Source organism: Nicotiana tomentosiformis, chromosome 12, assembly GCF_000390325.3.
Source record: "Nicotiana tomentosiformis chromosome 12, ASM39032v3, whole genome shotgun sequence".
NCBI classification, from domain to species: domain Eukaryota; kingdom Viridiplantae; phylum Streptophyta; class Magnoliopsida; order Solanales; family Solanaceae; genus Nicotiana; species Nicotiana tomentosiformis.
The window spans coordinates 105474763-105618941 of NC_090823.1; the positions used below are offsets into that span (position 1 = coordinate 105474763).

The window sequence follows — 144179 nt, forward strand, 5'->3', positions numbered from 1 at the left end:
TAGAATGAAATGTGCTGACTTGGTCAACCTGTCCAAAATGACCCATACTGCGTCGAACTTCTTCTGAGTCCATGGGAGTCCAATAAAAAAATCCATAGTGATACACTCACACTTCCACTCAGGAATTTCTAACTTCTGAAGCAAACCACCAGCTCTCTAATGCTCGTACTTAACTTGCTGACAATTTAAACACCGAGTTACATATGCAACTATATCCTCTTTCATTCTTCCCCACGAATATTATTGCCGTAAATCTTGATACATTTTGGCGGCACCCGAATGAATAGAATATCGGGAACTGTGGGCCTCTTCAAGAATTAATTCACGAAGCCCATCCACATTAGGAACACAAATACGACCCTGCATCCGCAGAACTCCATTATCTCCCACAACAACCTGCTTGGCACCAACGTGCTGCACCGTGTCCTTAAGGACAAGCAAATGAGGATCATCATACTGTCGCTCTCTGATGCGCTCATATAAAAGAAGATCGGGCGATTGTGCAAGTTAGAACCCGACTGGTCTCCGAAACATCTAACCTCACAAACTGATTGGCCAAAGTCTGAACATCTGCAGCTAGCGGCCTCTCACCAACTGGAATATATGCAAGGTTGCCCATACTCATAACCTTTCTACTCAAAGCATCGGCCACCACATTGGCTTTTCCCGAGTGATACAAAATGGTGATATCATAGTCTTTCAATAGCTCCAACCATCTTCTCTTCCTCAAATTGAGATATTTTTGTTTGAATAGACACTGTAGACTATGATGACCTGTGAATACTTCATATGACACGCCGTAAAGTTAGTGCCTCCAAATCTTCAGCATATGAACAATGGCTGCCAATTCTAAGTCAAGAACATGATAATGTTTCTCGTGAACTTTCAACTACCGTGACGCATATGCAATCACCCTGCCATCTTGCATAAATATTGCACCGAGTCCAATACGAGATGCATCACAATACACAGTGTACGATCCTGAACCTGTGGGCAACACCAACACTGGCGTCGTAGTCAAAGTAGTCTTGAGCTTCTGAAAGCTCAACTCACACTCGTTTGACCATCTGAATGGAGCACCTTTCTGAGTCAGTCTGGTCAATGAGTTTGCTATAGATGAAAACCTTTCCACGAACCGGCGATAATAACCTGCCAGACCCAGAAAACTCTGAATCTCTATAGCTAAAGTAGGTCTAGGTTAGTTCTGAACTGCCTCAATCTTCTTAGGGTCCACTTTTATGCCTTATAGCGATACAACATTCCCCAAAAAGGCAACTGAGTCTAACCAAAACTCACATTTTGAAAATTTGGCCTATAATTGATTATCCCTCAAACTTTGCAGCACAATCTAAAGATGTTGCTCATGCTCCTCTTGACTGCTGGAGTAAATCAAGATGTCATTAATGAATACAACCACAAAGGAATCCATATAGGGCTTGAACACCCGGTTTGTCAAATCCATAAATGTTGTTGGGGCATTTGTCAGCACAACTAACATCACTAGAAATTTATAATGCCCATACCGAGTCTGAAAAGTTGTCTTTGGGACATCAGATGCCCTAATATTCAACTGATGATAGCCAGACCTCAAGTTAATCTTCGAAAATACCTTGACACCCTGAAGCTGATCGAATAAGTCATCAATTCCTGGCAACGGATACTTGTTCTTGATAGTAGCCTTGTCCAACTGCCGATAATCTATACAAATCCATATTGAACAATCTTTCTTCTTCACAAACAACACTGGTGCACCCAGGGCGAGACACTAGGTCTAATGAATCCCTAATCAAGCAAGTCTTATAACTGCTCCTTCAATTCTTTCAACTTCTTTGGGGCCATACGGTATGGTGGAATAGAAATGGGCTAAGTGCCCGGAGCCAAATCAATACAGAAGTCAATATCTCTGCCGGGTGGCATCCCCGACAAATCTGCAAGAAATACTTCTGAAAATTCACGAACAACTAGTACTGAGTCCATAGAAGGAACATCCGCACTGGGATCACGAATAGAAGCCAAAAAGGCTAGACAGCCCTTCTCGACCATACGTCGAGCCTTCGTATAAGAAATAACCCTGCTGGTAGAATGACCAGGAGTTTCTTTCCACTCTAATCGAGGTAACCCCGGCATGGCTAAGGTCAATGTCTTGGCATGACAATCCAATATAGCAAGATAAGGTGACAACCAATCCATACCCAGTATAACGTCAAAATCTAGCATGTCGAGAAGTAGAAGATCCACAATAGTCTCAAAACTCCTAATAGTAACCACGCACGAATGATAGACATGATCTACCACAATAGAATCTCCCACAGGCATGGACACATATACAGACGCACTCAGAGAATCACGAGGCACAACCATATTTGAAGCAAATTAGGAGGACACATAGGAGTAAATAGATCCTCGATCAAATAGAACTGGGGCATCTCTATTGCAAACTGGAACAATACCTGTGATCACGGTGTCAGATAACTCGGCTTCAGGCCTAGCTGGGAAAGCATAGAATCGGGGCTAGGCTCCTGAGCACGACCAACTATGCCTTGTAAAAAGGACAAAGCGGTCGCTGCAAATATAATCCGGTTCAAGTCCGGAGTCGAATCCCACAGGGAACTAACCTATTTACTACAACTTTTAACAATGCTAATGATAAACTCAGACAATTTACGGATGAAAGATTTTTAATAGAGCATAAGTGGAATTTATTTATCTAATGAAAAATGACAACAAAATTAGCAATAATCAAGAATAAGGTTGAATTCAAAGGTAAAAGGATATAGGGCTATTGATTTCCCTAATTGCCGGACTAATTCCTGATACGTTAGCTATAATCTCGCCGTAATACTCTGTGAGGATTATGAGTTTCGGGATACCGTAATTAGCTCTCGATCAATTACGATAATTTACTTGAAGCATTCTCTCGAACTACTCTAGTTAACAATTTATGCAACTCAGAATTATCCAACCAAAGCTTCGTTATCTCTAACCCTGCTTTTAAATTCAAGTAATTAATCTCTTAACTTACCCGATAGTGGTGTTGTTCAACAATAATCTAACCAAGTGTTCTTTCTCAAGCAACACAAGATAACTAGATACGATTAATCAAGGGCCCTTTCAATTAATCACAACACAACACATAGTTGAAAAATCATAGAATAAGAACGGCTCAATTGTATCTAAACATAGTCAAAACTTCATCCAACAATTGGTTTCATCAACACTAGATGATGGGTTTAGCTACTCATACTAATGCATAAAAATTCACTATAACAATTCATAATCAACAATGGAAGTAAGAAGAAGAAGATGAAAACTCTTAGGAAATTCACCGTCTTCTCTCTCTTGTTCTTGCCTCCAAAATCTCCTAAAAACAGCTCTCCCTCTCTTCTGGGCGAATTAGGCTTCATATAGGTTTAGGTTAGTTGCCTGGGAAATTACATAATTGCCCCTGAGTTGTTTGCCTCCGTTCGCCCGTCCGCGGCCATGGATTCGACCGTGGATCCGGCCGTGGATTTCAGCCCGTGTTCTGCCTCCAGTGCGCGGTCCAATTCGCGGTCAACTCCGCGGCAGCGCACCTGGACGGGACCTCCTCGCTTGTTTTTCTCGCTCCTTTTCGACCGGGCTAACCTTCGATTGGCCTTCCACACTCCATATTGACTCCAAAACACTCTTTTGCTTCCTCCTAGCTCGGAGTGGCTCCTGCAAAGCATACAATTCTTAATTAGAGCATTTTGTTATATTTTGGCATTCAAATATCAATACAGTGCGGCTAAATTAGAATATAAATAGTGTCTAAATTGCATAAATATAGCCTATTATCAACACCCCACACTTAAACCATTTCTCGTCCCCGAGCAATCAAACCACACTCTACAGAGGCCTAACTTCACTGAGTGACTTCCCTAACTCGGCACACCAAGAATATTTCACATAGTTTGAGTATACATTAGTGTAACATCTACACCTAAAGAGTAGACTCCCGCGAGCCACGCAATATTCCTAACCGGCTTACTTACTCTTTTCAGAGGTCCAGACTTACCTTTCCTTCGTGAATCAAGTGCCTGCTCACTACAAAAGAGACTCATTCCACAATCAATAAAATTCACGCGCACTGAGGAACTTCAAAATAAACATAATTCACTCACCCTCAGAAATGATATTCTTGTGCCACAGAAAACGCTCCATAGGCTTGCCCGTAGTGTACTACTCTACTATTTGAGCTAGTTCAGTCTAGGATCAAGTAGGACATTATTTGGCTGTAATGTAGGCTGCAGGTCAGGTAGGATATATTTTAATATAATAGTGATTACACCTCCCCAAGCACTTTAATACATATATTTTATAATCAAGCCCACACTTAAGTTAAACCAATATTTCCACCTTCAACACCACGTAAATTACCCCACTTCTTTGAGCATAATCACCTTAAAAGCCACCACAAAATATTACTAATCAACATGATACACTATTAACACATGATACACATTTTTTTATTTTTTATTTTTGAATAACAAGGTGCACCTTTCTCCTGATTTTCCTAGTTCCACTCAAAACCCCCACCAACTACCCCACACTTTATCCTTTATAGATTCATAGTAATTCAAGTGCTTACGAGAGGTAAAGGGTTCAAAAAGATGGTCAATTCAAACAAGGGATAAGGCTTGTAATGTGGTTGCCAAGGAAACATGATTACAGGCTCAACGGGGTTAACTAACTTCGCATTTTAGGTGGCCAAGGCATCAATTTTAGCCCCCAATTCCGTGACGGAAGTGCGAAACCCTGCCATATCCTATTCTAAGGCTGTCATCCGTGTACTCCGTCTGACCTGGGATGGTCCTTCAGCCGCTGCAGCTTGTTCCTGTGGGGGTGAGGTAGGTTCAACCTCCTCCTACCCTTCATCGCCCTACTCCGGCGCATCATAATCGTCACTATACGTTGCCCCAAGTGCCACCGGGTCTTTCCCGATGGTCACTTTGTCTGCCCAGAACTTTGCTTCTTTCTTCACCATGCTATCCGCATTTGGGTTCTCAGGCACCCTTGCTGCCCGGCACAATCTAGTGACCAGAGAGGGAAAAAAGAACCCATACCTCTTCTGTGGTGAACGGACGAACATCTCAGATTGAATAACTTGGGACATATCAAAATCGTGGCCATTCACGAAGCACCAGATCAAGGCAGCTCTAGGACCATTTACCTCTGTGGTGTTGTGGGACAGCAGCAAGCGACTGTTGATGATGTACAACCAGCACTTTCCTTCAAAAGTGAGTGAGGCAGAGTGTAGCTTCGATCCCGGCACAACCCACACTACCTCTTTGTCTGGTGCACAAATAGTTCTGAAACATCTGTTCCATGTGATGGGTTCTCTCTTGTAAGTTTCATAGAAATCCTCCTCCCTATTGAATACAGGCAATCGATACACTCTCCTGATGGCTTATATCAAGGCATCCACCCTCGTGTGTCGGACAGTGCATATTCTATCATCATGTTTGGGGTAGTTGGCATAGAACTCCCGGACAAGCATCAAGTCACCCTTCTCCGGCTCTTCGAAAATGTTGCCCAACCTGTGTCTGATCAACTCTCGATACATATTAGGGCATTCATCCTGGAGGGACGCCCTGTCAATACCCATTTTCGGTACAGGTTTTTTAGTGGCCTTCAAACTGAAACGGTCTTGGGCAGTTCTGGAGACAAACCTGGTACGATCAAACTGAGCTGCATTGGCCGGTGCCCGTGCCCGAGATGAACCTCCATGACCACTTGACGAGGCTCCGGTGGTGCGTCTCTTCTTTGAAGGTGTCATGGTACCTACACAACAAACACTACTATCAATAATCGGCGGAATATGGGAACCAATGGCAGTTACTCAAACTTTACTCGCACAATGGGTCACAATTTACATTCAAACTCATTGTGGCAATTCAACAAATACTTAAGGTGCATATACCCCCCAAGTTACCCAAAGCCCCGATTAAATTTCCATTCCTCACAACCTCAACAATGTATTCCCCCAATTCAACCAAATCTATTAGCCTCACATGCCATATATATACTACAATCCTAAACCAAGACAAGAGTACCCATGATTCTACTATCCTACACATACAATAGCAAAGGAAAAGAATGGGAAAAATAAAAAATTGTAAACAAAACAAATACTAAGAAAGAGGAATAAAATCATATTACTTACTTGCAGATCTTAGGAGGAACGGAGATTGGGGATTGGTTGAGTGGAGAAGAGAAGGAAGGAGAAGAAGCTTTGTTGATGAGAGAATTTTTGAGGGAGAGGGAGAGGGGTGTGTGTTTTGTTTAGGGGAAGGGGGAAGGGTTTTAGATTTTGTTAAGGGGGAGGGAAAGAAGAAGTGGGGGAGTGGGCGGGGGTTAAGTAAAAAAAACTAATTAATAGGAAAGAAAAGAAAAGAAAAAATAATAATAACAAATTCAGAACCTAGTACCGCCTAATCCGCGGTCGACTCCGCGGTCCAATCCGCGGCCGCGGATGCGAAATAGTGAGGGGGCCAAAATCTGCACCCCAATCCACGGTCAAGTCCGCGGGCGCGGACGGGGGGCAGTGGTCTGTGCAAAATCCGCGGCCGCGGATATCCAGCAATTTTTGTCTTTTTCGCACTTTTACCTATCTCCAGGTTAATTTCGTCCCCCGAATCCTTCTGATGAGCATAATTTTATCCCTGCACATTAGTATCTCGGTCAATGTCATTCAAAATCAATTACAAAAACAAGAGTAAAGAAAAATAATGGGTTGCCTCCCAAAAAGCGCCTGAGTTAACGTCGCGGCACGACGATTTACAACAAACCATGGGTTGCCCCCCAGGAAGCGCCTGATTTAACGTCGCGGCATGACGCAGGCTTTCATTATTACTCTTCGCTCGCGTATTGGGGCTCTTCCAAATATATCACCACTATATCCCCCTTTTCTTCGACCATTCCAAGGTAATGCTTCAATATTTGCCCATTAACCGTGAACTTATTTGTCCCATCTTCGGATTCAATTTCTATAGCTCCACTTGAGAACACTTGCATCAATCTGAAGGGTCCTGACCATCGGGATTTCAACTTACCTGGAAACAATCTTAATCTCGAGTTGTATAACAATACTAGATCTCCGGGTTTGAAGTTCCGATCTAGAATGTGCTTATCATGCATCATTTTCATCTTTTCTTTGTACAATCTTGCATTCTCAAATGCATGGAACCTGAATTCCTTGAGTTTATGTAACTCAGTGACTCTGATGGTGCATGCAGTATCCATATCAAAATTCAACTGCCGCAATTCCCAAAGGGCTTTATGTTCGAGCTCTACCGGAAGATGGCATGCTTTTCCAAACACAACTTGTATGGTGACATACCAATTGGAGTTTTGAATGTTGTGTGGTACGCCCATAATGCATCATCCAGCTTCTTTGCCCAATCAGTCCTTGTCGCATTCACTGTCTTGGTCAGGATACTTTTGATTTCCCTGTTGGACACTTCAACTTGCCCGCTCATCTGTGGGTGGTAAGGTGTGGCTAGCTTATGGCGAACTCCATACTTTTCCAACAGCCGTGCGAATGCTCTATTGCAAAAATGGGTTCCGCCATCACTGATTATAGCTCTCGGGGTGCCAAAACGTGTGAAGATGTTTTTCTTTAGGAAGCCTGTCACCCCTTTTGCATCATTGGTTGGGAGAGCCACCGCTTCGACCCATTTGGAGACATAGTCAACTGCTACCAATATGTATTTGTTACCATACGAGCTGACAAAAGACCCCATAAAGTCAATCCCCCACATGTCAAAAACCTCTACCTCTTGAATTGTGGTCATCGGCATCTCGTGACATCGAGATATGTTTCCTGTCCTTTGGCACTCATCACAACATTTTACCCAAGCATGGTCTTCCTTAAATAGAGTTGGCCAATACAACCCCGATTCCAACACTTTTGCTGCTGTCCGGATTCCTCCAAAGTGTCCACCATATGGTGAATCATGGCAAGCCTGCAAAATAGAAGGTTGATCTTTCTCGGGGATACACCTCCGGATCATGTTATCTACACATATTCTAAAAAGTAGAGGTCTATCCCAATAATAAGATCGACAATCGCGATAGAACTTTTTCTTTTGAATTGAAAGAGTTCATAAGGTACAATACCGCTTGCTAAATAGTTAGCAATATCATCATACCATGGCTTCTCCTCCATTGTCACAATGAGTAACTGTTTATCTGGGAATGTCTCTGTTATATCTTCAACCTTCATCTTCTTTTCAGCTCCTTCCAACCTTGAGAGGTGGTCTGCCACTTGATTGTCCGTCCATTTTTTGTCACGAATTTCCAGATCGAATTCTTGTAGCAAAAGAACCCAGCGGATTAAGCGTGGCTTTGACTCCTTCTTTGCTATCAAGTACCTAATTGCTGCATGGTCAGTATAAACAATAACTTTTGAACCAATTAAGTACGACCTAAATTTGTTGAAGGCAAACACTACAACCAACATTTCCTTTTCTGTTACGGTGTAATTGAGTTGTGCACCGCTGAGCATTTTTCTTGCATAGTAAATTGGATGCATCATCTTGTCTTTTCGCTTCCCCAAGACTGCTCCTATAGCATAATCACTGGCGTCGCATATCAGCTCGAATGGTTGCTCCCAGTTGGGTGCAACAATGATGGGTGCAGTTACCAGTCTCTTCTTCAGCTCCTCAAATGCCAACCTGTAATCATTAGAAAACACAAAGGGCTGATCCTTTTCAAGAAGTTTACATAAAGGGTTAGCAATCTTAGAAAGATCTTTTATGAATCGCCTGTAAAACCCGGCATGCCCAAGGAAACTTCTCACTGCCTTGATCGAAGTGGACGGTGGCAATTTCTCAATCACATCAAACTTAGCATGGTCGACCTCAATTCCCTTACTGGACACTCGATGCCCCAAAACTATTCCTTCTTGTACCATAAAATTGCCCTTTTCCCAATTCAGCACCAAATTTGTCTCCACATATCTTTTGAGCACTCTTCTTAAATTGTGAAGACAATCTTCGAATAAATCCCCCACCACGGAGAAATCATCCATAAACACCTCCATAATGTCTTCACCCATATCAGTGAAAATGGCTAACATGCACTGCTGGAATGTAGCCGGCGCATTGCAAAGTCCAAAAGGCATTCTCCGAAAGGAAAAAATGCCATACGGACAAGTGAATGATGTTTTCTCTCTATCTTCAGGGGCTATTGAGATCTAGTTGTACCCCGAATATCCATCCAAGAAACAGAAGTGAGACCGCCCAGCTAACCTATCCAACATTTGGTCAATGAAAGGCAAGGGGAAATGGTCCTGGGTGGCTGTGTTCAATTTACGATAGTCCATGCAAATCCGCCACACCGTGACTATACGAGTCGAGATCAACTCGTTATTCTCATTTTGTACGATCGTCATTCCTCCCTTTTTCGGCACACACTGAACATGGCTGACCCAGTTGCTGTCAAAGATGGAGAAGATGATACCCGCATCCAGCCACTTGATCACTTCCTTCTTCACCACCTCTTTCATATTCGGGTTCAGCCTTCGTTGATGCTCTCTAGAAGGTTTGTGCCCCTCTTCCAAGAGAATCTTGTGCATACAAAAGGCTGGGCTGATACCCTTTATGTCTTCCATGGCCCAACCAATGGCAGTCTTACATTCTTGTAACACCTGAAAGAGTTGATCTACCTTCACAACTAGCAAACGAGATGATATAATAACAGGAAAAGTAGAATTAGGCCCTAAGAAAGCGTACTTGAGGAGAGCTGGAAGTAGTTTCAGGTCCAACTGTGGTGGCTCCTCTATTGATGGTTTTGCATGTGGTGTTGCTCTTTCTTCTAAGCATAGGGGCTCGAACTGAGGTTCCCTTTTCCATAACCCTTCACCCCCGGGAGCCATGACCCACTCTGCCATCCCTTCACCATCCATCTCTTCCAAATTCATCAAACAGGCATCTAGCAGATCCCCGACATTAAGGGTCTCATCCTCCTCTTGCAGTATCATATCCACGACCTCCACTAGCGAGCAATTTGCAAATTCGCTGGGTCTCCTCATGGATTGTTGAACGTTGAATATTATTTCTTCATTGTTCAACCTCATTTTCAACTATCCAGTCTCACAATCAATCAATGCACTCCTAGTGGCTAAGAACGACCTTCCTAAAATGATGGGTATCTCTTTATCCACTTGACAGTCAAGAATAACGAAGTCTGCAGGGAATACAAACTTCCCCACTTGAACAAGCACATCATCAAGAATACCTATCGGTCTTTTGACTGTACGATCAGCCAGTTGCAACAACATTGAGGCCGGTCTAGCTCTGCCAATGCCCAGTTTTGTATAGATTTCCAAGGGCATCAAGTTTATACTGCCCCCCAAGTCACACAATGCTTTAGCAAAAGCGTAACTCCCAATGGTGCATGGAATAGTGAAACTACCTGGATCAGACACTTTTTGAGCCATAGGTCTTGTCACTACCGCTACAGGTCTGCGTCAGAGTTACAGTGGACCGGTCCTGGAAGTCAAATTGTTGCAACATCAGATCCTTCATCATTTTTGCATACCCTAACATTTCCCTCAAAGCATCCATCAGTGGAATATTCAATTGAATTTGTCGAAGCATTTACATGAATTTCCTGTATTGATCATCTTTCTTTTGTTTTGCCAATCTCTGAGGGAATTCTGCATGAGTCAACCTCTGCCCACTACTTGGTGTCTTTTCTTTGTTGGAAGCTTTTTCTACCACATGTTCTAAGAGTTGTTCACCTTCCTTCTCCTTACCCTTGTCAACCTGTGCTTATTCAATTACAACCTCGGTGAGCTCTGCTGACTCATCTGCCTCTAATATAACTGGAGTAGTTGGCGTAGTCTCTCTCCTAGATTGAGCAACTTCTTGCTCTCTGTCTAAATCTTTTACATTCCTGAGACTCACTGCCATTAGCTGATTTGGGTTCTATTCCTTTGGGTTAATATTCGTATTTGCAAGCAATGTTCCTTGTGGGCGATTGTGCAAGGCCATAGACAAATGTCCCAATTAAGTTTCAATGCCTTTGATTGCCGAATCATGTGTTGCTAACTTTTCTTGCATCTTACCATTTGTCCCAATGAGTTGTTGCAGCATGCCCTTGATTTCTGTTATGTTGTTGTCCTGCTGTTGATGAGGTGGTTGGTAGGCCAACCGTTGCTGATGCCGCTGATTATAGCCTTATTGCCTTTGATAAGGCACGACTTGGCCTTGTGGTCGTGTGCTTCCTCGATTGGGGTTGTGTTGTGGCTGGTTTGGCTTGTACTGCTGGTTTGGTGCTGGTCCCCATTGATGCCCACCTTGCCTCTGACCTACGAAATTGTTGACATAATTCATGTATTCTCTGAAGCCCTGGTTGTCGTTCTCTCCACTCCACGAGCACACATATGACTGGTTTATGCAAGGAGTGCACAAGCCTCCATTTGTTGTATCAACAATGTGCACTTGCTTTGTACCCATCTCATCAATTTTCTTTGTCAGTAAGCTCATCTGGGTCATGAGAGTGGCCATGTTCTCTGCATTGGAATTGTTTGGGTCAAGAGAAACAGAATGCACTATTGGTGTAAGTGTCATACCTCTAGTCATCCAGCCTGAATTTTGAGCCATCTTGTCGAGAAGAATCTTGCACTCTGTGAACGTTTTGCTCAAAAATTCACCCCCAGCTGAAGCATCTACATTGGCCTTCAAACTGTTTGCCAAACCCATGTAGAATCTCTGTCCCAACATCTGGTCTGGAATGCCATGGTGTGGACACTTCACTAACATACCCTTAAACCTCTCCCGGGTTTCTTGCAAGGTCTCAGTCGGTTTCTGCCTGAACTGCAATATCTCATCAATTTGCCTTGCAGTCTTGTTGGGAGGATAAAACTTGTTTAAGAACTGCTTGACTAATTCTTCCCAAGTAGCAATGGAGTTTATTGGGAGTGAATTCAGCCAAGTTTGAGCCTCTCCAGTCACTGAGAATGGGAATAGTAATAGCTTAATTGTTTCAAGAGTCACATTCGGCTGTCTTTGAGTCACACAAATTGATAGGAAGTTCTTCAGATGTTGTTGTGGGTCTTCAATGTATGACCCGAAGAACAGTCCCTTATTCTGCAACAGGTGCAGCATGTTGTTGGTAATCTGGAATGTCTCCTCTTGTATCTGAGGAACAACAATGGCAGTGGCCAGGTTATCAGCATTTAGTTGTGCCCAATTATAAAGAGCAGCTTCTGGCACAAGAGGTGCCACCACTCCATTGTTTGGGTCAACACAATCTTTCTGATTATTTACATTGACATCGTCCACTATGTCCATTTCACTTTCGAGTTGGTCTTTTTTTTTAACTGTTTGTTCCTCCCTTTGGCCCGAGTCAATGCCCTGAATTATTTCTCGGGGTCTGAGAGTCCTTCAAAAAGTTCACCAGTCCTCCGAGAGCTTCTAGGCAGACACCTGAGTCACAAAAAGAGTTCAAACGTGAGAATTTCAATGGAAAATTTTAACACCGTAGGAAATTGATCTAAACTAAGAATCCTAGCAATTCTTCTAAGTTGTAATAAATAACACCGTTAGTTCCCCGGCAACAGCGCCAAAATTTGATCATGACCAACTATGCCTTGTAAAAAGGACTAAGCGGTCGCTGCAAATATAATCTGGTTCAAGTCCGGAGTCGAATCCCACAAGGAACTAACCTATTTACTACAACTTTTAACAATGCTAATGATAAACTCAGACAATTTACGGGTGCAAGATTTTTAATAGAGCATAAGTGGAATTTATTTATTTAATGAAAAATGACAACAAAATTAGCAATAATCAAGAATAAGGTTCAATTCAAAGGTAAAAGGATCTAGGGCTATTGATTTCCCCAATTGACGGATTAATTCCCGATATGTTAGCTATAATCTCGACGTAATACTCTGTGAGGATTATGAGTTCCGGGCTACCGTAATTAGCTCTCGATTCAATTACGATAATTTACTAGAAGAATTCTCTCGAACTACTCTAGTTAACAATTTATGCAACTCAGAATTATCCCACCAAAGCTTCGTTATCTCTAACCCTGCTTCTAAATTCAAGTAATTAATCTCTTAACTTAACCGAAAGTGGTGTTGTTCAACAACAATCTAACCAAGTGTTCTTTCTCAAGCAACACAAGATAACTAGACATGATTAATCAAGGACCCTTTCAATTAATCACAACACAACACATAGTTGAACAATCATAGAATAAGAACGGCTCAATTATATCTAAACATAGTCATAACTTCATCCAACAATTGGTTCCATCAACCCTAGATAATGGGTTTAGCTACTCATACTAATGGATAAAAATTCACTATAACAATTCATAATCAACAATGGAAGTAAGAAGAAGAAGATGAAAACTCTTAGGAAATTCACCATCTTCTCTCCATTGTTCTTGCCTCCAAAATCTGCTAAAAACAGCTCTCCCTCTCTTCTGGGCGAATTAGGCTTCATATAGGTTTAGGTTAGTTGCCTTGGAAATTACATAATTGCCCCTGAGTTGTTGGCCTCCGTTCGACCATCCGCGGCCGCGGATTTCAGCCAGTGTTCTGCCTCCAGTGCGCTGTCCAATTTGCGGTCAACTCTGCGGCCGCGCACCTGGAGGGGACCTCTCCGCTTTGTTTTCTCGCTCCTTTTCGACCGGGCTAACCTTCGATTGGCCTTCCACACTCCATATTGACTCCAAAACACTCTTTCGCTTCCTCCTAGCTTGGAGTTGCTCCTGCAAAGCATAAAATTCTTAATTAGAGCATTTTGTTATCTTTTAGCATTCAAATATCAATAAAGTGCAGCTAAATTAGAGTATAAATAGTGTCTAAATTGCATAAATATAGCCTACTATCAGCCCCACCAGTCTGAAATACATCTCTGGGGTAGGCCATAGCTCTCTGGCCTCCACCTCTAACAGTCTGACCTCTACCTCTAGCAGTATGACCTCCACCTCTAACAGTCTGACCCCTGCCCATAGCTGGTTGGGCGGGCGGTAGAGCAACCGGTGCCGGTATGATGGCACGGGAATTTTGCTGAGATCTGTTGCTCAACAACCTAGGGCAATGCCTCCTGATGTGACCAATATTCCCACACTCATAACACACATCCTGCTATCATGGTTGCTGAAGTTGAAACTGACCCGAACGGGTCGGATAGCCTCCATAGTGACTCTGGAGTGGTGGTGCACTAATAGGAGTTGAATGTGCATTGAATGCTGGCTGAACAGGGTAAGGAACATAAGGATCTTGACTCCCTGAAGCACCATGAGAAATCTGAAGTGCTGAATAAAATGGTCTGGGAGGATGACCCCTAACATAAGTACTCCTGCCTCTAGATGAGGCGCCTCTGAAATTACCGGAATGACGGGGCCTCTTATCTGACACTGGCCCTCTCTCCTATGAAAGAACCATTTCGATCCGCCTGGCAACATTAGCAGTCGTCTGTAAAGAAATCTCACTCCCGGTCTCCTTAGCCATCTATAGCTTGATAGGTTGAACGAGTCCATCAATGAACCTCCTCGCCCCCTCTATCTCGGTAGGAAGCAAAAGAAGAGCATGACGGGCTAGATCCATAAAACGGGTCTCATACTGAGTGACTGACATACTGCCCTGTTGGAGACGCTCAAACTGCTTGCGGTATTTCTCCCTCAGTGTGATAGGAAGGAACTTCTCCAGAAATAGCTGCGAGAACTGCTCCCAGGTAAGTGCAAGCAAACCAACTGGTCTAGTAAATACATAATCTTTCCACCACCTCTTGGCGGAACCTGCCATCTGAAACACAGCAAAATCAACCCCATTGCTTTTGACTATCCCCATGTTCTGCAATACTTCATAGCAATGGTTAAGAAAATCCTGTGGGTCCTCAGAAGGTGTACCACTGAAATGGATTAGAAATAGCTTGGTAAACTTGTCCAACCTCAACAAAGCCTCAAAAGACAAAGCAGGCCTATCAACGGCCTGTGCTGCAACAACTGGTTGAACTACCCCAACTGGATGGGCTACTGGAGCCTGATACTGGAGAGTTGTCTGCCCCAGGGCGGGAGTAGTGGGAGTTTGTGCTCCTCCCCTAGCGTGTGAGATGGCTAGTGCCACTGGAAATGTACCATTTTTGGCCACACCCTCCATAAGACTCACCAAACGGACTAGAGCGTCCTGAAGTACTGGAGTAGCTATGAATCCTTCCGAAACCTGAACTGGTCCAACAGGTACCGTGTGAGCTTGAACCTCCGCTTCTAAATCCACCTGAGGTTCTACAACAGGTGTTGCTGCTCGATCTCTAAATTGAGCTCAGCCTCTGCCTCTACCTCAGCCTCTGCCCCTAGTCGTAGCCGTCACTGGGTCTTTGGCTCATGTCCGGCTGTAGACATAGTGCGTGTTCTCGCCATCTGCGAGAGGACAAGAATAGAAGAGTTCAATCGTCAATGATAGAATAAAATCGCACGACAGAGTAGAATAGAAGTGAAATTGTTCCTAAACTCCATAGCCTCTGGAAGATAAGTACAGACGTCTCCGTACCGATCCTTCAGACTATACTAAGGTTTCTCGTGACTCGTGAGACCTATGTAACCTAGTGTTGTGATACCAACTTGTCACGACCCGAAATTTCCACCTTCGGGACCATGATGGAGCCTAACATTTCACTTGCTAGGCAAGACAATGTTAGAATAATTTTAACCATTTGTTTTAACAATTTAATTTAATTAATAATAAATAAACAAATAACTAGAATAAAATCTAAAACAAAATGAGTAAACCATAATAATAGCGATGTCTAAATATCATCCCAGAACTGGTGTCACAAGTGCACGAGCTACTAGAATAATACAAATAAGGGTCTGAATAAAAATAAAGTGGTCTGACATAAATACACAGCTAAAATAAAGTAGATGGGGACTTTAGAGCTGTAAACGCTGTGTAGCTATACCTCAAGTCTCCCGTGGATAGTTGAATCCGAGCAAATCTACTGTATGCCGCTGGGACCAACTCTGGTATCTGCATAAGAAGTGCAGAGTGTAGTATGAGTACAACCGACCCCATATACCCAGTAAGTGCCGAGCCTAACCTCGACGAAGTAGTGACGAGGCTAAGGCAGGTCACTTACATTAACTTGTACGCAATAATAGTAACAACAACAATATATGAGAATAGGAATAGAAATTAAACCGGTAAATCATATCAACAATCAAACCAACTCGGCAGTCATAACAAATTATTACTTAAATCACTTTCCGTGGCGGCGTGCAACCCAATCCCACAATATATTCATATTCAATTCCGTTGTTGCGTGCAACCCGATAACACAATATATTCATATTCAATTTCGTTGCTGCGTGCAACCCGATCCCACAATATATTCATTTTCATTTAATTCCGTTGTGGCGTGCAACCCGATCCTCAATATATCTTTTCAATCAATTTTGTTGTGGCGTGCAACCCGGTCCTCCAATATATTCACTTTCATTTCTGTTGCGACATGCAACCCGCTCTTCAATAATACAATTTACCAATTCTTATAAAAGAAATTATTCCAATAAATGCAACAATTAATATGAAATTGTAAGACAACAAGCATATAATAATTATGATTATTTAGAAACAAGTGATGACAAGTAGAAATTAATTATGAAAATTAAGGAGGAAATAGGCCACTTAATATTTAGTATGCTAAATGTCAAGTAACAATTAAGTCACATAACTCAAATAAGTATGTAGCAAATATAGCATGGATTCAAGGTATAATATTGAACAAGGAATATGAGAGAAATAATTAATATAATAATTAATTCATGATTTAAAATAATTTATGATTTCCAGATAAATGTGCAAATAATCAATTTGACGACGTATAGGCACTCGTCACCTCGCCTATACGTCGTTGCACATGAAATTCACGTAACAATAATTCAAGGGTTATCTTTCCTCAAGTCAAGGTTATCCACGACACTTACCTCGCTTCGCAACCAAATTCAAGATTCCAATAAACATTTGCCTCGCGAATTGATGTCTGAAAGCTTCAAATCTAGTCACAAACAATTTAATATTCTCAACACAAATCGTGGGAATTAATTCCATATGAAATTACTAATTTTTTGGATTAAAATGTAAAATTCATTTCAAAAACCGACAGTGGGACCCATGTCTCGAATCCCGAAAAACTCATGAAATCCGAACACATGTTCTGATACGAGTTTAACCATACAAAAATTATCGAATTCCGATATCGGACTGGCTTTCAAGTCTTAAATTTTTATTTTCGGAAAATTTCATAAAAATCTGATTTTTGTTCCATAAATTCACGAATTCATGATGTAAATGACTATGGAATCATGAAATATAACTAATTTTGGATAAAGAATACTTACCCAACTCAAACTCGTAAAAAATGCCTCTGAAATCATCCAAAATCGAGGTCTAAAACTCTAAAAATGAACAAAAATGTTGGACTCCGGACATATATATTCTGTCTAGGCAAATCGCATCTGTGAGATGCGGCTTGTCTCAAAATTTTCAAGCCAAAAATTGCGGTACCAGCCTTCAGTCAATCGATCATAACAATCTGTACAAATGTTTAAATGATAAATGGTTTATCTTTCTGAAAACAAGAATCAAAGGGCTACAACTTTCATGTTTTAATAATTTCAAGATTTCTTATAGATTGCGAGATATAAGCTTCTAACATCAGCCTTGTGCATCAGAAATTTCTGGCGATGCACACTGCCAGGCAAACAAAAATGGCATTACTAGCTTTCGGTCAATCGATCATACCTTTCTGTAAAATTATCCAAATGATAAATGGTTTATCTTTCTGGAAACTAGAATCAAAGAGCTACAACTCTCATGTTTTGCAAAGTTCCAGATTCCTTATAGATTATGAGATATAAGCTTCCAAAGTCAGCTCGGCGCATCAAAAATTTTGCACACTGCTGTCAAAAACCAGCAATTAAAAATGACCTAAAAATGATCTGAAACCACTCCGAAATTCACCCGAGCCCCTCGGGACCCATACGAACACACCAACAAGTTTCAAAACATAATATAGACCTACTCGAGGTCTCAAATCACACATAACAATGGCGAAACTACAAATCGCGTGTCGATTCAAACTTATGAGTTTATAAAAGTTTCAATTCTATAACTCGCGCCGAAACATGCAAATCAATTCGGAATGAACTCAAATTTTGCGTGCAAGTCATAAATGACATAATGGAATTTTTTCAATTTTCAGAATCAAATTCCGACCCCGATATCAATAAAGTCAACTCCCGGTCAAACTTTTCAAAAATCTTCTATTTTCTAACTTTCGTCAAAATGTGTCGAATTATCCTACGGACTTCCAAATCCAAATCCGAACATGCTCCTAAGTCCAAAATCAGCATATGAAGCTATTGGAATCATCAAAATTTTATTCCGGGGTCGTTTGCTCAAAAGTCAAATCTCTAGTCAAACTTTAGAAATTCAAGCTTTATAAAATCAAACATTTTATTTTTTTCAAAAACTAACAAAAAAGGTGCCTACGTGCCCCGGAATAACTTTAAAATTTGTACATAAGTCATAAATATTGTTATGAAGCTTATCGAACACTCTGAATCTAAATTAGGGCCGGGTATCAATAAAAACCCAAGTATGATCAAATTTAGAAATTCTTAAACCTTTAAATTTCTAGTTTAGCTAGGGACATTCGAATTCGATTCCGGGTATACGCCCAAGTCCCAAATTACGATACGGACCTACCGGAACTGTCAAAATACTGATCTGGATCTGTTGGCTCAAAATGTTGACTGAAGTCAACTCAGTTGAGTCAACTCACTGATCTGCGTCGGACAAATTTACGGACCGCGCGCGTAAGTCGAGGAATGCTGAATAGTACTTTTCGAGGTCTCAGAATATAGAAATGAATATTTAAAATTAAAGATGACATATTGGGTCATCACACCGCAATATATGCCATGTTTTAAAAGATCCAGGTGTGTTTTCATTATGCCCAGTCCCAAGACTCGCCTCAAAGACACTCTTTAAAACATTGGTATAAACACACGTAGACAAACTTGAAGTGATGTAGACACTCATTGTCGATCTCTTTAAACTAAAAATCTATCATGATTAAAAAAAAAAAAGAATAACTAAAATGACACCAGATAGCCACTCTAAACGGATGCCACTGCATACTGAATTTCAGTTTTTCAATTTAATTTTTAGGACAAAAATATCCTGAGTTGTCTTGAAATTAAGATTTTTAGCTTAAAATTTCAGAATAATAAGTATTGACTAATCTCTAAATACCATCTTTGAGAATGGCTATGTGTGCACTTGCCCCTAACTTGTATCCCTTGATCATCAATTTCGATTCATATATGGATTAGATTAACATTATTTCATGTTCTAAGAAATATTTATTTTGTTGGTCAAATTACCAAAGGATTTTGTTCTGTTGGTAATCGGTTAGTAATTTGTTGTTAAATAACGGGTCACTTCTTCCCGCAATATTTAGCAATGGATTCTTAATTTACCAACCGAAATGATCCGGTGGTAAATAATCTGTTCGTAATTCGTCAGTGACCTGTGGCTATTAAAATTGCAAGAATTTGATCGCTAGCCTATTTTGTTTCATAATCTATTTAGTTTCCTAATTAGACTATGATAGCAGAAAGTGGAACTTTTAATTACCTAGTAGGTTTAGGTTTAGGATTACTCCTTGGGAGTTAATTCACGAAAGACTAGCCAAGAGGCTACGGATTTGCACGTGAAGATGGCTACGGATTTGGTAGCTTGCCTACATTTGGTTTCAAAGCCTATGCCAAGAGGTTCTATTTTGATTTCACCTCAACATATGTTGGAGTTGGTATGCTCTTCCCCTACATGGTTAATGTTTCGTTGCTAATTGGTGCTATTATATCGTGGGCTATCATGTGGCCGATGATTGAAGAGAAGAAAGGCGATTGGTACTCTGACCAGTTATCCGCATCAAGTCTTCATGGTATCCAAGGATATGTTGGGAAAAAATAATATCCTGCTCAGGAATAATATTCACGATAAATAACAATAATATAAGAGATTAACAACGACACCAAATCTTTTAACGGGGTAAAATACAATATCCGAGCGGAGCAATATAATACTACTATAATATTACAACTTGATAGTGTTAAGAGATTAGGACAACTTCAAAAGAAATAAATATTCTTTATTTTAAACACCTTACTACAATATTACTCACTCAATATTTATCTCACAGACTACAATCTGTGGATTACTGTAACGACCCGTCCTGTCGTTTTGAGCTCTAGCGCGTCGTTCGGCGGTTTGAGCCCTTGGGTAGCTTCACTTTATGCTTTATGACTTGTACGTGTGGTCGGAATTGAATATCGGGAAGTTCAGAGTTGATTCGGATGGAAACTTCTAATTTCGGAAGCTTTAAGTTGGAAGAATTGACTAAGGTTTGACTTTTGAGTAAACGACCTCAGAATCGGGATTTGAAGGTTCCAATAGATTCGTATGATAATTTCGAACTTGGGCATATGTTCGGGTTGAGTATCGGGAGGTCCGGGAGCATTTCGGCGCTTATTATGGAAAGTTAACATTTTGAAAGTTTAAGAATTTTTTAAGTTTAGTTTGAACTGGATTTTGGTGTTATCGATATTCGTTTAGAGTTCCGTGCCTTGAAATATGTTCGTATCATGATTTGTGACTTGTGCGTAAAGTTTGGCATCATTCCGGAATATTTTAGTGTGATTCGGACGCGTTCGGCAAAGTTTGAATGTTTGGAAGTTCAAAGAAGGATTTCGATCGTCGATTCGTAGTTTCGATGTTGTTTGGCTTGATTTGAGACCTCGACTAAGTTCGTAATGTGTTTTGGGACACATTGGTATAATTGGTCAAGGTCCTGGGATCCTCAGGTGGATTCCGGATGGTTAACGGATCGGTTTTTGGACTTAAGGAAAAAGATAGAGAATTCTGGTTGCTAGTGCAACCGCTTCTGCGGAAGCTTCATCACAGAAGCGGCTGGGAGTGAACTGCAGAAGCGGCTGGGAGTGAACTGGGCAGAGGTCGCAGGTGCAAAGAAATTCCCGTACCTGCGTGATAGCAGATGCGACCACTGGAGCGCAGAGGCGGATTTTGCTCGGGAAGGATGGGACCGTATATGCGATCGAATTCCGCAGAAGCGGAACCACAGCTGCGATTGAAGTGTCGCAGAAGTGAAGGCGCAGAAGCGAAGGCGCAAAAGCGCTGGAGGGGCCGCAGATGCGGAGGTTAAGGGGCCTGAGGGAACCGCAGAAGCGGATTTTCTTGCCGCACTTGCGGAACCGCGAAGCAATCAATTGGCCGCATGTGCGGTGATCGTTAGGTAGAGGACTTGGTTTTATACGGGATTTGGCCTATTTTCTTTTATTTTTACTTGGTTGGGGCGATTTTTTGAGAGCTTCAAGGGGAGAGTTTTCGTCATCTATGGCAAAGTAAGTTATTCCCACCTATTGTAAGTTAAATGTATGGATTCTACAAGGATTTAAAAATAAAAATTAGTAGAAATTGCGGGATTTTGGTAGAAAATCTAGAATTAGATATTTTTGAACTTTGACAATGAAATTGGGTATTGGAATTGGGAATAAATCATATATTTGAGTTCGTTGTGTTATGGGTAAAGTTTATTTCAAAAAATTTCGGAATCCGGGCACGTGGGCCCGGGGGCCCGGAGGTTGATTTTATTAAATTTTGGAAACGAAGTTGGGAATTGTTATGAATTGATTTATTATGAGTATTAGAGTTTATTTTTATTGGTTTGCACATTGTTTGACTAGTTTTGGAGCGACGGGCGTCGGTTTGAGGTGTTAGAGTGGCGTCGGAACCGATTATGGAACTTCGGTGCGAGGTAAGTCTCCTGTCTATCTCTGTAAGGGGGAAACTATCCCTAGGTGATGTATTTGATATGTGCTACTTGTTGCGGGGGCTACAAATGCACGAGGTGATGAGAGTCCGTACGTAGCTAAACTCACGTTATTGTCCGGGTAGACTTATGTTCACGCCATGCTATAATTGTACTTTAGGAGTTATCTTTGCTCGTTTAATTCCTTTATTTCGCATTACGAATTGAGACTAGACTTGTGTAGAGTAATAGACTTGCTACTGTAAAGATTTGACGGGCTTCATGATTAGTCGCGGGTTAATTGTAATCCTCTTACGAATTTCTTCCGCGCAATGCGTTTTTATCAAAAGGTTTTCCTTAAATATTTATAACTCACACGTTTATTCGTGAATGGGGTCAAGGATCCGTTAAAGCTTCTTATTCTAATGGGATCGGGTCGTTCGCCTTGGCAGGATTATGTACCACACTCTCATAGGAGCGAGTCGTTCGCCTCAGCAGTATAATAGATGCATCTATGGTTCGTGTCGTTCGACCCTCGACAGTGCACACAACATGATGCTATCGGTCCGTACGCCTCAACATTTCTATAAAAATACTCTTATGGAATTGTGCATAATATTTGACAAGAAGCCAGTGTATCTGTGAGTTTTCCTGATTGAACTGTGACGACCTATCTGGTGAGGTCCATTATATATGTACTCCGGTTGAGGAGGTAACTGCTAATTAAAAGCTTGAGTTTATTGTTGAGAGGAGGATTGTACCACGTATTTATACTGTTTATTTTGTTTGTTTAGTCTGCCTCACATCTGTTTTCTTCCTGCTGCATTTGATTTATTGGACCACTAGTAAGTGTCGATGTCGACCCCTCGTCACTACTTCTCTTGGGTTAGGCTAGATACTTACTAGGTACGCGTTGATTTGCGTACTCATGTTACACTTGCTGCACTTATTGTGCAGGTATATATATATATATATATATATATATATATGTTTCTGGTGGTCCTCTAGGTGCAGAGGCGCGACTATTGCGGGAATTTTATGGTGAGCTGCACTTCCTTGTTACGATCCGCAGCATACAGAGTCTCCATCAGAGTTATTTATATTTTCTTGTCTAACTTGTACTCCAGACATGTGTTGTATTATAATTATACTCCTTAGTAGATGCTCATGCACTTGTGACACCGGGTTTTGGGGGTTTCTACTGGATGTTCAGTATGGTAGTTCACGTAAATATTATCATTTCACCCTGTAAATTCTATTTCATATTATTTAACTAAGGGAATTTATGATTTCAAAAGTAATAAATGAGTAATTAAGTTGATCAATCACCGTTGGCTTGCCTGATGGCTGCATTAGGGGCCATCACGACCTATAGTGGATTTTGGATCGTGACAGCTTGGTATCAGAGCGTTAGGTTCACTTGGGTCTCACGAGTCATGAGCAAATCTAGTAGAGTCTTGTAGATTGGTACAGAGACGTCTGTACTTATCTTCGAGAGGCTACAGGGCTGTTAGGAGAATTTCCCTTCTTGATTCCTCATCGTGCGATTTGATTCTTTCGAGGCTTATGCCTTTATTTTCTTCCTACTCAATCTTATCCGACGTGAAGCGCTTGTTATAAATTGGGCATCGAGGAGTTGGAGTGATACTGCAGACGTGGTGCAGGATGTTGTTTTTTCCAGCATATTTGGGCAGGCTATTATCATCGCCTTGCGGAAGGATGTTCTGTCACTTTAGCTCAGTATTTACATTTCCTATGGTTTTGAGGCTATGCATAAATTATTATGATGTTCACGCGTCGTTATCGCATAGTGTTGGTGTAATGGTAGAGTGCTTGTTTATGTGTCGAGGCAGTGAATGACTCGAAAGGAGGATTCCTCAGTGTATGGTCTAGAGGTTTGACATTTAATTCCAGCGGAGGAAAGGCAATCGGACTATAGATGTTCGGGCTTTGGTTGATGAAGTAACGAGACATGATATTTCGAGCATGGTGGAATTCGCATTTGTGATGTGGTGTCGTCGCCCTTGTTTGAACACATTAAGGTTCGCCAGTGTTATGGTCTTCTTGATTTGCCTTCGGGGCAGGGTGTTGTGAAATGGTACCTGAAAAGAGATGGTCAGAGATGGTGGTGTATGGCTGTTTCAGAATCGAATCAGCGTTTCTAATATTGTTGGCTCGAGAAAGATGATCTTCGAGGAGGCTTAGAGTTGGTAGAAAATTCATTAGTTCCGGTGCTACAGGTATGGATTTGAATTGAGGAAATAATTGGGCAGCGGAGTATGAGGAAGGACATGGCGGGAGGTGTCTCGCGGTGGTTGGATTACTAGTAGGTCAAGTATGAAAAGCGGAGGTCGAGAAGTTGCTTAAAGGAGATGGTTTGACCGAAGTAGGAGTGGCAGAGTAGCATATGGATTCTGTGGTAGGATAGCCACGTCCATTGAGGAAGACAAGAGTGATTTGGGAGGCATGGTGGTAAGTGACTAGGTCCACGGATTATAATTGGAATGGTGGTTAATGTACGGAGAAAGATTGAATATGGAAGAAAGGAGTTTGCTTGAAATGAAGAGGGGTGTGAAGATTTTATTATCGTTTCATATGCAACATGACCTTGAGTTTGGAAGGTGTTGTTGGACTTTCAGTTGATGTCAATGGGGAAGGAATGGACTTGTATAGCTGGTGGATGAGCATGGGCCCAGGAGGGTTTACTAAACTCGTGGTAGTTATACCAGGTGCATCGTCGTTGGAAGATGTTGGCGTAGAATACCACGAGTGGGTTTTCTCCTGTGAACAGGTTAGCGATTGCATTATTTTGATGAATTTTCTAAGAAGAGATCTACTTACTACTGGCAGAAGGTCGAATACGCGATTGTGGTCGGAATGTTTCATGAAAAGCTTAACAAAAGACTTCGAGAAATTTGGCAGGTTAATGGTGCGAGATCATGGTACTTGAGAAGGAGGAATCATTGTGGGCTCTACATTATGTGATGGTAGCTTAAAGCTAAGTGGGGGATCCCACCGTCTATGATTAAGTTGTGTGGTTATCTGCTTGTGCGGTTTCTGGTTATTGGTGCATTGGTGGATCATCCGTGACTAAGAAAAGAAAATATCAGGGGTAAATCGAGCAGAGGATTTGATGAAGGTATGCTATATCTCGCCTTATCGGTTCATATGCAGGTTTTGAGAAGACTCAGAGTTTATGCTTCTTGTGGATGTGACGTACAAGTAAATGAATTCATATGGTTGCTTCCTTGAGGGGGTGATCATGTGCTAGCAGAGCATTGGAGTTTGGTCATATTCGGGACCAAGTCACAGTGGGTGACTCTCAACAATAGTTCTAGTGGGTTCAAGAATTTAAAGTGGAGTGCTTAAGGATTTTGGGTCCATTGTGTGGTTAAGGATCGAGTTCTAGAAGTGGATTATGAACGGTACTTGGAGTGTTCTATGTTATCATCGAGTATGCGGTGCAATATTGGAGGAAAGGAAGGAAATTGCTTCGGATTCGCGAAAGGTCTTGCACAATGGGTGTACCCGTTGGAGATGCTATTGTGCACATAAGGAGAGTATGAGGTGGCTCATAAGTATTGAGACGATGTGGTCTCATGATGTGGGTCACTCGGGATGAGTGCGAATTTGGTTGGTTACATTTTTTAAGGAGTTATTATTATTTCTAAGGCAAGCTGAGAGTAAATTAGAAGAAGTTGGGTCGGTTAGTAATGGTTAAATCAGCATGATTGTGGCAATAATCAGTTCCTTCAGCTCGTGGAGTTACACATGTGGTTCGTGGTTGTACGTGCGGACTTGACAACCACCATAACTTGATTGATTTGGGAGGTATTTGATTCAAATGGCCTTGTTGTGTAAATGGATTTTGGAAGAGTTATGGTAATTTAGACCACGACTTGAGGTTGTATTTTCTGCAGTTATGGAAATTCAGTTGCGTATTGCAATTGTTCTTCTTAAATGAGTTAAGTGAAAGGTTTCTAGCCAATGAAGTATTTATTCTACTAGTAGTTCAGGGGTATGATTAATTCTTGTACCCTCGAGTAGCGGCGGGATAGGTGCAGTGAGCGATATGGAAATTGGAGGTTGAGGATCAAGGTTACGGTTCAGTTTTGATGAGAATGTACCGAGCTCGGAGGAGCGGGGGAAAGGATTCAGAAGTTCATAGTAAGATGGCGTTATCTTAGTATTACCTGAGAACAGTGTCCTGTGTAAGAGGCTTTGGGGTATTGATTAGCGAATTCTTGATTTGCCTTATAAAATTAGTACGGTTGGTGGTATGTTAGTCACTTGATTGTTAATGATTGAAACCAAGTATGGAGATTCTGGTATTGTCGCTAATGTGAGAGTTTATGCCTGAACGACGCTCTATTCGGTTGGTTTTGAACTGTGGAAGTTTGTTTCGGATTGGACGGTTGCTCGTGTGTGTCATGAATAGGGCCATTGTGGATCCTTGCAAGGTTATTGGCTCAGTATGGTATGATCAGGATCGGTTTTAGGTTAGTTGGTGGGTCTAATGTGAATGTGTGCTCTACGTCAGGTCAGATGTGTTCATTCATCATAGCATTGATTACAAAGGAGTCAGCGGGTATTGGATGTAATTCCCGCTGTCAGCTATTCCGTGTATTAATCAATTATGCCATATGGGTTGTGAGACGGCTTGATTATTCGCACATATGTTGAGGTCCCGTGTAGCTTGTGGTGTTATATGAGCAGGATAGCTCTCGAGATGCAGGTCATTTATAGCATCTTAGTCGTGCTGGAGCTTTGCAGCGTATTGCGCTATCCGTCTCCCCAGGGTTGTATTTTTGCACTTGGTGTGCTTGTGGTTGATATTCGGGTATTTCGTAGGTATGCACATTAAGGCTTGATGGGTATTCCCTTATTTATTGTTATGTGTGGATCGGGTGGCATGCCGCCACGGTTATTTTGTTTGGATGGGGTTGCACGCTGCAACGGTATCATGTATGGATCGGGTTGCACGCCGCAACAGTGAGATGTTGAGAACGATTCCCTATATCTATTCTTGTATATTTTGTTTCTCAATCTCTGAGAAGGGTTCATAGCGTCTGTTCGACCGTCTTATTCGTTATGCCGGCTGGATAGTTCCTTTACAGAGTTCATTTTTCCTTATGTATCGCATTCGAGCTTGTAGCTTGTTGGCGCATTATTGGAGTCATATGAGATTTTTAGCAGTGTTTGAGATGGCTTATTGCCTGAGCAGCTTGTACTAGGTGAGACGAGGTAATTGGAGCTGGGATCAGTGCGACCTGAGTTATGTAGGGTATATTAAAGAGCAAATATCGTTATTCAGATCATAATGAGGTAATAGTCATTGTCAGGAGGGGAGACTCCATGATTTGTTGATTCGGTAGGTGGTTATTAGTTTCTATACATCTCTGCCATCGTGGCAGTATTTCGAGAGTTGGGACAGGACTTATATGCGTCATGAGGCGTATTGCGAGCACCAGATTTGTGAAATTCTAGCTATTGTTATCGGAGGATATTATTATGGGCAACCGACTCATGTGGTGCATGGTGTGATTTCAGCATAAGTATTTCATCATGTCTTGGTACAATGTGTGGTGATTGATACGGTGTACGTATGTTAGAATCAGGTTTTGGCAGAAATATTCGGAGGTTAGAATTTAGTTCTAAGGCTTATTGACTAAATAAAAGGGAGAATCTGCAGTCTGACTCGAGCTGATGTGCTCAACTGGGTTGTGGTGGCACGGGCAGGTGCACGAGTCGTTAAACAGTGATTGTGGACAACTCCGGAGCCGTTCTTGGCACGTTCGAGGACAAATGTATGTTTAAGTGGGGGAGAATGTACCGACTCGACCGGTCGTTTTGAGCTATAGCGCGTCGTTCGGCGGTTTGAGGCCTTGGGTAGCTTCATTTCATGCTTTATGATTTCTACGTGTGGTCGGAATTGAATTTCAGGAAGTTCAGAGTTGATTCAGATGGAAACTTCTAATTTCGGAAGCTTTAAGTTGGAAGAATTGACTAAGGTTTTACTTTTGAGTAAACGACCTTAGAATTGGGATTTGAAGGTTCCAATAGGTTCATATGATGATTTCGGACTTTGGCGTATGTTCGGGTTGAGTATTGGATGGACCGGGAGCATTTCAGCGCTTATTATAGAAAGTTAACATTTTAAAAGTTTACGAATTTCTTAAGTTTGTTTTGAAGTGGATTTTGGTGTTATCGATATCCGTTTGGAGTTCCGAGACTTGGAATAGATTCGTATCATGATTTGTGACTTGTGCGTAAAGTTTGGCGTCATTCCGAAATGTTTGAATGTTTGGAAGTTTAAAGAAGGATTTCGATCGTCGATTCATAGTTTCGATGTTGTTTGGTGTGATTTGAGGCCTCGACTAAGTTCGTAATATGTTTTGCGAAGCGATGGTATAATTCGTCAAGGTCCCAGGGGCCTCGGGTGGATTCCGGATGGTTAACGGGTCGGATTTTGGACTTAAGAAAAAAGCTGGAGAATTCTGGATGCTGGTGCAACTGCTTCTGCGGAAGCTTCATTGCAGAAGCGACCTTGCAGAAGTGAGGCAGTGAACCGCAGAAGCGGCTGGGAGTGAACTGGGCAGAGGTCGTAGGTGCGAAGAAACTCCCGCACCTGCGTGATCACAGATGCAACCACTGGAGCGCAGAAGAGGATTTTGCTAGGGTAGGCTGGGACTGCATATGTGGTCAAATTCTGCAGAAGCAGAACCGCACCTGCGGTTAAAGCATCGCTGAAGCGAAGGTGCAAAAGCGCTGGAGGTGCTGCAGATGCAAAGGTTGAGGGGCCTAAAGGGAACCGCAGAAGCGGAGTTTCTGTCCGCACCTGCGGAACCGCAGAAGCAGAGTTTCTGGCCGCACCTGCGGAACCGCAGAAGCGGTCAATTGACCGCAGGTGCGGTGATCGTTGGGCAGAAGACTTGGTTTTATACGGGATTTGGCCCATTTTCTATCATTTTCACTTGGTTGGGGCGATTTTTGGAGAGCTTCAAGGGGAGATTTTTCATCATCTATGGCAAGGTAAGTTATTCCCACCTATTGTAAGTTAAATGCATGGATTCTATAAGGACTTAAACATGAAAATTAGTAAAAATTGTGGGATTTTGGTAGAAAACCTAGAATTTAGTATTTTTGGATTTTGACCATGAAATTGGACATAGAATTGGGAATAAATCATATATTTGAGTTCGTAGTGTTGAGGGTAAAGTTTATCATCGAAAATATTCGAAGTCCGGGAACGTGGGCCCGAGGGTTGATTTTATTGACTTTACGAACGAAGTTGAGAATTGTTATGAATTGATTTATTATGAGTATTAGAGTATATTTTTATTGGTTTGCACATTGTTTGACTAGTTTTGGAGCAACGAGCGTCGGTTTGAGGTGTTAGAGTATCGTCGGAATCGGTTATGAAACTTCGGAGTGAGGTAAGTCTCCTGTCTAACTCTGTGAGGGGGAAACAACCCCTAGGTGATGTATTTGATATGTGCTACTTGTTGCGGGGGCTACGTACGTACGAGGTGATGAGAGTCCGTACGTAGCTAAACTCATGTTATTGTCCGGGTAGACTTAGGTTCACGCCATGCTATAATTGTACTTTAGGAGTTATCTTTGCTCGTTTAATTCCTTTATTTCGCATTACGACTTGAGACTAGACTTGTGTAGAGTAATAGACTTGCTACTGTAGAGATTTAATGGGCTTCATGATTAGCCACAGGTTAATTGTACTCCTCTTACGAATTTCTTCCGTGCTATGCGTTTTCATCGAAATATTTTCCTTAAAAATTTGTAACTCACACGTTTATTCGTGAGTGGGGTCAAGGACCCGTTAAAGCTTCTTATTATAATGGGATCGGGCCGTTCGCCTAGGTAGGATTATGTACCATACTCTCATGGGATCGGGATATTCGCCTCAGCAGTATAATAGATGCATCTATAGTTCGTGTCGTTCGATCCTCGGTAGTGCACATAGTATAATGGGATCGGGCTGTACGCCTCGACATTTCTATAAAAATACTCTTATGGAATCGTGCCTAATATTTGACAAGAAGCCAATGTATCTGTGAGTTTTCCTGATTGAACTGTGACGACCTATCTAGTGAGGTCCATTATATATATACTCCGGTTGAGGAGGTAACTGTTAATTGGGAGCTTGAGTTTATTGTTGAGAGGAGGATTGCACCACGTATTTATACTATTTATTTTGTTTGTTTACTCTGCCTCACATCTGTTTACTTCCTACTGCATTTGATTTATTGGACTACTAGTAAGTGTTGATGTCGACCCCTCGTCACTACCTCTCTTGGGTTAAGCTAGATATTTACTGGGTATGCGTTGATTTCTATTCATGCTACACTTGCTGCACTTATTATGCAGGTATATATACATGTTTCTGGTGGTCCTCTGGGTGCAGAGGCGCGACTATTGTGGGGGCTTTACGGTGAGCTACACTTCCTTGTTACAATCCGCAGCATACAGAGTCTCCATCAGAGTTATTTATATTTTTTTGTCTAACTTGTACTCCAGACAGGTGTTGTATTATCATTGTACTCCTTAGTAGATGCTCATGCACTTGTGACATCGGGTTTTGGGGGTTTCTACTGGATGTTCAGTATAGTAGTTCACGTAAATATTATCATTTTACCATGTAAATTCTATTTGATATTATTTAACTAAGGGAATTTATGATTTCTAAAGTAATAAATGAGTAATTAAGTTGATCAATCACTGTAGGCTTGCCTAACGGCTGCGTTAGGCGTTATCACGACCTATAGTGGATTTTGGATCATGACAATTACTCTCTCTAACTCTATCTGGCTTCTCTCGATTTTGGTGTGCTTGAAATGAAGAAAGATGGCTTCTATTTATAGCAAGCCTCACCGTCCAAACAACCAATCAGATTTGGCTTTTACAAAATTAGATTTGCATCTTTCCAAAATCATATATGGCTTTTGAAAAATCGTATTTGTGTCTGCACAACTTGTTTCAGACGTCCATTCAACTTGTTGCATGCAATTTGTTATTTTCTTTTTCCTTTATTTCTTTTTTATTTAAATGGTTCCCATAAATTTTCCCGTTAGTTTTGATTTTTCTTCTTCATTCCAAGACTCGATCTCAATCTCTAGAAATCTTCAAACTTGAGGGGGTTTGTAAAGATATCCGCAATTTGATCATGAGATTTCACACACTTGAGCTCAACTTCCTTCTTGGCAATGCATTCTCTGATGAAGTGATACCTTATATCTATATGCTTGATTCGATCATGATACACTGAATTCTTGGCAAGTGCCTGTGCGGATTTGTTGTCAATACAAATCTCTGTAGCTTCAATTTTGTGATAAATTGAGCTCCTTCAACAATTTTCTCAACCAAATAACATGACACGTACATGATATTGCTGCCATATATTCATCTTCACAAGTCGAGAGGGTAACAATAGACTGTTTATTTGAACTCCGAGAAATAACAGAATCACCCTAGAAAAAAACAAAATCGATTGTGCTTTTTCTATCATCAATATCTCCGCATAATCACTATCACAATATCCCATAAGGTTGAAATCGCTATAAAAAGAATAAAATAGCCCAAAGTCAATCGTACCTTTTAGGTAACGAAAAATTCTTCTAGCGACTTTCAAATGAGTTGAAGTGGGAGCTTCCATGAAACGGCTTACTACTCCAACCGCAAAGAGTATATCTGACCTGGTACAAGTCAAGTATCTCAAACATCCCACAAGACATTTGAAAAATGTGGGATCTACTTTTTCTTCTTCATCAAACTTGGACAATTTTGTCCCACTCTCTATGGGCGTGTTAACAGGGTTGCAATCGAGCATATTGAACTTCTTCAATATCTCTTTTGTATAGATTTCTTGAGAGATGAAAATTCCATCCTCCATTTGCTTCACTTCTAGGCCCAAGTAGTATGACATGAGCCCTACATCCGCCATCTCGAACTCACAGGACATATCTTTCTTAAAAGCTTCAAACAAACTTGGGTTATTACCCGTAAAAATAAGATCATCAACATAAAGACAAATAAGAAAGATATCTCCAATAGTATGAACTTTAAGGCAAAGAGCATATTGTCACGCCCCAAAATCGAGGAGCGCGACCAGCGCTCAACCGAGTGAACCCGACCGAGCAAGACTGTTAGATTTTATTCAACCCAAACTCATCCATGAATAGAGATAATACATATTATCATTAATTAGACGAAAATGTGTTCATGCTACAATACCAATTCATTTCCAATAGTTTCATCATTTTTAAAGTCTCAAATGGACCAGTAATACAACCACAACATAACATAGTTTGCCTTTCCCCAGCACCAATATACAACCCACACTATGTCTACGGAGCCTCTATAGATAAAGAAGAGTACAAAGATAATGCCGGCAACAAGGCCCCAGCTATACCTCAAACCAAATACACAAAGTACAAAAGATACATGACCCCGGGATGAAGTGGGGCTCACCAAGCCAGCTGGGAAGAAGGTGTACTGTTATCACTGATCAATATCTCCTGCGGTGGAAAAAGAGGCAGCGCCCCCGGCAAAAGGGACGTTAGTACCGTCGAATAGCACTAGTATGTATAACTAAACACCCTCTCAATAGAATGAAAAATAATATAAACAAGATTATCATAATATCAATGAAAGCCTTAATCAATATCAAAACTCAATTTAGGATCAAGACAGTGTTGAAATTAATTTCCATATCTCACATTGGGAGATTTTTAGTATCGATATACTATTGTCCACAATACCATTATTGACAATACCATTATTCACAAAACTAGTACCACCGTAATCTTAGCACGGAGTCCGATCATGACCCGATCGGCTAGGCTATCTCATTAGAGACATCAACCACAATTTCTCTCAATATCAATACCACCGTCTTTAACACGGAGTGCGATCACGACCCGATCGGCTAGGCTATCTCATTAGAGACATCAACCACAATTTCTCTCAATACCAATACTGTCACGACCCAACTGGAGGTTCATGACTAGCACCCGGGCCATACTTACCGAGCACCAACGTACATTTTATCTAACCTTCCTTATTATCTTTAAGGGCCGACAAGATCAATATAAATAGTAGAAATGGATCATGAACATCCAACAATGAAAGATAATGTCATGAACATACATAACATGGGATGACAAGACTGTCAAGAAACTATATATAAGGTACGAGCTACCATGATGCCATGAAAGACTATACAACAAAAATCAGCTGACAAGGCATTCTAAACCATACATAAGTCGACACCTGTCTATGAGCCTCTAAAGGAACATAAGTGCTACAACATTGCCGGAACAGGGCCCCTATATTCCCATAATGTCTATAACAAAAATGCATACCAAGACCATGGCAAGTCCGGAGAAGGGATCTCGCCAATAACCGCTGAACTGGACAGCCTACTGTGGTGGGGGAGCTACGTCTACCTGTCTATCAGGACCTGCAGCACGACATGCAGTGTCCACAAATAAAAAGGACGTCAGTATGAATAAAGTACTGAGTATGTAAGGCAGGAAAGCATAAGTAAGAACAATAATGTAAACAGTGATAGGGAATATACAACCTGTGACATCTGGGTACCTCTGAGGGCTACTGACATGAAATACATGATACATACATATATATATATATATATATATATATATATACATGATACATATATATATATATACATAAACTTTTAAAACATACGCCTTTGTGGGCATCACCATCATCATATCGTACCCGGCCATAATAGGCTCGGTAAAACGTACCCGGCCATCATAGGGCTCGGTAGAATCGTACCCGGCCACGTAGAGCTCGGTAAAACCCAACTGATCAGTGGTTGCACAATAGGTGTCGTACCCGGCCGACTATAGCGCGGCTCGGTAGAGTAAAATAGATACATATATATGATGCATGCTGGACTCATTGGAATCACATTTTGAACCTTTCGGAGTGACGTAAGGTCGGTATCCTTTGTACATGTTATTAGGATTAACTCTTCATCGAGAATCTTATAAGAATTAGGAACTACCAACAACATTGATAATATAAGAATAAGAGAAGTAACATCAATATCAATCGTTTCATAAGAAGGGCAGCAATGTAAGTACTGCTAGCTTCTAAGAGTAGAGTATCTTTGGGAGCTCATTCATTACATTATATACAATCGGAGTCGTGCAAAAGAATGAAGGGGATAGCCTCACATACCTTGTATATACTGCCCAACCTCAAGCTATGCAAATGTCACGTATCCTTAGTCTACAATAAGAGAAATGACACTATCATTATCGTTTAAGCGTCGTAACTATTATGTATCGACCGCAACCTATTTTACGATGAAACGGACAGCACCTCCCCTATTTATATGACATCCCACAAGTCAATACAATCACCAAACAGCCCAAACAACATCATTAATAATCATATTGAGCCTCCAAAACAGTCCACCAACTAACAACATTACTACCAAGCCTTTCGATATATATTTCACAAGTTCTAGCATCAATGACTTAGCCACAACTTGGATAATCTTAAATATATATAGAGTAAGAGGTTCCTTACCTTTAAAAAGAAATAACAACTCCAGTTTGACCTTAATTTTCCACGAAATATCCCTTCAATTCTGCCACAAGAACAAGGAAGCGAAACTAGCAATTAATTCGGGGTTTTCGGCACTAGAATTGCTTTAGAAGACTTGAAATCACCTAGGGTTGATATTAAAAACTTGAAGGTGTATTTACAGAACATAAAACACTTAAAACAATCTCCCACACGAGCTGGAATAACACAAAAATCAGCAACAACAAGAAGAACAAAAAACTAACTAGCGCCACGGGATTCCCGACATTTGATTTGCGTTGTTTGCCCTTTGTTTGGGTCTTGGATCATGAGAGAACCTTGAGAGACTGTTTTTAGGGTTATAAGGTCTGAATATAATGAAAAATAATGACTTTAAACGGGGTTGAGGTATCTTATATATGTCCATATGTCTTAAACCGCCTTTGTGGGCCCCATAGAGAGCAGCTTGGCGCACTCTTGCAAAAACGCAAATATCTCTCTATTCCGAGATTGTATCGATGAACGGTTTAATGCGTTGGAAACTAGACTCATAGATCTTCAATTTGATGGGTAGATCACCCCATAATTCCAATCACATTGGGATAAAAATGCAGTAACATTTGACCTAAAGTTTAAGTAAAATTATAAACCTAAGTTGTGACAACTTTTATCGACTTTTGTTTCATAACTCGCTTCACTTCAAGACTTATGATACGGATATTATATGATTCAAATACATTAAAACAAGACCTCTTGGATAGTTAATCACCTCTAGTGTTACCCGAAAATACGGGTTACAACATCCTTGATTCGTTTAACTTTTAATACTTGTTAACCACTCTTATACACCCTTGTATCGTTTAAGACCAATAGGATTAACTTCCTATCATCTCAAAGATAATCTCTTCTTGGATTTACGTCGACTAACTTACGGCGTGATCTATGGTATGCGAATTTGGGTTGTAATACCCTCTCCCCCTTAGGAACATTCGTCCTCGAATGTAAGGGTTTATGGGGTGTCTAACTCATTGTGGATTCCGACGGAGATTTCCGGCTGAGTTTCCCCTATAAAATGGACACTAGCCAAACTTGCAAGCAGTTAAACCCAACCTATGGCCTTACAAGACAATACAAAGCATTATGGATATGTACATTATTTGCATATCACCATTTTGTATTAAAAAAAGAGTATTCACAAGCTATTGCCTACCTCATAGAGCCGTTTCACCTTATAATACGTCCTTCTTTCCCCCGGCATCCTCGTTATCTTCACTCTGGAATAGGTAAGGGTATTTAGACTTCATCTCCTCTTCTTCTTCCCATGTCATTTCTTCTATATTCTTGTTCCTCCATAATACTTTCACGGAAGCTACATCCTTTGTTCTCAGCTTGCGGACTTGTCGATCTAATATAGCCACTGGCACTTCATCATATGATAGATCCTTTGTAACTTGTACATCTTTGATAGGGACGACCCGAGAAGGGTCTCCAATACATTTCCTCAACATAGATACATGGAATACCGGGTGGACAAATTCCAATTCAGATGGCAATTCTAACTCGTAAGCAACCTGTCCAATTCGTCGAAGAATTTTGTACGGCCCAATATACCGCGGACTCAACTTACCCTTCTTCCCAAAACGCATAACACCCTTCATCGGCGAGATCTTCAGGAAAACCCAATCACCAACCTCAAATTCCAGATCACGACGTCGGACGTCGGAATAAGACTTTTGCCTGCTTTGTGCCGTCCTCAGTCGCTCTTGTATCACTTTCACCTTCTCAATGGCTTGGTGAATCAAATCTGGCCCATATAATTCTGTCTCACCGACTTCGAATCATCCAAATGGTGATCTACATCTCCTCCCGTACAGTGCCTCATACAGGGCCATTTTAATACTGGAATGGTAGCTATTATTTTAGGCAAATTCTATAAGTGCCAGATGGTCATCCCAATTCCCCTTGAAATCTAGAACACATGCTCGTACCATATCTTCAAGCGTCTGGATGGTACGTTCATCCTGTCCGTCAGTCTGCGGATGGAATGCAGTGCTGAGATTTACTTGTGTGCCTAAACCCTTCTGAAAAGACCTCCAAAAGTTAGCCATAAATTGAGCTCCTCGGTCTGATATAATAGATACCGGCACACCATGAAGCCTAACAATCTCCTTGATATACAACTTCGCATAATCTTCAGCCGTGTAAGTTGTCTTAACTGGCAGAAAATGGGCAGATTTTGTAAGTCGATCAACTATCACCCAGATGGAGTCAAACTTATGATAAGAGCGAGGTAATCCAATAATGAAGTCCATATTAATCACCTCCCATTTCCAGGTCGGAATCTCTATATTCTGAATCAATCCACTAGGTTTCTGATGCTCGATCTTTACTTGTTGACAATTAGGACACTGGGCTACAAATTCTGCAATAGACTTCTTCATGTTATCCCACCAATACTGCTCCTTAACGTCATGATACATCTTTGTCGAGCCAGGATGGATAGAATATCGGGACTGGTGAATCTCAATCATAATCTTCTCTCGCAACCCTGCCACACTAGGTACACATAATCGGCCCTGGTATCTCAGTGTCCCATCTCCTCCGATCTTGAAAGCTGTAATCTTACACTGCTGAATTCCCTCTCTCAATCTTACTAAGGTAGGATCTTCATATTGCCGTGCTTTTACCTCGGCTACCAAAGATGATTCTGCTGTATTCTGTACAGTAACACCTCCGTCATCAGAGTCCAACAATCTGATTCTCATATTGGCCAGCTGGTGAAGCTCTTTGGTCAACCCTTGTCTACCTGCCTCAATATGTATTAAGCTTCCCATTGACTTACGGCTGAGAGCGTCTGCCACAACATTAGCTTTACCGGGATGGTACAATATCTCGACATCGTAGTCTTTCAGTAATTCAAGCCACCTACGCTGCCTCAAATTCAACTCCTTCTGCTTGAAGATGTATTGTAAACTCTTGTGATCTGTGTAGATGTCAACATGGACACCGTATAAGTAGTGCCGCCATATCTTCAAAGCATACATTACTGCAGCCAATTCCAAATCATGAGTCGGGTAATTCTTTTCATGCTTCTTCAATTATCTTGATGCATAAGCAATCACCTTCCCACGTTGCATCAATACGCACCCCAAACCTATACCTGAGGCATCACAATATACCACATAACCTTCTGTTTCTTCTGGGAGAGTGAGCACTGGCGCAGATGTCAATCGATTCTTTAGCTCCTGAAAACTATGTTCACAAGCATCAGACCACTGGAACTTGGTAGCTTTCTGTGTTAACTTAGTCAATGGTGCTGATATAGAGGAAAACCCTTCTACAAACCGCCTATAATATCCTGCTAGCCCCAGGAAGCTGCGGACTTCTGACGGTGTTGTAGGTCTCGGCCAATTCTTCACTGCATCGATCTTCTGAGTGTCGACACTAATACCCTCATCAGATATCACATGGCCAAGGAATGCTACTGAGTTCAGCCAGAATTCACATTTAGAGAGCTTAGCATATAACTTATGATCCTGAAGGGTCTGTAATACTATCCGCAAGTGGCCCGCATGTTCCGCCTCCGAACGAGAATACACCAGAATGTCATCAATGAATACGATCACGAACACATCAAGATAGGGCCTGAATACACTATTCATGAGATCCATAAAAGCTGTTGGGGCATTTGTTAGCCCGAACGACATCACCAAGAACTCAAAGTGCCCATATCTTGTCCGGAAGGCCATCTTTGGAATATCCTTCTCCTTAACCCTTACCTGATGATACCCTGAATGCAAGTCAATCTTGGAGAAATACTTGGCACCTGGAGTTGGTCAAACAGGTCATCAATCCTTGGAAGTGGATACTTGTTCTTTATTGTAAACTTATTCAACTGTCGATAATCGATACACATCTTTAACGACCCATCTTTCTTCCGCACGAACAAGACTGGTGCACCCCAAGGTGAAGTGCTAGGCCTAATGAAACCCTTATCCAGCAAGTCCTTCAGCTGCGCCTTCAACTCTTGAAACTCTGCCGGGGCCATCCTGTATGGAGGGATAGAGATCGGTTGAGTGTCAGGCAACGCATCAATGCTAAACTCAATCTCCCTTTCAGGAGGAAGGCCTGGGAGTTCATCTGGGAAAACATCTGGAAATTCATTAACCACGGGGATTGATTGTAGAGTAGGCGGCTTCGCCTCCGCATCCCTAACGCGAACAAGATGATAAATGTAACCTTTTGAGATCATCTTCCTTGCCTTAAGATAGGAAATAAACCTACCTTTCGGCGTAGCAATGTTCCCCTTCCATTCAATGGCGGGTTCACCCGGAAACTGAAACCTAACCATCTTCATACGACAGTCAACATTTTCATAGCATGAGGCCAACCAGTCCATTCCCATTATCACATCGAAATCAACCATTTCTAACTCAAATATATTTGCCGAGGTTTGACGACAACAAATCATCACAGTGCAACCTTTATATACCCTTCTAGCAATCACAGAATCTCCTATCGGAGTGGATACCGCAAGTGGTTTACTTATCAATTCAGGTTCAATGCCAAACTTATTAGCCACAAAGGGTGTAACATATGATAAGGTAGATCCTGGATCAATTAGCGCATATACATCATAAGAAAACACAGACAATATACCTGTAACAACATCCGGAGATGACTCGAGATCTTGTCGACCTACTAGAGCATAGGTTCGATTTTGAGCACCACTCGAACTCGGCACTGAACCTCTACCTCTACCACGACCTGTCGACTGTTGAAAACCTTGTGCTGGAGGTCGAACTGATGAGGAAGAACCAGACACAGATCCAGTCAGTTGAGCCATACCACCACCTTCTCTATTAGGACAATCCCGCATCATATGGCTACGCTGTCCGCAAGAATAGCACGCATCGGAACCTCAACGGCATAGTCCAAAGTGGGCCTTGCCGCACTGATCACAACGAGGTGTTGGGGGTCTCGTCTGACTAGTATCTCTATGAAATTGTGAGCCTGATGCCCTCAAACTCTGACCTGAACCAGAATAGGTAAATCGATCATACCGAGGCCTCTGAAACTTTGGAGGAGCACTAGCTACAGGTGGCGCCGAACTCCTCGAAGATTGGGGCCTGATACTGCCTCTGAACTCATCAGAATACCCTACAAATCTCGCCCTCTTATGCTGGCCCCTATCCTGCTCCCTATCTGCCCTTTGCTGGCGCTTACGATCCTCTAGGGTCTGGGCATAAGCCTGAATACGGGAAATATCCATGCCCTCTACCAAGGAGGCTGTTGTGCACTCATTTATCAGATGTGGTCCCAACCCGTTCACGAACAGATGCACCCTATCACTCATCTCGGACACCATATGGGGAGCATACCTTGCTAAAGAATCAAACTGTATACTATACTCTCGTACACTCATATTACCCTGTCGAAGGTTCAAGAACTTATCAGCTCTAGCTCGTCGTATCTCACCTGGCAAGTAGTGACGAAGAAAGGCCTCAGAAAATTCCTTCCACATGGCTGGAGGAGCGTTCAGACCCCTAGATCTTTCCCAACTATCATACCAGAAAACCGCTAAATCCCGTAACCGATAAGAAGCCAACTCTACTGCCTCCGTATCACTAGCATGCATAACCCGCAATGTACGATGAACCTGATCAATAAATGTTTGTGGGTCCTCCTTGGGGTCTGATCCGGTAAACACTGGAGGGTCTAGATTAATAAAATCACGAACTCTCGCACTAACTGGTTTATCAGCAGCACCGGTATTTTGCCTCTGAACCTGAGCAGCTACCAAGCTAGTCAACAACTGCACTGCACTGTGCATATCATGGTCTGTAGTGCCAGACGGGGGAACTGGATGTATTGGGTGCCTCCTAATATCCTCTGGAGGAGACGGAGAGGTATGAGACGGCATCTCACTCTGAGCCTCACTTTGGCCTGCTCTGGCTGGAGGCACCTGAATGTTACCCTCTCCCACAGCTGTATCAAGCCGTTTACTAATTGCTTGCTTCCTAGTCGAAGGCATCGCTGAAAGAAAACAAGGTGAATATTAGATATGAACACTTACTACTCAACTCTACGCACGATCTAGATTCAGGAAGAAGGTAACAACCCTAGATGTCACGTAGCCTCCTGATTATAAATGTGGCGCGCTACACATCCATAATCAAAACTCTACTAGACACGGCTCATAGACATCCCCTAGGACAGACTTGCACTGATACCAAGTTTGTCACGACCCAACTGGAGGGTCATGACTAGCACCCGGGCCATACTTGCCGAGCACCAACGTATATTTTATCTAACCTTCCTTATTATCTTTAAGGGCCGACAAGATCAATATAAATAGTAGACATGGATCATGAACATCCAACAATGAAAGATAATGTCATGAACATACATAACATGGGACGACAAGACTGTCAAGAAACTATATATAAGGTACGAGCTACCATGATGCCATGAAAGACTATACAACAAAAATCAGCCGACAAGGCATTCTAAACCATACATAAGTCGACACCTGTCTATGAGCCTCTAAAGGAACATAAGTGCTATAACATTGCCGGAACAGGGCCCCGACATACCCATAATGTCTATAACAAAAATGCATACCAAGACCACGGCAAGTCCGGAGAAGGGATCTCGCCAATAACCACTGAATTGGACAGCCTACTGTGGTAGGGGAGCTACATCTACCTATCTATCAGGACCTGCAGCACGACATGCAGCGTCCACAAATAAAAAGGACGTCAGTATGAATAAAGTACTGAGTATGTAAGGCAGGAAAGCATAAGTAAGAACAATAATGTAAACAGTGATAGGGAATATACAACCTGTGACATCTGGGTACCTCTGAGGGCTACTGACATGAAATACATGATACAAACATATATATATATACCTAAACCTTTAAAACATACGCCTTTGTGGGCATCACCATCATCATATCGTACCCGGCCATAATAGGCTCGGTAAAATGTACCCGGCCATCATAGGGCTCGGTAGAATCGTACCCGGCCACGTGGAGCTCGGTAAAACCCAACTGATCAGTGGTTGCACAATAGGTGCCATACCCGGCCGACTATAGCGCGGCTCGGTAGAGTAAAATAGATACATATATATGATGCATGCTGGACTCATTGGAATCACATTTTGAACCTTTCGGAGTGACGTAAGGTCGGTATCCTTCGTACATGTTATTAGGATTAACTCTTCATCAAGAATCTTATAAGAATCAGGAACTACCAACAACATTGATAATATAAGAATAAGAGAAGTAACATCAATATCAATCGTTTCATAAGAAGGGCAGCAATGTAAGTACTGCTAGCTTCTAAGAGTAGAGTATCTTTGGGAGCTCGTTCATTACATTATGTACAATCGGAGTCGTGCAAAAGAATGAAGGGGATAGCCTCACATACCTTGTATATACTTCCCAACCTCAAGCTATGCAAATGTCACGACTCCTTAGTCTACAATAAGAGAAATGACACTATCATTATCGTTTAAGCGTCGTAACTATTATGTATCGACCGCAACCTATTTTACGATGAAACGGACAGCACCTCCCCTATTTATATGACTTCCCACAAGTCAATACAATCACCAAACAGCCCAAACAACATCATTAATAATCATATTGAGCCTCCAAAACAGTCCACCAACTAACAACATTACTACCAAGCCTTTCGATATATATTTCACAAGTTCTAGCATCAACGACTTAGCCACAACTTGGATAATCTTAAATATATATAGAGTAAGAGGTTCCTTACCTTTAAACAGAAAGAACAACTCCAATTTGACCTTAATTTTCCACGAAATATCCCTTCAATTCTGCCACAAGAACAAGGAAGCGAAACTAGCAATTAATTCGGGTTTTTCGGCACTAGAATTACTTTAGAAGACTTGAAATCACCTAGGGTTGATATTAAAAACTTGAAGGTGTATTTACAGAACATAAAACACTTAAAACAATCTCCCACACGAGCTGGAACAACACAAAAATCAGCAACAACAAGAAGAACAAGAAACTAACTAGCGCCACGGGATTCCCGACATTTGATTTGTGTTGTTTGCCCTTTGTTTGGGTCTTGGATCATGAGAGAACCTTGAGAGACTGTTTTTAGGGTTATAAGGTCTGAATATACTGAAAAATAATGACTTTAAACGGGGTTGAGGTATCTTATATATGTCCATATGTCTTAAACCGCCTTTGTGGGCCCCATAGAGAGCAGCTTGGCGCACTCTCGCGAAAACGCGAATATCTCTCTATTCCGAGATCGTATCGATGAACGGTTTAATGCGTTGGAAACTAGACTCATAGATCTTCAATTTGATAGGTAGATCACCCATAATTCCAAGCACATTGGGATAAAAATGCAGTAACATTTGACCTAAAGTTTAAGTAAAATTATAAACCTAAGTTGTGACAACTTTTATCGACTTTTGTTTCATAACTCGCTTCACTTCAAGACTTATGATACGGATATTATATGATTCAAATACATTAAAACAAGACCTCTTGGGATAGTTAATCACCTCTAGTGTTACCCGAAAATACGGGTTACAACATCCTTGATTCGTTTAACTTTTAATACTTGTTAACCACTCTTATACACCCTTGTATCGTTTAAGACCAATAGGATTAACTTCCTATCATCTCAAAGATAATCTCTTCTTGGATTTACGTCGACTAACTTACGGCGTGATCTATGGTATGCGAATTTGGGTTATAACAAATGCCACCGTCTTTAACACGGAGTCCGATCACGACCCGATCAGCTAGGCTATCCATTAGGGACATCGACCACAATCACAATTTCAATTACAATTTCCAGCACAATCACCACCATGTGTGCGGCATGGTGTCCGATCATGACCCGACCGGCTAGGCTGTCTTATTTGAGACATCAACCTTTTTAAATCAATCATCATATTTCATATTACTTTCACATCCTTTCATTTCATTGGCACTAAATGACCATAATTATAAGATCATTCTTGGCACGTTGGCCATATTCAGTATTTCATGCTCACCTTATCAATTTCAAATATCATTATCATCATCAACAATAAATACGATTTAATCAAGCTGTGTAGTACACATGTGAGCAATTTAGAGTCTAAGGCACATAGAGATATGTCACAAAATTTGGCATAATAGCCTTCATTTGAACTTGACTTAAAATCAAAACATTATTAAAGCACATCCCATATTTTAACACATTCTCAATTGGTAACATAACATGAATAAAGCATTTGGGATGCTTGTTGAACATATATCTTTCAACCCAATCTTACTCGGAATAGCCAGTTTCATAATGAATCACTCGGGGCTTACATAATTTACATGAATATCGTGGAATTTCATTCTAAGGGAAGAGTTTAGCCAACATACCTCACTTGAGCTTCCTTACACTCTAAATATTCCGGAATTCTTAGCAACTTCAATCTATTTTAGAAATATAACAAATTGCACCAAAATTAGGAAGATGATCATGGTTCTAGCTCACTTGAGCATTTTATCAAACACTAGGTGTGCATAAGGTTTCAAGGTCCTTTTTATGAAGGATTCCATCATCCCACAACCCAATCTTTACCATTTTTAGTTCAACAATCTTCCTACACCATTTGATAACACATGCATGTAAAATAAACAACCCTCATACCCAAAAGTTATCTTGCTAATTATTCATTCCTACACAAAATTCGAAATTGAGGGTTAGGGTGTAGAATCTTACCTCTAGTATGAAGACCTAGTGAGTTTCGCTCCTTAATCTTCCAAAACTTGAGCAAGAATTGAAGGAAAATTATTGAAGAACACCTTCTCACTCTAGGGCACTCTCTCTCACTCTAAAGTGTCATATTATTGCTCAAAAATGGACCAAAGAGTGTATTTAACGAAATAGGGCCGGGTTTAAAAAACCCAAAAATGGAGCTCCAGAACGGTTTTGCGGTCGCATATGCGATCGCATAATGGATATGCGGACCACATATTGGTCGCATAATTTCTGACAAAAATGATCAAAAATCTGCCTATGTATGCGGTCACTATGCGGTTCGCATAACTGTTATGCGGTCGCATAATGCACCGCATAACAGTTATACGGTCGCATAGTCGACCGCATAGCTGCTTCCAGAATGGCCCTCTCCCGCTCACTTCTGCGGCCATTATGCGGCCCGCAGAGTGATTATGCGGTCGCATAATGGACCGCATAAACGCACTTTTCCGCCAAAAAGTTTCCTTTACTTTTTCGTGCATTGTTCAACCCAAAAAGTCTGAGCCGCGGCGAGCTTAATTTCTACAATCCTCAAACACGTAAGCCCAGTCCGGCACCATGAAACATTATTTTCTTTGCAAATTTTATCGGGCTTTACACTTAAGTACTTCAAAATTTTTCGGGGTGCTACATTCTCCCCAGCTTAGGATCATTCATCCTCGAATGAGGGTAAAAATCTGTCATTAGCATCTTATGCAACTTAGTTTGTTTTATACCACAGACTAGCAGCCCCAAATTTGACTAACTCCCTAAATTTCCAAATATTTCGCCAGAGTTTCCTTTGTAATTAGGCCTATCCACCTGTCAGAGAGCCCCGGACACACATCCTAACAACATATACATATTCCAACGATGTAACATAATACAAAACAACACCAATTGTGGCCGCATAAGTTATATATTTCCAGAAAGGAACACCCTTAACACCAATTGTTCAAATGATACAAAATTCATAAAAAGTAAGTCTTATAATTTTCCTAGATCACAACTTTATAAATACATGGTCATTCAAACAAATAAGGATACTTTTTCTTCATTTCTTCCTCAGCCTCCCAAGTAGCCTCTTCAACCTGTTGGTTTCGCCATAACACTTTCACGGAAGCAATTTCTTTATTTCTCAATTTCCAGACATGTCGATCAATAATAGAAACTGTAATCTCTTTGTAAGTCAATTTCTCATTAACCTCAATAGTCTCAACCGGAAAAATGAGTGTCGGATCTCCAACTACTTTCTTCAACATAGACACATGAAATACTAGGTGCACTAATGACATCTTAGGTGGTAGCTCAAGCTTGTACGCCACCTCACCGATCCTCTGAATGATTTTGTATGGTCCGACATACCTCGAACTCAATTTCCCTTTCTTACCAAATCACATTACCCCTTTCATGGGGAAAATTTTCAAGAATACCCAATCATCTTCTTTGAACTCCAAATCCCTACGACGAACATCCGAATAGGATTTCTAACGACTCTGAGCAGTCTTTCACCGCTCCTTAATGATTTTAACTTTTTCCATAGCCTGATGCACGAGGTCTGGCCCTATCAACTCTGCTTCCCCAATTTCAAACCACCCAATGGGAGATATTCATCTCCTACCATATTAAGCCTCGAACGCTGCCATCTGAATGCTAGCATGATAACTATTGTTGTATGCAAATTATATGAGTGGTAAATGATCATCCCAGCTACCTTTGAAGTCTAGAACACAAGAACACAACATATCCTCAAGCGTTTGAATAGTCCGCTCTGCCTGCCCGTCAGTCTGCGGGTGAAAGGTTGTACTAAGATTCACCTGAGTGCCCAAGCCTTGCTGAAATTTCTTCCAAAACCTAGCAGTGAATTGTGCTCCCCGATCAGATATGATGGAAACTGGGGTGCCATGCAACCTGACTATTTCTTTGATATACAACTAAGCATACTGCTCCGCTGTGTCGATAGACTTAACCGGAAAAAAGTGTGCTGATTTCGTGAGTCGATCCACAATCACCCAAATTGAGTCATACTTGCGCGAAGTGCGCGGTAATCCTACCACAAAGTCCATATTAATCATGTCCCACTTCCACATTGGAATTTCTATGTTCTGTGCCAACCCACCGGGCCTTTGGTGTTCGGCCTTCACTTGCTGACAATTCGGACATCTTACCACAAAGTCCGCCACATTCCTCTTCATATTATTCCACCGATAGACTTCCTTAAGATCATGATACATTTTTGTAGAACCTGAGTGCACGAAATATCTATAAGTGTGAGCTTCAGTCAAAATTCTTTCACGGAGACCATCCACATTTGGAACACATAGTCGCCCTTGGTACCTTAGTGTACCATCATCCATGCCAAGAGAAAAGGCCATGGTCTTATGTTTATGAGTTCCCTCTTTCAATTGCACCAACAATGGATCGTTGTATTGCTTCTCTTTGACTTCCACTACAAGTGATGATTCAGCCCTATTTTGCACAATTACCCCTCCTTTACTAGAGTCCGCAAGACGAACTCCCAAACTAGCCAATCGGTGAACTTCCTTGGCCAATGGCCTTTATATGCCTCCAAGTGATCCAAACTACTCATGGATTTCCGGCTAAGAGCATCTTCCACAACATTTGCCTTTCCCGGATGATATAGAATATCAATGTCATAGTCTTTGAGTAGCTAAAGCTATCTTCTCTGCCTAAGATTCAATTCCTTCTGCTTGAAAATATATTGAAGGCTTTTATGGTCCATGAATATATCTACATGGACCCCATATAAATAATGACGCCAAATTTTCAATGCAAATACCACTCCTGCAAGTTCTTAATCATATGTTGGATAGTTCGTTTCATGATTCTTGAGTTGCCTAGAAGCATAAGCTATCACCTTCCCATGTTGCATTAATACACACCCAAGCCCGATTCTTGAAGCATCACAATATACCACAAATCCATCTATACCCTCTGGTAGAGTCAACACCGGTGTTGTAGTCAATCTTGCTTTCAATTCCTGGAAACTCATTTCACAAGCATCTGACCATTGGAACTTAATTGTCTTTTGCGTTAATTTAGTCAATGGAAGAAAGAGTAGAAAACCCCTCCATGAACTTTCTGTAATATCCAGCTAAGCCTAAGAAACTACGAATCTCTATTGGAGTTGTAGGCCTCGGCCAATTTTTTACAGCTGCAATTTTCTGAGGATCAACCTTAATTACTTCATTAGAGACAACATGACCCGAGAATATGACCGACTCAAGCCAAAATTCACATTTTGAAAAATTTGCATATAATTTGTGCTGATGTAGGGTTTGCAGAACTACCCTGATATGGTCAGCATGGTCCTTTTGACTTCGTGAATATACAAGAATATCTTCAATGAACACTATCACAAAGAAGTCGAGGAATGGCTTAAAAACACGATTCATAAGATCCATGAAGGCTGCCGGGGCATTTGTTAGCCCAAAAGACATTACTAGAAACTCAAAATGCCCATACCGAGTTCTAAAAGTTGTTTTTGGAATATCCGCTCCCTGATCTTCAATTGGTGATACCCGGATCTTAAATCAATTTTGGAGAAGTACTTGACACCTTGCAATTGATCAAACAAGTCATATATCCTTGGCAGTGGGTACTTATTCTTGATTGTGACCTTATTAAGCTGCCGATAGTCAATACACATTCTCAGTGACCCATCTTTCTTTCTTACAAAAAGGACCAGTGCGCCCCAAGGCGACACACTCGGCCGTATGAAACCCTTTTTTTACAAAACTCTTAATTATTCCTTTAGCTCCTTCAATTCTGCCGGTGCCATTCTGTAGGGTGGAATAGATATAGGATGTGTGTCTGGCATTACATCAATCCCAAAATCAATCTCCATGTCTGGTGGGATCCCAGGGAGTTCATCCGGAAAGACTCCCGGAAATTCATTCACAACAGGCACGGACTCAAGTGTAGGTGCCTCAGCATTGGTGTCCGTAACCCGGACCAAATGGTAAATACATCCCTTGTTGATCATCTTTGTGGACTTAAGGTAAGAAATAAACCTACCCTTCGGCACTACATCATCACCCTTTCACTCAATAACTGGCTCATTTGGAAATTCGAACCAAACAGTTCTGGTTAGGCAATCAAGCTTGGCAAAACATGAATAAAGCCAATACATCCCCATTATCACATCAAAATCGACCATTCTCAATTCAATAAGATCGGCCATGGTGTTCCGACCATGCAACGTGACAACACAATCCCTATAAACCCGCGTGGCCAAAATAGACTCACCAACCGAAGTAGATACAGAGAACGGCTCATAAAGCTGTTCTGGTTCTATCCCAAATTCCATAGCAACATAAGGTGTGACATATGACAAAGTGAAACCGGGATCAATAAGAGCATATACATCATGAGATTGGATAGTCAATATACCTGTGACAACATCTGGAGAAGCCTTTAAATTCTGGCGACCCCTTATGGCATAGAAATGGCCGGATCCTCCCAAACTATATGCTCCACCCCTAGCTTCACCACGGCATGCGGATGTTGGAGTACCTCGAGCTGGAGGAGGTGTTGCGGATGTAGAAGCTGCAGAATTGGCTGGCTGTGCCATGCCCCTTCCCTCACCCTTGCGGGATAAACGACAATCCCTCTGAATATGACCCCTCAATCCGCATCTATAGCATATGGGTAAGTCCATGTAGCATATTCATAGGTGCATCTTTCCACAACGAGGACATGGGGGACTCCTCTGCTGCTGGAATCTACCACCATGACGACCCTTGTTGCCCGTAAACCGGGCCTTATTACTACCCCCTCGCTCCATTTTGTTCCTTAATTTGCGGGTCTCTGTGGCTTTAGAGAATGCCACCATCTTTCCATAGTTCATATCAGAATTCAAGGCAGCTGTAGCAGCCTCATTAATTACCAAGGGACTAAGGCCCTATACAAATCGGCGCACTCTAGCCTCCATAGTGGGCAGCATGTAAATAGCATACTTGGACAGGTACGCGAATCTCATATGGTAATCCCACACACTTAGGCTATCTTGCCTCAAGTTCTCAAACTCAGAAGCATGGGCTGCCTTAGTCTCGGCAGGCAAGAAATGATCAATGAAGGTATCGGCAAACTCACCCCACCTCATCGGAGGGCTCCCTTCTTCACGGGACTCCTCTCATAGTTCAAACCAAGAATATGCCACCTCTTTCAGGCGGTAGGAGGCCAATTCCACTGCCTCTATTTCAGTAGCACGCATAACTCTGAGAGTCTTGTGCATCTCATCAATGAAAACCTGGGGATCTTCCTCTGGGTTAGTACCCGTGAACACTGGACGATCTAACTGGAGAAACATGTTCACCCTGGAACCGGTAGAATCCCCTGGCTGACTGGAAGAAGTAAGTGCAATATTTGACCTCTGGGTCTGGGAAGCCACTATTTGAGCCAACATTTGTATGGCTCCCCTAAGATCAACATCAGAAACACCAGAATCGGAAGCTGGAACTGGAGGTGGAACTGGTATATAAGTTGGAGGAACTGTTGCACCTTCAGTATGTGTAGGGACATTTGCGGTCTGATCAGTTGTAGTAGAGTCAGGCAGTATAGTAACTGGAGGAATATCCTCACTCCTTGGGTGCTCACCTGCATCATCAATTATACGATCAACTGTCACTCTTGGGGTGACATTGGCTCTTTGGCCAGTTCTTGCCTTCTTCTTAGGTGCCATGTACTGAAAATTAGAGCAACTCAGGAGTTAAAGGAGGAACAATCTTACAATCAGCTTTATCACACGATCAAGAACATGAAATAAGGGTATTATTCCTAAATGCCCATGTAGCATCCTAATTATAGATATGGTCGACAACACACCGATAATAAGGACTCTACTAGGAACGGCTCCGAAACATCCTAGGATACATTAAAACCTTAGGCTCTGATACCAAGTTTGTTACGCCCCAAAACCGAGGAGCGCAACCGGTGCTCAACCGAGTGAACCCGACCGAGCAAGCCTGTTTAGATTTCATTCTACCCAAACTCATCCACGAATAGAGATAATACATATTATCATTAGTTAGACGAAAATGTGTTCATGTCTACAATACCAATTCATTTCCAATAGTTTCTTCTTTTTTAAATTCTCAAATGGAAAAGTAATACAATCATAACATAACATAGTTTGTCTTTCCCCAGCACCAATACACAACCCACACTATGTCTACAGAGCCTTTATAGATAAAGAAGATTACAATGATAATGCCGGCAACAAGGCCCCGGCTATCCTCAAACCGAATACACAAAGTACAAAATATATATGACCCCGGGATGAAGTGGGGCTCACCAAGTCAGCTGAGAAGAAGGTGTACTGCTATCACTTATCAATATCTCCTACTGTGGAACCACTTGCATCCATTTAAAGATGCAGCGCCCCTGGCAAAAGGGACGTTAGTACCGTCGAATAGCACTAGTATGTATAACTAAACACCCTCTCAATAGAATGACAAATAATACAAACAAGATTATCATAATATCAATGAAAGCCTTAATCAACATCAAACCTCAATTTATGATCAAAACAGTGTTCGAATTAATTTCCATATCTCACATTGGGAGATTTTTAGTATCGATATACTATTGTCCACAATACCATTATTCACAAAACCAGTACCACCGTACTCTTAGCACGGAGTCCGATCACGACCCGATTGGCTAGGCTATCTCATTAGAGACATCAACCACAATTTCTCTCAATATCAATACCACCGTCTTTAACACGGAGTCCGATCACGACCCGATCGGCTAGGCTATCTCATTAGAGACATCAACCACAATTTCTCTCAATACCAATACCACCGCCTTTAACACGGAGTCCGATCACGACCCGATCGGCTAGGCTATCCATTAGGTACATCGACCACAATCACAATTTCAATTACAATTCCCAGCACAATCACCACCATGTGTGCGGCATGGTATCCGATCACGACCCGACCGGCTAGGCTATCTTATTTGAGACATCAACCTTTTTATATCAATCATCACATTTCATATTACTTTCACATCTTTTCATTTCATTGGCACTAAATGGCCATAATTATAAGATCATTCTTGGCACGCTGGCCATATTCAGTATTTCATGCTCACCTTATCAATTTCAAATATCATTATCATTATCAACAATAAATATAATTCAATCAAGGTGTGTAGTACACATGTGAGTAATTTAGAGTCTAAGGCACATAGAGATATTTCACAAAATTTGGCATAATAACCTTCATTTGAACTTGACTTAAAGTCGAAACATTATTAATGCACAACCCATAATTTAACACACTCTCAATTGGTAACATAACATGAATAAGGCATTTGGGATGCTTGTTGAACATATATCTTTTAACCCAATCTTACTCGGAATAGCCAGTTTCATAATGAATCACTCGGGGCTTACATAATTTACATGAATATCGTGGGATTTAATTATAAGGTAAGAGTTTAGTCAACATACCTCACTTGAGCTTCCTTACACTCTAAATATTCCGTAATTCTTAGCAACCTCAATCTATTTTGGAAATATAATAAATTGCACCAAAATTAGGAAGATGATCATGGTTCTAGCTCACTTGAGCATTTTATCAAATACTAGGTGTGCATAAGGTTTCAAGGTCCTTTTTATGAAGGATTTCATCATCCCACAACCTAATCTTTACCATTTTTAGTTCAACAATTTTCCTACACACTTTGATAAAACATGCATGGTAAACTAAACAACCCTCATACCCAAATATTATCTTGTTAATTATCCATTCCTACACAAAATTCAAAATTGAGGGTTAGGGTGTAGAATCTTACCTCTAGGATGAAGACCTAGTGAGTTTCCCTCCTTAATCTTCCAAAACTTGAGCAAGAATTGAAGAAAAATTATTGAATAACACCTTCTCACTCTAGAGCACTCTCTCTCACTCTAAAGTGTCAGATTATTGCTCAAAAATGGCCCAAATAGTGTATTTAACGAAATAGGGTCCAGTTTTAAAAACCCAAAAATGGAGCTCTAGAACGGTTCTGCGGTCGCATGTGTGACCACATAATGGATATGCGGACCGCATATTGGTCACATAATTACTGACAAAAATGATAAAATATCTGCCTGTGTATGCAGTCACTATGCAGTCACATAGTCGACCGCATAGCTGCTTCCAGAATGGCCCTCTCCTGCTCACTTATGCGGCCATTATGCGGCCCGCAGAGTGATTATGCGGTCGTATAATGGACCGCATAAATACACTTTTCCGCCAAAAAATTTTCTTTACTTTTCCGTGCATTGTTCAATCCAAAAAGTCCGATCCGCGGCGAGCTCTACAATCCTCAAACACGTAAGCCCAGTCCGACACCATGAAACATTATTTTCTTTGCAAATTTTACCGAGCTTTACACTTAAGTACTTCAACATTTTCTGGGGTGTTACATTCTCCCCCGCTTAGGATCATTCTTCCTTGAATGAGGGTAAAAATCCATCATTAGCATCTTATGCAACTTAGTTTGTTTTATACCACAGACTAGAAGCCCCAAATTTGACTAACTCCCTAAATTTTCAAAAGTTTCGCCAGAGTTTTCTTTGTAATTAGGCCTATCCACCTGTCAGAGATCCCTAGAAACACATCCTAACAACATATACATATTCCAATGACATAACATAATACAAAACAACACCAATTGTGGCCGCATAAGCAATATATTCCCAAAAAGGAACACCATTAACGCCAATTGTTCAAATGATACAAAATTCATAAAAAGTAAGTCTTATAATTTTCCTAGATCATAACTTTATAAATACATGGTCATTCAAACAAATAAGGATACTTTTTCTTCATTTCTTCCACAGCCTCCCAAGTAGCCTCTTCAACCTGTTGGTTTCGCCACAACACTTTCACGGAGGCAATTTCTTTATTTCTCAATTTTCTGACTTGCCGATCAATAATAGAAACCGAAATCTCTTTGTAAGTCAATTTCGCATTTACCTCAATAGTATCAATCGGAACAATGAGTGTCGGATCTTCAACTACTTTCTTCAACATAAGTACATGAAATACTGGGTGCACTAATGACATCTCAGGTGGTGTACGCCACCTCACCGATCCTCTGAATGATTTTATACGGTCATCAAGAATACCCAATCATCTTCTTTGAACTCCAAATCCCTACGATGAATATTTGAATAGGATTTCTGATGACTCTGAGTAGTATTTAACCGCTCCTTAATGATTTTTAACTTTTTCCATAGCCTGATGCACGAGGTCTGGCCCTATCAACTCAGTTCCCTAATTTCAAACCACTCAATGGGAGATCTACATCTCCTACCATATAAAGCCTCGAACGGTGCCATCTAAATGCTAGCATGATAGTTATTGTTGTATGCAAATTCTATGAGTGGTAAATGATCGTCCCAGCTACCTTTGATTGCTGACAAAAATGATCAAAAATCTGCCTGTGTATGCGGTCACTATGCGGTCCGCATAAGGTCGCACAATGCACCACATAACAGTTATGCGGTCGCATAGTCGACCGCATAGCTGCTTTCAGAATGGCCCTCTCCTTCTCACTTCTACGGCCATTATGCGGCCCGTAGAGTTATTATGTTGTCGCATAATGGACTGCATAAACGCACTTATCCGCCAAAAATTTTCCTTTACTCAAACACGTAAGCCTAGTCCGGCACCATGAAACATTATTTTCTTTGCAAATTTTACCTGGCTTTAAACTTAAGTACTTCAAAAATTTTTGGGGTGTTACACATATACATGGAGACAACGACTAAACCCATTGTCTTGAAAATACTTGCCGATGCAACTATTCCATGCCTGCGGGGCTTGTTTCAATCCATATAAAGCTTTCTTCAACCGTAACACTTTATTTTCATGGTTTTTGACCACAAATCCCAGTGGTTGTTCAATATAGACTTCTTCTTCAAGATAGCCATTCAAGAAGGCTGACTTGACATCTAATTGATGGATCTTCCACTTCATTTGTGCCACCAAAGAGATCAGCAAACGAATCGTCTTCATGAGGGCAACATGTGCATAGACTTCTTCATAGTCAATGCCTTGCCTTTGCTTATAGCTTTTAGCTACAAGTTGTTCCTTGTATATCTCCACATCTCCATCAACATTCTTCTTTGTCTTGTATACCTATTTTACTCCAATTGCTCGATGACCCTTGGGAAGAGTTGTTAACTCCCAAGTGTTGTTCTTCTCTATTGACTCGATCTCCTCCTTCATGGCTTGTCTCCACCTTTTGGCTGTAACAACTTCATCAAAGTTCATTGGTTCACTGTCTGCAAAGAGACAATATAAAAAATTAAGATTAGTAACTTCTTCTATGCCATCATAGAGCTCTTGAATACTCATCGTCCTTTGCGGTTGTTCATTTGAACTTTGTTGAAAGGAAGGAGATGCAACATTAGTTGGAGAAGGAGGTAGAGTTATATTCTACACAGGATCCACGGTCTCTGGTTCTTCTTCATCACCAAAGTATGGAAAAAAATCATATGAAGTTTCTTCATGAGCTTCCTAATTCCACATCAATTCTTCATCAAATTCAATATCACGAATCACCACAACTTTACCGCTGCTTGGGTTGTATAACTTGTAGCATTTTGAACTCATATCATAGCCAACAAACACATGCGTGACACTTTGATCGTCAAGCTTTTCTCTCCATTGATATGGCACATGAGCAGAGGCTATGCTCCCAAAGACTCTCAAATGCTTGACAGATGGCTTTCTTCCACTCCATGCTTCTTGATGAGTTTGATCTCTAACATTTCTTGTTGGAGACCTGTTGGTCAAATAAACTGCACAAGAAACAGCTTCGGCCCAAATTTCCTTAGGCATACTTTTAGCTATCAACATACATCTAGCCATATTAAGAATCATTTGATTCTTTCTCTATACAACTCTATTTTATTGGGGTGAATAAGGTACTGTTAAAGACGATGAATTCCATGAGACTGACAAAAGTCATTAAATTCTTTTGAAGTGAATTCGCCTCCTCTATCAGACCTTAAAGCTTTTATTTCATAACCACTTTCTTTTTCCACAAGTACTTGGAAATTTTTAAAAGCAGTAAAAGCTTCAGATTTTTGGTTCAAGAAATAAACCCAAGTCTTTCTACTAAAGTCATCAATAAAGAGCATAAAGTATTTGCTTTTACCAAATGAAGGTGGGTTGATTGGTCCACACACATCAGTGTGAACAAGTTGCAGTGGCTTGGTTGCTCTTGACATGGATTCCTTTGTAAAACTCCTCCTTGCATGTTTTCCAAGAAGACAAGCTTCACACAATTGATTGGGATGGTTGATTGATGGTATCACATGCACCATGTTCTTTTCTCCCATTGATTTAAGCGCTTCAAAATTCAAGTGCCCTAATCGCATGTGCCAACACCATGATTCATCTTGCACATTGGACTTCCAACACTTTGCATCAATTGTCTTAAGATTCAGAGAAAATAATCTGTTCTTGGCCATATGCACTTTAGCAATTAGAATTCCACCTGAATCTCTAAGCCAAATATGCATATTTTTCATGTGGATGTCATATCCCTTTTCAAGAATTTGTCCCAAACTTAAAATATTACTTTTTAATTTTGGCACATAATAAATATCTTGAATTTACTTGTGGCCACTATTTTTATAAGAGATCAGAATCGTACTTATCCCTTCGATTTGAATCTTTGAGATATCTCCAAAGGATACATTACCTCTCACCGACTTATTGATCTCCATAAACTTATCTTTAAATCCACACATATGATTGCTTGCTCCATTGTCCAAATACCACGAGCTACAATCATCCCTGTCTTCTTCTCTGAGTTCCAGTAACAATGTCGACTCATCTTTTTCTTTCTTGTCGTCAACAAAGTTAGCTTTCTCTTCAACTTTCCTATGACATTCTCAAGAATAATGACCAAATTTATGACAATTAGGACACTCAATTTTTGATTTGTCATACCTTTGTCCATTATTTTCTTGATAGTAGCCATGTCATCTTCCTCCTTTTTGTCTACGACCCGACCTCTGAATGTATGGTGGATTTTAACTTAATTGTTGAAGTTGTTACCATTAATTCTTCCTCTTCCATGACTTCCACGGCCTCGCCCTTGTCCATTCCCTCGATAGCTTTTTCACCTCCATAACGCTTAAAGGATGCTTGATCTTTAAGAAGTTGCTTTAGTGGCACTTCTTGTCTCCTCTTTATCTTTTCTTCATGGGCCTATAAAGAACCCTCCAATTGCTCCACCGTCATAGAGTCTAAATCTTTAGACTCCTCAATAGCACACACCACAAAATTAAATTTAGGTATTAAAGTGCGAAGGATCTTTTCTACCACACGAATATCTTCCATGTCCTCCCCGTATCTTCTTAATTGATTTACAATAACCTTCACTTTTGAACAATAATCCGAAATGCATTCGGATTCTTTCATTTTTAAAACTTCAAAATTAGCCCTTAGAGTTTGAAGTTTTACCTTTCTCACTTTATCAACTCCTTGGAGAGAATTTTGTAAAATCTCCCAAGCTTCCTTTGATGTGGTAGCATCGACCACCTTCTCAAACATGGCATCATCCAGATATTGATGGATGAGCGTGAGGGCTTGTTGATCCTTCTTCCTTGTCTTTACCAAGACATCTTTTTCATTTTGAGGTAAAGCTTCCTCATTATCGGGTTTTGTATACCCTCTGTCTATGATATCCTACATATCTTGGGAGCCAAGAATGACTTTCATACGTAGACGTCATTTCTCATAATTATTTTTTGTGAGACGGGGGTACTGAAAAGACAGCGAACTATTATTCTCTATGTCTATGATACTATGTTGTTGGGAAAAAATAATATCATGCTCAGGAATAATATCCACGGTAAATAACAATAACACAAGAGAGTAACGACGACAACAAATCTTTTAACGGAGTAAAATACAATACCCGAGCGGAGCAATATAATACCACTATAATATTATAACTTGGTAGTGTCAAATGACTACTACAGCTTCGAAAGAAATAAACACTCTTTATTTTAAACACCTCACTACAATATTACTCTCGCTCAATATTTATATCATAAACTACAATATGTGGATTACTCTCTCTAACTCTCTCTGGCTTCTCTCGATTTTGATGCGTTTGAAATGAAGAAAGATGGCTTCTATTTATAGCAAGACTCACCGTCCAAATAACCAATCAGATTTGGCTTTTACAAAATCAGATTTGCATCTTTCCAAACTCATATATGGCTTTTGCAAAATCGGATTTGTGTCTGCACAACTTGTTTCAGACGTCCATTCAACTTGTTGCATTCAACTTGTGTCTATTCCATTTTGCTTTCATGTTGGTGGTCACAGCCTTAAGTTTCAAAAAGAGGAAATCACCAGGAGACGAAGATTATTCAAGTGAAGAGTCCTCAGAAGACTACGACACAGAGACAAAACGAGTACTTCTTGAAAGACCAGATCCACATCTGGGCAGCCTTTGGTGGATACGTTGGTATTGCAGTCATATCTATCATTGTGGTGCCAATTATCTTCCACTCACTGAAATGGTATCACATCCTGGTTGGCTATGTAATTGCTCCAGTTTTGGCCTTCTGCAATTCTTATGGAAGCGGCCTAACGTATTGGTCCTTGGCCTCATATTATGGAAAAATTACAATCCTTACATTTATTTATTGGGTTGGTTTGCAAAATGGTGGAGTGATTGCTGGCCTTGCTTCATGTGGATTGGTGATGAGCATACTAGACACAGCTGCTGGCTTGATGGGAGATTTTAAGTTTGGTTACTTAGCGCTTACATCGCCTCGTTCTATGTTCTTTAGCCAAGTCATTGGAACTGCGATGGGTTGTGTGATAATACATGTAATGACCCGACTGGTCATTTTGAGCTCTAGCGCATCGTTCGGCGGTTTGAAACCTTGAGCAACTTCATTTCAGGTATTACGACTTGTACGCGTGGTCGGAATTGAATTTCGGGAAGCTTTAAGTTGGAAAGAAAATTCTAATTTCGGAAGTTGTAAGTTGGAAGAATTGACTAAGGTTTGACTTTTGAGTAAACGACTTCAGAATCGAGATTTAAAGGTTCCAATAGGTTCGTATAATAATTATGGACTTGGGCGTATGTTCGGGTTGAGTATCAGATCACCTGGGAGCATTTCGGCGTTTATTATGGAAAGTTAACATTTTGAAAGTTTAAGAATTTCATAAGTTTGTCTTGAAGTAGATTTTGATGTTATCGATGTCCGTTTGGGATTCCGAGCCTGAAAATAGTTCTGTATGGTGATTTTGGTCTTAGAATCGTGTCCGGACGTTGATATGGAGGTCTGTAGGTCATTTCGGCGTCAATTGGCGAAAGTTGGAAATTGGATGATTTTTGGGAAGTTTGATCAGGAGTGGACTTTTTGATATCAGGCTCGGATTCCAATTCCGAAAGTGGGAGTAGGTCCATAATGTCAATTATGACTTGTGTGCAAAATTTAAGGTCAATCGGACTTGATTTGATGCGTTCCGGTACAAGTTATAGAATTTGAAAATTTGGAAATTATAAGTTTGATTCGAGGCGCGATTCATGATTTTGATATTGTTTGACGTGGTTTAAGGTTTCGACTAAGTTCGTATTATATTTTGGGACATGTTGGTATATTTTGTTAAGGTCCCGAGAGCCTCGGGTGGAATCCATATGGTTAACGGATTGAATTTGGCCTTATGAAAATGTTAAACCTGCTGTCATATGGTGTAACCGCACCTGTGAGGTTTTGGCCGCAGAAGCGGCCCAGGGGTCGCAGAAGCGGAGAAGGTCAGCCAGGGGAAGGACCGTAGGTGAGGAGTTTGGGCCACATCTGTGCAAGCACAGAAGCGAAGCGTTGGGCGCAGAAGCGGAAGAAGGTGCAGGAGCAGAAGGGGGCTCGCACATGCGATGTCGCAGAAGCGGGGAATGTTTCCGTAGGTGCGAGGCATCGTGTTTGGGTGATTTTCCGCAGAAGCGGTGGTGTGGTCGCAGAAGCGATGTCGCAGGTGCGGATACTGTCCCGCAGGTGCGAAAATATCGCTTGGCAGAATCGTTTTAAGAGCGGGATTTAACTTTTCTTCTCTCATTTTTCACTTGGTTGGGGCCATTTTGGAGAGATTCAAGGAGGGATTTTCATCCAGCAACACGAGGTAAGTGATTCCCATCTATTACAAGTTAAATACATGAATTCTATAAGGATTTAAACATGGAAATTTGTAGGAATTTGAGATTTTTGTTAGAAAACCTAGAAATTGGTATTTTTGGATTTTGACTACGAAATTGGACATGGAATTGGGAATAAATCATATATTTGAGTTCGTAGTGTTATGGGTAAAAATTATCTTCAAAGATTTTCGGAATCCGGGCGTGTGGGCCCGAGCTTGACTTTATCGACTTTCTGAGCGGAGTTGGAAATTGTTAAAATTGATTTATTATGAATATTAGAGTATATATTTATGGATTTGCACATTGATTTACTAGTTTTGGAGCGACGATCATCGGTTTGGGGTGTTAGAGTGGCGTTGGAGCCGGTTATGGAACTTCGGGGCGAGGTAAGTCTCTTTTCTAACCTTGTAAGAGGGAATTAACCCCATAGGTGAATTGATTTAATATGTGCTTTTATTTGTGGGGGTTGCGTACGCACGAGGTGATGAGAGTCCGTACGTAGCTACTAATTATGCTTATGTCCGGGTAGTCTAGGACCTAAATCATATTATACCTGCGATGTTTGTACCCTACTTGTTAATTTAATCGCTTAAATCATATTGGAACTTGATAAAGGAATTGTAAAAGGTTAAATTTTATTTACTTGAGTTTTGGACGGGTCACTCGACCGTTAATTAGAATTGGTGTTTCTTTGAATATTAGCCTCTTAAAAATATCTTGAATCGGTTGTTTATAAAGTATTTTCTCTTCTCGTGGAGCTGGCCGAACACCTCGATAGCAGATAGATGCATCTATGGTTCGTGTCGTTCGACCATCGGCAGTGCACAATTTATATATTTGTATATTGGATCGGATCGTACGACCTCGACATAATTCGTGCATAATAAATCTTGGAGTGCAATCATAATTGATATTGTCTCATTGGTTTGAGAGATCAATTTGTTAAATTAGGGAAATTAATTTGGGATTTACTATCAGTGAAAGAATTATTTAATTATTTCTTGTTATTGAGTTTTCAGTTGTATTTACATAATCCATGCTTAAATTATAATTTCGGTATTTTATTGTTAGCACATAGTAAGTGTCGAATTCAACCCCTCGTCACTACTTCTTCGAGGTTAGACTAGATACTTACTGGGTACACGTATTTTACGTACTCATGCTACACTTGCTACACTTTCTGTGCAGGTACATATATCTCTAGTGGTCTTGTGGGCACAGAGGCGTGGCTATTGCGGGGAGTTAGGTGAGTTGCATCCCATGTTACGAGTCCGCAACACTCAGAGTCTCCATCAGAGTTATTTACATTCTCCTGTCTAATTTGTATTCCAGACAGATGTTGTATTTTATTATATTTTCTAGTTGATGCTCATGCAGTTGTGACACCGGGTTTTGGGAGTTCTTACTGGATGTTTAGTATGGTAGTTCACGTAATTATCATTGCTTCACCCTGTAAATTCTATTTCATACTATATAATTAATGGAAATTATGATTTCAAAAGGAATAAAAATGAGTAATTAAGTGAATCAATCATTGTTGGCTTGCCTGACGCCGGCGTTAGGCGCCATCACGACATATAGTGGATTTTGGATCGTGACAATACCACTAGTCTTTTGGATTTTCCACAATGCCTATAAATTGGGTGATCCAAAAGGTTCATACCCTGCACCATATGCATTAATGTATTGTGGAATCGCGCTACTTGGTGTGGAAGGTTTTGGAAGTCTTCCCAAACATTGCCTCGGGCTCTCTATTTGGTTCTTTGTGGCTGCTATTGTGATAAACCTAATGACTCAGCTGCTGAAAAAATTAGAGACCAGGTATAGGATTTATCGGTTCGTGCCGAGTCCAATGTGCATGTCTATACCATTTTACCTTGGAGGGTACTTTGCCATTGACATGTGTATAGGGTCATTAATTCTATTCATTTAGGAAATGTTGAACAAGCAGCAAGCTAAAGATTTTGGACCTGCAGTGGCTGCTGGTCTCATATGTGGTGAATCCTTGTGGGGAATTCCAGCATCTGTTCTTGCTCTAGCTGGTGTCAAAGCTCCCTTTTGCATGAAAGTTCATCACTGATTTTAGTCCTACATATATTCCTCCTCCGCCTGATCATATGATAGTTTGTACCAATTGAGCTCTTTTTTATCTCCCAGCTTTGTCTAAGTTTTTAGTCTTTTGATAATTTTAGCCTTCTTAGCATAACATGTTTTTAAGTTGTCTCTTTTATTGTAGTTGTAGAATTAATACAAGCTGTGTTTCTGTACTTGTCGTTTTCGAAACTCTTGAAGTATTTTGTGTGTTTCAGATTTCGTTGGTACCAGCTACTAATTTCAGTTTGTAACATCAATGTATTGTGTAGTTTCTTTCTTCTTTTAATTAGGATGTTCATCCTGCAAAAAAAAAAAAAAAAAAAATCAAATACTATTATACACAAAAAATAACGTAAGATGCCTGCTAAACAGGTTCAAATAGACTTGGCGACAGATAGATAAACAGAGATATAAAACGTAACTATGAAATTGGTTCTTGTGGTGAGAAGTTGCCATATATTTATCCATGTAAAAAGGGCTTCTTGCACCAGCTGGAAGATGTTCATCTGGTCTTGCTTCTGCTTCAATACTCTCCGGTGCAAGCAAATACCATAATAAGATTAATTGCATTGCAGAATAGTTGGAGAAATGTCCATCTTCAGTTGGATTCCAGATGATAAAAATCTGGTAGGTTCTGACTTCCTATCTCTATATTACCAATGTATTGGACTATATAGGTACTTAGTTCCCCACATGTTTTCTGCAGTGTTCTTGGATATTTTGTTCATTTTGTGTTTGAACAAGACTTGGATAGTTGTTTTTCAAATGTAAAGGAAATAAAGCAGGCACATCCTAGTGCTAATGATAAACAGCGAATTAGCCAAACATCCTTATTCATTCGACACATTGGAGAACGTGTTGCTTTCAGGTATGTGGTGGAGGAAGTTGATAAGATTTAGATTCGTTTACAGCAGGTACACTGGATCCTATATTTTCCTCAAGTAAAAAAGAACGCCTTAGTATTGAGAAGATTGGTTGGGAGCTCCCGAGACTCACTGTTCTTGACTCGAACCTTGAGGACAAGGTTTTTTTGAAGACGGAGGAATTGTTATGAACGACATTGGCCAAAAGACCAAGGGCGTATTTAGAATATTGGAGAACTTTGTGTGGGACTGGGGCATGCAAGGGAGTTCATGTGCAACATGAGCAATTAAAAAGGCAATCAAGTTCTGCAGAAGTGTTACGTTATGCGAATTATGTTGAAGTTTCGGCTTGCTCTGTTCTTGTCACCTCCTCTTCTTGAGTGTTTGTATCCTCTCATCCCCATTCTCTAATTAGTCTTAGCTTCTCATCACCACTCTTATCTCTATCCTTTAGTTACTTGTTAAATATTTCAGTATTTTCTATTGTAATTCAGTAGTTTGAGTATTGCAATTACTATATATCCCGACGCTGTAATCGTGTTTCAGTTCTTATTAATATAGTGGGGAATTTGTCTATTTGTTATATGTGCAAATTCCACTTTCTATTATGTATGCACTCCCGAAAGCACTACTACTTCATTGATCTTCCATAACATAATAGATTCGACCTTTTCCCATATCAGAAGCATTTGTTTCCAAGTATGAGATTCTCCTTAAGCCCACTTCTTGATTTTTGGATGAGATCTTTACTCAATATCTGGCTCTAAGAAACTCAGACCAAAGTGAAGGTTGGGATCAAAATCTCCGCCACCTTTTCTCTAAGATTAAATTGTGCTACTAATCTGGTATATGCATTATGAAGGAACAAAGGCTGTATGGGAACTAGGAAGATTATTGGAAAGTGCAGTTAACGTGTAATGACAAACGTGCTCATTATTATAACTACTTAAATACTCCTTCCGTTTCAATTTAGATGAGATAGTTTGATTCGATTAGAAATTTAAAAAAAAATAAAAGATTTTACTTGTGGTCTTAAAAGTTTAAGGGATAAAAGTTTTGTGGGGCCATGACATTTGTGTTGTTATAAAAGCTTCTTGTTAAGGGTAAAATGGGTAAAATGAAGAGTTTAAAATTGAATTATTTCCAAATTTAGAAATTTGTCATTTGTTTTGGAACAGACTAAAAAGGAAAGTACATCGTCTAATTTGAAACGGAGGGAAGCAAAAGGAAAGTACTCCCTCCGTTTCAAATTAGATGATATACTTTCCTTTTTAGTCTGTTCTAAAATAAATGACACATTTCTAATTTTGGAAATAATTCAACTTTAAACTCTTCATTTTACTCATTTTACCCTTAATGAGAAGTTTTTATAACCACACAAATGTCATGGCCCCACAAAGTTTTACCCCTTAAGCTTTTAAGACCACAAATTTCAAAAATCTTTTTTTTTTCTTAAACTTCGTGTCGAGTCAAACTACCTCATCTAAATTGAAACAGATAGAGTAATGTACTTTGTGCCGAGTCAAACTATCAACAACAACTGATTTTATTATGAGGCAGCTCATAGTGTTCATTCGATCTATTGTGCGCATCTGCATCTAGAATTGGGTAGACCTCATACAATGGTTATCCTAGCTCTACCATATCTTTTCTTTCATTTCTTCTGGAACAATCACTAAGACTTTTTTTATAATGGATCTACTACCAGAAATTTAATGCGTAATCTCAGCATTCAATGTGTATTCCTAAATAATCTAATTTTTCAATTATTCAACCATTTTATTTTACCAAGTTCAATGTTAGCCAGATTAGTCAACATTTATCTCTTTCGATGCAACAACAAAATCTTACTTATGTTTAATTATGTCAAAAATAACTAGAAGTAGGGGTGTACAAACCGAACCGAAAAACTGCACCAAACCGAAAAGTCAAACTAAATCGATTAAAAAATCCGGTTAGGTTTGGTTTGATTTGGTTTGGTTTGGTATTGAGTAAAAAAATTTGAACCAAACCGACATATAAATATATACTTTTAAGACTTTTTATAGAATTTTCTTTAGAAAATACCTAGAAATATTTGCAATTCTCTTATGGGATATAATATTTAGTTAAAAATGAAGTACTCCATATTTATTAACTTTAAATAATGGGTTGTATGATCACTTTCTTATCAAGTGTTAGTGAAATGCGTCAATCTCTTTGTTTTTTCATATTCATATATCAAGATCTATTAAATTCTTATATCTTTTTTGAATTTGAAATGGTATTTCGATAATTTAAAATTAAATAGAATATATTATATTGGTTCATATTTATTTTTATGTTTAATTATTAAATTCGGCTAATCTTGAAAGTGCACATTAACGTAAAATTACTGTCAGACGACTAAAAAATAATTATCATGTGTTACTAAGAAAATTCTTCCATAAGAATATTTTAATAGATCATATATTCGTCAATTTTTTTAAATTTTACTAAACATATATTTACTTATAAAAAATTTAACAAAGTACGATTGAGATAACATTCATATAACAAAAAACCCGAAAAAACCCGACAAAATCGAACCAATCCAAACCGATATAGTTGGTTTGGTTTAATTTTGATAAAAATCGAACCAACCCGGTCTATGTACACCCCTAACTAGAAGTCTTTGCAGTAATTACAGGTAATTATATGTATAGAGTTAATTTTTAGGTTGCGTACAAATTCTTTTACTACAATTTTATTGCTAGTTTAAAATAATGCCACTAGTAGCAACAAACATTATATACTTAAATGTGTCGTTTTTTGTTATGGTTGTATATAGGTGATGTTGTCTGGTTTGCTGTACTTCATCAGTATTGGCTTGTGGTCAAGTAGTGGAGACGAAAGAGTTATAATTTAAATCGTACTGGATTGCAAGAACATAATCGTAGTCTATTCAGTGTCCTAATTAGCTTATGAAGCCGAAATTGGAACCTTTTACCTAGTAGATTTAAGTTTAGGAATAGTCCTTTGGAAGTTATTGATTCATTAATTAGTCATGAAAGACCACAAAAACCTCTCCAAAACCAAAACCAAAACCAATTTGGTTTTGGTTCAAATATGTTCCATATTTTTTGACTGCACTTTCCCGATTATTTTCCTGGCTCCTACCCTATGCCTCTCTACCTTTTAAGCTATAAATACACCTACTAAGTAGAAGAGGAAATCATCAAATACTACTATACACAAAAAATAACGCAAGTTACTAAGTTTAATTCCGTCATGTCTTCCTCGACAGAATCAAACATGGCCCTGGCCAAGACCATAATATCGACAGTAGGTTCTATTGCTGCAACGGCCATGGTTGTCCGTTCAGTAATGCATGAAATTCTCCCATCAGATTTCCAAGATTATATCTCTATTGGCCTCAGGAATTTTTTCAACAGATTCTCAAATCATCAAACTATGGTGATTGATGAATTTGATGGCCTAGACGTAGACGGAGTTTACGAAGCTGCCCAAATTTACTTAGGCTCCAAACTCTCCCCAACAAACACTCATCGCTTCAAAATTAGCAAACCAGCGAAGGAGAAAAATTTCAATGTCAGCATGGAACGCAATGAAGAAGTAATTGACTTTTACAACGGCCAAAAGTACACGTGGGTTTGGGTTTGTGAAGGATCATCAGCAAGAAGATCGATATACAATCCACGTGACATGAACTCCACCCTAAGATCCGAGATTAGATCTTTTGAACTCACGTTTCATCGTAAAAACAGGGAATTTGTCCTAGACACTTATTTACCATACATTATCGACGAGGCAAAATTGCTAAAACATGAAAAAAGGACACTCAAGATTCACACTGTGGATCATGACATGATCCATGATCTAAGTGAAGTATGGATGCCGGTGAATCTTGATCATCCTGCTACGTTTCAGACATTAGCAATGGATGTGGAACAAAAGGAAAGGATTGTGAAGGATTTGGACAGGTTTGTGAAGAGGAAAGAGTATTATAGGGAAGTTGGGAAAGCGTGGAAAAGAGGGTATTTGTTGTATGGTCCACCAGGTACTGGTAAATCTAGCTTGATTGCAGCTATGGCTAATTACTTGAATTTTGATATATATGACTTGGAGTTGACTGAGGTGAAGAAGAATTCGGATTTACGCCGCTTGTTGTTGGCTACTGCTAATAATTCTATTTTGGTGGTGGAGGATATTGATTGTTCTGTTGATTTGCAAGATAAATTGGGCAACAGAGAGGCTGCTAATTCATCTTCAAATAATTCTCGTGATGAGGAAGAAAGCAAGGTTAATGTCTTTGATCTCTTTACTTCTTCACCTTAAGTTGCTAACAAAAGAATTTAAATTCATGAATAAACAATGTTGAAACATAATTAGACAGTGTAAAAATGGTTATAAACAGATGGTTGGTTTTCTTCCAACCCTACCTTAATTGTTTGTAGTAGTATTCAAATTCTCAACTACATCACAACAAAGAATGAGATAAAAGTAATAAAGTGTGCCAAATTCATAATAAGAAAAATCAATCCAGCAAAAAGTATAGGATTTAACTTTTACATGCAGATAGTATAAAAAGATTTTTTACATTATTAGCGTAATTTTTACGTAGGAGGTTGCCCGCCTTATTTTCCAAGTAACAAGTTCCGCTACTATGGATAGTTACTTGTAGTAATTATGCTCTTATTAATATCCTGGTAGTGTAAGAAATCTTTTATACTAGCATTGTCTGGATTTTGTTGCAGATAACATTGTCTGGATTACTGAATTTCATTGATGGTTTATGGTCAAGTTGCGGGGATCAAAAGATAATAATTTTCACAACAAATCACATTGAAAGCTCGACCCTGCATTGTTGAGGCCAGGTCGCATGGACATGCACATTCATATGGCATATTGTACTCCTTGCGGATTCAAGCTTCTTGCTGCTAATTATCTTGGTATTAAAGAACATAAACTGTTTGAAGAAACTGAAGAGTTGATTGGAAAGACGGCGGTGACACCGGCGGAGGTGGCTGAGCAGCTGATGAAGGAAGATGAAGTTGATATTTCACTTAATGGCTTGATTGAATTTCTTAACAGCAAGATGAAAGAACAAGAAGAGGCTAAGGCTAAAGTGGATGACAATAAGGAGGAAAAGGGTTGAAAGGTTATGGATCAACATTTTAGTTAGTGCAAATAGGGTGTATAAAGTTTGAGATTTTTTTTTTTATTTTCTATAATAATTTCAGAGAAGTCTAGCATGTTTGTTAAAGAAACATATATTTCTGTCCTGCATAAGTTTTAATCAAAGTCAATTACATATTCTTTTCATCTCAGATTGACTAGTTTTGATTTGATTGCTTGTCTATTTCCTCTTGAGGTGAGGAAACACAAGATGAATAACTAGCTAGGTAGAACAACAGCTTACTCCAACAAACCAGAGAGGCAACACCAATAAATATGACACTAAGAAACCAAAGTTCTATAGCCTGTTTATTCCACTCTATGTATTGCCACCAACAAAGGCCTTGGTGATCTTTCTCATACTGATTACAAAAGCAGAATATATATACATGGGAATATGGGGAGACACACAAGAAGCAGCTTTTTTACACATCGAAAGCATCTACTAATACACCATTTCAGACATCGACACCTATTCTCTGAGCAACCTGCAGAAGAAAAATATCAGGTCATGCAAGTTTAGGTGAAAGATTAGGGCTAGTCGAAGTTAAAATTTTGCTGCAACAAGTAACGAAATCTAATGAATCGGGACCAATGCATTTGGTTGTACTAAGATGAGTTAGAAAACATGAGAGAGACCAAAATAATCCAATAGAACGTATAATCTACCGATGCCATTGGAACTTCTTGCCCATTATAAATGTGTTTGCAGGCCATTACATGCAATAATTGTAAATCAATCTCATGTAAACAGATCTATTTTCACCCTTTTGTTACGTGACTTGACCCAAAATAAAGCAAGTTATTATGGCAAAATTATCTAAAAGAGAGGCAAATAAATCAGTTACCTCTTTGAAGAAGTTAACGTCACTTCCCCACAGCCAGGCATCACAACCTGCATCTCTAGCACCCCAAATGTCATTTCTACGATCATCGCCTACAGGAACAGCATCTTCTGGATTTACTTCTAGTAACTCACAAGCTTTTTAAAATATTGTTGGATTAGGCCTCTCTGCTTCTGCCTGTTAAAAGCCAGAAGGAAATCAGCTGTTGGATCAGAAACGGAGAAAAGGAAGCAAAAGGAAAGGCAAAAACACATTACTTCCGCTGACACTGCTAAAGCATCAAACTAATGATCACAGTTCAGAGCCCTCAACACTGGTCTCAAACAGGTGCCAAATTTAACGTTATAGTCAACTTTACTCCTGCCATTCTAAGGGCCTGGAATACCCTCTCTGCATCTGGATCACACAGATGCCAAGCCTATCGAAGAATAAAGGATGAAAGTAAATTTAAGTTTGTCAACGGGAAGAAAAACCAATTTGCTATCAACAGAAATAGTTCAGAATCTCAAACTGAGCCGACCTGTTCGATAGTATAATAATTATACAACTCCTCAAAGTATTGAGAATCAGAACAGACGGTTGAAGAACTAACTATATGTTGCTAAGATGGCCTTCCATCGTTGAAATATCTGCAACATGCAACTCATATAAATAATAATTCCTGTCTTTGCTATTGCAGACAATAGAAATTTGCTCAAATATCAAAGATGTCTAAAGGTCATCATCAACTTACAACAATAACTTGTGTGATCTCGAACTATTTAGATATCAAAATCAGGCCATCAAGTTTTAAAAAATTATGATACGGTGATGTCCATAGAAGCATGTGTCTATGAATATGATGACAAGCAAAGAAATTTGATTGTTGAATGAAAGAATATGTTTGAAGGGCATAGTTCTCCAGAAGTTCAAGAGAATACAAGTTTAACCAAAACACTTGTTGTAATTAACCAAGATACGTTTTTGGGCTTTTAAGAATTACCAAAAGTTGCATTCACAGTTGTATTCAAGTTTGTTAAGCAAAAATTGGGCTCAGACAATATATTACTACACTACTAGACAATCACACAAGGGAACAGAATATAAATTCCTTGAATAATTGGACAATGAGGATTAGCACGTTTCAGGAAGCACAAAGGTCTAAGAGCAAGCTATTCAAACAGTCACTGAAACTAGAATCTTATCAACAAGAGAAAGACAATGATCAAAACAAAAGATATGGTTTCTTTAGCAGGCAAGCTAATAGCCTGGTTGGCCAAGAGGAAAAATCAGTTTATTTTGAAAAATGCTTTTTCCAAAAGTCTCTATCATCACAAGGTAGGTAAGGTCTGTGTACACACTATCCTCCCCAGACCCCACGGTGTGGGATAATACTGGGTATGTTGTTGATGTTGCTTTTTCCAAAAGTACTTTTTCAGTGCTTTTTGAAAAAGAACTTTTGGAGAGAAGCAGTTTGTATTTGGCAAATTAATCTGAAAAACACTTTTGAGCAAGAACTTGTGTTTGGCCAATCTTTTCAAAAAGTACTTTTAAGTATCAAATTACGAATAAGGACATAAATATATTTACTTAATAGTTAATATTAAAGTCAAACTTATTTATAACAACTTCCTTTGTTCCGAATATTTTTGGATGTTATAACGAAGTGCTGTTATAGAGAACATATATTATAACATAACATAAATATTGGTTACGGAAAAGCTTGGCTTTTATAGTGAAGTGTTGTTATATAGGGATGTTGTTATAGAGAGGTCTGACTGTATAAGTATATAAATAATCTCAAAAATTGTTATCAAAGACAATAATTAAATCTTTTCATCTTATTTTAAGTAAATTATAAAAATAAAATTAAAAAGTACTTTAACTCTTTTAAGATGATTTGAATATATTATAAAATTATTCAACAGATATAAAAGCATTTACCCTTGAACTCACAATATATTAGAAAGCTATAATAAAAATTAGAAGAAATACTTATACATTAATATCCTAAATATATTAGGTTTAAAATAAGTAAGGTTATATTGATATATACTATATTTTGTTAAAGGTATTTTTAGTAAGAAGAAAAGTCAAAACTGCTTCTGCTTCTTTCCAAAAAGCACTTCCCCCCCCCTCCCCCCACAAAAAAAAGCTTGGCCAAACATTTTAAGTTACAACAACAACAACCCAGAATAATCCTACAAGTGGGGTCTGGGGAGGGTAGAGTGTACGCAGACCTTACCCCTACCCCAAAAGGGTAGAGAGGCTGTTTCCGAAAGACCCTCGGCTCGAGAAGAAGAAAAATAAACAATAGACAATAGGTCAGTGACAACAATAGAAGATGAAAAATATTAACAGCATCGTAAGAAGTAGAAAAATAGATAGTAAAAGTAATAACTATAAACAACAATACTACCATAGAAAATAGTGAGAAAACTACATAAACCACTAACAACCCATAGCGAAACAACAACAGGCCAGCCCGGCCCCCGGAACACCGGAACAACCCTAACCTACAACCCTAATGCTTGACCTCCACCCCTTCCTATCTAGAGCCATGTCCTCGAAAATCTGAAGTCGCGTCATGTCTTGCCTGATCACCTCACCCCAATACTTCTTAGGTCGTCCTCTACCTCTCCTCGTACCTGCCAATGCTAACGTCTCACACCTCCTAACCGGGGTATCTATGCTTCTCCTCCGCACGTGCCCGAACCATCTAAGCCTCGCTTCCCGTATCTTGTCGTCCATGGGAGCCACGCCCACCTTCTCTCGAATATCTACATTTCTAATCTTATCCAGCCTAGTGTGCCCGCACATCCATCTCAACAACCTCATTTATTCCACTTTCATCTTTTGGGTATGGGAATTCTTGGTTTCCCAACACTCAGCCCCATACAACATGGCCGGTCTAACTATCGCTCTATAGAACTTGCCTTTGAGTTTTGGTGGCACTTTCTTGTCACACAGGACTCCAGATGCTAACCTCCATTTCATCTACCCCACTCCTATACGGTGCGTGACATCCTCGTCTATCTCCCATCCCCCTGAATAATTGATCCAAGGTACTTGAAACTCCCTCTCTTAGGGATGACTCGAGAGTCAAGCCTCACATCCATGTCCGCTTCTCCCAACTCATCGCTGAACTTACACTCTAGATATTCTGTCTTAGTCCTACTCAACTTGAAACCTTTAACCTCAAGGGTCTGTCTCCAAATCTCCAGCCTCTCATTAACGGCGCTTCGCGTCTCATCAATCAGTACTATATCATCAGCGAACAGCATACACCATGGCACCTCCCCTTGAATATGTTGTGTTAGCGCATCCATCACCAGGGCAAATAAGAACGGGCTGAGCGCAGACACTTGGTGCAACCCCATAACAACCGGAAAGTGCTCTGAGTCACCTCCCACAGTCCTAACCCGAGTATTAGCTCCCTCATACATGTCCTTTAATACCCTAATGTAAGCTACCGGCACACCTTTCCCCTCCAGGCATCTCCAAAGAACCTCCCTAGGAACCTTGTCATGCGCTTTCTCTAGGTTAATAAACACCATGTGCAAATCCTTTTTCCTATCCCTGTACTGTTCCACCAACCTCCTGATAAGGTGGACAGCTTCCGTAGTGGACCGACCCGGCATGAATCCGAATTGGTTATCGGATATAGACACTGCCCTCCTCACCCTTCCTTCCACCACCCTCTTCCAAACTTTTATGGTATGGCTTAGTAACTTGATTCCCCTATAGTTGTTACAATTCTGGATGTCACCTTTGTTCTTGAACAGCGGTATCATCGTACTCTACCTCCATTCATCTGGCATCCTCTTCGTCCTGAAGATAACATTAAATAGCGCAGTCAACCATTCCAAGCATGCTCTACCCACACACCTCCACATTTCCACCGGAATTTCGTCCGGCCCGGTCGCTCGGCCCCTACTCATCTTGCACATAGCTCCCACGACCTCCTCAGCCTTAATACGCCTACAATACCTAAAGTCTTGGTGACTCCCGGAGTGACCCAATTCCCCTAGCACAACATCTTTGTCCCCTTCTTCACTCATAAGCCGATAGAAATAATCCTGCCATCTCCGCTTAATCTGGGCATCTTTCGTCAATACTCTGCCTTCCTCGTCTTTGATACACCTCACTTGATCCAGGTCACGAGCCTTCCTCTCTCTAGCCTTGGCCAGCCGAAATAGCTTCTTCTCCCCTCCTTTTTCCCCCAACTCCTTGTACAGCCGAACAAACGTTGCATCCTTAGCCTCCATGACCGCTAACTTCGCCTCTTTCCTGGCTTCCTTATATCTTCCTCTATTCACTCTCCTCTCTTCCTCGTTTGTGCTCTTCACTAACCTAAGATACGCTGCTTTCTTTGCTTCCACTTTACCTTGGACCACATCATTCCACCACAAGTCGCCTTGGTGCCTGCCATAGTAACCCTTCGAGACCCCTAGCACCTCTCTCGCCGCCTTTCTTATACAGTCCATTGTAGCTGTCCGCATCTCGCTAGCGTCCCCGCTACTCCTCCAGGCGCCCATAGCCATCAACCTCCCCTCCAACTCTTGAGCTTTATTCTTCGTCAAGGCTCCCCACCTGATCCTCGATTGACCCTAGACAAACCTCTTCCTCCTCCCTAATAATATACCGACGTCCATCACCAAGAGCCTATGTTGTGTCGCAAGAGTCTCACTCGGGATAACCTTGCAATCCACACACAACCACCTATCACATCTCCTGAGAAGCAGGTAATCAATCTGAGTCTTAGCCACCGTACTCCGGAAAGTAACCAAATGCTCCTCCCTCTTCGGAAAACTAAAGTTCGCGATCACCAACTCAAAAGCTTTAGCAAAATCCAACAGTGAGGTACCTCCTTCGTTCCTATCCCCAAAGTCGAAGCCACCATGCACCTTGCCATATCCATCAGCAGACGACCCTATATGCCCATTGAAATCCCCTCCTATGAATAACTTCTCCGCAAGCGGCACGCCGCGCACCATCTCGGCCAGCCCCTCCCAGAAGCTTCTTTTAACCTCCTCATCTAAGCCCGCTTGCGGCGCATATGCGCTAATAACCTTAAGTTGAGGGAAAAAATACTTTTGAAAAAAAAAACAGTTTTGACCTTTAAAGAAGCTTGGCCAAATAGGCTATAAGTCAACTTCTCACAAAAATCAAAAGCAAGGAAAAAGAAAAGTTAATCCCTTTTCTCCAAACAAGCAGAATATACAAAGAGAAGTCCATAAAACCAACTTCAATAATAGTAAAAAGACAACATGTAAGGGAAAAAAGGGATTAGGAACTGAGGTAGAAAGACAATGAGACAATAGTATCTCTGCCTGCCCATAATGAAAGAGTCAAGATAATGCACAATATATATATATATGTGTGTGTGTGTGTGTGTGTGTACCCACACACAGAGGAACATCAAAAGATCTAAAATAAACCAAATTACTAAAACACAATGTCAGGGAATGAGACACAGAGTGTGTGTAAGCCGTAAACAGTGAACCCACAAGAATTATTGATATGATAAATTTTCATGTAGAGAGAAGGAACACCAGAGATACTACAAACAGAAAGAAAAATAGTTACTTGCTCTTGTGCTTTTTCAATCTTCAGAATTAGATCCAGAAAAATTAATTTTCTTTGGTATGTTTTTCATCAGAGGCAGAACAAATGAATATAATTCACCCTTAACCAGAGGTGTAGGGTTCAAGCCTTGGTTACCGGAAAAATCCTGGTCAGAAACATTTCCCTTTTAATAGGCTTAACACGGCGTGAATCCGAACTAGCCGGGCTCCAAATTGGATACCAGATACCAAGTGGGAATTAAAAACAATATAGCATATACTCCAAGCAGAAGAAAAATGGGTATTACTATTTGTAGTTTTTCAATTTTCACCATTAGCAGATCCGGATAGATTATTACTTCAACAAATTTTTCATCAGAATGAGAACTAGAGATGCTAATAATAGAAAGATAAATTGTTCACTTTACACCAAAGCATATGATTTGCAGTTCTCTAAAGAAAAAATACCAAGTTACATGAAGACTGCAAAAAGTACTGAACTGTGGACACAAACCAGGTGAAGAAAAAGAAAAACAAAAAGGTAAAATCAAGAACATGCATAACTTAAACAGATGATCAAGAAATTCAAAGAAAGGCTAAAATTATTCAATAAAACTAAGCATTGCATGCATTTTTAAATTGAAAAAAATAATAAATCATGAAAAAACCTGAGCCATGGGCTGAGAGGAGTAACAAGTGTACCCACAGCATCAACAAGACGAGCTTTATGTGTAAGCCCACCATAAAAAGCCCTTGTGTAATCTTCATACTCTTTCACTAGCCCAAATAGCCTCGATCATACCAGAGCTAACGCACCGAATCCATCAGAACTTCAAAGTCAAGCATGCTTGGGCGCGAATCGTACTTGGATGGGTGACCTCTTGGGAGTCCTCGTGTTGCATCCTCCATTACCGAAACTCTACTTGTTTTTATTTATTTGTTAACGGCAGATTATTTTGTTTAGATTGTTCTGATTCGTAGGTCTGCCGATAAGAGATAAACTTGAGGACCCTAGTTAAATGATATCAAACTTGTCAAAAGAAAATTTAATACAAGCCAAAGGAGTCTGTCTACAAACTTCAAACTTATTGTTAACAGCAGTGGAATGGTTTCTTTTGAGAGGGGTGATGATTTTGGCACTTCGAGGCTTCTTGAATGGAAACAAAACGTCCCCTTCCAGGTTTCCTCTTCTCACCAAAGTTTTGGTTTCTATCTGCAGATCCTGCTCCAATGCTATCTGAGATATTCACCATATTGAATATTTTTGACAGCAGCTCCTTGGTGCTATATACATTAATATAAACTTACCATTCCTCAAAAAAGTTACCTTGTGAAAAAAGAAACAAGTTTATGCAGGTCAAGATTGTTGAAAAAAGAAACAAGTTTATGTCTAGGCTACTGAATTCTTATAGTTAACCTAGATTTATGTCCAAACAGGAAGGAACTAAGCCTCTTCAAACTGTTTGAAATTCCATTGTCTGATTACATGCAAATGCAAAACAAGACAGCAAATCATCATAACAACGACATTTTGACTCATGATGTACCCTATAACTGAGATTAAGGACGATGTACCCTGTCAGTCCATTTCTCATGATGGACAGAATAAGCTGCATCATTGGTCTAGACTCTATGGAGAGAATTTACTGTAAAAGCTCTCAAATCTCTCATCCAGTTTTTCAATTGAAGAGTGTGATCATGTTGATATATTAGATAAATGATCTGTACAAAACAAGCGCATCCTCTAATAGTTCCTTCATGGAAAATAATCAGCCAGCCAATGCAAAATTACGGGGAAGGATAGATCAATCCTTTGCTTCCTTTGCTGCATAAGAACCACATGGGAGAAAATCAAATGGACTGAAATGCTTAGGGAATGCCATCAACCTTGTTGAAACACTGCTTAATCCTTTACATCAATACAACAAGAAGCTAAACAGGATTACGATTGAAGCAACAGTCAGAAATAGGCCACAAATCTTTACAGCAGCCTCAAATATACGATTGAAGATCTTCATCAATAGAACTAAACCAGAAACCGGACCAACACCAAGCTACATTTTTAATTGCCTTTGACGACAAAGCCTAAAAGCTGAAGACTAAAAACGGAAAGGAGAAGTTCAGTACAGAAATGAAGCTCATATCTGCATTGTTATGTAACATCTCGCTACTACACCTTAGCTCAAATCTCTCTATCGGCAATGTGGACCAGAAATGGCATGAAACTTTTCAAGGTGGTGTATCAGAAGTGTAATCTTCACTAATCCTCATCAGACATCTCAAATACTAGACTTCGAATAAGAGAAGCAGATTTGGGCAGCAGTCTCCTACAGCGAACACGAGAGAGACTTTTTGAGGCAGAAATAATACGACTTCCAATTTCAATCCTTTTAGACTTATTTACTGGGGCTCTGCTAACGCTTTCATTTGGAAGTGGAGCATCTGAGATTTGCAGAGGTGCTTTAGCTGGAAAAGGAGACAGCAAAGAAAGTTCTACATTAAGATCACGAAGATACGTTCGAGTCCTTGTCTGTTCACCTTGTAAAGTACGAGCTCCTTCATGAGTATACCTTAAGCTTGAATTCACCTCATCATGAATTGAGAAATATTTCCTGATAATGCCCGAAACTGAAACTGCTTCTGATAAATCTTCACAATGGGACTCTGCTGCTGGACAAAAACTCTGTTCCTTGTCTCCCCTACCTTCACAACAATATGTGGGAAGAGCAAAGCTTGCCTTCGAAACAACTAGAGGCTCATCAGGTCCTTCTGGGCAGTTAAATTTATACCTTTTCCTAGCTTTGTTCCGTTTCTTCTTCTTCATCTTTGTCAAATGGGCTATTCTTAAAGCATCTAATAGTGCACTTTTAAGGCAGGCAAATCTTTTCATCTTCTTCATCTTTCTTCTGCATTTTAACTTTTCAAATTTTGTGCCGGTCATAGAAGTTTTACTTTTTGTGTTACCAGAAATAGTGCTAATAACATCATCATGCTGATGCAAAATTTGGTCATCGACATATTCAGATGAACCCAACTGATATAAAATGCCATATTGGCAAACTTCAACATGAAGCGACCTAATTCCCTTTAGATGCTGGAAAACATGCTTTAGAGGCAAAGTTTCAGGAAGGTGGTAAAAGCATGAGTTCCTCTTGACCTGCCAAAAAGTACAGTCTGATGAATCATTTAATTTGAGAAAACAAATTACGAGCAGCGAGACAGTATAGGATAGTTAACGAGTTTAAAAGAGCTTAGAAGCATACCATCACAGCATCCACCTTGATCTGCCCCAATTTTGGGAAACAATTCAAGTGAGCCCTTTCAAGTTCTCCTACAAATAGCAGTAAGACTTGTTCCAAAATCACAAGTACAAAACAAAACATTCTGTAAAACAAATCCTAAATCCAACAGAAAAAGGAAAGAATTCTCGATTCATGGTATTGTTACACACCTTTTAACTGCAAAAAGGAGTTAAGAATTTTCATGATATGAACTCTTCTAAGACAAGATTGAAGCAAGCTGTCTAGCAAATCACGTTGTTAATTACGAAAATTCAATGAACATTTTCCCTTTTTTGCTTTTGTAATGAGATGCAGCTGATGCCACCAATATTCCTAGATAACGAAAACTTTCACAACTTAGAAATCTCTTTGTCGACTATATTCTGTTGAGGTTTTTGTTTTTAAGATAAAATATTCTTAAAATGAGGGTGAATGGGAAATGGAGGAAAAATGAAATTTTGAGTAAAATTTTAAGTTTCTCCCTCTTGACAATGAGACATTGTCCCATATTGGAAGAGGAAGACATTTTTGGTGGGTATATATATAATTGCTCTTCTTGTAGCTCTTAAAGAGTTAAGAAGAAAGCAAGCCTCGCGCCGTCGTCGTCGTCGCTCGCTCGGCTCGGCTTCGGCTTCGGATTTGGTTTTTTGGACCAAATTTATTTGTTAATAGTAAATATTAACGTAAGATTATCCGCATTTGTAACGGATATTTTCCAATCCGTGTATTGACCATTTGGCAGCCGCCTAATGCTCTTCCCACCATGAAGTGCTTGCTCCACAAACATGTAATGCTTGCTCCACCATGGAGGGTGGACGTTTGGTCTTCTTCAACATTTTGCTGCTATATATATGTGCAGCAGATGTTGAAGAAAGACACTCAACACACAACATACAATTCGCTCAACAAATTGGCTATACATTGCACTCCTTCCTCTCAGCATTTCCATACGATTTTCTGAGTTTATACTCCTTCGTTCTGCATTGTTTTTAACTTCAAACAAAGCAACTGTAAGTGTGATTTGCTACCGAACTTTGTGTTCGCTGAAACACTGGGGTTTGAAGTACCGCTACACCAGTGTGTTATTCGTTCTATCCTGGGAGGAAATAATCCATTACCTTGGGTACTAGGAGGGGATTAAATTCCTTAAGGAAACACTGTGAATTCAGTGGGCTCGAATTATTTACTGTTTTATTACGTAAATTTATATTTTGCAGAATTAGAATTATTATTTACAAATACAGCTATATTGACGGGAAACAACAATCTTAAGGAATTTAATATTTATTTCTGTATTTGTAGTATTCTAATTATTCTGCAAACTAAAACCTTTGTGGTTTGTGTACTCCCGTTTTGGAGAGTTAAGCCTTCGTGGCGTTTTGTTGGATATTAAAATCTACGTGATTTTTACTCCAGTTTGAAAACGTGTATTAAACGTTTGTTTGTGTCATTCTTTTACAGAAAAGATGATGACTAGAGGAATTATCACAATTGACTATGTAAAGTCAAGTGATAATGTGTCGGATCCACTTACAAAAGGCCTAACTAGAGAGGTAGTTGAGAAATCATCAAGGGGAATGGGGCTATGGCCGAGAACAAGTCATTGTGGCGGTAACTCTACCTAGAAGACTGGAGATCCCAAGATCTAGGTTCAAGGAGATCAAACAAAGTCATTAATGACGGTTCAACATTGTCAAATAAAATTTTAGTCCGTTCTCGTGATGAGACAATGTTCAGTACCAAGGATAAAGCATTAAGGCTTTTTAATGATTTCTAAATTTGATACGGGGTATATCAAATAGTGTATCTACAGGATGACACGTTTAGGAATCACCTATGTAAGTGTGAAGTGTTAGCCGCTTCAAGGAGAACTTTGTAAGGCCAGTTCTCTACGCACTTATGAAACCAGGCGGTGTTCATGGCTGAAACGAACACAACAATGAGAACCAAAGACGGTTAAGGGTTGATTGTGTGACTTATGGTTGTCTAGGTATACACCAAAGATCGACGGTTCAAAGATATCAAATCTACCGATTGACCGAGTATATCCGACATAAGTTTACTACGGAAAGTTCAAAGGGAAACCTACTTATCCAGATGCGATTAATCCTTACTTGTAAATCACACAGTTTTTTCATGCATACTTCCGTGATATAGCCATTCCCCATTCATGTGGGGGATTGTTGAGGTTTTTGTTTTTAAGATAAAATATTCTTAAAATGAGGGTAAATGGGAAATGGAGAGAAAATGAAATTTTGAGTAAAATTTTAAGTTTCCCCCTCTTGACAATGAGACATTGTCCCATATTGGAAGAGGAAGACATTTTTAGTGGGTATATATATAATTGCTCTTCTTGTAGCTCTTAAAGAGTTAAGAAGAAAGCAAGCCTCGCGCCGTCGTCGTCGTCGCTCGCTCGGCTCGGCTTCGGCTACGGCTACGGCTACGGCTACGGCTACGACTTCGGCTTCGGCTTCGGCTTCGGCTTTGGATTTGGATTTGGATTTTGATTTGGTGAAATGATCGATTGATTGATTAATTTTTTGGACCAAATTTATTTGTTAATAGTAAATATTAACGTAAGATTATCCGCATTTATAACGGATATTTTTCAATCCGTGTATTGACCATTTGGCAGCCGCCTAATGCTCTTCCCACCATGAAGTGCTTGCTCCACAAACATAAAGTGCTTGCTCCACAAACATGTAATGCTTGCTCCACCATGGAGGGTGGACGTTTGGTCTTCTTCAACATTTTGCTGCTATATATATGTGCAGCAGATGTTGAAGAAAGACACTCAACACACAACATACAATTCGCTCAACAAATTGGCTATACATTGCACTCCTTCCTCTCAGCATTTCCATATGATTTTCTGAGTTTATACTCCTTCGTTCTGCATTGTTTTTAACTTCAAACAAAGCAACTGTAAGTGTGATTTGCTACCGAACTTTGTGTTCGCTGAAACACTGGGGTTTGAAGTACCGCTACACCAGTGTGTTATTCGTTCTATCTTGGGAGGAAATAATCCATTACCTTGGGTACTAGGAGGGGATTAAATTCCTTAAGGAAACACTGTGAATTCAGTGGGCTCGAATTAATTACTGTTTCATAACATTAACTTATATTTTGCAGAATTATTATTTACAAATACAGCAATATTGACGGGAATAACATATTCTTGGTTTGCTAAAGGGGTCCTTGGGTAAAATCAATCTCTATACTCTCGATGCAATAGACTCCCCATCCCCAAAGCCACTAAAACGCTCACTTCCCACCAAATTTATATAACAATGTTGTTGGGATTTCAAAAGCTTCCAGCTAGTCACCTTATTTCTTGGAAGGTGCTCCATCATTGCCACTATCGTTGCTTTGAATCCAAGAAACAATATAGCGAAAAGATTGTCGTTCAGTATGTACATGATAGACTGAAGGTATCTGGATATTTTGTTAAGCAGTTAAGGTAAATTCAACATTTTTGTTTTTTAAAATGAAAAAACAAAATCATCTATTACTGAAGGGTACTATAGTATCTTTCATCATTTTAAATACATTAAATCTCTTCCTTTTTATGAGGGTAGTATTCCGGCCAATTTGTATGCACCCCCACTATTTTACCAGGCATCTCATACCTCCCAGCACAAGTATGGATAAATCAGCCCACCTAGACTAATGCAAACGGGAAAAAATCACCAATTTGTTTTTTGTGTGCCTCCGATAGGATTTCAACAAAAATTAAGAGGGATGAATAGTACTCCACTATAGAATCAACAAAAACAAGAAAGAAACTAATTCAAGAAAAAGGGAAATTTGACAATTTGAGCTTGAAATGTATAGCATTAATTGAGCAAGACAAAAGAGAGTTCCAAAAACTCACTCTTGAAGTCATTAGCAGTAGTGTGGGGAGAAACAACGACAACAATGCGAGTGCCAAGATTGGTGTCAGCAAAAACCGGGAATTCAACACTTGAACAAGCCATTCGAAATAACCACTCATCAGTTCAAACTTCCGACCTCTTCACTTCAAAAATATAACGTTGCTAATATTGAAGACAGGAACTCTGTACTTTTTTCGAGGAATACGAGAAAGGGTAAGTGGTGGGCCCTCCTTTTTCTTTCTTTTATTCGGATTGGAGAAGTATCAAAACCCCTTAGGTAGGGCTGGTTATCGAACGGATTGAGCGGTTAATTACTCTTAACGGTTTGGCTTAACAGTTATCGGCTTTTAAATGTATTAATTCGCTAGCCACCCGATAAGATATCGGGCGGATTGGTATCAATTTAGCTCTTATCGGGCGGTTTATCGGTCTAATTCAATCTATATTGTGTGCACTAATTGTTTGCTGACCGCCTAGCGTACAAATTCAGAATAGGAAATTACACATTGAGTCCAGATATACATGTCTGTAAACGCCTACATAAGACTAATGTAGTGTGTCATGTGTTGTAGAGTGAAAAAAGTTGTGACACAACACTGTTGTTTTTTTATTAAACATAGACAAACATGCATTAGTTTAAAAAAACAAAAGCAAAGGTGAACCATAGACAGCCGCTTAAACAATCTTGTTATAGGGTGGGAGAATAAGCTAAGCTAAGCCAAACCTGGGATCTTCTGATGCATAGTACGTAAGGGTTCTGATTATTTAGGAATTAGGTGTTAGAACTTAGAGATAGAGTACTGGAAGAAGTGGAAGGGTTTTTGATATTTAATATATATATATGGATAAAAATAAATTTTATATATATATATATATATATATATATATATATATATATATATATATATATATATATATTCTTAACCGGTTAACAAATTATCCGTTAAGAAAATTGAATAATCCGCCCCCAAACCGATAAGCCGTTAATAAAAAAAATTCAATCTGTTCCCCGTCCGTTAAACCGTTAACCCGATACCAATAAGCCATTAAGTTTCGATTTCGGTTCGATTTTCGGTTTCGGTTCGGTTTTGAACACCCCTACCTTAGCCCATCCCAACCCTTCCCCATTTTCTACCCGTGAAATAAAATTACTCACCCTTACTCCATTTTTTATTCTAAAAAAATATTTTATTTTATATTCTTTTCTCTCTCTAGTATTATATTATTATCTTTTATTTAAATTTTATTTTCTTATTTTTATTAAAGAAATTCTATCTTTTTTCTTTTTTACATATTCATCACATATAATTTATATTACTTTCTTATATAATCATTTAATATAATATTATTTTATATCATAAATTTTTAAATAATATAATTTGTAAGCAAATATTATAGATTATATATATTAACGGATAATTCAAATAAAAATAAAATTATTGAGATAAAAGATAATTAAATACATATTACATTATGGTAAAATTCAGATTAAATACTATATAAATATTCAACTTTTACCTCTAGCATGCTCCCATAAATAATCTATTAACGCATTACGAAGTACAAAATGAGTATCTTTATCCTTAATTCTTCTGTGTCGAGCTAAAAATTATTCAAATCGGTGATTTTCATCTACTACCATTTCTACCGTTGGAGGTGAACATTCTCAATCATCTTGAATTGGCGCATTAAGATCACGCTCATCCTCGATTATCATGTTGTGCAGTATAATACATATAGTTATTATATTATGTAGCACTTCTTTTCTCCAAAAATGTGATGGTCCTGCAACAATTGCAAAACGAGCTTGCAAAATTTCGAATGCACATTCAACATCTTTTTGACATGATTCTTGTTTCATCGCGAAATATTTCTTTTATGGCGAACGTGGGTCACGAATAGTTTGCACAAGTGTTGACCATTTTGGATATATATCGTCAGCTAATTAATAACCCATATCACATTATTTTCCTTGAATAACATAATGGGGGGAGAAGCAATACATACAGCAAGATTAGAAAACAAATGTGGTGACTCCAAAACATTAATGTCATTATTGGTGCTGGGTATACCAAAATATGCATTCCATATCCAAAGGTCATAATCAGTTATAGCTTCAAGAATTATGGATGGGGATCCACTACGACCTGTATATTGTCCAGCCCATGTTGTTGGACAATTTTTCCATCTCCAATTCATGCAGTCTAGACTGCATAACATTCCTAGAAAACCACATTGTTCACCGATGTGCAGAAGCCTTGCAACATCGTTAGTTGTTGGTGATCTCAATACTGCTCGCCAAAACACTCTACGATAGCTCGGCAAAATCTCTTCCTGCTTTCAATTGCAATCGACTCTCCAATTTTCACATATCCGTCATTGGCATCCGCTGGCACACCATATACCAACATTCTAAACACGACTATGATTTTTTGTAGAGTAGATAATCTAAATCTATCCACCGCATCAATGCGTTATTCGTTATCATGACCTTTAATTGCATCAACAATTTGAAGGAATAAATTCCGGGACATCCGATATCTATGACGAAATTATCCCTTATTAAAGCGGGGATTATCTGAAAAAGAATCAAGAAATAAATTATTATCAACACCTTCACGATCTCGATTGATTACCTAATGATCTGGAACGGAGCCAACTCTGCTAGGATCATTATTATGATTTTCTTGTAAACACTACAACATATAATTTTTCATCTGAATTGCTTCCATGCACAATTGCATATTAGCTTTGTTATCAAAAATTAAAGGTGATGATGAGGATGAGGATATGTAATGACCTGGCCGGTCGTTTCAAGAATTACAATCCTGTCTTCCCATTTACTGCTCAAGTAATAATTTTCAGTTGTTTTATGATTTATCGGGTTAATTGGTTCGGGTCCGGTGAGGTTTGGAATGATTTAGAACATTTAGTTCGAAGGTTTAAAACTTGTGTTGAAAAGTTTTTGTGGTGCTGAGGTAGATTATTTAGTACAAAGGTTGTAGAAATTTCTTACCGAAAATGCACCGATGTGTAAAGGAATTTTTTTGCCGAAAAAGGGTCATTTATGCGGCCCACTATGCGGTCGCAGAATCACTCTGCAGACCACATAATGGCTGCAGAGTGAATCAGGAGTGGGGCATGTGTGGAGGAACGTTTGCGGCGCATTATGCGATTGCAGATCAGTTATGCGGTGCATTATGCGACAGCAGAACAGGTCTGCGGACTGCATAACGACCGCATACTGAGGCAGTCTTGCCCAGTTCCTGAGGCCACATTTTGCGGCCATTTCGCGAGCCGCAAAAGCGTTATGTGGTCGCATATGCGACCGCAGAGTGTGTATCGGGGCTTAATTTTTCTGGTTTTATAAATCCGACCCCATTCTTATAAAAAAACTATTGGGGGTCATTTTGAAGGGTTTCATCTGATATTTTAGAGAGAGATGAGAGCATTTTAGAGAGAGAAAGTGAAGACTTAGTCATTTATCCATCAATTCTTGTCCAAGGTTTGAAAATTTCACAAGGATCTTGCTAGGGCTTCAAAGAGGTAAGAATTTATTTCTTCAATTCTTCAATTTCGGGTTTGAAGTAAAAGATGGATGATTAAGAGTATGCTTCTTGGGTGTGAGAGTATTAGTTATACATACACATACCAATAAGGTTTGTGGAAAGATTGTTGAGTTCAAATGGGTAAATATTGAGTTGAAAATGGTAGAAATCTTCAAAGACTTTAATTTAAGATTTGAGGGTCGAGTTGATGTCAGAATTTGGTAAAATTTATATGGTTGGACCCTTGGTTGGATGGGGTTTCATATTTTGTAACTTTTGTTTGGTTTCGAGATGTAAATTTTGAGTTAAATTTCGGATTTTGTTGGAAATATTAGTATGTTCATATGGAATAAATTCCTATGATTTGTATTGACTGAATTGAATTAATTGTGGCTAGATACGAGGCTTTCGGAGACCAATTCACGAGGCAAGGGCATAGCGAAGTAAGAAATTACACGGTTTGAGGTAAGTAACACTTCTAAACTTGGTTATGAGGGTATGAATCCCTAAAGTACATGTTGTATGAATTGTTTGGAGATGACGCACACGCTAGGTGACGGGCGTGTAAGCGTGCATCATAGGAATTGTGACTTAATTGATTCCGTGTAGTTGCATAATTAAATAAATGTCATTATCTGCATATTCTCCACGCGTTAGAGAAATTGAGCTGAAACTCAAGTTAAAGATCATGATTTGGCTATGCGCCTATATATTTTGGGACCCACATGGGTTATATTGTTGTTGAACTATTTGTTTAAATTTACAATTTTATACTCAATCACATCTATCACTTGGATATCATATCTCAATCTCTGTTGTCATTCATTGATACTTCATATCATCATGTCGGGTTGATTTTTCATGTTATTGAGAGCCCGAGAGACTGGAGATTTTGAGTGATAGTTATGTTTATTTATTTATGCCTGGATCTGGCTATTATAGCGCTTGGTATGAAGGAGCTCCTCCGGAGTCTGCACCCCCATAGTGAGCGTAGTATATATATATATATATATGGGATGGATCTTCCCTGGGCATGGATCTTGCCATAGATATATATATTTAGGGATGGATCTTCCCTGGGCATGGATCTTGTCCGAAGTATTTATATTGAGGGATGAATTTTCTCTAGACATGGATCTTGTCCGAATCATTGATATTTGGGGAAGGATCTTCCCCTGGGCTGGATTGGCCTTATACAATACTGAGTACTGACTATCAGTTGATGGATATACATATATATTTGGGATGGATCTTCCCTGGGCTGGATTGGCCATATATAGTACTGAGTGATTGAGTATTTTAGATCGTGAGTACACAGAGTTTTCACTAAGGTGCATCACATACAGTATGTACATTGGCATGTAGATACATAGATGTCATATTCCTCACATTATTGAACTTGAAAGCATGCCTACATTTTTGTATTGTTATTTCTATACTGGACTGTACCTGTTGAGCTCGTCACTACTTTTAGCCCAAAGGTTAGTCTTGTTACTTATTGAATTGGTTGTACTCATACTACACTCTGAACCTCGTGTGCAGATCCAGGTGCTCCCGGATACGGCGGTTGCTAGATTTCGGAATTTATTCTGTTGAGATTATCAAGGTAGCTGCTTGGCGTCCGCAGACTTTGACTCCCTTCCTTTTTAGTTATTGTACTGTTCTATATTTTCAGACAGTGATGTTATCAGTCAGACATTGTATTCATTTAGATGCTCATATACTCAGTGACACCGAATTTTGGGAGTATTTATATATGTATTTGTGAGTTTTTTTCCGCTGAATTTAGATATTATATTTTTAAACTTAAAAGATATGGTGGTTTATTGAGATTGTCAGCTTGCCTAGTATTGAGATAGGCGCCATCAAGACAGGTGAGATTTCGGATCGTGATAGGATGAAGATGATGATGAGTAATTTGAATCATCATTATTATTAGATGAACATCCCATATAGAAATTCATTTTCAGAAGACAGAAATAATAATATTTTAATTTATGTAGAAATAAATTAGATGGAAGAATATGATTTTCATAAATGGTGTTTATTTTTATACAGTGAAATTTTTTTCTAAAGATAAAATAGGAATAAGGATGAAATCCATCGGACGGTTGAGAATAGGACAAAATCCACTCGACGGCTGAGATCAAGATAAAATCTATCCTATTCTCATATACTAAATTATTGTGTCTGGTGAGTTGTTTATACATTGAATAATGTGTAGAGATATTTTTTCTAAAGATAAAATAAGAATAAGGATGAAATCCATCGGACGGTTGAGATTAGGACAAAATCCACTCAACGACTGAGATCGAAATAAAATCTATCATATTCTCATCTACTAAATTATTGTGTCTGCTGAGTTGTCTACACAGTAAATAATATGTAGAGATATTTTTTCTAACGATAAAATAAGTATAAGGATGAAATTCATCGGACGATTGAGATTAGGACGAAATCCACTCGACGGCTGAGATCAAAATAAAATTTATCATATTCTCATCTACTAAATTATTGTATTTACTTTTATCTCTATATATTGAGGTGCCAACATAACCTTCTATAACCACAATTGGCTTTTATTTTTCTTAAATATATAATCCAATGTTCCTCTAATCACTTGAAAAAATGTCCATTGGATCTGCAGGATACTGTGTAAATAAAAATATTCTATTATGCCGAATGCATTTAGATATTTCTCAAGATCCAATAACGGGTGTCAATCAATCCAAAGATCAATTTTGGGGTCGAGTCGTAGATGCATACAATAATGCAAGGGAAGATTTTTTGGGAGAGTCGCACCAAATAATTGTTGCAAAGTCGAATACAAATAATTGAGTAGGCAGTAAGAAAATTAAATGGATGTGCATGTCAAGTAGAAACTTTGCACCCTCATGGTGCTTCTGATCAAGATATTGTGAGTATTCATTTCGTAGTTACTTATACTTTATTTGTATATATTGACTTATTATTTTCCTTAAAAAGAATTAATATTGCAGCTTACACAAGCAAAAGCTTTACTTATGCAAGATCTGAACTTCAAAATAGATTTTAAATTTGATCATGTGCCGGCTATAATGAAGGATTTTGAGAAGTTTAACGATGGCGATCTTGGAAGGAAAAAAAAAAGAAAAGAAAGCAATGATATGCTAATATATCATCAGAGTTTGAGACTCCTACCCCTGATTCACCTTATCTATCATCTCCTAACTTATCATTATTTTCACTAAATTTAAATGAGGATATTGCAGGTGATTCCACATCATCACAATGGCCTAGTGGGGTAAAGAAAAAAATATGAAGAGAAAAATCGACGAAGGTTTATACGAAGATAGTCTAATTAAAAAATAATCGGAATGTTAAGGCGATGAATAATGCAACTAAGACAAATAAAAAAGAAATTTTTGTAACGACCCGACCAGTCGTTTTGAGCTCTAGCGTGTCGTTCAGCATTTTGAGGCCATGAGCAACTTCACTTCAAGTATTATGACTAGTACGTGTGATCCGAATTGAAATTTCGGAAGTTCAGAGTTGATTTGAAAAGCAAATTCTCATTTCGGAAGCTTTAAGTTGGAAGAATTGACTAAGATTGGATTTTTGAGTAAACAATCTCGGAATTGGGATTTGAAGGTTCCAACAGGTTCGTATGATGAATTCGGACTTGGGTGTATGTCCAGATCGGGTTTTGGATAACCCGAGAGCGTTTCGGCGCCTATTGTGGAAGTTGGAATTCTGGAAGAATTTCATAAATTTGGTTTGAAGTACATTTCAATGTTATCAATGTTTGTTTGGGATTTCGAGTCTGGGAATAGCTCCGTATGGTGATTCTGGTATTGGGAGCGCGTCCGGAAGTGGATTCGGAGGTCTGTAGGTCATTTTGAAGTCATTTGGCTAAAGCTAGAAATTTGAAGGTTTTTGAGAAGTTTGATCGAAAGTGGACTTTTTGATATCAGGGTCGAAATCCAATTCCGAAAGTTGGAGTAGGTCCGTAATGTTAAATATGACTTGTGTGCAAAATTTAAGGACAATCGGAAGTGTTTTGATAGGTTTCGGCATCGATTGTAGAACTTGAATTTTTAAAGTTCATTAAGTTTGAATTGGGATGCGACTCATGATTTCGATATTGTTTGATGTGATTTTAGGTCTCAAACAAGTTTTTGTTATGTTATGGGACTGATTGGTATGATTGGACGGGGTCTTGGGGGCCTCGGGTGTGTTTCGGGGTGGTTTCAGATCATTTGGAGCTGCTTGGGAACTGTTGTTGATGGTGTCTGGTGTCCTTCTTTGCGAACGCGAAGGAGGTCCCGCATTCGCGAAGAGAAAAATCGTGGGGCTGTTGAGATGGGCCTTTGAGAACGTGAAGGTTGAGACACGAGCGTGGTGAAGAACTTGAGAAACCTACGTGAACGCGAGTGGGGAGTCGCGAACGCATAGCAGGAAATGAGGACTAGGCCTGAGGATGTTTGGCCTATGCGAACTAGATGCTGGGTATGTAAATGCGAAGCAGTGAGGGCGGAAAGCTTCGCGAACGCGTCGTGAGGAACGCGAATGCGAAGGAGGTTTTCTGGGCCTGGGTTGGCTGAACTTCGCGAACGCGAAGGGGTTGCCGCGTTCGCGAAGAAGGAGTCGGACTAGGCAGTGAGATGTTTTAAGACGGGATTTTTGGCCATTTTCACTTCATTTTCTCTATGGGAGCCAGTCTTGGGGTAATTGTGGAGGTCCATCTTCATCATCTAGGTCAAGGTAAGCGATTCCCATTTATTGCAAGTTTAATACATAGTTTATATATGGATTTAGACATGGAAATTTACAGAAATTGTGGGGTTTTGGTAGGAAACCTAAAAATTGGTATTCTTGGATTTTGATCGCGAATTTGGGCATGAAATGGAGAATAAATTATATATTTGAGTTCGTGGGGTTATGGGTAAAGTTTATCTTCGAAAAGTTTCAGAATCCGGGCATGTGGTCCCAAGGGTGATTTTATCAACTTTTCGAACGGAGTTGGAAATTATTATAAAATAATTAATTATGAGTATTAGAGTATATTTTGATTCGGTTGCGTCATATTTGACTAGTTTTGGAGCGACGGGCATCAATTTGAATTGTCGGAGCAGCCTTGGAGTCGGTTATGGAATTTCGGAGCAAGGTAAATCTCATTTTGTCACAATCCAAAATTCTCACCTTCGGACCGTGATGGCGCCTAACATTTCACTTGCTTGGCAAGCCAACGTTAGGATAATATTAACCTATTTTTAAAAAAATATTTAAATTATTAATCATCAAAGAAACTAATGCGGAAGCAAAGTTTGAAATATAATGAAATAACCCATAAAAATAATGGTGTCTAAATACCATCCCAAAATTGGTGTCACAAGTGCACGAGCTTCTAGAATAAATACAAATAAAGGTTTGAATAAATAAAGCTGTATGGAAATAAACACACAGCTAAAGTAAAATAGATGGGGACTTCAGAACTGCGGACGCCATGCAGTTATACCTCAAGTCTCCTCTGGTAGCTGAAATCCGAGCAAGTCTATGGTACACCGCTGGGACAAACTCCAAAATCTGCACAAGATGAGCAGAGCGTAGTATCAGTACAACCGACCACATGTACTGGTAAGTGCTAAGCCTAACCTCGACGAAGTAGTGATGAGGCTAAGGCGGTTCACTTACATTAACCTGTACGCAATATTAATAACAACAATAAATAATAGAAATAAATCAGGCAACTTATTTATAATAATTGAAGCCAACTCAATAGTCATAATCCATTATTATTTCAACCAATTCTGTTGCACCGTGCAACCCGCTCTCACAATATATTCACATTCAATTCTGTTGCAGCGTGCAACCCGCTCTCCCAATATATTCCTTTTAATCAAGTCTGTCATATATTTATTTCAATCAAGTATATATATATATAGACTTTTAAATAAGTCTGTTGGGACGTGCAATCTGATCCCCCAATATTGACTTTTAATAAGTCTGTTGCGACGTGCAATCCGATCCCCCAATATTGACTTTTAATAAGTTTGTTGCGGAGTGCAATCTGATCCCCCAATATTGACTTTGAATAAGTCTATTGCGGCGGGCAATCCGATCCCCCAATATTGACTTTTAATAAGTCTGTTGCGGCATGCAACCCGATCCTCCAATATGGACTTTTTAATAAGTCTGTTGCGGCATGCAACCCGATCAATATTCTACTCAAAGCATCGACCACCATATTGGCCTTTCCGGGGTGATACAAAATGGTGATATCATAGTCTTTCAACAACTCCAACCATCTTCTCTACCTCAAATTAAGATCTTTTTGTTTGAACAAATACTGAAGGCTGCGATGATCAGTAAATACCTCACACGAGACACCGTAGAGTTAATGCCTCCAAATCTTCAGCGCATGAACAATGGTTGCCAATTCTAAGTCATGAACAGGATAATTCTTCTCGTGAACTTTCAACTGCCGCGACGCATATGCAATTACCTTGCCATCTTGCATTAATACTGCACCCAGCCCAATGTGAGATGCGTCACAATATACCATATACGATCCTGAACCTATGGATTATACCAACACTGGAGCCGTAGTCAAAGCGGTCTTGAGCTTCTGAAAGCTCAACTCACACTCGTCTAACCATCTGAATGGGACACCCTTCTGGGGTAGTCTGGTCAATGTGTTTGCTATAGATGAAAACCCTTCCACGAACCGATGATAATAACCTACCAAACCCAGGAAACTCCGGATCTCTGTAACTGAAGTAGGTCTAGGCCAATTCTGAACAGCCTCAATCTTCTTAGGATCCACCTTTATATCTTTTGACAATACAACATGCCCCAAAAAGGCAACTTACTCTAACTAAAACTCACATTTTGAAAATTTGGCATATAACTGATTATTCTTCAAGGTGTGAAGCACACTTCGAAGAAGCTGCTTATGTTCCTCTCGACTGCTGGAGTAAATTAAGATATCATCAATGAATACAACCACAAAAGAATCAAAATAAGGCTTGAACACCCAATTTATCAAATCCATAAATGTTACTGGGAAATTTGTTAACCCAAATAACATCACTAGGAATTCGTAATGCCCATACCGAGTTCAAAAAGCTTTTTAGGGACATCAGATGCCCTAATCTTCAACTGATGGTAACTAGACCTCAAATCGATCTTCGAAAATACCTTGGCACCCTTAAGTTGATCAAATAAGTCATCAATTCTTGGCAGCGGATATTTGTTTTTGATAGTGGCCTTGTTCAACTGCCGATAGTCTATACACATCCGCATAAAGCCATCTTTCTTCTTTATAAATAATACTGGTGCACCTCAGGGCTAGACACTGGGTCTAATGAATCCCTGGTCAAGCAAGTCTTGTAACTGCTCTTTCAATTCTTTCAACTATGGCGGGGACATACGATATGGTGGAATAGAAATGGGCTGAGTGCCCGGAGCCAAATCAATACAGAAGTCAATATCTCTGTTGGGTGGCATCCCCCACAGATCTGCAAGAAAATAGTTCTGGAAATTCACGAACAACTGGTACCGAGTCCATGAAGGGACATTCGCACTGGGATCGCGAATATAAGCCAAATAGGCTAGATACCCTTTCTCTACCATACACCGAGCTTTCATATAAGAAATAACCATGCTGGCAGAATGGCCAGGAGTTCCTTTCCACTCTAACCGAGGTAACCCCGGCATAGCTAGGGTCACTGTCTTGGCATGACAATCCAATATAACATGATAAGGGGACAGCCAATCCATACCCAAGATGACATCAAAATCTACCATATCAAGAAATAGAAGATCCACACTAGTCTCAAGATTACCAATAGTAACCACATATGAGCGATAGACATGATCTACTATAACAGAGTCTCCCACCGATGTAGATACACACACAGAAGCACTCAGAGAATCACAAGGCATAACCAAATATGAAGAAAAATAGGAGCACACATAGGAATAAGTAGATCCTGGATCAAATAGAACTGAAGCATCTCTATGGAAAACTGGAATAATATCTATGATCACAGCATCATATGACTCGGCCTCAGGCCTAGATGGAAAAGCATAAAATCAGGGCTGGGCCCCACCACTCTAAACTGCGTCTCTCGGATGGCCTCTAACTGGCTGGCCTCCAACTCTAATGGCCTGACCTCCACCTCTAATAGCCTGACCTCCACCTCTAGCTACCTGACTCTTACCTCTAGCTTGCTGAGCAGGCGGTGAAGCAACCAGTGCCGGTATAATGGCACGAGAATCTTGCCGAGATATGTTACTTGCTATTCTAGGGCAATACCTCCTGATATGACCAATGTTCCCACACTCATTACACCCATCCTGATGTCATGGCTGCTGAAGCTGAAGCTGACCCAAATGGACCGGATAACCGATGTAGTAACTCTGTAGTGGTGAAGCACTAATAGGAGATAAATGTGCATTGAATGCCGGCTATCCAGAGTAAGGCATAATAGGACCGTGACTCCCTGAAGCACCGGGAGATGCATTAAGTGATGAATGAAATGGTCTGGGAGGATGACCCCTACCAAAATTACCCCTGCCTCCAGACGAGGCACCACTGAAACCACCGAACTGACAAGGCCTCTTGTCAGACCTCTGCCCTCTCTATTGTGCAAGAACCATCTCGATTCTCCTCACGATATTAGCAACCGCCTGAAAAGAAATTTCACCTCCAGTCTCCTTGGCCATCTGAAGCCTGATAGGGTGAGTGAGTCCTCAATAAACCTCCTTACTCTCTATCCCTCCGTAGGTAGTAAAAGGAGAGCATGACGGGCCAAATCCACAAAACGGGACTCATACTGAGTAACAGTCACACTGCCCTGCTGTAAACAGTCAAATTGCTTGCAGAATTCCTCTCTCAGTGTGATAGGGAGGAACCTCTCCAGAAATAGCTGAGAGAACTGCTCCCAAGTAAGTGCAGGAGATCTGACTGGTTGGTTCAATGTATAATCTCTCCACCACCTCTTGGCGGAACCCGTCATCTGAAATACAACAAAATCAACCCCATTAGTCTCAACTATACCCATGTTCCGCAACACCTCGTGGAAGCGTTCAAGATAATCATGTGGGTCCTCAGAAGGTGTACCACTAAAGTGAACTGGAAAGAGCTTGGTAAACTTATCCAATCTCAATAAGGCCTCAAAAGACATGGCAGCCCTATCACCGATATGTGCCGCAACAACTGGCTGAACTACCCCAACTGGCAGGGCTACTGGAGCTTGATTCTGGGGAGCCATCTGCTCTGGAGCGGGAGTAGTGTGAGTTTGTGCTCCTCCCCTAGCCTTTGAAACGGCTGGTGCCATTGGAAATGTACCATTCTGGGCCACACCCTCCATAAGACTCACCAAACAGACTAGAGCGTCCTGAACCACTGGAGTAGCTATGAATCCTTCCGGGACCTGAACTGGTCCAGCTGGTACATTCTGAACTGGAACCTCCTCCTGAAGGTCCACCGGAGGTTCTACAACAGGTGCAGCTGCTCGAGCTCTGGACTGAGCTATACCTTGGCCTCTGCCTCGGCCTCTAGTACTACCTCGACCTCGACCTCTACCCCTGACCATAGTAGCCACCGGGGGTTCTGGTCCCTGTCCATCGGCAGAGGTATTACGTGTCCTCACCATCTGTGAGAGAATAAGAGTAGAATGATTCAATCATCGATGATAGAATAAAATCGCACGACAAAATAAGAAAGAAGTGATATTGTACCTAAACTTCATAGCCTATGAGAGATAAGTACAGACGTCTCCGTACCGATCCTTCAGACTCTACTTAGCTTGCTCGTGACTCGTGAGACCTATGTAACCTAGTGCTATGATACCAACTGTCACGACCCGAAATTCCCACCTTCGGACCGTGATGGAGCCTAGCATTTCACTTGCTAGACAAACCACTATTATAATAATATTAACCAATTTTTAAACAATCTTTAAATTATTAATCATCAAAGAAACAAATGCGGAAGCAAAGTTTGAAATATAGTGAAATAACCCATAAAAACAACGGTGTCTAAATACCATCCCAGAATTGGTGTCACAAGTGCACAAGCTTCTAGAATAAATACAAATAAAGGTTTGAATAATATAAAGTTGTATGGAAATAAACACACAGCTAAAGTAAAATAGGCGGGGACTTCAAAACTGCGGACGCCATGCAGTTATACCTCAAGTCTCCTCTAGTAGCTGAAATCCAAGCAAGTCTATGGTATGCCGCTGGGACCAACTCCAAAATCTGCACAAGAAGTGCAAAGTGTAGTATCAGTACAACCGACCCCTTGTACTGGTAAGTGCTGAGCCTAACCTCGATGAAGTAGTGACGAGGCTAAGGCGGTTCACTTACATTAACCTGTACGCAATATTAATAACAACAACAAATAATAGAAATAAATCAGGTAACTCATTTATAATAATTGGTGCCAACTCAGCAGTCATAATCCATTATTATTTTAACCAATTCTGTTGCAGCGTGCAACCCGCTCTCACAATATATTCACATTCAATTCTGTTGCAGCGTGCAACCCGCTCTCCCAATATATTCCTTTTAATCAAGTCTGTCATATATTTATTTCAATCAAGTAAATATATAGACTTTTAAATAAGTCTGTTGCGGCATGCAATCCGATCCCCTAATATTGACTTTTAATAAGTCTGTTGCGACATGCAATCCGATCCCCCAATATTAAATTTTAATAAGTCTGTTACGGCGTGCAATCCGATCCCCCCAATATTGACTTTTAATAAGTCTGTTGCGGCGTGCAATCCGATCCCCGAATATTGACTTTTAATAAGTCTGTTGCTGCGTGCAATCCGATCCCCCAATATTAACTTTTAATAAGTCTGTTGTGGCGTGCAACCTGATCCTCCAATATGGACTTTTTAATAAGTCTGTTACGGCGTGCAACCCGATCCTCCAATATATCCATTTCAATCAATTCTTATAGAAGAAATTTTCCCAATAAATGCAACAATTAATATAAAATTATAAGACAACAAACATACAATAATTATGATTTAATTATGAAACAAACAATGACAAATAGAAAATTATTGTGGAAATCGGGGGGAAAATAGGCAGTTTAATATTTAATATGCTAAATGTCAAATAACAATTAAAACACATAATTCAAATAGCATGTAACAATTAATGCAGGAATTCAAGAATTTATATTTGACAAAGAATAGGAGAGAAATAATTATTATAATAATTAATTTATGATGTAAAATAATTTATGATTTTTCAAGTAAGCAGGCAAATAATTAATTTCACGACGTATAAATACTCGTCACCTCGCCTATACGTCGTTCACATGCTTTTCACATAACAAATAATTTAAGGGTTCTATTCCCTCAAGTCAAGATTAACCACGAAACTTACCTCGATTTGTAAATTACAATCAATTATTCAACCACAGCTTTTTCTTTTAAATTTGTCTCTGAAAGCTTTAAATCTATTCACAAACAATTCGATATATTCAATACTAATCATAGGAATTAATTCCATATGAATTTACTAATTTTCTGGATAAAAATCTAAAATTTATTTAAATATTCGACAGTGGGACCCACATCTCAAATCCTAGAAAACTCATGAAATCCGAACACCTGTTCTGATACGAGTTCAACCATACAAAAATTGTCCAATTCCGATATCAAATGGACCTTCGAATCTTAACTTTTCGTTTTTGAAAGATCTTATAAAAATTTCAATTTCTTCCATCTAAATTCGAAATAAATGATGAATATAAACATGGATTTGTGAAATATAATCACTTTTGGTTAAATAACACTTACACAATTCAAAGTCGTGAAAATCCTCCTTGAAATCGCCCAAATCCGATACTTGAAACTCAAAAATGAGTAAAAATAGCGACTTCCGAATTTATGGGCTCTGTCTAGTCATTTTTGCATCTGCGGATAAAAGTTCCGCATTTGCAGACTCGCATTTGTGAGACAAAGCTCGCATTTGCGATGCCAGGCTTTCAGGTGAAGTTCTGCATCTGCGGACACTCCTTTTGCACCTGCGACATCCGCTTCTGCGCAAAATGGCCGCACATGCGAAGACCCCAGGCCAGCCCAGTCCCGCATCTGCGTGATTTGGTGCGCATCTGCGGACACGCTTCTACGCTCGAAGCCTTGACACGCCTGGGCACATCTTCCATGGAAGGCTCGCATCTGCGAGCTTGCACTTGCAGGGAAAAATCCGCAGGTGCGATTACAACAGCAGGAAACAAATTCAGATTTTGCTTAAGTTTAATTCTTGATCCGATTTCAATCTGTATCACTCTCGGGGTACTCGAGACCCCGTACGAATATACCAGTCCAATAACAAAATACATACTTACTCGGGGTCTCGTATCACGTCAAATAACGCTGAAATTACAATTCACACTCTGATTCAAACTTTGAATTTTAAACGTTTCAATTGGCAAACCTCATGCCAAAACATATTAAATGAATCCGGAATGACTTCAAATTTGGCACACAAGTCATAAATGACATAACGGAGCTGTTCAAATTTCCAGAATCGGATTCCGGCTCCGTTATCAAAAAGTCAACCCCGTGGTCAAACTTGAAAATCTTTAGCCTTTAAATTACTAGTTTCCATTAAATGGTCATGACTTGAGCTAGGGATCTCCAAATTAATTTCCTGGCATACGCCCAAGTCCCAAATCATGATACGGAGCTACCGAAACTGCCAAAACACTGATCCGGGTCTGTTTGCTCAAAATATTGATCAAAGTCAACTCGGTTGAGTTTTAAGGCTCTATTTCACATTTTAATCCATTTTTCACATGAAAACTTTTTGAAAACTTTTACGGACTGCGCACGCAAGTCGAGGAATGATAAATGGTATTTTTCGAGGTCTTAGAACACAAAATTACTTATTAAATTTAAAGATGATATTTTGGGTCATCACACATTTCTAACCTTGTAAGAGGGAGTTAACCCCATAGGTGAACTAAATTATGGTGTGCTTCTATTTGTGGGAGCTACATACGCACGAGGTGATAAGAGTCCGTACGTAGCTACTAGCTATGCCTATGTTCGGGTAGGTTTAGGCTCACATCATGCCTTGTTGATATTGTTATTGATTTATATTTATTGTCTGCCTTGAGAGGGAGCGAGATTGAGTTTGCTTATTAAATGTTTTGAAAGGAGTTGAAATTGAAGAACGTAAGATATAAAAGGTTTCGTTTGAACTTTGTAATTTCGAAAAGGATTGATTTATATGATAATAGCTTAAGAAATCTATGTGTAACCACGTCGCATGTATGTTTCGCGAGCGAGGTAATTTCCTTAAAAAAAAGCTACAAGCTGAATTTCCCTTATTTTGAAAAGAATCAAGAAAGAGATATGATTTTAATGTTAAATTTATATTTGACCGCGTCGCAAGTATGATCCGCGAGCGGGGAGATTCCTTAAATTTATATTTGACCGCGTCGCACGTATGATTCGCGAGCGGGGTATTTCCTTCTACCACTCTTATGGGATCGGGCCATTCGCCTCGGCAGGATTTATGTACCACACTCTCATGGGAGCGGGCCGTTCGCCTCGGCAGGTTAATAGATGCATCTATGGTTCGTACCGTTCGACCCTCGGCAGTGCACAATTTACTTTTATGTTGGATCAGGTCGTACGCCTCGGCATTTCCTATATATATATTATCCTCATGGAATCATGCATAACGTTTGGCAAGATGCCAGTGTATCTGAGGGTTTTTTCCTGATTTGGATTATGACAACCTCTTTGATGAAATCCACTATATCTATATATATGCTCCGGTTACGGAGGGAACTTGCCAGTTGAGAGCTTGAGTAAATTGCAAAGAGGAAAATTGTACTACGTAATTTATACTTATTTGTTTCATATATTTACTCTGTCTCACATTCATTCACTTCTTTACTGTACCTGATATTATTGGACCACTATTAAGTGTCAAAGTCGACCCCTCGTTACTACTTCTTCGGGGTTAGGCGGGATACTTACTGGGTACACGTTAATTTACGTACTCATACTACACTTCCTGAACATTTTTGTACATGTGCATATATGACTAGTAGCTTGGCGGGCGCTGAGGTGTGGTTAAATGCGGAGACTTAGGTGAGTTGCATTCCCATCTAAGATCCGCAGCCAACTGTCACGACCCCAAATTCCTTCCGTAGGATGTCGTAATGGCACCCAGTCTCTAAGACTAGGTAAGCCTATCAATGCGGAATAATAATAATAAATATCTGAAATAAATAAACTACAATTCAAATAATTTCAACTCCCAAAACCCGGTAGAAATAAGTCACAAGCTTCTAAGAATTTATTCTCTATGTCTCTATACATCATAGTCTAAAGCAAATAAGGAAGACAATATAGTAAGATAGAAGGGGACTCCGGAGTCTGCGGACGCTGGCAGATATACCTCGAAGTCTCCTCGTACAGCTAGTTTACTGATGCGTGGGCTGGTAAAATGTACCTGGATCTGCACATAAAGATGTGCAGAAGCGTAGTATGAGTACACCACAGCGGTACCCAGTAAGTGCCAAGCCTAACCTCGGTAGAGTAGTGACGAGGTCAGGTGAGGCCCTACTGAAATATAATAATGGAATGGTAAAATGTATAACAATATAGTAAAATAAAATGATACTGGAAATGAATCAAATAGTATGTCACATTTAATGACACCAAATAATTGCAAATAATATCTCCTGGAATCAAAACAGAATTTTCTTCAACTTTATGAAAACCACAACAATTAATCGAAGGCAATTATGGCCATAAATCAATATTAACAAGGGCACTACCGAGGTACCGCCTCGTAGTCCCAAATTATAAATAATTTCACAATATCTCATTTTCTTATATTACCGCGGGAGCCTTACACAATTTATTTAAAGAAAACATTTTTTTTTCCAAAATAGCATCCCGCGTTTTAGCCACCCTTATCACACCGCATGACTTCTAGTAGTCACCCCTGCTAGCCACGCGTATCAAGCCACCCTTATCTCACCGCATGCGTTTCAACACCCAGACCTTATACTTTATATTAATAATATTTAACTTAAAGAAGACCAACATTCAAATAATGCACAGTATGAAAGAAACCAAGTTTCAATTAAACATGTAAAGCAATTAGCAGAAAAAAGGCAAACAAATTTAAAATATATATCACAGATCAATGATGAAGAATATAACAAAATGAAATAATTTAATAAATGCGCAACAATGATCTACATAATTTAAAAATATAATCTTTCACATTTAGCTCGTGTACACACTCGTCACCTCGTGTACACGACTTTGAACGGAGCACTTTTCTAGGTCAATCTGGTCTTAATAGTTGTTCATAATCAACTACTAAATCGTCAATTAACTTCATGTTAACAAAAATCTCATTTCAAACCTTCACAATACTGATAACGAGATACGAGGTATGAAGACCTCATAATTATTTACCCGAATTAATGAGTCACATTTAACGTCACCTGGGCGGGAACCTACCTTATAGGTTAAAACTCAATAATTACAACACAAAATTGGCAAGTTTGCACAGAGATTTTCATATAGAAGTTTCAAATAAGCCTAACAGGCATGACTCCCTATTAGTACTATAGTACAAATTTAATTTCACAAGGGAGAACTTAAACACAAGAATTTTCCTCACAAGGATCTCGTCCTTATATAACTTCCACCGCAGCTCGTATCCCGGTTTAAACATATCAATTTATATAAAAATGTGAGGATCTCGTCCTCAGTTCTGAATCACAAGTAATATACACATCATGCCAATTGAAAATTTCCAAAAGCCACATTTTGCCTCGCAGCTCTTATTAGTGACCAACACGAAATGATAGGCGTAGTTATCTCCATAAAATCTCCCAACAGGGGTAAATACATAAGTAGATTATAGAATTATGAAGCTCACTCATAAGTGGAGCATAATAGGAGGACTCGTTTCGATATTGAGAACCGAATCAAGTTAAGGAAATTATTCCTTTATATTAAATCGAGGTCGTACCTGTAACGACACCATCTGATGAAGCAACCTCTGCCATACCGTAAAACAAATATGTTAACGGCTGGGTCTCCACCTCTAGGACTCCTTCTACCCATCTGTCCTCCACCCCTAACTGGTCGTGTGGGTGGTGTAGTAACTGCAATGGGGCACGTAGCCTGAGTGCTTTGATAAAATAAGTCTCTCCCAAGTTTGGGACAATTTTCTCATGATGTTCCTAGTATCACCGTATTCACAACAACCCCTTTGCAGGTTAGGCTGCTCATATCGAGTCTGTGCCAAATAACTGGAATAACCATTGTAGGAACTCATGTCGGTAGTGCATTAAAAGAACTTACTGGAGCACCCCGAGTAATCCAATGTGCGGACTGGGCTGGCCGACTACCCGAGCCCCTGCCATAATGATTTATACTTGCAGAGTAGAATCCACTGAATCCCCCAGAACCTCGAGACATCTTGGTCTCCTTAGTTTCCTTTTTCCTCATCCCGAACACATTCTAATATCTTGGTAATTTGTATAACTTGTAGAAATGAAGTATCAGCTTGTAGCTCCCGAGTCGTACAAAATTTTACGATCATAATTGAGTCCTTTAATGAGTCTATGGACTCACCTTCTGGTTGTAGGAAGCAAAGTAGGAGTATGACGGGCTAACTTATTGAACTTGATGGAATATTCTGACACAGTCAATGGTGACCTGATGCAACTGTTCAAACCCTATGCGCCACGCATTACGGAGAGTCCGGGAAACAAACTCCTTCAAAAGCGTTTCTGAGAACTGAGCCAAATGGGCGGTGTTGCATTGGCTGGTCTACCCTCTTCATAGGCTTGCCATGAACACTGGTGGAGAATTATCTCTCCCAAGGCAAATTTCTTCTTTTGTTATGCTGACTCAACACTATTGAGCTGACCAATTTCTTAACATACTCTTCGATTCTTCTTTGGGGTAACCCTTACCCCTATTTATACTCAACGATCACAAAAGTAGAGCTCCATACAGACAAATCTTATCACGAACCACATAGTCCAGACTCTCGTCAACAAGTGTACTTTCTCTGAAGCACCCCAAAATCCGCAACAGTGATGTCCACGCTGAGTAGACCTTCTACAAATTTAGAGTTGTTTCTATAACTCCTTTGGTATTGAATTATAGGATTATTAAGGAGGCGGACATACCGCAAGTCCCAACCTTATCCTCTACAAAATCTCAGGTCTTAAACATGTATAAATTTTAGGGAACCTTTCACTACCACATATATACATTTCAGGCCAAAACTGATATAGCACATGACCCCGCAATCCACCTATTGGTAGTGGACTCCCCCCACTCTGCGCGAAGTCATAGGTCACAACGTCCGATGATCCACAATAATAACCTTCACAGCTTGTATAAATCAACCAGACGCCAACGTCTGTTGCACCCCTGCATGATTCACTAAGTGATCTCTCAATACGCCTGCATCTTCAGTCGGAACCACACGTTGAGGCAATGTTTGAGCATCTCTGGCTCCCTCATAGTCCATCTACGGCATCACGAACCGTCGACGCACAACTGATACCGAGTGCGCAATGTCATATACGAGTGGATACAAAGGAATATAAGATATATGTTTCAAGCTAAATCAATGTCGCACGATAAGGAATCAAAGAAGTGAATATTTTCTAACAGTTCCATAGCCTCTCGAAGATAATTACAGACGTCTCCGTACCGATCTGCAAGACTCTACTAAACCTGCTTGTGACTCATCACACCTATGAACCTAATGCTCTGATACCAACTTGTCACGACCCCAAATTCCCTTCGTAGGATGTCGTGATGGCACCTAGTCTCTAAGACTAGGAAAGCCTATCAATGCGGAATAATAATAATAATAATAAATATCTCAAATAAATAAACTACAATTCAAACAATTTCAACTCCCAAAACCTGGTAGAAAGAAGTCACAAGCTTCTAAGAATTTATTCTCTATGTCTCTATACATCAGAGTCTAAAGCAAATAAGGAAGACAACATAGTAAGATAGAAGGGAACTCAAGAGTCTGCGGACGCTGGCAGATATACCTCGAAGTCTCCTCGTACAGCTAGTTTACTGATGCGTGGTCTCATAAGATGTACTTGGATCTCCACATGAAGATATGCAGAAGCGAAGTATGAGTACACCACAGCGGTACCCAGTAAGTACCAAGCCTAACCTCGGTAGAGTAGTGACGAGGTCAGGTGAGGCCCTACTGAAATATAATAATGGAATGGCAAAATGTTTAACAATATAATAAAATAAAATGACACTGGAAATGAATCAAATAGTATGTCACATTTAATGACACCAAATAATTGCAAATAATATCTCGTGGAATCAAAACAGAATTTCCTTCAACTTTATGAAAATCACAACAATTAATCGAAGGCAACTATGGCCATAAATCAATATTAACAAGGGCACTACTGAGGTACCGCCTCGTAGTCCCAAATTATAAATAATTTCACAATATCTCATTTCCTTATATCACCGCGGGAGCCTTCACAATTTATTTAAAGAAAATATTTTTTTTTTCCGTAATAGCATCTCGCATTTTAGCCATCCTTATCACACCACATGACTTCTAGTAGTCACCCCTACTAGCCACGCGTATCAAGCCACCCTTATCTCACCGCATGCGTTTCAACACCCAGACCTTATACTACAACATGCGTATCAATATCACAATATATCACAATTTGCACCTTAAGTGCCCAATATTTCAATTTTCCACGAAAAAAAATCTCACGGAAATATTCAAGAATAAATAATTTAGGAAAATAATATTCCAAATTTTTAATATGTTGCTTCAATATCAAAATTAAAAATGTCAAATACCTTATATTAATAATATTTAATTTAAAGAAAACCAACCTTCAAATAATGCACAGTATGAAAGAAACCAAGTTTCAATTAAACATGTAAAACAATTAGCAGAAAAAAAGGCAAACAAATTTAAAATATATATCACAAATCAATGATGAAGAATATAACAAGATAAAATAATTTAATAAATGCGCAACAATGATCTACACAATTTAAAAATATAATCTTTCATATTTAGCCCGTGTACACGACTTTGAACGGAGCACCTTTCTAGGTCAATCTGGTCTTAATAGTTGTTCATAATGAACTACTAAATCGTTAATAAACTTCATGTTAACAAAAATCTCATTTCAAACCTTCACAATACTGATAACGAGATACGAGGCATGAAGACCTCATAATTATTTACCCGAATTAATGAGTCACATTTAACATCACCTGGGCGGGAACCTACCTCGTAGGTTAAAACTCAATAATTACAACACAAAATTGGCAGGTATGCACAGAGAATTTCATATAGAATTTTCAAATAAGCCTAACAGGCATGACTCCCTATTAGTACTATAGTACAAATTTAATTTCACAAGGGAGAACTTAAACACAAGAATTTTCCTCACAAGGATCTCGTCCTTATATAACTTCCACCGCAGCTCGTATCCCTGTTTAAACATATCAATTTATATAAAAATGTGAGGATCTCGTCCTCAGTTCTGAATCACAAGTAATATGCACATCGTGCCAATTGAAAATTTCCATTTTCTCCTTTTAAATAATTTCGGTTACACCAAATCACAACACATAATGAACCCCACACCGGTAGGGCATATAATTCATAATTTGCAATTAATTATTCGAAATTTACATAAAAAATTACCGAAATAAGTAACAGAAAGCCACAATTAGCCTCGCAGCTCTTATTAGTGGCTAACACGAAATGATAGGCGTAGTTATCTCCATAAAATATCCCAACAGGGGTAAACACATAAGTAGATTATAGAATTATGAAGCTCACTCATAAGTGGAGCACAATAGGAGGACTCGTTTCGATATTGAGAACTGAATCAAGTTAAGGAAATTATTCCTTTATATTAAATCGAGGTCGTACCTGTAACGACACCATCTGATGTAGCAACCTCTGCCATACCGTAAAACAAATATATTAACGGATGGGTCTTCACCTCTAGGACGCCTTCTACCCGTCTGTCCTCCACCCCTAACTGGTCGTGTGGGTGACGTAGTAACTGCAATGGGGCACGTAGCCTGAGTGCTTTGATGAAATAAGTCTCTCCCAAGTGTGGGATAATTTTCTCATGATGTGCCTAGTATCACCGTATTCACAACAACCCCTTTGCGGGTTAGGCTGTTCATATCGAGTCTGTGCCAAATAACTGGAATAACCATTGTAGAAACTCATGTCGGTGGTGCATTAAAGGAATTTACTGGAGCACCCCAAGTAATCTGATGTACGGACTGGGCTGGCCGAGTGCCTGAGCCCCTGCCATAATGATTTATACTTGCAGACTAGAATCCACTGAATCCCCCAGAACCTCGAGACGTCTTGGTCTCCTTGGTTTCCTTTTTCCTCACCCCGAACACATTCTAATGTCTTGGTAATTTGTATAACTCGCAGAAATGAAGTATCAGCTTGTATCTCCCGAGTCGTACAAAATTTTACGATCATAATTGAGTCCTTTAATGAGTCTACGGACTCTCCCTCTAGTTGTAGGAAGCAAAGTAGGAGTATGACAAAAACTTGATGGAATATTCTGACACCGTCAATGGTGACCTGACGCAACTGTTCAAACCCTATGCGCCACGCATTACGGAGAGTCTCTGAAACAAACTCCTTCAAAAGCGTTTCTGAGAACTGAGCCAAGTGGGCGGTGTTGCATTGGCTGGTCTGCCCTCTTCATAGGCTTGCCACGAACACTGGTGGAGAATTATCTCTCCCAAGGCAAATTTCTTCTTTTGTTATGCTGACTTAACACTATTGAGCTGACCAATTTCTTAACATACTCTTCGATTCTTCTTTGGGGTAACCCTTACCCCTATTTATACTTAACTATCACAAAATTAGAGCTCCATACAGACAAATCTTATCACGAACCACATAGTCCAGACTCTCGTCAACAAGTGTACTTCCTCCGAAGCACCCCAAAATCCGCAACAGTGACGTCCACGCTGAGTAGACCTTCTACAAATTTAGAGTTGTTTCTATAACTCCTTTGGTATTGAAGTATAAGATTATTAATGAGGCGGAGATACCGCAAGTCCCAACCTTATCCTCTACAAAATCTTAGGTCTTAAACATGTGTAAATTTTAGGGAACCTTTCACTACCACATATATACATTTCAGGCCAAAACTGATATTACACATGACCCCGCAAGCCACCCATTTGTAGTGGACTCCCCCCACTTGGCACAAAGTCATAGGTCACACCGTCCGATGATCCACAATAATAACCTTCACATATTGTATAAATCAACCAGATGCCAACGTCTGTTGCACCCCCGCATGATTCACTAGGTGATCTCTCAATACGCCCGCATCTTCAGTCGGAACCACACGTTGAGGCAATGTTTGAGCATCTCTGGCTCCCTCATAGTCCATCTACTGCATCACAAACCGTCGACACACAACTGATATCGAGTGCGCAATGTCATATACGAGTGGATACAAAGGAATATAAGATATATGTTTCAAGCTAAATCAATGCCGCACGATAAGGAATCAAAGAAGTGAATATTTCCTAACAGTTCCATAGCCTCTCGAAGATAAGTACAGATGTCTCCGTACCGATATGCAAGACTCTACTAAACCTGCTTGTGACTCATGACACCTATGAACCTAGTGCTCTGATCCCAACTTGTCACGACCCCAAATTCCCTTCATAGGATGTCGTGATGGCACCTAGTCTCTAAGACTAGGTAAGCCTATCGATGCGGAATAATAATAATAAATATCTGAAATAAATAAACTATAATTCAAATAATTTCAACTCCTAAAACCAGGTAGAAATAAGTCACAAGCTTCTAAGAATTTATTCTCTATGTCTCTATACATCAGAGTCTAAAGCAAATAAGGAAGACAACATAGTAAGATAGAAAGGGACTCCGGAGTCTGCGGACGCTGGCAGATATACCTCGAAGTCTCCTCGTACAGCTAGTTTACTGATGCGTGGTCTGATAAGATATACCTGGATCTGCACATGAAGATGTGCAGAAGCGTAGTATGAGTACACCACAGCGGTACCCAGTAAGTGTCAAGCATAACCTCGGTAGAGTAGTGACAAGGTCAGGTGAGGCCCTACTGGAATATAATAATGGAATGGTAAAATATTTAACAATATAGTAAAATAAAATGACACTGGAAATGAATCAAATAGTATGTCACATTTAATGACATCAAATAATTGCAAATAATATCTCGTGAAATCAAAACAGAATATCCTTCAACTTTAAGAAAATCACAACAATTAATCAATGGCAACTATGGCCATAAATCAATATTAACAAGGGCACTACCGAGGTACCACCTCGTAGTCCCAAATTATAAATAATTTCACAATATCTCATTTCCTTATATCACCGCGGGAGCCTTCACAATTTATTTAAAGAAAACATTTTTTTTCCGAAATAGCATCCCGCGTTTTAGCCACCCTTATCACACCGCATGACTTCTAGTAGTCACCCCTACTAGCCACGTGTATCAAGCTACCCTTATCTCACTGCATGCGTTTCAACACCCAGATCTTATACCACCGCATGCGTATCAATATAACAATTTGCACCTCAAGTGCCCAATATTTCAATTTTCCACGAAAAATAATCTCACGGAAATATTCAAGAATAAATAATTCTGGAAAATAATATTCCAAAATTTTAATACGTTGCTTCAATATCAAAATTAAAAATGTCAAATACTTTATATTAATAATATTTAATTTAATAAAACCAATATTCAAATAATGCACAGTATGAAAGAAACCAAGTTTCAATTAAACATGTAAAATAATTAGCAGAAAAAAGGCAAACAAATTTAAAATATATATCACAGATCAATGATGAAGAATATAACAAGATGAAATAATTTAATAAATGCGCAACAATGATCTACATAATTTAAAAATATAATCTTTCACATTTAGCTCGTGTACACACTCGTCACCTCGTGTACACGACTTTGAACGGAGCACCTTTCTAGGTCAATCTGGTCTTAATAGTTGTTCATAATCAACTACTAAATCGTCAATTAACTTCATGTTAACAAAAATCTCATTTCAAACCTTCACAATACTGATAACGAGATACGAGGCATGAAGACCTCATAATTATTTACCCGAATTAATGAGTCACATTTAACGTCACCTGGGCGGGAACCTACCTCATAGGTTAAAACTCAATAATTACAACACAAAATTGGCAGGTATGCACAGAGAATTTCATATAGAATTTTCAAATAAGCCTAACAGGCATGACTCCCTATTAGTACTATAGTACAAATTTAATTTCACAAGGGAGAACTTAAACATAAGAATTTTCCTCACAAGGATCTCGTCCTTATATAACTTCCACCGCAGCTTGTATCCCTGTTTAAACATATCAATTTATATAAAAATGTGAGGATCTCGTCCTCAGTTCTGAATCACAAGTAATATGCACATCGTGCCAATTGAAAATTTCCATTTTCTCCTTTTAAATAATTTCGGTTATACCAAATCACAACACATAATGAACCCCACACCGGTAGGGCATATAATTCATAATTTGCAATTAATTATTCGAAATTTACATCAAAAATTACCGAAATAAGTAACAGAAAGCCACATTTAGCCTCGCAGCTCTTATTAGTGACCAACACGAAATGATAGGCATAGCTATCTCCATAAAATCCCCCAACAGGGGTAAACACATAAGTAGATTATAGAATTATGAAGCTCACTCATAAGTGGAGCACAATAGGAGGACTCGTTTCAATATTGAGAACCGAATCAAGTTAAGGAAATTATTCCTTTATATTAAATCGAGGTCGTACCTGTAACGACACCATCTGATGTAGCAACCTCTGCCATACCGTAAAACAAATATATTAATGGCTGGGTCTCTACCTCTAGAACGCCTTCTACCCGTCTGTCCTCCACCCCTAACTGGTCGTGTGGGTGGTGTAGTAACTGCAATGGGGCACGTAGCCTGAGTGCTTTGATGAAATAAGTCTCTCCAAAGTTTGGGACAATTTTCTCATGATGTGCCTAGTATCACCGTATTCATAACAACCCCTTTGCGAGTTAGGCTGCTCATATCGAGTCTGTGCCAAATAACTGGAATAACCATTGTAGGAACTCATGTCGATGGTGCATTAAAAGAACTTACTGGAGCACCCCGAGTAATCCGATGTGCGGACTAGGCTGGCCGACTGCCCGAGCCCCTGCCATAATGATTTATACTTGCAGAGTAGAATCCACTGAATCCCCCAGAACCTCAAGATGTCTTGGTCTCCTTAGTTTCCTTTTTCCTCACCCCGAACACATTCTAATATCTTGGTAATTTGTATAACTAGTAGAAATGAAGTATCAGCTTGTAGCTCCCGAGTCGTACAAAATTTTACGATCATAATTGAGTCCTTTAATGAGTCTATGGACTCACCTTCTGGCTGTAGGAAGCAAAGTAGGAGTATGACGGGTTAACTTATTGAACTTGATGGAATATTCTAACACTGTCAATGGTGACCTGACGCAACTGTTCAAACCCTATGCGCCACGCATTACGGAGAGTCCGGGAAACAAACTCCTTCAAAAGCGTTTCTGAGAACTGAGCCAAGTGGACGGTGTTGCATTGGCTGGTCTGCCCTCTTCATAGGCTTGCCACGAACACTGGTGGAGAATTATCTCTCCCAAGGCAAATTTCTTCTTTTGTTATGCTGACTCAACACTATTGAGCTGATCAATTTCTTAACATACTCTTCGATTCTTCTTTGGGGCAACCCTTACCCCTATTTATACACAACGATCATAAAACTAGAGCTCCATACAGACAAATCTTATCACGAACCATATAGTCATCTCTTCAACAAGTGTACTTCCTCCGAAGAACCCCAAAATCCGCAACAGTGACGTCCACGCTGAGTAGACCTTCTACAAATTTAGAGTTGTTTCTATAACTCCTTTGGTATTGAAGTATAGGATTATTAAGGAGGCGGACATACCGCAAGTCCCAACCTTATCCTCTACAAAATCTCAGGTTTTAAGCATGTGTAAATTTTAGGGAACCTTTCACTACCACATATATACATTTCAGGCCAAAACTGATATAACACATGACTCCGCAATCCACCCATTGGTAGTGGACTCCCTCCATTCGGCGCGAAGTCATAGGTCACAACGTCCGATTATCCACAATAATAACCTTCACATCTTGTATAAATCAACCAGACGCCAACGTCTGTTGCACCGCTGTATGATTCACTAGGTGATCTCTCAATACGCCCGCATCTTTAGTCGGAACCACACATTGAGGCAATGTTTGAGCATCTCTGGCTCCCTCATAGTCCATCTACGGCATCACGAACCGTCGACGCACAACTGATACCGAGTGCGCATTGTCATATATGAGTGGATACAAAGGAATATAAGATATATGTTTCAAGCTAAATCAATGTCGCACGATAAGAAATCAAAGAAGTGAATATTTCCTAACAGTTCCATAGCCTCTCGAAGATAAGTACAGACGTCTCTGTACCGATCTGCAAGACTCTAGTAAACCTGCTTGTGACTCATGACGCCTATGAACCTAGTGCTCTGATACCAACTTGTCACGACCCCAAATTCCCTTCGTAGGATGTCGTGATGGCACCTAGTCTCTAAGACTAGGTAAGCCTATCAATGCGGAATAATAATAATAAATATCTAAAATAAATAAACTACAATTCAAATAATTTCAACTCCCAAAACCAGGTAGAAATAAGTTACAAGCTTCTAAGAATGTATTCTCTATGTTTCTATACATCAGAATCTAAAGCAAATAAGGAAGACAACATAGTAAGATAGAAGGGGACTCCGGAGTCTGCGGACGCTGGCAGATATATCTCGAAGTCTCCTCGTACAGCTAGTTTACTGATGCGTGGTCTGATAAGATATACCTGGATCTGCACATGAAGATGTACAGAAGCGTAGTATGAGTACACCACAGCGGTACCCAGTAAGTGCCAAGCCTAACCTCGGTAGAGTAGTGACGAGGTCAGGTGAGGCCCTACTGGAATATAATAATGGAATGGTAAAATGTTTAACAATATAGTAAAATAAAATGATACTGGAAATAAATCAAATAGTATGTCACATTTAATGACATCAAATAATTGCAAATAATATCTCGTGGAATCAAAACAGAATTTCCTTCAACTTTAAGAAAATCATAACAATTAATCGAAGGCAACTATGGCCATAAATCAATATTAACAAGGGCACTACCAAGGTACCGCCTCGTAGTCCTAAATTATAAATAATTTCACAATATCTCATTTCCTTATATCACCGCGGGAGCCTTCACAATTTATTTAAAGAAAATATTTTTTTTTCCGAAATGGCATCCTGCGTTTTAGCCACCCTTATCACACTGCATGACTTCTAGTAGTCACCCCTACTAGCCACGCGTATCAAGCCACCCTTATCTCACCGCATGCGTTTCAACACCCAGACCTTATACCACTGCATGCGTATCAATATCACAATATATCACAATTTGCACCTCAAGTGCCCAATATTTCAATTTTCCATGAAAAAAAATCTCACAAAAATATTCAAGAATAAATAATTCAGGAAAATAATATTTCAAATTTTTAATATGTTGCTTCAATATCAAAATTAAAAATGTCAAATACTTTATATTAATAATATTTAATTTAAAGAAAACCAACCTTCAAATAATGCACAATATGAAAAAAACCAAGTTTCAATTAAACAGGTAAACAAATTAGCAGGAAAAAGGCAAACAAATTTAAAATATATATCACAGATCAATGATGAAGAATATAACAAGATAAAATAATATAATAAATGCGCAACAATGATCTACCCAATTTAAAAATATAATCTTTCATATTTAGCCCGTGTACACACTCGTCACCTCGTGTACACGACTTTCAACACATTTCAATAATCACATTAATATCAATTCTTGGGGAAATTTTCCCCACACAAGGTTAGACCAGTCACTTACCTCGACTTGCTCCAATTTAACCAAGTATTATTCTTTTTCCTCGATTTTCTGACTCCGATCGACTCGTATCTAGTCATAATTAATTCGATATAGTCAACAAAAATTATAGTAATCAATTTCATAAGAAAATATTACATTTTCATTAAAATCTGAAATTAGCTCAAAATTTGTCCGTGGGGCCCACATCTCGGAATCCAGCGAAACGTACAAAATCTGACAACCCTTTCAATTACGAGTCCACCCATACCAATTTTACCAAAATCCGATAACAACTCGACCTCCAAATCTTAAATTTTCGTTTTTGGAAGATTTTACAAAAATCTTGATTTTTCTTCCATAAATTCACGGATTCGTGATGTAATGAGTATGGAATCATGAAATATAATCAATATAGGATAAGGAACACTTACCCCAATATTTTTCAGTGAAAATCGCCCAAGAACCGTGCTCCAAAAATTCAAAACGAAATGAATGAGATGACCATTTTTGGTCCTTAAGTTTCTGCCAATCCGTCACTAAAAGTCCATTTTCCGGTCACTAAAAGTCCATTTTCCATCACTAAAAGTCCACCAGAAACTGCTCTACCAGCCTTGCTTCAATTGATCATAACTTTATGTACAAATATCCAAATAATAAATGGTTTAAATTTCTGAAAATTAGAATCAACCAACTACAACTCTTATGTTTTGCATCGTTTCTGATTCCTTATGAATTATGAGATATAAGCATCCAAAGTCGGCTCCATGCATCAGAATTTCTGAAAAAACTGCTCTACCAGCCTTCATTCAATCCATCATAACTTTATGGAAACTAGAGCCAAATAACTACAACTTTCATGTTTTGACAATATTTCGATTCCTTATGAATTAAGAGATATAAGCTTCCAAAGTTGGCTCCACACACCAGAAATTTCTCGCGAAATTTCTGCAAATTTCCAGCAACCTTCTTTGTCCGAAATCCATTCCGTTTACCTTCCGAATTCCACCCGAGACCCTCGGGAGCTTAACTAATTATTCCAACATGTCCCAAAATATAATACGAACTTAGTCGAGGCTTCAAACCACATTAAACAATATCAAAACGACTAATCACACCTCAAATCAAAATCTATGAACTTTGAACTTTCAAATTCTATATCTTGTGCCGAAACACATCAAATCAATTCGGAATGACTTCAAATTTTGCACACAAGTCATAAATGACATAACAGACCTATTCAAATTTCCAGAATCGGATTCTGACCTCGATATCAAAAAGTCAACCCCCCGGTCAAACTTCCCAAAAATTTAACTTTTGGCATTTCAAGCCTAATTCTACTACGGACTTTCAAATAAAATTTCGATCACACTCCTAAGTCCAAAATTATCATACGGAGCTGTTGGAATCATCAAAATTCTATTTCGGGGTCGTTTGCACATAATTTAACATCCGGTCACTATTTGAACTTAAACTTTAAATTTTTCATCAAAATTCCATATCTCGGGCTAGGGACTTCGGAATTTGATTCCGGGTATACGCCCAAGTCTCAATTCATGATACGGACCTACCAAAACTGTCAAAAAACTGATCCGAGTCCGTTTGCTCAAAATATTGACCAAAGTCAATCCAGTTGTGTTTTAAACATCTAATTCACATTTTAATCCATTTTTCACCTGAAAAATTTCCGAATTTGTTTTTACGGACTGCACGCGCAAGTCGATTAATGGTAAATAGTGCTTAGATCATATAATTAATCATTAAATTTAAAGATGACATTTTGGGTCATCACACCAACAGAGTCCTTTCAAAGTTACTTATGTATTTTCCTGTCTAATTTGTATTCTGGACAAGTGTTGTATTTTATTTTATCTTCGTAGTTGATGCTCATGTACTTGTGACACCGGATTTTGGGGTGATTATGGGTTGTCTTGTATTGAAATTGTTAAAAATATTATTATTTACTTTGTAAACTCCATCTTTTGCTATTTAATTGAAGGAAAATATGATTTCAAAAGTTACAAAATGAGAACCTAATTAAGTATTTATTGTTGGCTTGCCTGACAGTGGAGTCTGGCGCCATCACGGCCTTTATGGATTTTGGGTCGTGACAGTTTTGACTGTTCAAAAAGAAAAACTAAGACTAAAAGAATTAAAATAATGAAATAAAATTTTAGTCATCGTTGTGGATTTTATTGTCGATCCGACTCGTTGTGAATTTTTGCGACAAGAAAAATAACGAATAATGCATAAAAGAAGTCAACAATTTCCATAGTCACAACCACAACAATCCCCGACCCCATTCACTCTATACTATAATAATTTTAGTGTATTTGGAAACAACATACCTCCCTACTAAGGTATTATGCTATTTACCGTAGTTTCACTTTTTATGTATTTTAAATTAATGTATTTTTAATTTTAACGTATTTCCAATTTTAATGTATTTTCATTTAATATATTTTAAATTTTAGCAACAACTAATATTTTATATTCGCACCTTTCAATTTTAGCAATATCTAGTATTTTATATTTTCACCATTTATATTTTGAGAAGATTATAAATTTTTTGTACAATTATAACTTATAATAAAATTAACTTACAATTTTACATTAAAAAAAAAATAAATGCACAAAAATTAATTTATTAAAATTATACGCCAAATTTAAGATGTAAAATTAATATTATAATATATTACATAATAATTAGGTATAGATAAAGAGATAAATTAAAAAAATAAAATAATAAAAATAATAATAAAGTAATAAGGAATAGTAATTGAAGAGATGAATTGTGTCAGTCCAAATTTGAAGTGTCACTATTCATTCCTCATTTTACAGCCAAAAATGCAGCAGCGTTGGAGACCAATTACTCCAAAAATCACCTGCATTATAGAAAATACAGTTGACGTTGGAGATGCCCTTAGTAGGTGTGTGCGTTAAAAGAAACACCTAAACTCAAAAATCTAATTTTTAATCTATATATATCTATATTATATTGATGGAAAAAGGTCAAAAACACCAATAACCTATTAGAAATAGCTTTAAAAGTATCTTCCTTTAACCTATTGGATAAAAAATATCCATCCATAACTCAAAAATAAATGTTTAGTTCTTACTCCTTCTTATTGTTATACTAATATACTTTTTATATATTTTGTTTGAATCAAGTTTATGCCACTTAATAAGCAATGAATGCAATTTGTTCAAGATCGACTTAATGATGCCTACATATTTGAGGTAGAGAACTTTCTTGGATTATGTTTTTACAAGATTGAGAGAAACACAAGAAATATGTTATACATGCGTCAAATATTGTAATGCATCTTCAGGAGTTCGTAAGATGGTTAAGTCACATTTAATAGTACATGAAATAATTCAAAGTTATACTTTTTGGTATCCCCACCAGAAAAGGTTAAATGAGCCACAGTTAGACTCTAAATTTATAGATGACAATGACATCGAATAGGATAATGACGAGGAGGAGGATTGCATGTTATATTGGAAGCTCCATAAGTTTCTTGAATCTTGCAAAAGTTGTGGTGTATCTAGATGAAAGGAGATAAACGTAATAGGGAAATAAAATTTAAAAATAGAAAAGGAAGTACCGTACAAGATTTTACATTATTTTCCTCTAAAGCCAAGACTTCAAAGAATGGTTCATGTCCTTAAAGACTTCTTCATATGATACGGCATCATGTCAAAAGAGTCGATGATGAAATAATAGGCTTGGATTATTTAACTTGATGAACTTCATCAATCTTTTGCATTGAATCCTCGTAATATTTAACTTGGACTTACTAGTGATGGTTTTCAACCATTTAAAAATTCCAAAACCTCGTATATCATTTGATATGTGATACTTATTCCTTATAATTTACAACCTTGGTTATGTATAAATATGAGCGGATCTGTGAAGACTAATAAAGGTGCCATGCCACCCGATAACTTGGATAAAATTTATCATATGTATAGGTATGTTTCCAAAAAAATAATTATATATTAAAAGATGGCATCTGAAGACAGAAAAGGATTGCGGGTGGTCTAGTAAGGTGCAAGAATTCTAGGCAAGTGATCAGAGTTGGATGAACCCATTTATGGGTCATTTAGGGTGCATAAGAATAATGGAGAATAAGGTATATTAGTACTATTGGTATTAGTTATGCTTGCATTAGTTATATTGTATTAGTTATTTTGACATATTTCTTATCCATTATTTGGTTTGATGTGTTAAATATTGCACAATTTTTAAAAGAATTATTTATTTACAAAAATTCCCTCATAACGAGTCCATCACTTTATCATTTAAAAAAAAATATGTTGATAAATGTTTTTATACGAAAAAGGTTTAAAACATTTATTTGATTTGTCTACCTGTTTTGTAGTATAAAACTAGATATTTATTTATAAAAATAAAATGCTAAATATTTATTTATATACTAGGGATATAATTTTATTTTTTACTTTCTTGAATCATTAGGCAAATAAAGTTTGAATTAAAAAAAATGAGTTGATTACAAGTGCATTCCAGTACGTAGTAGTAGAGTACAAATTTATAATGAAGAAATTGGCGGAGTGTAGATACAAATAGCGGGAGCAATTTCAGTATCAAACTTTACATCAAACTTGCATTAATATAATAAGTAGCATATTTTAATCAAACATAAATTTTGAAGGGCAATTTTATCATTAACTAAGCTAATGCATGCATTAAAACTAGGGGTGTCAATAGTTCGGTTCGCCCGGTTATTTTATAAAATTTGTACCATACTAATTTTTCGGTTATTCTATTATGTATAACCAAAATTAGACTTTTTGAAACCGTCCCAATCATGTCGGTTTCTCTTCGATATCGGTACGGTTCGGTTAATTTTCGATATTTTTTTAAATATCATGTAAAATTCACCAGTAGAAGTGGAATGCAATAACATATGTTCTTTATAGGACTTAGCAAAACTCTCTAGATATTTTTACTATTTACAGGGTGATGAATAAAAAAAATGAAAGATGGCTAAAGTATAGATCCATCAATTATTCTACAACAACGTAAAAGAAACCAAGCAAAGGCAAACAAAATATAAATCACACGAATGGAAAGATATTAACCAAATTGGGACTCAAGAATAAAGTCTATAGAAGATTAAATATTCAAAAAGATAAATTTAAATTATATAAAAAGAAACATATTCAATACATTGTAGTTTGCTACTCATAATCGCTAGAATACTTTGTGTCTTGCTAATGAAGATACTTGAAATAACTTAATTTAAGTAGAAGTAGCATAATAGGTTTTAGGAATTAGTATTTTGAGTTTAATTACTTGTTGGCTTGTAACATGTTTCATAATTTCAAGGCTCAAAGAAAAATTTAATGCATTATTATTTTTAAACTTACTATATAAATATATTTTTTACATGTAAAATTTATTCGGTACGGTTCGGTATTTTTTCGGTTTATTTTCATAAAATAAAAAACCTACCCTAATTATCGGTGCGATTATAGATTTATATAAAAACCTACGATTTCTCTAATAGAAACTTAAAAATCGGTTTGGTGCGGTACAATTCGGTTGGTTTAGTCGGTTTTCGAATATCTATTGACACCCCTAATTAAAACCCATTGCATTATTAATATCATGATTTCCTATGCATTAGTTATGCATACGATAATAATAAATAGGGTGTATAACTAATGCATATGTTCAAAAAATATACCAAATAAGATTTTGTTAATATACAAAGTTAATGCATGCATTATTTTATCCAATACATCTTACCAAATGACCCCTCGTCATTTTTACATCAGTACCCAACTTTATTGTATTTGCTTTTTTCCTTTTTCAATGGTACTTCGTTTACCTTCTTTTTCTTCTTTTTTCTTCTTCTTTCCTTAATTATTTTTTACTTTCTTCAACTATGTTCACTCTCTTTGTCTCATATGGTTATAACACTTTTTTCTTTTTTTTCCTCTTATGCTACTTTTTTTTTTCGGAATTCCTTTGATGAGACAGAGTATTCTAACAATATATATGCTAGCAAATTTAACACTGGACATGTATTGTCATGGGTTTTAATATATTTATTTATTTAAGGTGTAAATTGTGAGAATAAAATGATAAAAAATATTAAGATCGTCATTTAAAGTTTATTTTAGTTATGCCAAAAAATAAAGATAGAAATTTCAAGAGTAGAAATACTTATTTTCGTTCGGTAATAATTAAACATGGTTTATCTGTGAAAACAAAATTTTTGAAAACTGAACCGAATTTAATGAATTAAACCGATTGAACGTACAACTCACTTCACTAACAGTAAATTTACATTAAAAACAGTGGCACATATAATATTCAAATCCTGGATCTGTCTCTGTATATACAGAAAGAGAATTTTATTTTATTAATTCTTATTCCTGGTCCTGAGAGTCTCGAAGATAACTGATGTTTAATGACCCAATTTTAAATTTTAACAACCCGATTAGCTAAAAACCTAGTTGGCTACGATGATTTGAAATATGAAGGAGAGGGGAGGCTCATTTATCATTGTTTCTGATTTTGCAGGAAGGTGAAGTGATGGGTGAGTTGCAGTTGAAGAATTTCTTTCACTTGGGAGTAATGTAATATTTGTGTCCATGATCTTGGCTTATCTTCAAGAGGCTACAGAATTATTAGGACAATTTCACATATTTCATTCCTATCGTGCGAGTTTATTGATCTCAAAGTCTGAGCCCTTGTCATTTTATTCCTTCACAGAAGGTGAGGACACAAGCAGCAATTACCGACGATGCTGCCCCCCGAGCCGATATTGCTAGGGGCAGAGGCAGTGGCCGAGGAGGAGCACGTGCTATAACTAGAGCACATGTTAGAGCAACAGTTGAGAAGCCACCAGTAGCTCCTGTTGGGGGACAGGGTGCCAGAGGCGCCTGTTGTTACCCCAGGACTTCAGGAGACTTTAGCACAGTTCCTGAGCATGTTTGGTACATTGGCTCAGGCGGGGTTGATTCCAGTTGCACCAACTACTTCACAGATCGGGGGAGGAACTTAGACTCCTGCCGCCCGTACTCCGGAGCAGCGAGTCCACGTTGGTTAGGTTCCAGGTGTCATGCCGACACAACCTATTATCCCAGTTCAGCCCGTGGTTAGGGCAGTAACATCTGAGGAAGAACAACTTAGACTTGCGAGGTTCAAGAAGTATTACCCTCTTACTTTCAGAGGTTTGGCTTCAGAGGATGCGCATGGGTTCCTAGGAAAGTGCTATCATATCCTCCGCACTATGGGTATTGTGGAGACGAGTGGAGTTGATTTTACTACGTTCCAACTTAAGGGAGCGACATATCATTGGTGGCGAGGATATGAGTTGGGTAATCCGGCCGATGCAGCTTCACTTTCATGGACTCAATTTTTAGAGGTGTTCTTGGGAGAGTTTTCTCCCTAGACCCTTCAGGAAGTGTGGAGCATGGAGTTTGAGCAGTTGTGCCAGGGCACTATGTCTGTATAAGAGTATGCCGTTAGATTCAGTGATTTGTCCAGACATGCACCTGCTTAGGTTTCGACAATTAGAGAGCGACTCTGCAGGTTCATTGAGGGGCTCAGTTATGATATTCGGTTCAGCATGGCTCGGGAGTTGGAGTCGGATGTTCCATTTCAATAGGTAATAGAGATCGCTCGCCGATTAGAGGGCATGTGGGACCAAGAGAGAGGGCATGCGGGGTCAGGAGAGAGAGGGTAGAGAGGTTAAGAAGCCTCGCGGACCGGGAGGATCTACTGGTCCCCATTTTGGAGTCATGGTGCGACATGGTAGAAGTTTTGTGGGTCATCCAATTCAGTTTGCACTTCAGGCTTCGCATGGTATTTCAGGTACCCATGGGTCTCAGGGTACCCGTACCGGACAACTTCCACAGTCACACTAGTGGAGAGGTTGCTTTGAGTGTGGAGATACCAGCCACATGGTGAGATATTGTCCCAGACTTCGGATAGATGTCTCACAACGGGGTATCCAAACTATGAGTTCTGCTCCAGTTGTTGATATTCCTGCACCTCCAGCTTGGGCTATAGGTCAGGCGAGTAAAAGGCTCCTCAAATGGGGAGGCTCGGCCCGTTGATGTGCTTATACGGTAGGGCTGAGGTTGTTGCACTAGATGATGTCATACATGTATGATTTTAATTTGTTATAGAGGAGTGACATTCATATTTTGTTTTGGTTTTGCTTATCGGGGTGAGTCCTCCTATTTTACTTCATATGTGGGCGAGTTTCGTGATTTTATACTCTACTTATGTGTTTACCCTTATTGGGAGATTCTGTAGTGGTAACCCATATCTATTGTTTTGTTTTTATTCATTATTGAGACCTAGGAGACTAGAAGTGACTTTTTGTTACTCATTTTGGCAGTGTTGATATGATTTATGGATGATTGGTTACGATTTGTAGTTTGGATGCTCTACCGGTGTGGGAGTTCAATATGTGTTGTGACTTTGTTAGCGGAAATTGAATTAGTGGAAGGTTTCAGTTGGTATAATATGTATACTACTTGTGATTAAGAGTTGAGATCCTCGCGTTTTAATATGGTTTGATATGTTGAACTAGACTACGTTCCCGTCACGACCCAATTTCACTTATAGGTCGTGATGGCGCCCAACACTACAACTAGGCAATCCAGCTAATAAATTAAACATATATCGATAAAATTTAAATCTAAGAAAAATAATAAGACACCAAATTCTACCAATGTGTGTGCCAAGACCTGGTGTCACAAGTATATGAGAATCTAGTATATTATACAAAACTCCAAATACTGTCTGAAATGAAAATAGACGAAATTAAAAATACAAGAAGAGGCGCTGGTAGCTGCAGGACGGCTCAGAAAGGCAGCTCACCACTACGCCCCTAGATAACGAGGATGTGCGGTGATAGGTCCTCCACTAGTATCTGTCTCAGATCCTGCACAAAAAATTGCAGCAAGTGTAGCATGAGTATGTAAACAACGTGTACCCAGTAAGTATCAAGTCTAATCTCAAAGTGGTAGAGACGAGATGGCCGACTTTGACACTCACTAAGGGTCAACAATAATAAATGGAATAAATTATAATTATTCAAATCAGCATGATTCACAGAGTTAACAATAATTTTATTCAATTAGCAGAAATAATAAAAATCCTTCAAATGCAAAAAATTCCAATCTATTAATTAAATCCTTCAATTTCAATAAAAATTCCAATTTATCAAATAGCTTTACAAGCTGCAATTCAATTTCAATAAATTTTTAATTTATCAAATAGCTTTACAAGCTGCAATAAACTGTCCAAGTATCGTATTATTATTATTATTATTATTATTATTATTATTATTATTATTATTATTATTATTATTATTATTATTATTATTATTATTATTATTATTATTAAGCATGATTTCTACCGAGGTCGTATGACCCGATCCAGAGTTTCGTGTACACTGCCGAGGGACGTGCGACACGATCCATAGATGCATCTATCCTGCCGAGGTGTTCGGCCCGCTCCACAAGAAAGGAGGATATTTTCTTATGTACCTCCGGAATGAGAGTATATTTATTATAAGATAAATTCAGGAGGAAGAACAATTTCTCTTAACAATTAATTAATTTAAACATAAAATCAAGTATATGAGATTTTCATCATTTAATATTTCTCTCTCTCTCTCTCTCTCTCTCTCTCTCTCTCTCTCTCTCTCTCCTCTCTCTCTCTCTCTCTCTCTATATATATATATATATATATATATATATATATATATCAAATAATATTAATTAAATAAAGAATATAATTTATACAAGTAATTCATGCTTTGAGTCTTAAACTACCCGGACTTTAGCATTAATAGTAGCTACGCACGGACTCTCGTCACCTCGTGCGTACGTAGCCCCCACAATTAGCAATAATTATTTAATTTTAATCACCTATGGGGTAATTTCCCCCTCACAAGATTAGACAAGAGACTTACCTCGTCTTACTCCAATTTAATCCACTAGTAGGCCTTTTCCTCGATTATCCAACTTCGATTGGCTCGAATCTAACCAAAAATAATTTGATACAATCACTAAAATTTATAGGAATCAATTCTCTAAGAAAATACTACATTTTTAATAAAAATTCCGAAATTAATTAAAATTTTGTCCGTGGGGCCCACATCTCGGAATCCGGCAAAAGTTATGAAATCTGATAACACAATAAATTACGAGTCCAACCATACTAGTTTCACTCAAATCCGACTCCGAATTGATACCGAAATCTCGAAAATTCGTTTCTATGAGATTACAAATATTTCCCAAATTTCAATCTCAAAACGCTAATTAAATGGTGAAAACAATGATATATTTGTGTATATAGACCAAATCCGAGTTAAACTCACTTACCCCAATGTCTTTCCTTGAAAATCTATCCAAGACTGTGCTCAAGCTCCACTTTGTAAAAAAATGGCAAATGGGACGAATACCCTCTTTTATAAATCTACCCTGGCAGCCTTCGGAACTGGGCCTCGATCGTGGCCTCGAACTGGGCCTTGATCGTGGCTTCGATCGTGGCCCTCGAGCCTAGGCCTCGATCGTGGCTTCGATCACAGGCTCAAGCCTGGACCTTGGTCATGGTCTCGATTATGGCATCGAGCCTGGTCCTTCGATCATGGCCTCGATCCTGGCATCGAGCCTGGGTCTTCGATCATGGCCCTCGAGCTGGGCTCGATCCTGAGCCTCGTCCCTGGCTTCGACCCTAGGCTCGATATCTGGGCTCGATCTTGGGCTCGATCACAGCCCAGAATATTCAGCAGAAGAGAAAAAAATTGCAGCAGCTTTTTAAGTCCAATTTGTTATCCGATAACCATCTGAAACTCAACAGAGGCCCTCGGGACCTCAATCAAATATACGAACAAGTCCTAAAACATCATACGAACTTATTTGAAATCTCAAATCACATAAAACGACGCTAAAATCATGAATCATGTTCCAATTCAAGCTTAATGAAACTTAGAATTTCCAACTTCTACATTCGATGTCGAAACCTATCAAGTCAAGTCCGATTGACCTCGAATTTTGCACACAAGTCATAAATGACATAACGGAGCTATGAAAATTTTTAGAACTGTATTCGAACTCCGGTATCAAAAAGTCAACTCCCTGATCAAACTTCCAAACTTAAATTCTTGTTTTAGCCATTTCAAGCCTAATATCACTACGAACTTCCAAATAAAATTCCGATCACGCTCCTAAGTCCAAAATCATCATACAGAGCTGTTGGAATCATCAAAATTCTATTCCGAGGCCATTTGCACATAATTCGACATCCGATCACTATTTGAACTTAAACTTTTAATTTTTCATCAAAATTTCATATCTCGGGTTAGGGACCTCGAATTTGATTCCAGGCATACGCCCAAGTCCCAAATCACGATACGGACCTACCGGAACTGTCAAAATACTGATTTGAGTCCGTTTGCTCAAATTGTTGACCAAAGTCAGCTCAGCTGAGTTTTAAAGCTCTAATTCACATTTTAATCCATTTTCACATAAAAACATTCCAGAAAATTTTATGGATTGCGCACGCAAGTCGAGGAATAATAAATAGTACTTTTCGAGGTCTTAGAATACATAATTAACTATTAAATTTAAAGATGACATTTTGGGTCATCACATTCTCCACCTCTAAAACAAACGTTCGTCCTCGAACTGGTTTAGAATTATACCTGAAGTGTTGAATAAGTGTGGATATCTTCTCTGCATGTTTTCCTCGGCCTCCCAAGTCGCTTCCTCGACTGGTTGGCCCATCCACTGGACTTTTGCTGCAGAAATCCTCTTGGACCTCAACTGGCGAACATGTTTATCAACAATGGCAACTGACTCCTCTTCATAACCCAAGCTATTATCTAGCTGAACTATGCTAAAGTCTAACACATGTGATAGGCCAGCATGATACTTCCGGAGCATAGATACATGGAAAACCGGATGAACTCCCTATAGACTAGGTGGCAATGCAAGCTCAAAAGCAACCTCCCCAACTCGTCTCAACACCTCAAATGGGCCTATAAACCTTGGGCTCAATTTCCCCTTTTTTCCAAATCTCATGATTCCCTTCATCGGCAAATCTTTCAAGAAAACTTTTTCACCTACCATAAATGATAAATCACGCGCTTTCTGATCCGCGTAACTCTTCTGTTTGGACTGCGCTGTACGAAGTCGCTCCTGAATCAACTTTACCTTTTCCAAGGCATCCTTCACCAAATCAGTACCATATAACTTAGCCTCACCGGTCTCAAACCAACTGATGGGCGAATGACATCGCTGACCATATAAAGCCTCAAATGGAGCCATCTCGATGCTGGATTGGTAACTGTTATTATAAGCAAACTCGACCAAAGGCAAGAAACGATCCCACTGACCTCCAAAGTCAATCACACATGCCCTGAGCATATCCTCCAAAATCTGAATTGTCCGCTCTGACTGCCCGTCGGTCTGCGGATGAAAGACTGTGCTGAACTCTACACGGGTCCCCAATTCGCTCTGTACTGCTCTCCAGAAATGTGAAGTAAACTGAGGGCCTCTATCTGATATGATAGAAATTGGCACCCCGTGCAACCAAACTATCTCCTAAATATAAATTTGGGCCAACCTCTCTGAAGTATACATAGTCATAACAGGAATAAAATGTGCTGACTTGGTCAGCCTGTCAACAATGACTCAAACTTCATCAAACTTCCGCAAGGTCTGCGGCAACCCAACTACAAAGTCCATAGTGATGCATTCCCATTTCCACTCTAGTATAGTCATCTGCTGAAGTAGACCACCTGGCCTCTGGTGCTCATATTTAACTTGCTGGCAATTTAGACACCTAGCTACATACTCAACTATGTCCTTTTTCATTTGCCTCCATCAATAATGTTGCCTCAAATCACGATACATCTTTGTAGCACCTGGATGAATAGAATATCGAGAACTGTGTGCCTCTTCTAGGATCTTTTTCCTCGGCCTATCCACATTAGGAACACATAGACGATCCTGGAGTCGCAGAACACCATCCGTACCAATAGTAACTTCCTTGGCACCACCCCATAGTACCGTTTCTCGAAAAAACATTAAGTGTGGATCATCATACTGGCGAGCCTTGATCTGCTCAAATAGTGAAGACTAAGCTACAACACATGCAAGAACTCGGCTGGGCTCTGAAATATCCAATCTCACAAGTCGGTTAGCCAAGGATTGAATATCCAAAGCTAATGGCCTCTCATCTGCTGTAATGAAATCCAAACTACCCATACTCTCTGCCTTTCTACTCAAGGCGTCTGCAACCACATTTGCTTTACCCGGATGGTATAGGATAGAAATATCATAATCTTTCAGTAATTCCAGCCATATGCGCTTTCTCAAATTTAGGTCCCTCTGCTTGAACAAATGCTACAAACTACGATGATCAGTGTAAACTTCATAGGACACCCCATAAAGATAATGCCTCCAAATCTTAAGAGCGTGAACAATTGCAGCTAACTCCAAATCATGTACTGGATAATTCTTCTCGTGGGACTTCAACTGACGTGAAGCATATGCAATCACTCGCCCTTCCTGCATCAATACATAACCCAAGCCAATGCGTGAAGCATCGCAATACACTGTATACATTCCCGAACTGGAAGGCAGTATTTACACTGGTGCTGTAGTCAATGATGTCTTGAGCTTCTGAAAGCTCACTTCACAATCATCGGACCATCGGAACGGAGCACCCTTCTGGGTTAATTTGGTCAAAGGTGCTACAATAGATAAAAAACCTTCCACAAACCGACGATAATAACCTGCTAAACCCAAAAAAAACACTTGATCTCAGTCGCCGAAGTGGGACGATGCCAATTTTGAACTGCCTCGATCTTTTTGGGATCAACTTTAATGTCCTCGCCCGATACAATATGCCCCAAAAATGCTACAGACTCAAGCTAGAACTCACATTTAGAGAACTTAGCATATAGCTTTTTTTTCCCGCAACGTCTGAAGCACTACTCTCATATGCTGCTCATGCTCCTCATTACTGCGCGAGTAGATCAAAATGTCATCAATGAAGACAATGACAAACGAATCAATATATGGCCTGAATAGCCTATTCATCAAATCCATAAACGCTACCGGGCGTTAGTTAAACCGAAGGACATCACCAGAAACTCATAATGACCATATCTAGTCCGGAAAGCAGTCTTCGGAACACCCAAATCTCGAATCTTCAACTGATGGTACCCCGAACTCAAGTCGATCTTAGAGAACACCCTATCACCTTGTAACTGGTCAAATAGATCATCAATACACGGCAATGAGTACTTGTTCTTAATGGTGAATTTGTTCAGTTGGCGATAATCAATACACATCTGCATTGTTCCATCCTTCTTTTTCACTAATAATACTGGTGCACCCCAAGGCGATACACTCGGTCTGACGAACCCTTTGGCTAGTAATTCTTCAATCTGTTCTTTCAATTCTTTCGGAGCCATGCGATACGATGGGATAGATATAGGCTGGGTATCTGGAGCCAACTCAATACAGAAATCAATATCATGATCATATGGCATACCTAGAAGATCTGAAGGAAATACATCGAAAAATACCCAAACTACAGGCACTGAATCAATAGCCGGAGTTTCTGTAGTAGTATCCCAAACATAGGCTAGATAAGCCAAACAACCCTTCTCAACCATGTGTTGAGCCTTTATAAAAGAAATAACTCGATTAAATGAACTAACAGATGAACCCTTCCATTCCAGCTTAGGCAATGCTGGAATAGCCAAGGTAACAGTCTTGGCATGACAATCTAGAATAACATGATATGGAGATAACCAGTCCATGCCTAAAATAATTTTAAAATCGGGCATCTCAAGCAATAGGAGATCTGCTCTAATTTCATAACCACAGAATGTAATAATACAGGACCGGTAGATCCGGTTCACAACAATAGAATCGCCCACATGAGTGGACACATAAACAGGAGTACTCAAGGACTCACGAGAAACACCCATGAATGGAGCAAATAGAGATGACACATATGAATACGTAGATCCTGGATCAAATAATACTGAGGAATCTTTGACGCAAACAGAAATAATACATGTAATCACGACATTTGAGGCCTCTGCATCTGGTCTGGCCGAAAAAGCATAGAACCGAGTTGGAGCGCCAACTGGCTGACTTCCGCCTGGCTGACCTCCATCTTTAGGACGGCCCCTACCCATATGTCCTCTACCTCCTGGTGGTCGGACTACTGGTGGAGCAACTGGTGCGGTAATCATAGGCTGCTGACCCTGCTGCACTGGTCTACCCCGCAGTTTGGGGCAGAATCTCCGCATGTGACTGGGGTCCCCGCACTCGTAACAATTCTTCGGTGCGATGGGCTGCTGACTAAGTGTTTGGCCCTGGGGATCTGAATACCCACTGGAAGGACCCTGAATAGCTGGTGGGCGATAAGAACTCTCTGGTATAGCACTGAGATAAGGTCGCACTGGAGAACCTCGAGGAGGCGGTGGTGCTGGATATGGGGGCCTGCTGGACTGCCCTCTCATGAACTGACCTCTACCCCCAGATGGAGCACCTCTAAACTCTCCAGAATACCTAAACCGCTTATCTCTCGTAACCTGCTCTCAGCTCCGCTGACGTACACTCTCAATCCTACGGGCTATCTCCATGACTAGCTCATAAGAAGTACCCATCTCAACCTCTCGAGCCATAGTGGCCTGAATGCCAGTATGTAAACCCGCAACAAACCTCTGCACTCTCTCCGCCTCAGTAGGGAGTATCATAAGTGCATGGCGAGATAACTCAGAAAACCTCGCCTCATAATAGGTCACTGACATCTGACACTGCTGGAGCTGCTCAAACTAAAATCACAACTCTTTCCTCTAAGAGGGTGGAATATACCTGTCTAGGAAGATACGGGTGAACTTGTCCCAAGTTATGGGAGGAGAATCTGCTGGTCTACCAAGAACATAAGACTGCCACCATCTACGGGATTTGCCCTCTAACTGAAAAGTAGCAAAGTCTACCCCATGAGACTCCAATATCCTCATGTTGTACAGTCTATCCTTGCAACGATCAATGAAATCCTGGGGATCCTCATGTCGCTCACCCCCAAAGACAGGAGGATGTAGTCTAGTCCATCTGTCCAATAGTTTCTGAGGATCAATGGCTAAAGTTGGCCTGGGCTCAGGTGTAGCTGTTGCCACTAGCTGGGCTGCACCTTGGGTCAAATATACAGCAGCTGCATGTCCATGAGCCTATGCGGTTGGAGTATGTGCTCCCCCGCCTGCCTGAGATATGGTTGGGTTTGCCGGAAATAAACTAGCTTGAGTCATATTGTCCATGAACCGCAGCATACGACCCGTGACATCCTAAAATCCCGGTGCAGATGTGAAATCCACCGGAGCTGGTTCTGCCACATGCACCTCACCCTGCTCCTCAATAATGGGATTCTTTGTTGGACCCACTGGCGGCATAACTGGAACAGTCCTAGGACTTCCTCGCCCTCTACCATAGGCTGGAGCCCTCCCTCGGCCTCTAGCAACTAGGGGAGTAGCTCTTCCCTGGTCTAGAACCTCATTAGAGTGCATTCTCACCATCTGTGAGAGCATAAAAGAAGGATATTTAGAACTACATCAATTGCACGATGGAATATGAAGAAAGGTAATTTCCTAACACCCTATAGCCTCTCGAAGATAAGTATAGACGTCTCTGTACCGATCCGCAAGACTCTATTAGGTCTACTCATAACTTGTGAGACCTACACGAACTTAATGCTCTAATACCATGTTGTCACGACCCAATTTCACCTATAGGTCGTGATGGCTCCCAACACTATATTTAGGCAAGCCAACTAATAAATTAAACATATATTGATAAAATTTAAATCCAAGAAAAATAATAATAAACCAAATTCTACCAATGTGTGTGCCAAGACCTAGTGTCACAAGTGTAAGAGCATCTAGTAGATTATACAAAACTCCAAATACTGTCTGAAATGATAATAGTCAGAATTAAAAATACAAGAAGAGGCACCGGTAGCTGCAAAAGGGCTCAGAAAGGCAGCTCACCACTACGCCCCTGGATAACGAGGATGTGCAATGATAGGTCCTCCACTAGTATCTGTCTCAGATCCTACACAAAAAGTGCAGCAAATGTAACATGATATCACTGGCCCATTTTCTTACATTGGGTAGCGGCACATGCTCGCCCGTGCGGCGCCTACAATTCCCCTCACTGCAGGCCAGCCTATTTCCTTTCCCAGGATTCCAAGCACGATCCTGTGCCTGTTGGTGGGACTCGCCCCAACTTGTGTCGTCCGTAAGATGTCTAGGCCCTTGGCCCTAGACATGTCGTGGCACTTCATCTTAGGATCACTATCCATGCGCGCCCTAGGGGATTGGCTTAGGACATGTCTTGTCCTTAGCCCAAGACTGAGCATCGCTCCCGCGTGCATAGCCCAATCCTCAAGCTTGACACTCGCCTAGTGCATCCGCGACTAGCTCGTGCCTCGCCGAGTAAGGCAACCTTTAGCCCTTGGCCATTGTCATGCGCGGTCCTTCGTGCCATGCCCATACATTGCCCTCACGACACACTTCCATCCCGAATAGTGCAGTGTCGCCCCACAATTGCACCTTTAGGCCAACTGACCCTTGCTTGCATGGTTGAACCCAAGCCATGCTCACAAGTCGACACATGATGGCCCTATGACAGGTGCGTCAAGTATCCAATCGGCACGGAGTTCTCCTTCTAACATTCGGCAGCCCGCGGGGCTGGCCGCCCCACACATCAAGCCTCCAACTCCACTTTGATGGCAAACGTTAGCCCGAAGGCGTTGCGCCGTCCATAGAGTTCCCAAACTCGTATGGATACCTTTGACACTCCTTTGAGTCATCTAGGCAGGCCCTTGAAGTTGCCCCCAAGGAAGCTCGTTCGATACGGCTTGGTGGCAGCATATATGGGGGAGGCAGGTCGGAGCTTTCATCACCTATACCCCCCTTATATATGCTAAAGATTAAAAAGCCCAAGTTGCCCGAGTAGACAGATCTACGTCAAATAATCAGAAGAGCCTTTTCTCACCAGATCTTGGCCGAAATCACAACTCCAAAGTGCGAGTTGTGACATCCTCCCACACTCATAATGTCATCCTCCTCGATGACACATCATGGACTAAGACATCCCGGAGTCTGCCCCCTCAGGTATGCCCATTTTAGCTCCCTTTGTCCTATGGGTTGGACTTCCTCGAAGTCCATTCTCAAAAGGAGTCGTGCCCCATGCACTTCTCCCCCAAGTATCTTCCAAGCGTGCCTCTGCACTTCACCTCCTTTCGGTGTTCACTTGGAAAGTGCCTCCGCACGTACACCCTCTGGTGTCTCACTTTGTGATTGACCCACATTAGTCAATCACACCATGACCCTCACGGCCTTCATGTCCATCTGAAGCTTTCCCTTCACAAGTTAGCACATCAATGTGCTCTTTGGCGCGGCTCTAGTAGCTCAATCGCTCACATATCCTTCAAACGCCTCTGGCATAACTCTCGTAGCCTTCTGCTCCCGTAGCTTTTCCTTGCCTTTACTACCTTGAAGATGTGTTGGCTTCCGGACTCACGACTTTGCCCATATGCCTCTTGCATAGGCGGGATCCTCCCACACTCAATGTGGAGGATATATCTTAGCGATGTCGTCCCACTTGGCATTCGGCCAGCTCTTGAGATGACCTTTGGTGAGTACTACATTCCTAAAGTCATAGCATCGCCGCATTCCCGAACAAAGCTCTTTGTTTTCCAACTATCACTTCCTCAGCAAGTAGCCAATGCTCCCGGTAGTACTTCAACACTCGCCCTATAGACAGGTACCCTCTTGGTCCTGCTAGCACGGCTTCACGGTTCGGTGTGCCTCGCACTTGGACTCTCAACGGTCCCCGATCATTCGATGTACTTCTTTCCAGAATTACACCTTCTAACTTGGACATTCTCCCAATTCCGAAGCTTTGCTATACCCTCAAATCCGTCTCCTCACCTTGGCAATACCCTCAGGCAACCCAAAGGTCTTCTCCCGTAGGAAAGACACTCAACTTGATGCGTTGCATGCATCCTTGGCAAGATCTCTGCTATGATCATGCCGAACATTTATAGTACATGGCTCCCACTCTTCGTAATATGGTTGCACGACCTGGAAAACATGACCTTTTCTTGACCATCCGACTCATCGGCATATCACCTAGTTCAGTAGCACCTTAGACTCTCGAAAGACAATAGAATCACCCATTTCTTTCTTCGACCATCAGTATCGGGTTCTCGATCTCTGGTGGCATATGAACATCTATCTCTGCTTTGACATGATCTCCACACTGACATCCAAAATGCATTCGACATATCCACCCTTTGCATTGACGTTGTGCCATGGCATAGTATGGCCTTAATCAGCTCTGATACCAAGTGTCACGGGCCCATTTCCTTACATTGGGTAGCGGCACCTACTCTCCCGTGCGGCGCCTGCAGTTTCCCTCGCTGTATGCCAGCCTATTTCCTTTTCCAGGATTCCAAGCACGATCCTGTGCCTGTTGGTGGGACTCCGCTGTGAGGCTCGCCCCAACTTGTGCCACCCGTAAGATGTCTAGGCCCTTGGCCCTAGACATGTCGTGGCGCTTCATCTTAGGATCACTATCCATGCGCGCCCTGGGGGATTGTCTTAGGACATGTCTTGTCCTTAGCCCAAGACTGAGCATCGCTCCCGCGTGCACATCCCAATCCTCAAGCTTGACACTCGCCTAGTGCATCTGCGACTAGCTTGTGCCTCGCCCGAGTAAGGCAACCTTAAGCCCTTGGCCATTGTCATGCGCGTCTTTCGTGCCATGCCCATACATAGCCCTTGCGACACGCTTCCATCCCGAATAGTGCAGTGTCGCCCCACAACTGCACCTTTAGGCCAACGGACCCTTGCTTGCATGGTTGAACCCAAGCCATGCTCACAAGTCAACACATGATGACCCTATGATAGGTGCGTCAAGTATCCAATCGGCACGGAGGTGTCCTTCCAACATTCGGCAGACCGCGGGGCTGGCCGTCCCACACATCGAGCCTCCAGCACCACTTTGATGCCCAACGCTAGCCCGAAGGCGTTGCGTCATCCATAGAGTTCCCAAACTCGTATGGATACCTTTGATACTCCTTTGAGTCATCTAGGCAGGCCCTTGAGGTTGCCCCCACGGTAGCTCGTTCGATACGGTTTGGTGGCAGTGTAATTTTTATTAAAATCACCTATACCCCCTTATATATGTTTAAAATTAAAAAGCCCAAGTTGCCCGAGTAGACAGATCTACGTCAGACAATCAGAAGAGCCTTTTCTCACCAGTTCTTGGTCGAAATCACAACTCCAAAGTGCGAGTTGTGATAATGAGTACGTAAACAATGTATACCCAGTAAGTATCAAGCCTAATCTCGAAGTGGTAGAGACGAGATGGCGGACTTTGACACTCACTAAGGGTCAACAATAATAAATTGAATAAATTATGATTATTCAAATCAACATGATTCACAGAGTTAACAATAATTTTATTCAATTAGCAGAAATTATAAAAATCCTTCAAATGCAACAATTTTCAATCTATTAATTAAATCCTTCAATTTCAATAAATATTTCAATTTATCAAATAGCTTTACAAGCTGCAATTCAATTTCAATAAATTTTCAATTTATCAAATAGCTTTACAAGCTGCAATAAACTGTCCAAGTATAGTGTAATTATTATTATTATTAAGCACGATTTCTGCCGAGGTCGTACGGCCCGATCCAGAGTTTTGTGTACACTGTCGAGGGATGTGTGGCACGATCCATAGATGCATCTATCATACCGAGGCGTTCGGCCCGCTCCACAAGAAAGGAGGACATTTTCTTATGTACCTACGGAATGAGAGTATATTTATTATAAGATAAATTCAGGAGGAAGAACAATTTTTCTCTTAACAATTAATTAATATAAACATAAAATCAAGTATATAAGATTTCCATCCTTTAATATTTTTATCTAACAATTCACAATTTATATGTATATCAAATAATATTAATTAAATAAAGAATATAATTTACACAAGTAATTCATGCTTTGAGTCTTAAACTACCCAGACTTTAGCTTTAATAGTAGCTACGCACGGACTCTCGTTACCTCGTGCGTACGTAGCCCCCACAATTAGCAACAATTATTTAATTTTAATCACCTATGGGGTAATTTCCCCCTCACAAGATTAGACAAGAGACTTACCTCATCTTGCTCCAATTTAATCCACTAGTAGGCCTTTTCCTCGACTATCTAACTTCGATCGGCTAGAATCTAACCAAAAATAATTCGATACAATCACTAAAATTTATAGGAATCAATTCAATAAGGACATACTACATTTTCAATAAAAATCCTGAAATTAATTAAAATTTTGTCTGTGGAACCCACGTCTCGGAATCCAGCGAAAGTTACGAAATCCGATAACCCATTCAATTACGAGTTTAACCATACCAGTTTCACTCAAATCCGACTTCGAATCGATACCGAAATCTCGAAAATTCGTTTTTATGAGATTTCAAAAATTTTCCAAATTTCAATCTCAAAACACTAATTAAATGGTGAAAACAATGATATATTTGTGTATATAGACCAAATTCAAGTTAAAATCACTTACCCCAATGTCTTTCCTTGAAAATCTATCCAAAATCGCCTCTGCTCAAGTTTCAATTTGTTAAAAATGGCAAATGGAACGATTGCCCTCTTTTATAAATCTGCCTAGGCATCCTTCGGAACTGGGCCTCGATCGTGGCTTCGATCGTGGACCTCGAGCCTAGGCCTCGATCGTGGATTCGATCACATGCTCGAGTCTAGACCTCGATCATGGCCTAGATTATGGCATCGAGCCTCGTCCTTCGATCATGGCCTCGATCCTGGCATCAAGCCTGGGCCTTCGATCATGGCATCGAGCCTGGGCCTTCAATCATGGCATCGAGCCTGAGCCTTCGATCATGGCCCTCGAGCTGGGCTTGATCCCGAGCCTCGTCCCTAGATTTGACCCTGAGCTCGATATCTGGGCTCGATCTAGAACTCGATCACAGCCCAGAATATTCAACAGAAGATAAAACAATTGCAACAACTTTTTAAGTCCAATTTTTTATCCTTTAACCATCTGAAACTCACCTGATGCCCTCGGGACCTCAACCAAATATACCAACAAGTCCTAAAACATCATACGGACTTATTTAAAACCTCAAATCACATAAAACGACGCTAAAATCATGAATCATGTTCCAATTCAAGCTTAATGAAACTTAGAATTTCCAACTTTTACATTCGATGTTGAAACATATCAAATCAAGTCCGATTGACCTCAAATTTTGCACACAAGTCATAAATGACATAATGGAGCTATAAAAATTTTTAGAACTGGATTCCGACATCGGTATTAAAAAGTCAACTCCCCGGTCAAACTTTCAAACTTAAATTCTTGTTTTAGCCATTTCAAGCCTAATTTCACTACAGACTTCCAAATAAAATTCTGATCACGCTCCTAAGTCCAAAATCATCATACGGAGCTGTTGGACTCATAAAAATTCTATTATGGGGTCGTTTACACATAATTCGACATCCGGTCACTATTTGAACTTGAACTTTTAATTTTTCATCAAAATTTCATATCTCGGGTGATAGTAGGCTATATTTATGCAATTTGGACACTATCTATACTCTAAATTAGCCGCACTTTATTGATATTTGAATTCTAAAAGATTTCAAAATGCTCCAATTAAGAATTTTATGCGTTGCAAGAGCCACTCCGAGCTAGGAGGAAGCTAAAGAGTGTTTTGGAGTCAATATGGAGTGTGGAAGGCCAATCGAAGGTTAGCCCGGTCGAAAAGGAACGAGAAAAGCAAGCGGGGAGATCCCCTCCAGGTGCGATGCCGCGAAGTTGACCGCGAATTGGACCGCGCACTGGAGGCAGAACACTGGCTGAAATCCGCCGCCGTGAACGGGCGGACGGAGGCCAACATCTCAGGGGCAATTATGTAATTTTTAAGGCGACTAACCTAAACCTATATGAAGCCTAATTCGCCCAGAAGAGAAAAGAGGGTTGTTTTTAGGAGTTTTTGAAGGCAAGAACAAGAGAGAGAAGACGGAGAATTTCCTAAGAGTTTTCATCTTCTTCTTCTTACTTCAATTGTTGATTATGAATTGTTATTGTGAATTTTTATCCATTAGTATGAGTAGCTAAACCCATCATCTAGGGTTAACAGAACCAATTGTTGGATGAAGTTTTGACTATGTTTAGATATAATTGAGCCGTTCTTATTCTATGATTGCTCAACTATGTGTTGTGTTGTGATTAATTGAAAGGGCCCTTGATTAATTGTGTATAGTTACCTTGTGTTGCTTGAAAAGAACACTTGATTAGATTGTTGTTGAACACCACCACTTTCGAGTAAGTTAAGAGATTAATTACTTGAATTTAAAAGCGGGGTTAGACATAACAAAGTTTTGGTGGGATAATTTTGAGTTGCATAAATTGTTAACTAGAGTAGTTGGAGAGAATGCTTCTAGTAAATTATCGTAATTGATCGAGAGATAATTACGGTAGCCTGGAACTCATAATCCGCATAGAGTATTATTGCAAGATTATAGCTAACGTGTCAGGAATTAGTCCGGAAATTGGGAAAATCAATAGCCCTAGATCCTTTTACCTTTGAATTCAACCTTATTCTTGATTATTGCTAATTTTGTTGTCATTTTTCATTAGATAAATAAATTTCACTTATACTCTATTAAAAATCTTGCATCCAGATATTGTATGAGCTTATCATTAGCATTGTTAAAAGTTGTAGTAAATAGGTTAGTTCCCTGTGGGATTCGACTCCGGACTTGAACCGGATTATATTTGCAGCGACCGCTTAGTCCTTTTTACAAGGCATAGTTGGGCGTGATCAAATTTTGGCGTCATTGCCAAGAGCTAACGATGTTATTTATTACAACTTAGAAGAATTGCTAGGATTCTTAGTTTAGATCAATTTCCTATGGTGTTAAAAGTTTTCCATTGAAATTCTCACGTTTGAACTCTTCTGTGACTCAGGTGTATGCCTAGAAGCTCTTTGAGGATTGGTGAACTTTTTGAAGGACTCTTAAACCCCGAGAAAGCATTTAGGGCATTGAATCGGGCCGACAAGAAGAACAAACAGTTAAAACAAAAAGACCAACTCGAAAGTGAAATGGACAACGTGGACGACGTCAACGTAAACAATCGGAATGATCGTGTTGACCCAAACAATGGAGTGGTGGCACCTCTTGTGCCAGAAGCTGCTCTTTATGATTGGGCACAACCAACTGCTAATAACCTGGCCACCGCCATTGTTGTTCCTCAGATACAAGCGGAGACATTCCAGATTACCAATAACATACTGCACCTATTGCAGAATAAGGGACTGTTCTCCGGGTCATACATCGAATACCCACAACAACATGTGAAGAACTTCCTATCAATTTGTGTGACTCAAAGACAGCCGAATGTGACTCCCGAAGCAATTAAGCTATTACTGTTCCTATTCTCAGTGACTAGAGAGGCTCAAACTTGACTGAATTCGCTCCCAATAAACTCCATTGCTACTTGGGAAGAATTAGTCAAGCAGTTCTTAAACAAGTTTTATCCTCCCAACAAAACTGCAAGGCAAATTGATGAGATATTGCAGTTCAGGCAGAAATCGACTGAGACCTTGCAAGAAACCTGGGAGAGGTTTAAGGGTATACTAGTGAAGTGTCCACACCATGTCATTCTAGATCAGATGCTGGGACATAGATTCTACATGGGTTTTGCAGACAGTTTGAAAGCCAATGTAGATGCTTCAGTTGGGGGTGCATTTTTTAGCAAAACGTTCACAGAGTGCAAGATTCTTCTCGACAAGATGGCTTAAAATTCAGGCTGGATGACTAGAGGTACGACACTTACACCAATAGTGCATTTTGTTGCTCTTGACACAAACAATTCCAATGCAGAGAACATAGCCACTCTCATGACCCAGATGAGCTTACTGACAAAGAAAATTGATGAGATGGGTACAAAACAAGTGCACATTGTTGATACAACAAATGGAAGCTTGTGCACTCCTTGCATAAACCAGTCATATGTGTGCTCGTGGAGTGGAGAGAATGACAACAGGGCTTCAGAGAGGACATGAATTATGTCAACAATTTTGGAGGTCAGAGGCAAGGTGGGAAGCAATGGGGACCAGCACCAAACCAGCCATAACACAACCCCAATCCAGGAAGCACACGACCACAAGGCCAAGTCGTGCCTTATCAAAGGCAACAGGGCTATAAACAACAGCACCAGCAACAGTTGTCCCACCAACCACCTCATCAACAGTAGGACAACAACATGATAGAAATTAGGGGTATGCTGCAATAACTCATTGGGACAAATGGTAAGATGCAAGAAAAGTTAGCAGCACATGATTCGACAATCAAAGGCATTGAAACTCAATTAGGACAACTGTCTATGGCCTTGAACAATCTCCCACAAGGAACATTGCCTACAGATACAAATATTAACCCAAAGGAACATAACCCAAATTAGCTAATGGTAGTGAGTCTCAGGAATGGAAGAGATTTAGACAGAGAGCAAGAAGTTGCTCAATCTAGGAGAGAGACTACGCCAACTACTCCAGTTACATTAGAGGCAGATGAGTCAGCAGAGCTCATCGACATTATAATTGAACAAGCACAGGTTGACAAAGGTAAGGAGAAGGAAGGTGAACAACTCTCATAACAGGTGGTAGAAAAAGCTTCCAACAAAGAAAAGACACCAAGTAGTGGGCAGAGGTTGATTCCTGCACCATTCCCTCAGAGATTGGCAAAGGAAAAGAAATATGATCAATACAGAAAATTCAAGGAAATGCCTCGACAAATTCAATTGAATATTCCACTGATGGATGCTTTGAGGAAAATGCCAGGGTATGCAAAAATGATGAAGGATCTGATGTCGCAAAAATTTGACTTTTAGGACCTATCCATTGTAACTGTGACGCAGACCTGCAGCGCGATAGTGACAAGACATATGGCTCAAAAAGTGTCTGATCCAGGTAGTTTTACTATCCCATGCACTATTGGGAGTTATGCTTTTGCTAAAGCATTGTGTGACTTGGGAGCCAGTATAATCTTGATGCCCTTGGCAATCTATACAAAATTGTTCATTGGCAGAGCTAGACCGACCTCAATGTTGTTGTAACTGGCTGATCGCATAGTCAAAAGACCGACAAGAATTCTTGATGATGTGCTTGTTCAAGTGGGGAAGTTTGTATTCCTTGCAGACTTCGTTATTCTTGACTGACAAGTGGATGAAGAGATACCCATCATTCTGGGAAGGCCGTTCTTAGCCACTGGAAGAGCATTGATTGATTGTGAGACTGGAGAGTTGAAAATGGGTTTGAACAATGAAGAAATAATATTAAACGTTCAACAATTCATGAGGAGACCCAGCGAATTTGCAAATTGCTCGCTAGTAGAGGCCGTGGATATGATACTGCAAGAGGATGATGAGACCCTTAATATCAGGGATCCACTAGAAGCATGTTTGATGAATTTGGAAGAGATGGATGGTGAAGGGTTGGCAGAGTGGGTCATGGCTCTCGAGGGTCAAGGGATATGGAAAAGGGAACCTCAGTTCGAGTCCCTACGCTTAGAAGAAAGAGAAACACCACCTACAAAACCATTAATAGAGGAGCCACCACAGTTGGACCAGAAACTGCTTCTAACTCACCTCATGTACGTTTTCTTAGGGCCTAATTCTACTTTGCCTGTTATTATATCATCGAGTTTTCTAGTTGTGCAGACAGAGCAACTCTTGCATGTGTTACAAGAATGTAAGACTGCCATTGGTTGAACCATGGCAGACATAAAGGGTATCAGCCTAGCCTTTTGTATGCACAAGATTCTCTTGGAAGAGGGGCACAAACCTTCCAGAGAGCATCAACGATGGCTGAACCCGAATATGAAAGAGGTGGTGAAGAAGGAAGTGACCAAGTGGCTGGATGCGGGTATCATCTTCCCCATCTCTGACAGCAACTAGGTCAGCCATGTTCAGTGTGTGCCGAAAAATGGAGGAATGACGGTCGTACAAAATGAGAATAACGAGTTGATCTCGACTCGTACAGTCACGGAGTAGAGGATTTGCATGGACTATCGGAAATTGAACACAGCCACCCGAAAGAACCATTTCCCCTTGCCTTTCATTGACCAAATGTTAGACAGGTTAGCTGGGCGGTCTCACTTCTGTTTCTTGGATGGATATTCGGGGTACAACCAGATCTCAATAGCCCTTAAAGACAGAGAGAAAACATCCTTCACTTGTCCGTATGGCATCTTTTTCTTTCGGAGAATGCCTTTTGGACTTTGCAATGCGCCAGCTACATTCCAGCGATGCATGTTAGCCATTTTCACTAATATGGTAGAAGACATTATGGAGGTGTTAATGGATGATTTCTCCATGGTGGGGGATTCATTCGAAGATTGTCTTCACAATTTAAGAAGAGTTCTCAAAAGATGTGTGGAGACAAATTTCGTGCTGAATTGGGAAAAGTGCCATTTTATGGTACAAGAAGGAATAGTTTTGGGGCATCGAGTGTCCAGTAAGGGAATTGAGGTCGACCATGCTAAGGTTGATGTGATTGAGAAATTGCCACTACCCACTTAGGTCAAGGCAGTGAGAAGTTTCCTTGGGCACGCCGGGTTCTACAGGTGATTCATAAAAGATTTTTCCAGGATTGCTAACCCTTTATCTAAACTTCTTGAAAAGGATCAGCCCTTTGTGTTTTCTAATGATTGCAGGTTGGCATTTGAGGAGCTGAAGAAGAGACTGGTAACTGCACCCGTCATTTTTGCACCCAACTGGGAGCAACCGTTTGAGCTGATGTGCGACGCCAGTGATTATGCTATAGGAGCAGTCTTGGGGCAGAGAAAAGACAAGATGATGCACCCAATTTACTATGCAAGTAGGACGCTCAGCGGTGCACAACTCAATTACACCGTTACGGAAAAAGAAATGTTAGTTGTAGTGTTTGCCTTCGATAAATTCAGGTCGTACTTAATTGGTTCAAAAGTTATTGTTTATACTGACCATGCAGCAATTAGGTACTTGAAAACAAAGAAGGAGTCAAAGCCATGCTTAATCCGTTGGGTTCTTTTGCTACAAGAATTCGATCTAGAAATCCGTGACAGAAAAGGGACGGACAATCAAGTGGCAGACCACCTCTCAATGTTGGAAGGAGCTGAAAAGAAGATAGAGGTTGAAGATATAATAGAGACATTCCCGAATAAACAGTTACTCGTTGTGACAATGAAGGAGACTCCATGGTATGCTGATATTACTAACTATTTAGCAAGCGGTATTGTACCTTATGAACTCTCTTCAATTCAAAAGAAAAAGTTCTTTCGCGATTGTCGATCTTATTATTGGGATGAACCTCTACTTTTTAGAATATGTGTAGATAACATGATCCGGAGGTGTATCCCCGAGAAATATCAACCTTCTATTTTGCAGGCTTACCATGTTCCACCATATGGTGGACACTTTGGAGGAATTCGGACAGCAGAAAAAGTGTTGGAATTAGGGTTGTATTGGCCAACTCTGTTCAAGGATGCCCATGCTTAGGTAAAAAGTTGCGATGAGTACCAAAGGAAAGGCAACATATCTTGACATCACGATATGCCGATGACCACAATTCAAGAGGTGGAGGTTTTTGACATGTGGGGGATTGACTTTATGGGGCCTTTCGTCAGCTCTTATGGTAACAAATACATATTGGTAGCAGTTGACTATGTCTCTAAATGGGTCGAAGCAGTGGCTCTCCCAACCAATGATGCAAAAGGGGTGACAGGCTTCCTAAAGAAAAACATCTTCACACGTTTTGGCACCCCGAGAGCTATAATCAGTGATGGTGGAACCCATTTTTGCAATAGAGCGTTCGCACGACCATTGGAAAAGTATGGAGTTCGCCATAAGGAAGCCACACCTTACCACCCACAGACGAGCGGGAAAGTTGAAGTGTCTAACAGGGAAATCAAAAGTGTCCTGACTAAGACAGTGAATGCGACAAGGACTGATTGGGCAAAGAAGCTGGATGATGCATTATGGGCGTACCGCACAGCATATAAAAATCCAATTAGTATGTCACCATACAAGTTGGTATTTGGAAAAGCATGCCATCTTCCGGTAGAGCTCGAACATAAAGCCCTTTGGGCACTGCGGCAGTCGAATTTGGATATGGAGACCGCAGGCACCAGCAGAGTCACTGAGTTACATGAACTCGAGGAATTCAGGTTCCATGCATTTAAGAATGCAAGATTGTACAAAGAAAGGATGAAAATGATGCGTGATAAGTACATTCTAGATCGGAACTTCAAACCCGGAGATCTAGTGTTGTTATACAACTCGAGATTGAGATTGTTTCCTGGTAAGTTGAAGTCCCGATGGCCAGGACCCTTCAGAGTGGTGCAAGTGTTCTCAAGTGGAGCAGTAGAAATTGAATCCGAAGATGGGACAAATAAGTTCACAGTGAATGGGCAAAGGTTGAAACATTACCTTGGAATGGTCGAAGAAAAGGGGGATAGAGTGGTGATATCTTTGGAAGAGCCCCAATACGCGAGCGAAGAGTAATAGTGAAAGCCCGCGTCGTGCCGCGACGTTAAATCAAGCGCTTCCTAGGAGGCAACCTATGATTTGTTATAAATCGTCGTGTCGCGACGTTAACTCAGGCGCTTTTTCAGAGGCAGCCCATTATTTTTCTTTACTCTTGTTTTTTGTAATTAATTTTGAATGGCATTGACCGATCTACTAATGTGCAGGGATAAAATTATGCACATCAGAAGGATTCAGGGGACGAAATTAACCCAGAGATAGGTAAAAGTGCGAAAAAGACAAAACTTTGCTGGAGATCGATATCCGCGGCCGCGGAGTAGGCCGCGGATTTTGCACAGTCCACTGCCTCCCAGTCCGAGCCCGCGGACTTGACCGCGGATTGGGGTGCGAATTTTGTCCCCTCACTGTTCCTCATCCGCGGCCGCGGATTAGACCTCGGCGTAGGCCGCGGATTAGGCGGTACCAGGTTCAAAATTGGTTATTATTTTTTTTGTGTTTCTTTCTTTTCTCTTCATTTTCTTTTCTTTCCTATTAAGTAGTTTTTTTTACTTAACCCCCCTCCCCCCAACCGCCCACTCCCCCACTTCATCTTTCCCTCCCCCTTAAGAAAATCTAAAACCCTTCCCCCTTCCCCTAAATCACACGCCCCCTCTCCCTCAAAATTTCTCTCATCAACAAAGCTTATTCTCCTTCCTCTTCTTCTCCACTCAAACAATCCCCAATATCCGTTCCTCCCAAGATCTCCAACTAAGTAACATGATTCTATTCCTCTTTCTTAGTATTTTTTTTCTTTTTTTTGTTTTTAATTTTTTATTTTTCCCATTCTTTTCCTTTTCTATTGTATGTGTAGGATAGTAGAATCATGGGTACTCTTGTCTATGTTTAGGATTGTAGTATATATTTGGCATGTGAGGCTAATAGATTTGGTTGAATTGGGGGAAGACATTGTTGAGTTTGTGAGGAATAGAAGTTTAATTGAGGATTTGGGTAACTTGGGGGGTATATGCACATTAAGTGTTTGTTGAATTGCCACAATGAGTTTGAATGTAAATTATGACCAATTATGCGAGTGAAGTCTGAGTAACCGCCATTGGTTCCCATATTCCGCCGATTACTGATAGTAGTATTTCTTGTGTAGATACCATGACACCTTTAAAGAAGAGACGCACCACCGGAGCCTCGTCAAGTGGTCATGGAGGTTCATCCCGGGAACGGGCACCGGCCAGTGCAGCTCAATTTGATCGTACCAGGTTTGTCTCCAGAGCTTCCCAAGAGCGTTTCAGTTTGAAGGCCACTAAAAAACCTGTACCAGAAAGGGATATTGACAGGGCATCCCTCCAAGATGAGTGACCTAATATGTATCAGGAGTTGATCAGACGCAGGTTGGACAGCTTTTTCGAAGAGCCGAAGGAGGGTAACTTGATGCTTGTCCGAGAGTTCTATGCCAACTACCCCGAACATGAGGATAGAATATGCACTGTGCGACACACGAGGGTGGATGCCTCGATAGAAGCCATCAGGAGAGTGTACCGATTGCATGTATTCAATGGGGAGGAGGATTTATATGATACTTACAAGCGAGAACCCATCACATAGAACAGGTTTTTCAGAACTATCTATGCACCAGACAAAGAGGTAGTGTGGGTTGTGCCGGGATCGAAGCTACACTCTGCCTCACTCATTTTTGAAGGAAAGTGCTGGTTGTACATCATCAACAGTCGCTAGCTGCCATCCCACAACACCACAAAGATAAATGGTCCGAGAGTTGCCTTGATCTGGTGCTTCATGAATGGCCACGATTTTGATGTGGCCCAAGTTATTCAGTCTGAGATATTCATCTGTTCACCACAGAAGAGGTATGGGTTCTTTTTCCCCTCTTTGGTCACTAGATTGTGCCGGGCAACAAGAGTGCCTGAGAACCCAAATGCGGATGGCAAGGTGAAGAAAGAAGCAAAGTTTCGGGCAGACAAAGTGACCATTGGGAAAGACTCGGTGGCACCTGGGGCAACTCATAGTTACAATTCTGATGCGCTAGAGGAGGGCGATGAAGGGCAGGAGGAGGTTGAACCTGCCTTACCCCCACAGGAACAAGTTGCAGCGGCTGAAGGACCATCCCAGGTCAGACGGAGTACACGGATAACAGCCTTAGAACAGGATATGGCAGGGTTGCACACTTCCGCCACGGAATTTGGGACTAGAGTTGATGCCTTAGCCTCCCAAAATGCGAAGTCAGAGAAGAAAATCATGGGCTGGCTGCGTGTGCTGGGGAGGGCGTGTCATCTCGACCCTGGCATTGTCTCCGATCAAGACTGATCCACCAGGGAAGTTCCTTTACCTCGCATTACTTTATTTTGTATGACATGGGGACATGATATATTTTTAAGTGTGGGGTGGGAGATACTTTGTTGTATGTTGTATGTAGAATAGTTTCGTAATTTATTTACATAAATCATTTTCGACTTGTCCCGACGATGGATATCATTCGACGGGTTTCTTGAGGGACTAAATTCGAAAGAAAAAAAAATTATTAAGAGTAAAAAATGGTGCGGTGAGCGTGGATTTTCTTTTGTAGTAGTGTATTAATTCCCCCTTGGTTTTTCTTTAAATCACGGTTCTTTTCCAAGGGTTTCATTTGAATCGGGTGTAGTTAGTTTTTTTTTTTTAGTTAGGAACTTATATGTTGTGGGCAGGATTAGAATAGGATCTCTTAACTTCGTAATGCCTTGAATATAGCAGGTACTTAGTGTGACGCTTAGGCTCATTTGTTGACTCTTGTAAGAATGCCTTAAACTGTATGTTCTTCATTTGGTTTAAGTTCTCTGATCTAAGTGTTTGATGATCCGATCTG

General features: G+C 39.9%; 4 protein-coding genes and 4 pseudogenes across 5 annotated transcripts; 4 read left to right on the top strand and 4 right to left on the bottom strand.

Annotated features, from left to right (window-relative positions):
- The first annotated feature begins 19654 nt into the window (after positions 1-19654).
- Positions 19655-61505, top strand: LOC104094687 (probable metal-nicotianamine transporter YSL7; annotated as a pseudogene).
- A 3940-nt stretch (positions 61506-65445) lies between these two features.
- On the top strand, positions 65446-67688 carry LOC104094685 (AAA-ATPase At3g50940-like; annotated as a pseudogene).
- A 108-nt stretch (positions 67689-67796) lies between these two features.
- Positions 67797-81351, bottom strand: LOC104094688 (uncharacterized). Of its 2 annotated transcripts, XR_011412699.1 has the most exons (5): positions 81083-81351; positions 77191-77258; positions 74596-77084; positions 68385-68558; positions 67797-68024 (listed from the first exon to the last, which is right to left on the bottom strand). XR_011412699.1 is itself a non-coding variant. In XM_070191765.1 (3 exons), the coding sequence occupies exons 1-3, from the start codon at positions 81183-81185 to the stop codon at positions 76188-76190; spliced, it is 1068 nt and encodes a 355-aa protein (XP_070047866.1). In that variant the 5' UTR covers positions 81186-81351; the 3' UTR covers positions 74559-76187. The 2 variants fall into 2 exon arrangements, 1 of the variants encoding a protein (XP_070047866.1); XM_070191765.1 differs by lacking the exons at positions 67797-68024; positions 68385-68558 and having other exon boundaries at positions 74559-77084.
- LOC108942786 (uncharacterized) lies at positions 72161-72862 on the bottom strand. The gene has a single exon (XM_018770258.2). It carries the CDS (start codon positions 72860-72862, stop codon positions 72161-72163), a length of 702 nt encoding a protein of 233 aa, XP_018625774.2.
- Positions 72971-74836, bottom strand: LOC104094689 (uncharacterized). The gene is made up of 2 exons (XM_009600662.1): positions 74744-74836; positions 72971-73432 (listed from the first exon to the last, which is right to left on the bottom strand). Exons 1-2 carry the CDS (start codon positions 74834-74836, stop codon positions 72971-72973), a joined length of 555 nt encoding a protein of 184 aa, XP_009598957.1.
- LOC117276386 (5S ribosomal RNA) lies at positions 74716-74832 on the top strand (annotated as a pseudogene).
- A 1239-nt stretch (positions 81352-82590) lies between the features above and the next one.
- Positions 82591-93888, bottom strand: LOC138903168 (uncharacterized; annotated as a pseudogene).
- Positions 93889-140398: 46510 nt separating this feature from the next.
- On the top strand, positions 140399-141349 carry LOC138903169 (uncharacterized). Its single transcript, XM_070191094.1, has one exon. It carries the CDS (start codon positions 140399-140401, stop codon positions 141347-141349), a length of 951 nt encoding a protein of 316 aa, XP_070047195.1.
- The last annotated feature ends 2830 nt before the right edge of the window (positions 141350-144179 follow it).

Coding starts and splice junctions, on each gene's coding strand:
- LOC108942786 (XM_018770258.2), bottom strand. CDS start 72,862: ATGCGGACAGCTACAATGGACTGTATAAGAAAGGCGGCGAGAGAGGTG.
- LOC104094689 (XM_009600662.1), bottom strand. CDS start 74,836: ATGGAGGATGCAACACGAGGACTCCCAAGAGGTCACCCATCCAAGTAC. Junction 73,433..74,743: donor TTGAAGTTCTGATGGATTCG/GTGCGTTAGCTC, acceptor CCTCAACTTAAG/GTTATTAGCGCATATGCGCC.
- LOC104094688 (XM_070191765.1), bottom strand. CDS start 81,185: ATGGCTTGTTCAAGTGTTGAATTCCCGGTTTTTGCTGACACCAATCTT. Junction 77,259..81,082: donor TACTGCTAATGACTTCAAGA/GTGAGTTTTTGG, acceptor TGCTATTTGTAG/GAGAACTTGAAAGGGCTCAC. Junction 77,085..77,190: donor TCAAGGTGGATGCTGTGATG/GTATGCTTCTAA, acceptor ACTTTTTGGCAG/GTCAAGAGGAACTCATGCTT.
- LOC138903169 (XM_070191094.1), top strand. CDS start 140,399: ATGCCGATGACCACAATTCAAGAGGTGGAGGTTTTTGACATGTGGGGG.